Source organism: Neoarius graeffei, chromosome 9 (assembly GCF_027579695.1).
Source record: "Neoarius graeffei isolate fNeoGra1 chromosome 9, fNeoGra1.pri, whole genome shotgun sequence".
Taxonomy (NCBI): Eukaryota; Metazoa; Chordata; class Actinopteri; order Siluriformes; family Ariidae; genus Neoarius; species Neoarius graeffei.
In genome coordinates, this window is record NC_083577.1 from 53,845,312 (window position 1) to 53,982,179 (window position 136,868).

Here is a 136,868-nt window from a genome sequence, read left to right on the forward strand (position 1 = left end):
TACAAATCTTTATTATATAAATAAACAGCATAACAGAAAACTAAGGTCAAACGTAACTTTATCCAAGTATATTTTGCAGATACACCTGCATAACACTGCTGATGAACTGAGAAACTAGCAGTTTTGGTGGTTTATCTTCTTTCTGCTTCAAGCTTTTTCATGAAAGTGTCCATCAGGTCACCATGTCCTTGCAGAATGTAATATAGGCTCTATGGGTTTAGAGCTCGAGCTAGATCTCGGATCTGCCCTGCCAGGATGCCAAAACTGTTTCTCCATAGCAGTGACCATCACTGATTTAAGGGCATTTAAACATTCAACCTGGACCTCATTAGATTAAAATTCACCCAATTACATGATATACAATGTTGAGGGACAAACCAAAAATCTGACACACTCTCCTAGCTAATTTTAAAGTTCACAGTGCCACCTTCAGGCAGCAACTGCCAGCTCCAGGCTAAAAGAACAGCACAAGGCAGAGATATATAAGGAGAGTGGGAGTGGGGGCTGTACGCTCAGCACAACAGGATGTGAGCCTCCAAGCCTTCTTAGACAGGACAAAAACTGATAACAGGCAGGCCTTCCTGATTATTATTTATGAATGCCATTATTTGCCATTTCTATGCTGCTAGCTACATTATACAGTACACAACACCGTTTTTGAAAATGCATTGAACCATGCTTTGGCAACTAGATTTCCCAACTAGGGATTTATTCAAAAATCATTTGTACTTGAATAGGTACCAGGACAATACACACATAGAAAAATATATATAAAAGGTTTATTGTAAATTAGTAATATTACATTAATATCACCAATAAACACCTTGCATTCAATGTTTTTAAAACATATTTTAATTTCCAAACTTATATTAGATTACAGAAAAGTTATTTTTGTGAAGTCAATACAACAGGTTGGTTTTTTTTTTACATTTTACAAGGGAGTTTGTTTTTTTGTTTTTTTTAAATATACATCACACACGCCTCTCATACTGGGATAATAATCATGACTTACTCCGTAGTGTGACTGACCTGGAGAGGAAATGAGAAACTAATCTTTAGAGGTTCAATTTCCTATAAATTTAAGTGGATAATAAAAGTTTCTCCGATTTCCTGATGACTGTCAGTTGTAAAACACAGAGGGAACAGGACAGGGTTCACCTCTAAAGCTCAAAAAAAAAAAAAAGGCTGTTCAACAGAGCTCCCAGTAACAGCTGCCCACAAAACACGCACGCGCACACACACACACACACACACACAAGCCATCAGTTCCTCCAATCTTGCAAAAAGTGTCCATACATCCAAAGACTTGCCCCGATGGGGCAAAATGGTAAGCTGGCTGTGCCGATTCTTTGCGCCTAGAGTCTAAGAGGTGGCAGCAATCTGAATCTTCAGAATAAGCCAGCATTTAAAAGGGGAAAAAAAAAAATTGTTCAAAAGCAGATAGCCTAATTATGTTACAGAGAGAGGTCACACAACACATTCTCCAACAGCAGGTTGGTATCTGCTTGAGAAGGGGGTTCTTTTGTAAGTCATGCTAATTCCAGCAGATGCTGGATGGCATAGTGCTGCAACTTCATAAAAGTTCCACAAAAGTCCTCTTTTTTTTTTTTTGAAAACTACAGCTACAAGGATTAAATATCAGAACCTGCACTAGCACGGTGCTGTGATTTCACAGCCTAAGCCATACAGAAGAAAGGGCTGAATGAAACCAACACTCCTTTAAAGCCCATGCTTCAATACCCTTCAAGATAAACAAAACAAACAAAAAAAAAAAAGGGTGAAAATTAAAGGACTGCTAGGAGCAGACAGGGAGAGGGAGCTTGTGTGTATACAATAAACCCCGTGAATACAGCTGTTGGAGGAAGTGCGGCTTGACAGGGTTAGTCATCTTCATCATTTTCATCATAGTCATCATCATCCTCATCATCATCCATGTAAGAAACTGGGGTCTCGACCCGAGAACCACTGTAGTGTGAGTCGTTGGAGCTGGAGGCCATTGTTCCGTCTGCTCCACTTTCACTAAGCAGAGAAGAGCAGAAGCAGACCAAAACATTAACCTTCAAGTACTAACTTCATGGTTTAAAAACATACAGCCACTTAGTCTGAGCTAGAGGTCTGCGCGGGACAGAATTTTCAGTCCCGCTCCCGCAAAGAATTATGATTTTCAGTCCCGCTCCCGCCTGCCATATTTTGTCCCGCCCGCAAATCCCACATGATGCAGACATTCGCGTTATTTCTCACGAAAGTTCTTGTCATTGGCTTGGGGAATTAAACATGCTGAGCTTAGCTGAGCTCTCCACTGACCGATCCTTCATTTATTGTAAGTTTATTGTTTAGACTCTGACATTCTGCTGACACATTCCAAGTTGAGCGCTGCATGCGCTCATGATTGACAGCTCTCGCTTTGCGCACTCCAGAGTCTGTGGCGTTATGATTCCAACCGTGACTTCATTCTCCTCTCATATGAAGTGTTGCGTAACCACAACCAGCTCCTCAGATTATACACTGTCTATTTCCCTCTGCGTCGTACACGAGTGAGAACGACTTCCAAAATGTCTGATTTCAGGACTCTTGACTTAACTGTAAATGTACCTCTTTTTAAAGCAGCACTTACTTCTGAAGCACTGTGAGCTTCACTAGAGGAGCTCTGCTCTTCTGCCATGATCGGAGATCTCAAACATGGAAGAGCGGAAAGGAATCGGAAACGTACGCGAGATTAGACCACATCCGCAAATTTAGGCATCTTAAAATGTTATTAATGCCAAATAAAATATCCAGCACAAATTATATATGATAGACATAAATTAATAATTTATAAATTTTACTTTAAACACGTTTTTAGTTAGCGGGGCTGCAGCTCATCACCTCTCCCGCCCACGCCCACATTGTGCACTCCCCCTCCCGCCCGCGCCCGCAATGAGCTTTCAAAATTTGTCCCGTGCCGCACTGCTTTGCGTCGGGTCCCGCAGGAGTGCAGGGCTCTAGTCTGAGCTTTCAGAGTCTGGCAATCCATGAATAACAGCAGCACTCAGCAGGAAGTCATACAACTACTGGCTACTACAGCCACAGATTACCAATTCCATGAAGCAGAAAACTTGACTCACCTGCTGACATGATAGCGACTCCCATTGGCAGATGAAGTCCCCGTCATGTAGACGTTACTAATTGGACCCTGTGCCATTTCTGCATTGGAAAAGAAAAAACATTTGCGGTAAACACCATCCTACTGCTTTGCCTCCATCGTGACTATTCTAGTAAAATGTCAACTAAATGCTTTCTGCACTTTCTGCTTCAGTAAATATTTCTCTTCACAATTTACTGACAGCTGCAAGGTATGCAAAGTTATACATAAATGCACTAAAACAAATACTTGGAGAAATTCGCATCTGGACTCCACTGAAGCACCACAGTGAAATTTTCCCAGTTATGCAAAAGTCATATAATCACTATGAAAATTCTTTAGTTGGACTTGCCACTTTTTGAAAAATGTTGCCCAAACTGGCATACGAACACAGGATGAGTGAAATCAGTCTTGGGGAACAATTTAACTGAGAAATATTGACGCATGACAAACCTTTAATTTTGCATCCATAATGTTCATAACTGAACTAACAGATATTTAGGCACTGTCAAAAAGCAGGGATCCTGATGAGTGTATGAGCAAAATATTTGCAAGGGCACAAAATCAGCCTGAATAGAACAATATTATAGCATATGAACCATCAAATAGTGTAGTGTATTTCGTGTCAAATTGCTGCACTGTGTCTTGACAGTGATATCAATGGATACACATCACAGTTATGAATACATATTTACTCCTTTCTTTGACACGGCATGCCATGCACCAGAAACACCACCATGGCATTTATTATGGTGCGACTCTGCTGGGTGCCTGGTGGACAGCAGTGAACCAGCGCGTTCACGTTACATCTTTACTGTATAGTTACAATCGAATATCAGACTTGATGTCAAACTGTTGTCTGGTTACATCTGTCACATCCACATGCGTTGGAGCTTGGAGCGCACAGTTGCAGACTGCAAAGCGCGCACACGCCATTAGGACTAATCAGTAACCGGTGCATGCTAATGAAAGCTCAATCACAGCACATAAATATAAGGACTCTTAGGTCACACATGGACTTTGCGAAAGCCTTGTAGTTTATATCGCTTTTCTGGTTTTGACCCTGTTTTTGGACTGAGTATTGGATTACCTCTAATATTCTGTCTGTGCCTCAACCACTGCCCGTTTTTTTTTTCCTCTCAAATAAAACTATTCCTGCACTTATAGTCCATCACCCTTATATGACAGTCAATTGTCCAACAAGCTAATGGACTAGTTTTACATGAAACGGTCATGAACATTTTCCATAAAATGTGTTGGTAAATAATTCCATATTTTTTTAAAAAAAGCAAATAAAAATTAAGCGCTAGATAAAAAACCCATCTAGGTAAATAAAAGTTACAAAATTGCGTTGTCTGGTAGTCAAGTGTTTGAGATACGTTGCTTTGCACTTACAGTTCAGTTCCATTACGTCCAAAAAGTCCACAGTCCAAAAAGACATGCAGGTTAGGTTAACTGGTGACTCTAAATTGACCGTAGGTGTGAATGTGAGTGTGAATGGTTGTCTGTGTCTATGTGTCAGCCCTGTGATGACCTGGCGACTTGTCCAGGGTGTACCCCGCCTTTCGCCCGTAGTCAGCTGGGATAGGCTCCAGCTTGCCTGCAACCCTGTAGAACAGGATAAAGCTGCTAGAGATAATGAGAGATTGCATGCCATCTTCTATTCCTTCCTAACACTCAATTTCATTCTTACACATATTTTGACCTCATCAAGGTTTCAGTGAATTTGGTAATGTTATAAAGCTAGTGAGTTAGCTGCTACAGCTAATTCTTCTGTTTCATTAGCATCCAGAGCCAATTGTATTGTCTCAAGGGAACACATGGCAGTCCTCCACAGGCCTCACAAACACATCTTAGCTAGCAATTCAGAGCTAATTCTTTTCCACATGGTGACACATACCTCAGATAAAACGCGCGCGCACACACGCTCAAGTATATATCATATTTGTATATATTTCAATTGACATTCATTTTTATCTTTGTTATAATAAATTCAATTATTCTGTTAAACTGTGTCTGTGTTGCTTCCATACTCCTTGAAGTCACCCAACCTCAAAGAATTCCAAGGTGCATACAAGTTGTGTGATACGGTAAGTGATCATAATAATTTGGAACATACCATAATTTAGCTGTTTTGATAATTTATTATTAAGCATCAAAATTAATGGTATGATTCAATGAGACTGATTCAATTTAAATGACAATTATTAACCTTCAGATTTAATGAGATTGATCACTTAATCACCCATTGCACCTACACTCATCACAGCCTCCCAACTTCGCTGGGCTGGACACACCTGGCGCATGCCTGACACAAGACTACACAAAGCAGTTTTCTACGGAGAACTGAGCCGAGGAAAGTGGAGACAAGGAGGACAGAAACTGAGGTACAAAAGACGTCTTGAAGAGGAACGTGAATACCGGAATTATCAAGCAGACGTGGGAAAGGGATGCCTCGGATAGGGCAACATGGTGAAGCATAGTTGAAAGCTCAGTGTCGACAATTGAAGACAAGCGTCAAAAGGAGTAGACTAAGGCTACGTTTACATTAGACCGTATCTGTCTCGTTTTCTTCGCGGATGCACTGTCCGTTTACATTAAACCACCTGGAAACGCCGGGAAACGGGAATCCGCCAGCGTCCACGTATTCAATCTAGATCGTATCTGGTCCGGTGCTGTGTAAACATTCAGAATACGCGGATACGCTGTGCTGAGCTCTAGCTGGCGTCCTCATTGGACAACGTCACTGTGACATCCACCTTCCTGATTCGCTGGCGTTGGTCATGTGACACGACTGCTGAAAAACGGCGCGGACTTCCGCCTTGTATCACCTTTCATTAAAGAGTATAAAAGTATGAAAATACTGCAAATACTGATGCAAATACTGCCCATTGTGTAGTTATGATTGTCTTTAGGCTTGCCATCCTTCCACTTGCAAGTAGTAAGTGATATGTGCTGGGATCTCACACACAGTGGCTCAGTCCCGAATCACAGCTTGTGCACTTCACTCGCGCGCTGTGTGAGCTGCGCAGGGCCGGAGTGCGCACCCTCCAGAGGGCACTCGCTGTTCAGGGCGGAGTGATTTGGAGCGCAGGATGCCTGCGGAGCCGAGCGTATCCGTGTATTGGTGTTGCTGTGTGCACGGCTAACGGTTTTAGTGTAAACGCGAATCGTTTTAAGAACGTTAATCTGATGATCCGCTGATTTGACGCAATGTAAACGTTGTTTAAGGCTCACAAAGCCAGACATTCCATGGCAGCTCAGCCAGGCCACTCATGCCACCGCTGCAGACAACTCTGTCACGGGCCTCGTGGCCCATCTGTGTTTCTGCGCATCCTAACGAAGCAGTAATCATCACTAGCGATGGACAGCCAATGACAACAACTGCTCCAAGTCATCTCAAACTGCTTCCAGGAATATGACAATGGCCACCCTCAGAGGCCAACCCTGAAGCTCATAGCGCACATTTCACATGTCAAAATGGACATTCACAGCATGAAATGTGCAGTAAACAAATCTCCAGCAATTACGTGATGCTGTCACATCAATGTTGACCAGAATCTCAAAGGAGCCGTTCCAACACCCTGCAGAATCCCTATCGCAAAGAACTGAGGCTGTTCTGATTACAAGAGGACTCTGTATTAATATACTGTTCCTACAGCTCAGTAAGTATGTGATCAGTTACCCTGGGTGACAATGAGTGACAAGCATGCAACATTTCAAATAAAAAGGTGCCAAGCAACAAATTGCAGTACAATTGACTTTTAAACCTAAAACAAATTAACGCCAAAAACAAAGTCACATCATATCAAGCTCAGTGCAGACAAAGTTAAGGGCTACTTACCTGTGACATAAGGCTCCAGTGCTTTAGGAACGAGGCTCCTGGCGACTTTGAGGTCTTCGGCAGAGCATTTGCCAACCTCCAGGCCACATGCCATGCCCATGCGCTTCAATACCTCAATGTCATCATGGATCTCAAACATGCTGTCAAAATTGAAGAGGTACTCAAACCTGCATGGCAGTACAGGAGAGAGATATACAAGAAGGTTAGAGTAGAGGAGGAAGTGAAGCCCCCCCAAAATAAAATAAAATTTCCCCTTAAACAAATCAACATGTCTCCTGAATGGAACTACACATGGAGTAATTATTTAAAGTGAGTAAATAAATACAGCCACACAGTTTTAACTGATGTGGAAACAGAACAGCGTTTACTTGTCATTGGAGATGCTGCAGTCAATGACCGTTTTCTTGCTGGTATTAATGATGATAAAGGGCAGGTGAATGACTGAATTTTCTGGTGGTGCTCTGTTTGTTTGCTGCTCTGTTTGACGGTTACGCTGCACAAGGTTCTTAAACGCAATTTGCTAAACACACATGAGAAGGTAAAGTACATTAGTTTGAAGAATAAGATCAATTATCTAAACAAAATGCAACCAAATTCAATAGTTCACAAATTACCTGTAAAATAAGTTCTTGGAGTTGTGACTGTTTTTGTTTGATTCTCTCTAAACGTCTTTGCCTCTCCACCTGGAAGAGAAAAAGCAACACTGAGGCACTTGCCAACTGCAATGCGGCAACCATCTTTACCAGCTTGATTTTCATCTCATGCAAAGTTGACTCAAGTGAGTCTAAAAAGACATGCAGTATATCCTGTATTGGCTGGTGGACAACTTGTGACAATGCTTTGTTGCCCTTGTGAGCATACAGCCTCAAGTCCAAAATAAATAAATAAATAAAAATTGGGACAGTATGTTGAAACTGGAAGTACAACTGAAAATGACTGCAAATAATCTTTGACCTGTATTGCAAACAATACGAGACTACATTATTTGACGCTTGACCTCATAATTTCCCCCCCCAAATAAACACATTTCAATTTTGATTCTTGCGACATTTTATATAATTTTAAAAAATAAAATAAAAATAAAAATGCTGGGACAGCAAAGCATTTACCACTTTATAATATTGCCATTCCTTCTCACAGCACTTATGTTTAGGGACTTTATACACCAAGTAATGAAGCATTTCAGGTCTTATTTTGTCCCATTCTTCCTGCAAACAGCTCTTAAGGTGTGCAACAGTTGCCGTCATTTTTCGTTTCAAAATTCACCACACGTTCTCGATTGAGGACAGCGCGGATAGGCACCGCCTTCTTTTGGTCCAGAGCACACGACATCTAATGTCGCTTTTCCACTACCAACGCGGCTGAGTTGGGCTGAGCCGTGCTGAGTTGGGCTGAGTGGGGCTGTTGGGGTTGCATTTCGACTACAACCGCGCTGAACCGTGCTGGCTGGAAGTGGGTGGACACATTGGGTGGAGTTAGCGAAAGTGGGTGGACGTCACGTGATGTCGTTAGGCGGCGCAAACAGTGACATCAGTGACCTTTTAAGTGGTAGTCTCACGACCCGGATAGTAAACAATAAACATGGAGGACATGGAGTCGTTAGTGTTGCTGGTCTTGGTGCTGTGGCTTGTTGTCACCGACAACGCCAACAGATACTGGCAAGAGCGTATAGATGAGGCGAGGCGCATAAGGCTTCAGAAATTCTCGTAATTCTTCTTCTTCCGGGTTTACGGTGTTTACAGATCCCAGCGTGCTCGCGGGGCGTGTGAGGACACGCCTCCTCACCAATCAGTGCACAGGGGAGTGTCTCCTCACGCCCCGAGCCCCACTCGGCTCGGTTTGGCTCGCTTCAGCCCCACTCCAAAACCATGCAAGTTTTGCGTACTGAGTCGGGCTGAAGCGAGCTGAGTCGCGCCGCTCTGAGGTAGTTGAAACGCGAGCCGTGTCGGGCTGAAGTGAGCTGAAAAAGGGTAGTGGAAAAGGGCCATAATTATTCCAAAAAATAAAAAAAGGCCTGGAATACTGATTAAAAGATTCAAGGAACCAGACGATTATATTATGCATCATAGAGGGCGAAATACCCAAATCTCTTCTTGTCGTTCTTTGAGGAACATAGTTTTTAAACATTTCAATAACTTCCTTACACATTCGTTGACGAACTGGAGAGCCTCGGCTCCTCAAATACTAGGCCTTCCTTGGATACTGCTTTTGCACCAAATCACAGGTTTCAAATCATATTGTTGTTTAAAATTCTTCTACCTCATTACTAGCCCCAAATTGCCTCCGTCCCAACTTTGCTGGAATGTGTTGCAGGCCTAAAATGTGGTATTGGATGTAAATTAACAAATGAACTGAAGGTGACGAGACAAAACAAGAAATATCTTGGGTTCATACTGTCTTCAATGGAATACAAGTCAAAGTAAATTTAGAAAATGACTGGTCTCTGACATTCCAGGCAGCGTATTATGATTGAAAAAACCATAACCGTCGCGAGCCCATGTAGCCGCAGCCGAACAGGGCACTGCCATCTTGGAAATCCTGTTTTTATTTGCATTTTCCCCGACTGTTTCAATTTTTTCTGCTTTGGGGGTGTATTTTACTTTAGTCCTACTACGCAGCACTCTAATTGAAGGGTAGTTTTAACGTGGAACCTCTAGAAGAAAGTCAGCAGTTTGTCAGTATTCACACATTCATATTCATCTTAAAGGAACAGTCCACCGTACTTCCATAATGAAATATGTTCTTCTCTGAATTGAGATGAGCTGATCCGTACCTCTCCGAGCTTTGTGCGACCTCCCAGTCAGTCAGACGCGCTGTTACTCCTGTTAGCAATGTAGCTAGGCTCAGCATGGCCAATGGTATTTTTTGGGGCTGTAGTTAGATGCGACCAAACTCTTGACTATGTTCAAGATATTTTCACTTACTAAGATGTTAGTTTTTTTGCGGTATGTATAACCATTGTAATCTTCATGAGCTCTTCTCTTCTAACATTGTGTGCAATAAAGCTGAAAGACATGACACTATTATGTTCAATACAGTCAATACAGTGACATTTGCCAAGCTGGGTCAGAATGCTGATGATTTGATTGTGTATTTGGAGTTTAAAAAAAAAAAAAAGAATAATACTGCCTGGTGTAATGACCTGTTTTAACAATTGCTTTAAAAGGAACAGTCCACCGTACTTCCATAATGAAATATGCTCTTATCTGAATTGAGACGAGCTGATCCGTACCTCTCCGAGCTTTGTGCGACCTCCCAGTCAGTCAGACGCGCTGTCACTCCTGTTAGCAATGTAGCTAGGCTCAGTATGACCAATGGTATTTTTTGGGGCTGTAGTTAGATGCGACCAAACTCTTCCACGTTTTTCCTGTTTACATAGGTTTATATGACCAGTGACATGAAACAAAGTTCAGTTACCCAAATTGAAACGTAGCGATTTTCTATGCTATGGAAAGTCCGCACTATAATGACAGGCGTACTAACACCTTCTGCGCGCTTCGGCAGCGCATTGATACGGAGCTCAGATATCAATGCGCTGCCGAAGCGCGCAGAAGGTGTTAGTACGCCTGTCATAGTGCGGACTTTCCATAGCATAGAAAATCGCTACGTTTCAATTTGGGTAACTGAACTTTGTTTCATGTCACTGGTCATATAAACCTATGTAAACAGGAAAAACGTGGAAGAGTTTGGTCGCATCTAACTACAGCCCCAAAAAATACCATTGGCCATGCTGAGCCTAGCTACATTGCTAACAGGAGTAACAGCGCGTCTGTCTGACTGGGAGGTCGCACAAAGCTCGGAGAGGTACGGATCAGCTCGTCTCAATTCAGAGAAGAACATATTTCATTATGGAAGTACGGTGGACTGTTCCTTTGAGCCAATCAAACTTGATTATCTGCTTGGATTTCAGTGTTCAGAAGCAGTAAAATGAGAAGTCTAGTGCCTTTTTTCCTTCATTTCAGTTTGCATCTTCAGTATTTCTATTGCTCATCATTTAGGTCATTCATTACCCTGCTATATGGGCAAAAAAGTTTGTGGACACTTGACAATCACACTTGTGTGCTTTTTGAACATCCTATTCAATAGTCGGCGGCACGGTGGTGTAGTGTTAAGCACTGTCGCGTCACAGCAAGAAGGTTCTGGGTTCAAGCCCAACAGCTGGTGGGAGCCTGTCTGTGTGGAGTTTGCATGTTCTCCCCGTGTCTGCGTGGGTTTCCTCCGGGTGCTCCGGTTTCCCCCACAGTCCAAAGACATGCAGTTAGGTTAACGTGGGGCAGCCTTGGGCTGAAGTGCCCTTGAGCAAGGTACTTAACCCCTGACTGCTCCCCGGGCGCTCTAGTGTGGCTACTCACTGCTCTGGGTGTGCGTGTGTGTTCACTGCTTCAGATGGGTTAAATGCAGAGGATGAATTTCACTGTGCTTGAGACAAATATTTCTTCTTCTTAATAGCCGGTGGCACGGTGGTGTAGTGGTTAGCACGGTCGCCTCACAGCAAGAAGGGTCTGGGTTCGAGCCCAGCAACCGGCAGGGGCCTTTCTGTGTGGAGTTTACATGTTCTCCCCGTGTCTGTGTGGGTTTCCTCCGGGTGCTCCGGTTTCCCCCACAGTCCAAAGACATGCAGTTAGGTTAACGTGGGGCGGCCTTGGGCTGAAGTGCCCTTGAGCAAGGTACTTAACCCCTGACTGCTCCCCGGGCGCTCTAGTGTGGCTGCCCACTGCTCCGGGTGCGCGTGTGTGTTCACTGCTTCAGATGCTTCCCCCACAATCCAAAGACCTGCAGGTTCGGCAAACTGGAGGCTTGAAATTGTCCATAGGTGTGAATGGTTCAGAGGAGAAAACCTCTATAATAATCCAGTAGAAGGCGATGGGAAACCACTACTGTAATGTTCCCTGGACACTCTGATGGCTGAAGCAGTCAGAGCGGCCACGTGGCTGTAGTGATATGCCAAAATGGATGGATTCAATAGTCTCTTTCTATAATAACTTCCACTCTTCTGGACAGGCTTTCCATGAGGTTTAGGAGCAGCACGCTGGGATTTCTGCTCACTCTGCCACAAGAAAGTTAGTGAGGGCAGGCACTAATGTCAGGTGAGGAGGCCTGGGGCACAATAGACCCCCACAAGATGTTTAGTGGGGATGAGGTCAGCGCTCTGTGTCAGTCACTTGAGCTTTTCTACTCCAACCTTGTCTTCATGGACCTTGCTTTGTACACAAGGTGACCGTCAGCTGGAACAGGTTTAGGCCCCTTAGGTCTACTGAAGAGAAACTAATTCTACATTATACAAAGAATTATACAGTGGTGTTCTTCCAACATTGTGGGAACAATTTGGGGAAGAACGACATATGGGTGTGGCAGTCGTGCGTCCACAAACTTTTGGCCATATAGTGTATTGTAATAGCAAAGATAAAAATTTGAACAATTATTACGCTGTCCACTGGCTACACTTGTGGAAACTGAAGTAAAATTGATCGGTCCTATGAGTAAAAGCACTGCTTGGCTGCTACCTGAAGAACATGCTGGATGAGTTTTGAAACCAACTGCTTGGCTAAGACAACATCCTACAGATCAAAATCACCTACCTCCAGATTCTGGCATTCCTGGGCTGAGTTGGTGGGAAGCCCAATCCACTTGATCTCCTTCTTCTCCTTCGAGATTATGTTCATGGCCATCAGCACGTTGAGAGCGTCATATACACGCCGCCGAATATTCTTCTGATCATATACTTGCTGTACAGGAGAAGAGGAGGGAGGGAGTATAGAATTAGGGATAAACTAGAATCATTATGTTCCTACAGATGAGATGATTATTGCTCGCCAAGTGTGATTTCCTCATAAAGTGAATGTGTGCTCTGATTATGTGTGCTATAGCAAAACAGACAAACCTAATGAATTCATTGTCTAATCAAATACCAGATGAAATGGAATCTTTCCATTCTGGGGTTGAACCAGACTTTAAAATGCTAGAACTAGTGGTGGAGTCAGAGCAAATCCCAGGAATACTGGGCATGAGACAGGAATACACTCTGGATCAGATGCCAGGCTACTGTAAGGAATCACACATTCATACCTAGAGCCAACAGAGTAGCCAGTCCACCTACTGGTCTGGGGTTTTTTTTTTTGGAGGCAACAGAAAATAGCAGACTAATGATAGACCAGTCTCAATGAAGTCACATTAAAAATCTCACCGCATCATTTGGGGAGATGTGGTTATCACCAGAGCTGAATTCGGCCACCAGCTCATCTGCTACTTCATTGTACGTGGTAACACCCTTTTTCTGTACCTTCTCACACACCTTCATAGAAAAATGCCTCAGACCTTTGCCATTCTTTTCCCCCTTCTTACTTCTTTTCCTGTAGACACAGTATTATCACAGCAACTCCATTAAAGGGGAACTGAGGGCAAATTTATCAAAATTCTCACATTTTATAAAAAATATAGGAATGCATTTCTGACAGCAATTTTGTCACTGCTATAGCAAGTTACAGTATGAGTGTCTGAAATATGCTATGTAATATCTCAGTCCATATGTCAAAGCAATGGCCGCAAACGAGATTCACCGAGACCTGTGCGAGACTTCGTAGGACGGACGTAAAACGTTGTCAAAAGACGCGCGTGCCCTCCTTCGAATGCTGATGTAATCAAGCCGGAAGTTTTCCATGTCCGAAATCGCTCCCTATTGACTATATAGAGGGGACGCCATTTTGTAGTGCTGCCTGAAACCTTAGTGAGGATTATGTGGGAAATGCACCCAGTATATGTACAACTCCGATTCCAAAAAAGTTGGGACAAAGTACAAATTGTAAATAAAAATGGAATGCGATAATTTACAAATCTCAAAAACTGATATTGCATTCACAATAGAACAGACAACATATCAAATGTCAAAAGTGAGATATTTTAAAATTTCATGCCAAATATTGGCTCATTTGAAATTTCATGACAGCAACACATCTCAAAAAAAGTTGGGACAGGGGCAATAAGAGGCTGGAAAAGTTAAAGGTACAAAAAAGGAACAGCTGGAGGACCAAAGTGCAACTCATTAGGTCAATTGGCAATAGGTCATTAACATGCCTGGGTATAAAAAGAGCATCTTGGAGTGGCAGTGGCTCTCAGAAGTAAAGATGGGAAGAGGATCACCAATCCCCCCAATTCTTCGCCGACAAATAGTGGAGCAATATCAGAAAGGAGTTCGACAGTGTAAAATTGCAAAGAGTTTGAACATATCATCATCATCTACAGTGCATAATATCATCAAAAGATTCAGAGAATCTGGAAGAATCTCTGTGCGTAAGGGTCAAGGCCGGAAAACCATACTGGGTGCCCATGATCTTCGGGCAGCTAAAACTCTATAGTTCAAAGAAGAAGCCGTATCTAAACATGATCTAGAAGCGCAGACGTCTTCTCTGGCCCAAGGCTCATTTAAAATGGACTGTGGCAAAGTGGAAAACTGTTCTGTGGTCAGATGAATCAAAATTTGAAGTTCTTTATGGAAATCAGGGACGCCGTGTCATTCGGACTAAAGAGGAGAAGGACGACCCAAGTTATCATCAGCGCTCAGTTCAGAAGCCTGCATCTCTGATGGTATGGGGTTGCATTAGTGCGTGTGGCATGGGCAGCTTACACATCTGGAAAGACACCATCAATGCTGAAAGGTATATCCAGGTTCTAGAGCAACATATGCTCCCATCCAGACGACGTCTCTTTCAGGGAAGACCTTGCATTTTCCAACACGACAATGCCAAACCACATACTGCATCAATTACAGCATCATGGCTGTGGAGAAGGATCCAGGTACTGAACTGGCCAGCCTGCAGTCCAGATCTTTCACCCATAGAAAACATTTGGCGAATCATAAAAAACGGAAGATACGACAAAAAAAAAAAAAAAACAGACAGTTGAGTAACTAGAATCCTACATTAGACAAGAATGGGTTAACATTCCTATCCCTAAACTTGAGCAACTTGTCTCCTCAGTCCCCAGCCTGTTGTAAAGAGAAAAGGGGATGTCTCACAGTGGTAAATATGGCCTTGTCCCAACTTTGAGATGTGTTGTCATGAAATTAAAAAAAAATCACCTAATTTTTCTCTTTAAATGATACATTTTCTCAGTTTAAACATTTGATGTCATCCATGTTCTATTCTGAATAAAATATGGAATTTTGAATCTTCCACATCATTGCATTCCGTTTTTATTTACAATTTGTACCTTGTCCCAACTTTTTTGGAATTGGGGTTGTATTTATCACAAAAATACATGTATTTATTTTGAAAACCCACCAGCCACCTGATCTAGCACGTTTATATCGTGCAACAGTAATGACGTACATAGCGGTGCGACGGACTAGTCCTTTTCCTGTCGTCTTTCCAACTCTCCTCTACTCCACGTTGGTTCGAAGTCATATGGAATAATCTCCATCACTGATGAAGCTGGCAAATCTCGAAATTAATCTAAATTGGAACGACATGGCGATCTGGCCTCTGCGTAAACAGTTTTCAAAATGCCAGTGCTGACACTTCATGTCTGAAGTCTCGCACAGATCTCGTGAAGATCGCGCGGATAAGTGACGCTTGCCGTGGACCGTATGAACTACATTCAACATGGCTAAAAACCAAAAAGGCAGATAAGTGTAATATAATATGCCAATACGAGTCATGATACAAGGTTAATAATACCGAAAACGTAATTGAATAACATGTTAAGAAATAAAGCAAGTTTAAAAATGACTTCAGTTCCCCATTAACACATGACATTAGAACACAGTGAGAAATTACCGGTACATCAATTCTGCCACATTAATACATTAGTCTGTTTAACCTGACAACAATTAATTGCTTTTTCATGACATAACTAATTCAAGTGAGCCAATGTAACAGAAGCACATCATAGTTTAAAAATTATTTTATAAATGCAACCAAGACAATTTTGATGCCAACTCACCCTGAGGACCATGGGGAGGCATCGGGAGGTTGGCTCTGAGTGATGAACTGAGAGCTGGGTGTGTGAGGACTGTTCATTAAGAGCACGTTGGACCCACTTGGCCTCTGAGGTGTCCCAATGACCTGGACAGCATACAGAACAACTTCAAAATGGCTGTCTGACAGAAGGAAGCGGTCACAAACAGCCATGTTATTACATTATGATACAAAAGTTCCTCAGAATGCTGTCCTGGTATTGAAGAGCTTAGGCACGATGGCCAATATTGCTCTGAAACACTACGCTGGTGCTAGTTCAGATTTGACATCAGAACATGCGTGATGCTGACTGACTCCATATCTTTCAGGTGAACAATATCAAGCCTGCTGTCATTTTTCTCCCTTATACCTTACATAATGTGTCAACAAAAGCTTACAGAGTCACCTGTGTATCCAATCGCTATCAGCCAATACTCAGTACTCTCATGAGCTTCGCTTTGAAAGTGTTTGAAGTGGCATCACTTTAATAATATTGTCCCAAGGCCACCATTAAAAGCAGGAACGAAGATGTGCAATGTGGGTTTATGTATTTTTGCATTAACCATCCTGTACTTACCATCTGAGGAGCAATATTGACATTTGAAGGGCCCAGTGTTTTTGGCAAAAGTTGTTTTCCTACTGCAACGGACTGTGGATGAACAGTCACTAAAGACAAAACTCCTGAAAGAAAGAATTGAGAAATGCATTTTACTCACCACCTTTCCAAGCATGGAAAACCAGAAAACAGTGCAACCCATACGACGATAAACACCATTTTTGAAAAGCACGTCTAGCTACAGAGTCTGCGGCATTCCTTACCTTTGCCTGGACTCAGATTCTGGTCAATGAAAACCTTCAACTCCCCATTGGCCTCAATCAGACCAGCCTGGGAGGGAGGAAGGAACAGACTAATGAGAACCACTGTTGTTTCCGAGCAATGACCAAAGTCTTGCACGTTCAACCCAAGTCAGAAGTTAAACACACACTCACATCTTTGGCCATGATCCTTGGGGAAGAGGAGCAAAGGCTGGGTTTAACCAGAGAAGCAGAGCTGAATGTTCACACCAATGTACGCCTGCAAAATAAACCGTGCTTTTGGCACAAAGGTCCATGATCAGTCAAGACAAATGGGTTGAATCAACAAAGATCAGCATTTCTTATGAAAATAGCATTATATCACATGGTCTCAAAACGAAGGGGCTGCATTACAGTAGGCCGCAGTTTGCTTTCATGACTTTTGCTATCAACTTGTGCACCGACACGACTTAGCTCGAGTCACATCACAAAATGTGCAGAAATCCGACTTGCAAGACTTAGGGGCTTTCAGTAAAAGTAAATTAAATTCTCCACCGATTTAATCCAAGCTCTAGTGCAGTGGAAAACAGCACATACTCACATGGCTCTGTGCGTGTATACAGTTAGCTAAAAGTTACTCAAACCAATCGATATGACCAAGTTCTGCTTGCTCGTGAGAACTTGTTTTGCAAACAAACAAAAAGTGCTTCTCTGTAGAGGTTTTCTTGGCACTTTCCGAAGTTTTAAGCGTCTGGGAATGTATTGAGGAGTCGCAAGATGCGAGCTAATAACGATATCATGCATCTTTGTTCCAACCTGCTCTAGAGGGGAAAAACCGTCAACAACCAAGGGCCAGACAGAGGAGGTACAATGTGGAGCATGCTAGCAGAGTTAGCCGGCCAGCTAGCTGCTGTGGAAACACGTTGTTTTGCAGCGAAAGCTTCAATTAAATGCACACAAAAAGCGCTCACTGTCGGTCATCCGCTCCAAAAACCAGAACCAGAGCAAACCTCATCGGACAGCTCTGAGGTAGATCGGCCATTAGAAAGTGAACTAGGCAAACTTTCCAGTGAACTTAACGCCTGAACACTGTCTTGAGCAACCCTACCTTCTTAGGTCCTGCCTGGGGTTTTGTTGGCATAGCTCACTAGCTAGCTTAGCTTGAAGAATGGAGGAAGAGGAGGTCTGAAACCCCCTCTCAAAACAGGAAACAATAATCAAATTACCATTTATATAAAAGTTTTATACTACTATACTAATATCTTGCTCCAGTAATCGACTGGTCAAAAGTTTTCACCCCTCAACGGTGAGCACTTCAGCCCTGTCTCTGACCTCTTTATTTCTCCACCAGCTATAGCTAACTTGCATTAACAAAATGGATGCGAGCAAGACAGCAGATGCTTAACGACAACCAACACTCATTTGTACAGACTTGGGAAGAGCAGAAACGAAAGCACACACTATTCACACCTAGTAGTATTTGTAGGGAAAGTTAAAGAAACGCCTCGTACTCGCCTTAAATCTATTTCTATTAGCGAACATCAGGTGACTTACCTCAGAGCAACCAAAATACTGAAAACGGTAGAAGGTCGACGAAACTACACCTGTACGACAATATCTATGTTTATTTTAACCTAACATCAATTCATATTCGCACTGGGTGGCTGTGTGAAGAAAGCAGAGTCGCAAAAAACGTCTCAGCCCCGTGCTTTTGCTAGGTCAGCCATTTTTACATGCTAAGCCAACTCGTATTTCTCGACTGTTCATTTGTCACAGGCCTGGTGATCAACCACTCAACATCCTCCTCATTTATATACAGATTTCAGTTAGATATCGGTTAAATCACCCGGCTGCAACCGTGACACTGGAAACCTGACAGAGACCTGGCCAGGTATTATGGGGTCTATTGTTGATTAGCCAACGTGATAGAAGCTGGAAATCCTTCAGATCTGGCGAGAACATGCTCAAGAAGACAGTGAGCCTCGGTGCCGTTTTAACATCTTATACCTGCAAGAAAAACACTATACAACACACGAGTCCAAACACTTATCTAGATTTTTTTTTTTATTATTGTTCGAAAAACAGCACTAAACACGGTGTCCTGACTCGCCTGTTCACAATATCTTTATAGACATAAAGGATAGTTCACCGGCCACACAAACCACTGTTATTTCTCTCCTCTCTCTGAAGCTGAACTAGCCAGCAGTGAGCTAACTGGTCAATGCAGCTAGCTGTTTAGCTTCCCAGCTAACGCCGATGAAAGAGAACACGCTCTGCCTAAATGCGCGTTGTGCTTCAATTCCACAAGTAAACATTAAATTGTCCTCATGCTAAACCCGTTGTGAAGTAGCTTACAGTTGACTGCATGCATTCACGCTTTTGTCCTCTGTATTGAACCAATAGCGCTGAATGAACCAAAGCGTAACTGGTGTACAAACTACTCCCTCTCCGGTCCGAACGAAAACTGAGCTTGGCGGTGTCCACCACACACCACAGCTGATTGGACAACGGCGTGGATGACGCTTCGGAATCGTTTCCCCCGAGACCACGCCCTCAGCGAATATGATTGGTTAATAATATCCATTTCCGCTTGTAAGAACCTCGTATTGGACGACTGTCTCAGGCTCCACCCACGTGCTGACCACGTTTGGAATGATTGGCTGCCTGCAGTGCAAATTCAACAAACTTGCAGCAAGTCTAAAAATATTAAAATTCAGCTCGATTTAAAAGATGAAAGCTGACATTCAGTGACAAACCTGAGTTCATTAATTCATAGTTAAAATGCCATATATGTAGTTTGGGTATTAAAAGTATGCATGATATAAAAATGCGAGTTTTTTTTTATTTGACAGATAAGTTGTTATGAAATAGCAGCACAATCAACTGTATATTAAGAATAACAATAACAAAGAAGGCGGCACGGTGGTGGAGTGGTTAGCACTGTCGCTTCACAGGAAGAAGGTTCTGGGTTTGAGGCCCACAGCGGCCTTTCTGTATAGAGTTTGCATGGTTTCCTCTGGGTGCTCTGGTTTCCCCCACAGTCCAAAGACATGTGCTGCTCCCGATTAGGGGTCGCCACAGCGGATCTTTCATCTCCATTGCTCCGTCTTCTGCATCCTTCTCTACCACACCTGCCACTTTCATGTCCTCTCTCACAACATCCATGTATCTCCTCTTTGGCCTTCCTCATTTTCATGTGCCTGGCAGCTCCATCCTCAACATTCTCCTTCCAACATGCTCTGCATCTCTTCTCAGGATGTGCCGGTACCATCTCAGTCTCATCTCCCTTAGCTTAATTCTCAAGCTCTCCTCTGATGTGCTCGTTCCTTATCCTGTCCAGCCTCCCATCGCAAACCTTAACATCCTCAAGTCTGCCACCTCTAACTTTGCCTCCTGTCTCTTCGTTAAGGATACGGTCTCCAATCCATACATCACAGCTGGTCTCACTACTGTCTAGGTTAACTGGTGGCTCTAAATTGACCGTAGGTGTGAATGTGAGTGTGAATGGTTGTCTGTGTCTGTCAGCCCTGCGATGACCTGGCGACTTGTCCAGGGTGTACCCCGCCTCTTGCCCATAGTTAGCTGGGAAAGGCTCCAGCTTGCCTGCGACCCTGTAGGACAGGATGAGCGGCTACAGAAAATGGATGGATAAATTGACCATAAGTGTGAATGGTTGTTTGTCTGTATGTGTCAGCCCTCTGATGACCTGGTGACTTGTCCAGTGTATACCCTGCCTCTTGCCCATGGTCAGCTGGGATAGGCTCCAGCTTGCCTGCAACCCTGCACAGGATAAGCAGTTATAGATGGATGGCCAATAAAAAGAAAAACAATAGAAGCTCAACAAATTAAGACACCGAATACATACAATTATGTATTTTCCCACTGAAAAATACATAATTATTCCATATTGAGGTATTATTCTGAATATGGAATAGTTATATGTACAATATATACATCAAAAACAGTAACAGCAGTAAATAAGATTAGGGTAAGGAGCAATAAGAACAGGCTTTCAAAAGTGGCAGTGAATAATATGTACAGCAGCATGGCATATGTAAACAATAGTTTAAGAATAACAAAAAATAATGAAAAGCAGATCAGTAGAACATGACACTGAATATGGAATAATATATTTAAGATTAAAAAAATAGTATGTTCAGACGGTAGTGCAATAGTGTATTCACCTGTCAAACAGCGGAGAGCTGTTGTACAGTGTTAAAGCAAAAGGTAGGAATGATTTCTTAAAATGTTCTTTATGTCCGGGGAGCTGAATAAATTTCTCATCTCATCTCATTATCTCCAGCCACTTTATCCTTCTACAGGGTCGCAGGCAAGCTGGAGCCTATCCCAGCTGACTACGGGCGAAAGGCGGGGTACACCCTGGACAAGTCGCCAGGTCATCAGGGCTGACAGACACAGACAACCATTCACACTCACATTCACACCTACGGTCAATTTAGAGTCACCAGTTAACCTAACCTGCATGTCTTTGGACTGTGGGGGAAACCGGAGCACCCGGAGGAAACCCACGCGGATACGGGGAGAACATGCAAACTCCACACAGAAAGGCCCTCACCGGCCCCGGGGCTCAAACCCAGGACCTTCTTGCTGTGAGGCGACAGCGCTAACCACTACACCACCGTGCCACCCCTGAATAAATTTATTGGAGAATAATTTTTACTGTCTTTGCAGTGTATCATGGAGAGATGAGATGTTTATTGTCCTTCTAGCCATACAAGTAGACAGCAAAGTGAAATAGCCTTGTCCAAGGCCTTGATGCAATGAAAAATGGCAGCAGTGTGAAAGAAAATAATCAGCAGACATGAAGTGCAAGTTAGGAAAAGTTACAGTGCAAATGGACAAGAAGTTACCAGACAATAAATGCGCACTGTACAAGTAGACCCACTAAATACAACATGATAAGGACAACACAACAGTTGCAACAGCTACATGCATTGCAGTGTGGAAGAAACATACAGTACATACAGTAAACAGTACAGTGACTGGAATGGTGTGTGATAAGGAAAGTTGTCACTACAGCTAGCACTTTAGAAATTAAATATCCAGTTTTAACATTCCCTGACTTCCCTCATACTGTGCTCTCAAGAGATTATATTATATAATCATTTAAAATAGCTGTGACATGCAATTTTTTTTGGTTTGCTAGTTTATATAAAAAAAAGGGGTGGGGGGAGTGACAGGGCAGTCATGCTACGCACAGTGTGATACATACAGTCTGTGAAGCAAAGATAACTATTTTCAGCTAATCACCACTCAACCACATATCACACATATCTTCATATAAACATTCAGAATTTACTGTGTGTCATCATGTTGGTATTCAAAAGTGCCATGGTGCATCCTACTTTCTAATCAGGTTTTCTTGGTTATTTTTATGAACACTCAATTTATAACAAATACAGACAAATAAGTGGATTATTTCTGTTTGATTTATTTAAGAAAATAAAAATTTATATAGATATTGTGAAGCGCTGTCGCCTCACAGCAAGAAGGTCTGGGTTCGAGCCCCGTGGCCGGTGAGGGCCTTTCTGTGCAGAGTTTGCATGTTCTCCCCGTGTCCGCATGGGTTTCCTCCGGTTTCCCCCACAGTCCAAAGACATGCAGGTTAGGTTAACTGGTGACTCTAAATTGACCGTAGGTGTGAACGTGAGTGTGAATGGTTGTCTGTGTCTATGTGTCGGCTCTGTGATGACCTGGCGACTTGTCCAGGGTGTACCCCGCCTTTCGCCCGTAGTCAACTGGGATAGGCTCCAGCTTGCCTGCGACCATGTAGAACAGGATAAAGCAGCTACAGATAATGAAATGAGACATTGAACACCTGAAAAGCTACCAAAACTTCATTAGGTATTCTTCACACATATTTACAAAAGAAAAACAAACCAACAGACATTGAAAAACTGGAAAAAAAAATAGTGTATAACAATATTGGCTGGCTTTTTTTGTGGTATATCAGTTACATTCCATTCAGTTAGCATGATATTGAACTTGTCTTTGACTCATTCAATATCATGCTAGCTGAATGGAATACATCTGATAGACCACTCAAAGCCAGCCAATAGGTCACTCAGATCCATGATGCATTTCGAATGAAAAATGCAAGTTTTTCAACACGAGAAGATAAACTTCATATCTTCAAGCCAACGTGTGATGTGCTTTTTATCATATCGATACACTCACAAACAAAAAGTACCCGAATTTCTCATCTCATCTCATTATCTCTAGCCGCTTTATCCTTCTACAGGGTCGCAGGCAAGCTGGAGCCTATCCCAGCTGACTACGGGCGAAAGGCGGGGTACACCCTGGACAAGTCGCCAGGTCATCGCAGGGCTGACACAGACAACCATTCACACTCCTATTCACACCTACGGTCAATTTAGAGTCACCAGTTAACCTAATCTGCATGTCTTTGGACAGTGGGGGAAACCGGAGCACCCGGAGGAAACCCACGCGGACACGGGGAGAACATGCAAACTCCACACAGAAAGGCCCTCGTCGGCCACGGGGCTCGAACCCAGGACCTTCTTGCTGTGAGGCGACAGCGCTAACCACTACACCACCGTGCCGCCCCCAGTAAAACACTCATGTCCATATAATATAAATACTTACTTGTCTGTTTGTGTATTTGATTAAATGCAAATTTGTTCATCCATAACCAGTTCCCCTTTTCACATTGGAAATAGACTCTAAAGATACATACATTTCAGCATGAAGCAGTCTTTAATGGGCAGCATGGTGGTATAGTGGTTAGCACGGTTGCCTCACAGCAAGAAGGTTCTGGGTTCGAGCCCAGCAGCCAACAGGGGCCTTTCTGTGTGGAGTTTGCATGTTCTCCCCGTATCTGCATGGGTTTCCCCCACAGTCCAAAGACATGCGGTTAGGTTAATATGGGATGGCCTTGGGCTGAGGTGCCCTTGAGTGAGGCACCTAACTCCCAACTGCTCCCCGGGTGCTGTTAGCATGGCTGCCCACTGCTCTGGGTATGTGTGTGTGTTCACTGCTTCAGATGGGTTAAATGCAGAGAGGAATTTCACAAGCGTATGATGAATAGAGTTCTTCTTTAATAGACAAAGATAAATAATGATTAAAAGGTCTCATTGCATCGTTTTTTCATTAACTGTGCGGTGGTCTCTAGTATGCATGAATGCCCTGTGAGCCGGTTTTGGTGAAAAAAAAAAAAAATGCTGTGGTTCTCCTGTTTCAGGCTGTTCTAGCTTGGTGGAGGAGTGGGTGGGGAGAGAACGACAGGATTTCAGCTCTTACTCATTAATATTCATGACATGTAAACGTGTTACCTCTGATTGGCTAACAGCACTGTGACGCTACCTCCAGTGGGTCAGAACAAGCGGATGTGGGTGTCTTTGTAAAAACTGTTTTGATTGGCTATTATGGTCACGACGTCGATGTTTTGACCAATAACAATGTAGATAACACGAATTTTACATCACATTCAACGAGATTTAAACGAGACTAAAGATGGCGACTTACAAATAATGTGTAAACATCGTTGGAGTTAATAAAAGTTTGAACAGCATGAAGGAACATACCCCAACCCCCCGAAATTAATAAAAAAAAAAATTCTCAACGGATTTGGCATAATATAAAAAGGTCGTTTTTTACTCAGGAAAAGCGGAAAACTCTCATCCCTGCCTAGCTTGTAACCATGTCGTGCATGCTAACATGGAGAATATGAACATGCTATTTTGTAACAAAAAGTTCATGTTTTACTTACAGCTTGTGAGCTGGCGGTCGATCGCCTTGACGGTACAGATCCAGGGATTAAAAACAACCTCGAAGCAAAACCACTACTGAAGGCACCGAAGTTTGAAAAGGTCACTGTGGTTGAAATGATCAGAACACAGTACTAACGTTGCATTATACTTCGCTGGTGGTGTTCCAAAGATAAATTCCAACCATTTATTCTTCACTTCTATCTTAGGCAAGAAATGCAACGTTTATGTGTTACTGCCATAAATAACACAGGCACGAACGTCCTGTTAGCTACTGACAAGAAGAGCTCTTCTAGCTCTCCTGGCGCTTAAGTCCGAACTTTCGTCCCGTGGGCGGTCGCAAGCCAAGGTGGGCGAGGCCATGAATACTAATTTTCGAAGTGACGTAAGTTCGTAGGGCTTTTTCAGATTCGCTTGTTTTTCCGACTATTTTCTTTCCTAAGCTAATACAGGGAATGGGAGTAGAATTACATTTTCACATGCAGTATATATTTATGTAGATATTCATGAAGTGTATATATGGTATATATTTTTATAGGTGTATTAATGTAGTTTGGATTTCGGGGTAGTTAAAAAGGGGTGGGAAATTTAAAAAAGTATTGTACTTCTTCCCACTCCTTTTTCGAACAATGTGCGGTACTGTAATGTCTTAGCTCTTTATGTTATTTTATTTATTCTTTTTTTGTCACTTTCTCGTTTTCTTTCTTTTGCATGTACAAATAGTTACATACATTTTTTTTATACATGTTCGAAATAAATAAATTCATTCATTCATATGCATATGCAACTCGGAGTGAACTATGGTATTCAAAAAGAGCCAGTATTAAACGTTTTTGGTGGAAGGGCACCTTTAACGTATTAAAACCTTGTAACGGTTTGCGTTGTTTGTGTTTGTTTTTATGCCTTCGTGTACGTGTATGTTTTCCCTTTGCTGTGAAACTGTATTACTGTCCATATTATCTACTTTTGTTTGTTGTTCACAAATGTTTTCCTTTTGCTTCGGGCGACTGCACCAGATCTTGTAGTGCAACCTTCTTGGCTAAAAACTACAACTCCCAGCAAATCGGAGTTCCAGTGCGCATGCGCGGTGCTCCTCTGGCGCATTCCCCCTGATGTTCACGCGCAGCCGTATATGGGGACTAACAATTTGGTCAAACAGCGGGTGATAAAAATGGTAGGTGATTTAGAAATTGGAGGAAAACAAAAACAATACTCATATTTATCGCCGCTGTGAGCGGAAACAGAGGGTGTCCGATGTGTGTGAGCTGTGGCGCCACTCGAGAGTTTTCGTCAGCTTCCTGCAAAAATATTAGTGCAGATAGAAATGTGAGCAGGAAGGTCAGTTGTTGATATTGGAGTCGGCTGTGGCTCTGTACGTACCTTTCCCTTTTTGGCGTGTAGTGTACACTAGCTAACTACACTCGTTTTAGAGGAGACGATAGAGACTGCTCGGTTTGTTTCAGTAGACTTAAACCAGTCATACGAGCAGCCCGCACTTGCGCCTATTATTTTGAAGGGAAAAGTGAGCGTTAGTCTGTAAATGTGTAGTGCTGTTTCCGCAGTCGTCAAACAGACCAGCTGTACAGGTCACTGAATAACACTGTTATACACCGTATTACTCTCTTACACTTCATTAGTGCGTATCTACACCTAAATCACTAGGTTGGCGTTTTTATCCCGGTCTCATTTATTGTAAAAAAAGAAGAAAAAAATCTTAACTGAAAGCTTGTTCTGCAGTTAACTATATAATATCTAATATACAGCTCCAGAAGACGGTTTGTTTTTTGCTGTCAGGGTCTGTCAGCTCATATTACCACCACATGCTGCTTTAGCAAGTGGCTTGTCACACTTCAGTGTACGTCTTCTGACAGGAAACTAACAAATCTTTACACTTGCCTGTTTTAACTTGTGTGTTTTGATGATAACCCTGACGTCTTGTTAACACTAGTTCCTGTTTATGTATTTGACACGTCTCCTAACTCTGCTGCGTTTCTTGATGTGGGTATTTTTGTTTCTTGCTTGTCTCTGTTTGTACACACTGTTGACTGTTCTGCTGCGTGTGTCCATGTGTGTGACTGAGAGCTTCTCCTCTGTGCCTGTTCAGCATAAGCTGAAATCTTCGCAGAAGGACAAAGTACGACAGTTTATGTCCTTCACACAAGCAGGGGAGAAGACAGCTGTGTACTGTCTCACTCAGAATGACTGGAAACTAGAGGTGGCCACTGACAACTACTTCCAAAACCCGGATCTGTACTTCAAGGAGTCCATGAAAACCTCAGTAGACCGAAAGAAGCTGGAACAACTCTACAACAGATACAAAGGCAAGTACAGAAGTTCTTGCTGCATGTCTTGTGAGTAGGGCTCTGTATGTTTACCTCTCCGAAGTGTGACTGGTATGTGCCAATGGCTGTGCATGATGTTGCTTAACACACGTTAATGTTCTGTGTTTTTTATAGAAGCCTAAATGTAAGATATTGTTCCTCTCAGATCCTCAGGATGAGAATAAGATTGGGATTGATGGAATCCAACAGTTTTGTGATGACCTCAACCTGGATCCAGCCAGCATAAGCGTTCTGGTAGTAGCGTGGAAGTTCCGAGCAGCAACGCAATGCGAGTTCAGCAAAAAGGAGTTCCTTGACGGCATGACTGAATTAGGGTGTGTTTCAGTGTAATCAAATGGCTTTCTGGCCCCACAAACTTCCTAGCCAGCATAATTATTGTTTTATCTCTCTAAACTGATATTTCACTCAACACCATCAGATTCAGTAACTTCAGACAAAAATATAGATGGTGATCGTAGTTTGTTTTCGGTGTGTACGAGTCCAGGAGTTGTCAACACAAAAATTACAATAAAGTTGCATGGTAGTGACTTATGTTCCCTAGGGCCAAAATGTCCTATGTGTAGAGCAGTTACATTTATGGTTACTGCAGATGCTTGTAGTTGGATTTGACACAAATGTGGCTTCTTTCTACTTGCTTGTAGATGTGACAGTCCAGAGAAACTCCGCACTCTGCTTCCTCGACTGGAACAGGAACTGAAAGACAGTGGAAAGTTTAAGGACTTCTACCAGTTTACGTTTAACTTTGCAAAGAATCCTGGGCAGAAAGGTTTAGGTAATGGTAGAGATGGGAATTCGAATAAAGAATGCAGCTACTATTTATACATATGACCAAGAAAAATACATTTATTTGTTGTTTGCTTTGGATTTTAGATTTGGAGATGGCAGTTGCTTACTGGAACTTAGTTCTGACAGGCCGTTTCAAGTTTCTTGACCTCTGGAATAAATTTTTATTGGTAAGTTTTCTGAGTTTAGATATTCTTTGTGCCTAACAAAGTACATCTTTACTGACAGCATTTCAAGTAATTCAGCTTTTTTTTTTTTTTTATAAACATTTTAAGCAATGAGCAGTTTCACAGTTGACTTTTCCCCTCGAAACAGGAACACCATAAGCGATCTATTCCCAGGGATACCTGGAACTTGCTTCTGGATTTTGGCAACATGATTGCAGACGACATGTCGAACTACGATGAGGAAGGTGAGCATGGTTATTTAACCCTAGAGACTTCAGACCATCTTTAAAAGCTCCAGAATAGAATTAGCATTCATTTACCTTTTCCCTCAGTGACGTTAATTAATTTGAAAAACTTTGACTCGATGTTATGTTTCAGAAATACTCTGAAATGAATTATGTTTAGATTCTATAGTTGTTACTGTACCGTTCATACAACAACAACAACAACAACAACCATGTTATAGATATTATTTGGTGTAGTGACCTAATTGGCAAAAGGTTAACTACAGGGGATTTTATGACCGATTTTATTCATTAAATGAGGGGAAAATAGTTAATTTTTAAATACATCATTACTTTATGAACACAATATTGAGACCTTTGGGGTCCCAAACACTGAGCAAGTAAAAGCCATATCAAGACAACATGAGGGTTAATGGGCAATTCTTCAGCAGAGAGGCCAAAATTATGAAATTATTAACATTGCTTTAACTTGTCAGCTCAGTGATGTTGCTAAAGCATGGAATCCAAGGCAAAATGTACTGAAAACCATATTTAAAAATCATCACCCCAATTATAGCAGCGTCACTTCAGAGAAATCTTGGTTTGAATTTTAAGAAATGATTTCCATTTTTTCTGACGCAAGTCCGTTACTGAATTTTCTTTCCTCATAAAAGATTTTTCATTCAGTTAAACATGGCCAATTTTTCTATGCTTTTTTTAGGGTCAAAAGATACCCCCATACAGTGTGAAATTTTTATTTAATACCATTATCTCGAGTACTGCAACTAAAAAAAAAAAGTTACCACATTTTGCTGTGAATGTAATTTCTTTACCGAAGAACTACCCTATTACACTTTCCATGTTAAGATAATTCTGATAATTAGATTTAATAGTGGACGTATTAAGTCATTTTTGGTTTAGATTTTGAAAGTAATTTTAAGTAAGCTGAGAGCAATCTCTTGAACATTGTGAACTTGTCACATGGTTGACTAACTTCTTTATTTTAGGAGCATGGCCAGTCCTAATAGATGACTTTGTGGAATTTGCTCGGCCGATCGTCACTGGATCAAAGCGCAAAAGTGTATAGATCTGTTGATGGTGGCAGTTTGACACCATGGGCCTGCGTTGCCTCACTGACTTCGGGTTGTTTTTTTTTTTAAAGACTTGTATGAAACACATACAAAAAGGAAAACACGGAGAAACACTTGAAACCGGCGGGCTTGATGAAGAGAAAAGGGGATAGAAGGAACTTAAACCTTCAAGCAATACAAAGAAGAACAAAACAAGTGAAAGTGGGATACTCGAGATTTCTTTTAGAGCTGTCAAATGCACAATGTCAGCTGCTGCTGCTGCTGGCAATCTAATCGTGTCCAGAGACCCTGAGGGATTCTGGAGGATCTCTGCAATTCCAGTACCTCATCTTCATTGCAGACAATTACATACTTGCACACCTCTCCATTGACATACACAAAGCATAGAAAACTATGAGTACAAGATGAAATATGGTTCAAGAGCCCCTTTTCCAGCATGTATACCTCTTGTAGGACTCACCAAGATGAATAGATCAGATGCACTTTTAAGACCAGAGCCCCATGGACATGCAACATGCAGCTCGCACCACCAGCACACTTGTTGCCATTGTAAAATACTGTAGTGGTATGTACAGAAATAAATATTATAAATAAACAATATTTTATAAATTATAAAAGAACCATTTATTGTGTGGAGGATAGTGTAAATGAACTAATTAACTCTTCAGTGCATAAATTTCACTGTTTCATTTTAGAAAACATGACACTAACATCTGCTGTCTTGCAGAATCTGTTGTGACAAGAATGCCGTTCAGTGTTTCTCAGTTTTGTTTACCAGATGCCAGGATTATGTTAAAAAATAAATTATTGCCTCTAAGTATATCTGGATTGCTTTTCTTTTTAGTACTTCACACAGTGCTTTCTGTTTTTACAAGGGAAAGCCTGCTATGCCCTATGTGCCATTTTAAGTAGAAAAATAACAGAATTAACTGTAATAAACATTTTTTGTTTGTTGTTTAAACATCTTGTAGACAATATGCCTGTTTGCAGGTTTCTTAGTATTAAAGACCAAGGTTAGAGTGGTATTTTGAGTGACCACTGCATGTAGCGTTACCACCATATCCCCTTCAGACATAATGTGTACAATTGTACACGTGAAGTTCCATAGCATTTTTCCTTGTGTCCGAAGGGGTTATAGTTTCAGGGTCCTGAACTTGGGTGCTTCTCATGTGTGGAGTTTTTCCATGTTCTCCCCATGTCCACTGGAGCTTCCTCAGGGTTGGAAGGAAGGAATGATTTTGCATACATATACAACCCCGATTCCAAAAAAGTTGGGACAAAGTACAAATTGTAAATAAAAACGGAATGCAGTGATGTGGAAGTTTCAAAATTCCATATTTTATTCAGAATAGAACATAGATGACATATCAAATATTTAAACTGAGAAAATGTATCATTTAAAGAGAAAAATTAGGTGATTTTAAATTTCATGACAACACATCTCAAAAAAGTTGGGACAAGGCCATGTTTACCACTGTGAGACATCCCCTTTTCTCTTTACAACAGTCTGTAAACGTCTGGGGACTGAGGAGACAAGTTGCTCAAGTTTAGGGATAGGAATGTTAACCCATTCTTGTCTAATGTAGGATTCTAGTTGCTCAACTGTCTTTAGGTCTTTTTTGTCGTATTTTCCGTTTTATGATGCACCAAATGTTTTCTATGGGTGAAAGATCTGGACTGCAGGCTAGCCAGTTCGGTAGCCGGACCCTTCTTCTACGCAGCCATGATGCTGTAATTGATGCAGTATGTGGTTTGGCATTGTCATGTTGGAAAATGCAAGGTCTTCCCTGAAAGAGACGTTGTCTGGATGGGAGCATATGTCGCTCTAGAACCTGGATATACCTTTCAGCATTGATGGTGTCTTTCCAGATGTGTAAGCTGCCCATGCTACACGCACTAATGCAACCCCATACCATCAGAGATGCAGGCTTCTGAACTGAGCGCTGATAACAACTTGGGTCGTCGTCCTCCTCTTTAGTCCGAATGACACGGCGTCCCTGATTTCCATAAAGAACTTCAAATTTTGATTCGTCTGACCACAGAACAGTTTTCCACTTTGCCACAGTCCATTTTAAATGAGCCTTGGCCCAGAGAAGACGTCTGCGCTTCTGGATCATGTTTAGATACGGCTTCTTCTTTGAACTATAGAGTTTTAGCTGGCAACGGCGGATGGCACGGTGAATTGTGTTCACAGATAATGTTCTCTGGAAATATTCCTGAGCCCATTTTGTGATTTCCAATACAGAAGCATGCCTGTATGTGATGCAGTGCCGTCTAAGGGCCGGAAGATCACGGGTACCCAGTATGGTTTTCCAGCCTTGACCCTTACGCACAGAGATTCTTCCAGATTCTCTGAATCTTTTGATGATATTATGCACTGTAGATGATGATGATGATGATATGTTCAAACTCTTTGCAATTTTACACTGTCGAACTCCTTTCTGATATTGCTCCACTATTTGTCGGCGCAGAATTAGGGGGATTGGTGATCCTCTTCCCATCTTTACTTCTGAGAGCCGCTGCCACTCCAAGATGCTCTTTTTATACCCAGTCATGTTAATGACCTATTGCCAATTGACCTAATGAGTTGCAGTTTGGTCCTCCAGCTATTCCTTTTTTGTACCTTTATCTTTTCCAGCCTCTTATTGCCCCTGTCCCAACTTTTTTGAGATGTGTTGCTGTTATGAAATTTCAAATGAGCCAATATTTGGCATGAAATTTCACAATATCTCACTTTTGACATTTGGTATGTTGTCTATGTTCTATTGTGAATACAATATCAGTTTTTGAGATTTGTAAATTATTGCATTCCGTTTTTATTTACAATTTGTACTTTGTCCCAACTTTTTTGGAATCGGGGTTGTATATCTTTAATGTCCAAACATCTGACTAGACCAGTGTTCTTTGCTGAATAAAATACTCCCCATACATTCAGGTGTCTGAAATATAGAAGGAAAGGGTGTGTACTGTATGACCAAAAGTTTATGGACACCCGACTGTCACACTCCAAACTTGGCCAACCATGTCTTCATGGATCATGCTTTGTGTATAAGGATATTGTCATGCTGGAACAGGTTTGGGTCTCTTCGTTCCAGTGAAGGGAAACTCTAATGCTACAGAATACAAAGACATCTTGTACAATTATGTGCTTCAAACTTTGTAGCAACAGTTTGAGGAAGAACCACAGATGGGTGGTCAAGTCAAGTGCCCACATACATTTAGCCACAGCATGAATTTTCACCACTAGATGGAACTAGTTCAGTTGTGGCAGTAACCTAAACCCCACGTTGTGGTTCTTTTCTCCAGTTGATGGTCTCACTGAAACTGTGATGGCAAACTACACACACAACATACATGCAGGGAAATGGCATCAACATTCAAGTTGTGCGGTTTATAACTTTAATTGTTGGCTTCCCACTCAGTGTAATGACCAGCCGCTTTACTATATTTTCAGTCAATGTTTTTTTTTTTTAACATACTGAGTAAAACACTTCCAAACCCCAAAGTCTCTCTTTATCTCATCCCCGTCATCACATACTGTATTTTTCCAAAACAAGCAGAAAGGGCTAACTCGTAGCCTATTAGTCTAAAAGTGACCTTTGACGAAATATTTCTGCGTCAATGTTTGTCAGCCAAATAATGTGACATTTTTATTATGATAAATGAAATACAACAGACTGATTTACGAGCTGTTATATTTTCATTAGCCTCACTGATCGAGTGTTGATTTACGGATAGGACCTTTTCTTGACGTGCCGATGTTTCTGCGGGGACTGTTTACGGCGTTACACCAAGTTTATGCTAACCGCGGGTATTAGTCTTTATTTGAGGAGCTAAATTTAGCTAGTTGTTAAGAGTAATACATTTTCATTCTCAACAACTTAAATGACTAGAATGTCACTTTGTTGTGTTTGAGAAACTCGACAATCGCCATGAATCTAGACAGACTCCGGAAGCGTGTGCGGCACTACATCGATCAGGTAAAAGAAACTTCGATATCTTGGGCAGGATAGCTTCTGTTAACAGCTAAGCTGTTAGCTCATAACTGACCTATGTGGGTAGCGTGTTTTATAGACAGTGTCGGATATTACAAGGATGCTGCGAGCGACTGCAACGTACAAACCGATGTGTCTAAACCCGAAGTTTATCATGGGTTCTTTCTGAAACAGATAAACACCTCTTTGAAACTAGCAAGCAGATTTCTGTTGCTAGCTAGATTGCTAAAGCATTATTCAAACTTGAATTGAGTTTGTTTATTTAGAAACCCGGTAACTGTTCAGTTCATTTATGCATCAGCATGTACTTTAGTTTCTTACATTACTGAAAATACCTACACTACCGTTCAAAAGTTTGGGGTCACCCAGACAATTTTGTGTTTTCCATGAAAAGTCACACTTTTATTTACCACCATAAGTTGTAAAATGAATAGAAAATATAGTCGACATTTTTCTGGCCATTTTGAGCATTTAATCGACCCCACAAATGTGATGCTCCAGAAACTCAATCTGCTCAAAGGAAGGTCAGTTTTATAGCTTCTCTAAAGAGCTCAACTGTTTTCAGCTGTGCTAACATGATTGTACAAGGGTTTTCTAATCATCCATTAGCCTTCTGAGGCAATGAGCAAACACATTGTACCATTAGAACACTGGAGTGATAGTTGCTGGAAATGGGCCTCTATACACCTATGGAGATATTGCACCAAAAACCACACATTTGCAGCTAGAATAGTCATTTAGCACATTAGCAAGGTATAGAGTGTATTTCTGATTAGTTTAAAGTGATCTTCATTGAAAAGAACAGTGCTTTTCTTTCAAAAATAAGGAAATTTCAAAGTAACTCCAAGCTTTTGAACGGTAGTGTACATATTGCTGCTTTGGCATGTCTAAACATACTTTTAGACTTTTTTTCCCCCCCTACAACTCCACTACCTGAAAGTTGAAATGTGTTCATTATTTTTGCAGCAACAATATCAAAGTGCTCTCTTTTGGGCTGATAAAGTAGCATCTTTATCACATGGTGAGTGTCCTGCCTTTCCTAACATTGTGTCAATTACTCTGCTTCATTAATCTGTAGCCAAGAAAGACCTCCAGATTAGTTCAGCTTGTAGGATTCTAACTTCATTTTTGTGTTTATTCTTATCAGAGGATCCTCAAGATATTTACTGGCTAGCACAGTGCCTTTATCTTACATCCCAGTACCACCGAGCCTCTCATGCCCTAAGGTCTCGCAAGCTTGACAAGGTAGGAGCTGTTCTTGGTATTTGCGTGTTACCTTTAGTTAATGGCCTGAAGGTTAAAGAAGCAGCCTTGGGCCTAAAGGGTTGCTGGTTCGATTCCCAGGACCAGCAGGAAAAATGTGAATGAGCAGCACTTTCCCCTCCCTCTGTAGGTGCCTCTTGAGCAAGGCACCTAACCCCTAGAGGTGTGCTGATTAATCGATCCCTGATCTATCGATCCTTTTCAATCCGCAATTCAAAAATCAATTAAAATTTTAATGAATCACCATTCACTGACGATTCACAAACAAGATGTAATTTCATCACAATAACCCTAGATGCATCACAAATTTTGACAAACGGCGTAATTTTGATATTAAAAATTTAATTCGGTATCCGGAGCTGTATGTGGGTGCAGCCATGTTTGTGATTGCTATAGCAATCTCGCAAGATCACGCGTTGCTTTGTGAACAACATGGCGGATGACTCGGAATTCCTGAAGCCACTGGCTTGGAATTTCTTACTGTCTCGTGACAGAAAGCAAATGTTGTGTAAGCTGTGCGAGTCTAAGTTTCCTCATCATGGCAATACCACCAGCATGCAGGATCATATTCGGCAGCACTATCCAACAGTTGAGATTGATGTGAAACCCAAGTTTTGCAAAGAACCGTCAACAAGTTTAATCTGGAACTTCTTCAAATGAGAGAACTACGTCTCTACTAAACATGTTTAAGAAGCAGAAACCATTTCCGCATGGAAGTTTGAGAGTGACTGGAGTTGAATAAAGACTACAAAAGCAACACTTTTTTTTTTTTTTTTTAATTGCTCTACATTTCTAGACTGACCGTTAACAAAATATTGACACTGATTTGCATCAGTTATAAAATAGAGGACAAAAAATGTGAATTGTGATTCAAATCGAATTGGAAGGTGAAAATCGTGATTTGAATTAAATCATAAAAAAACTGAATCGTCACACCTCTAACCCCCAACTGCTCCCTGGGTGCTGTAGCATAACTGCCCACTGCTCTGGGTATGTGTATGTGCTCATTGCTTACTTGTGTGTGCATGTGTGTATTCACTGCTTCAGATGGGTTAAATGCAGAGGCGTTTCATTGCGCTTGAGTGTGCATGTGAAAAAATAAAGGTGGCTTCTTAATCAGTTTGTCAAAATGGTCATCTATGTTTGATGGAATGTTGTATGCCTGGCGTACACCTAAGAGTTATCACCAATCAGTATAACGCTGTTAAAGGCATAAGTAGACGTGTTCATCTGTATCTGAAATGTGTTTTTTCTTTCTTAGTTATATGGAGCCTGCCAGTATCTTGCTGCAAGGTGCCATGTGAGTATGACAAGACATTTAGATTGAACATACAATATATGGCCAAAAATTTGTGGACGCCTGACCACCACATCCATATGTGGGCCTTCCAACTGTTGCCGCTAAAATTTAAGCGTACAGTTATCTACAGTGTATGCTGTAGCATGACCGTTTCCCTTCACTGGAACTTACAGGCCCAAACCTGTTCCAGCATGACAGTAGCCCTGTGCACAAACCGAGGTCCATTAAGACATGATTTACCCAGGTTGATGGAGAAGAACTCGAGTGGCCTGTGCAGAGCCCTGACCTCAACCCCACTGAACACCTTTGGGATGAACTGGAATGCAGACTGTGCTCCAGGCCTCCTCACCTGGCTTCAGTGTCTGACCTCACTAATGCTCGTATGGCTGAAAGGGCAAATCCCAACATCCACACTCCAAAATCTAGTGGAAAGTCTTCCCAGAAGAGTGGAGGTGGTTATAACAGCAATGGGGGGGAATAAATCTGGAATGGTGTGTTCAACAAGCACATATGGGTGTGATGGTCAAGTGGATAAAACAGTTGGCTATATAGTGTATACACTGTACAGTTTCAGTTATTAGATATTACATACATGCTCAAGTAATTATCAGGATGAGTTAATACATTGCTCAGTATTCACTTTCTCAGGGATGAGTTTTCCGCTTTTCGGCGGATTTCCGCTTTCTCTGAGCAAAAATCGATATTATGCCAAATCCGTTGAGATGTTTTTTTTCATTGAGGGGGGTTGGGGTATGTTCCTTCGTGATACTCAAGCGTACGACAATGTTACATGTTTACATTTTCGCCATCTTTAGTCTCGCTAAGTCTCGCGGTAGAATACGTGTTATCTACAATGTAATTGGCCAAAACATCGCTGGCGAGAGCATGATAGCCAATCATAACAGTTCTTACAAGAGTGTGAGAGAGAACAAAAGCCAATCATAACAGTTCTTACAAAAGTACCCGTATCTGTTCTATTTTATCAAAACTTGCACATGTTCATCGTCGCTGCGCTTCAAAAATGCGTTTCTCTTTCGTATCAGCTTTTTAACAGAGAGAGGACTGACAAGCTTTTGTCTTTGGCCAAAAGGCTGAAGAAGTCGAAATGATTAAATGAAAATGAGAAGTGACTGTGAACTATAAATAATTGTATAAAGTGTACACAGACATTATCCCATAAACTTAGCATTCGTTTGATTTAATACATTGAACATGTATATGATGGTCAGTAAATCTGAATTAATGCTGACAGTTTTGAAAACTTAAATATTTCAAAAGACTTTGAAATCATATGCAACTAATGAGGACATAGGGTGACTGACCTTTTCTCCCTAAGAAATTTTATTTAATATATAAACATTTTGATAATTAATAAAACTTACATTTAATGTGAATTTAGTTTGTCATTTTTGTTAATCGTAAGTTATAACCATACCCTTGAATGTAGAATGTGATTTTATTTTGAATTCAAACAATACTCCTATTGATTTGAAACATATTTTCATGTAAATATATAAAAAAGACAACAGATTTTTATCTACTACAGCTCAGATTGCAGGAAAAGTGGTTTGTAAGGCCTTATTTTTCAAAATTTTCCTGGGGGGGTATCCCTCCCAGACCCCCAGCTTCGGGTGCCATCTTGTTTTCTGCTTTTTTGGTGACTACCCACTCTCATCCCTGCTTTCTCACTAACTTGTTTTTTTTTTTTTTTTTCCTCCTTATAGTATGCTGCCAAAGAATACCAGCAGGCCCTTGACATACTCGACATGGAAGAACCAGGAAGTAAAAAGTTATTGGATAAGGGTCTAAAGGAGGAGAGTGGCACCAGAGAAACTGCCAAAGAATGGGAAATGTCACCAGCTTCTGTGAGCTCCTGTCCTCTTTTTAGGAATCTGTTAAACTGCAGTGTATAATACAACCCCAAATCAGAAAAAGTTGTGATGGACTAGAAAATGCAAATAAAGAGAGCAGTGATTTCCCCCCCAAATTTACTTATATTTCATTGCAAACAGTATGAACCCAAGCTATTTCACGAAGTCTGGTCAACTTCATTTCATTATCCCCCCCGGCATATAACGCAGAGGGATATAGCTATCGTTCTGTCTGTCCGTCTGTCTGTAAACATTTTAGTTTCCGGAGCATAACAATAACTATTAGGAATTTTTTTTTTTTTTTCACAAAACCTGACAGTGATCTTAGGTGACCTAGAGGAGTTGTGCCTTTTGACATTTTAGGATTTCTGTGATATATTCCCCCCTGTGTTTCCATGGCAACCAATTCAATTTAGGAACATTTGGAGTGGGGTTTCCTGTAGGAGCCAGGGGGATATGTCATCTCCTGATGACTGTTGTTTGTTAATATGCATCCATTCCTGCATTCCGGGCCTGTAATACATTCCCAAAAAGTTGGGGCAGGTTAAAGCTAATAATGAGGCAAAACAATTAAATAATGATGAGATTTGAAACGGGTGATGTCAGGAGGTGATTGCAATCATGATTTGCTACGAAATCAACATTCAGGAAAGGCCTAGTCATTGAGGAGCACAGATGGGTCAAGGATCTCCAGTTTGTCAACAACTGTGTGGAAGAAGAGTGTGCCTGTCCCCAGTGGAGAATGTGGGGTGAATCTGGAAATGGAAAAATATGACCGCAATCCCATACTGTTGCACACCTTAAGACCTGCTTGCAAGAAGAATGGGACACAATAACACCTGAAACACTTCATCACTTGGTGTCTTCAGTCCCTAGACATCTTAAGTGTTGTGAGAAGGAATGGCAACGTTATAAAGTAGTAAATGCTTTTACTGTCCCAGCTTTTTTGAAATGTGTTGCAAGAATCAAAACTAGAATGCGTTTATTTTGAAAAAACAAAATTCATGAGGTAAATACAGCGGGGAAAATAAGTATTGAACACGTCAACATTTTTCTCAGTAAATATATTTCTGATGGGGCTATTGACATGAAATTTTCGCCAGATGTTGGTAACAACCCAAGTAATTCTCTCACACACAAATCAAAACATATGTCCGTAAATTAAGTGTAATAAAGTGGAATGACACAGGGAATAAGTATTGAACACGCTTACTGAAATTTATTTAATACTTGATAGAAAAGCCTTTGTTGGCAATGATAGCTTCATGACGTCTCCTGTTTGGAGAAACGAGTCGCATGCATTGCTCAGGTGTGATTTTTGGCCCATTCTTCCACACAAACTGTCTTCAAATCTTGAAGGGCCTCTTCTATGAACGCTGATCTTCAGTTCTTTCCGTAGATTTTCAATTGGATTCAAGTCGGGTGATCGACTGTGCCATTCTAGCAGCTTTATTTTCTTTCTCTGAAACCCATGCATGAAAATCCCTCACCTTTCGGCGAAATTCGCTGTTTTGAAACCAAAATGGGTGACCTACGTGAATCGTGTAGATCCGATGAGAAAAAAAAAATGGGGGGGGGGGTTTGATATTGACCCAAAGGGCAAGGAGGTCGCTTCGCACCCACAGACAGTTCGTGCCGGTTTGCGCCTCCTCCTCCTGCTTTGATATTGACACCATAGCAACGAGTACATCTCGCTGCGAAGGGCAAGCAGCATCATTTCGCGCCTCTTCTCCTGCTGGCCAGAGCGTGCACACCAGTGGCGGCTCCTGAATTTTTTTTCAGGGGGGCAATTTTCCCCCGTTATGTCTACACGGACCGTAAATGTCCACAGGACTGAAGTAAATTGACCTAGGTAGCAAATCAATTAGCCGAACTTGTTTTTGCCTGGTAAATTCAGATATCAATATAGGCAATATCTCTTCTCTCCACTAGGTGGCAACACTGAACAAGTTAAAGGTGGCAAACTAATGCCGCTTTTCCACTACAAACGCGGCTGAGCCGTGCCGTGCCGAGTCGAGCTGAGCGGGGCTGTTGGAGTTGCATTTCGACTACAACCGCGCTGAACCGTGCTGGCTGGAAGTGGGTGGACACATTGGGTGGAGTTGGTGAAAGTGGGTGGACGTCACGTGATGTCGTTAAGCAGCGCAAACAGTGACATCAGTGACAGTGGCGGAACAAGTCAGAGCCGGGCCGGGGGCGGGGCAAATGACCGGGCACTTTATTAAAGCTTATCATAACATCATTTTAGGCTACAAAATGTTCGCAACTGCGGTGTTTACCAATTTCAACACTACCGGGTGCAACTATGTTATTTAGTACATCAAGTCCTTCAAACGAACATGTAACTCAGAAACAAAAAACATTAGGATACTGTACATGGCTCATAATAAAACATCAATAGCCTATACTGCACACATTATTTGAAGGGCATACGAATGAGCGCTCAGAGTGGTGGCAGGAAGAGTCAGAAATAAAAGGAGGGCGGTGCAAACCTCACTGAATGCACTGTGTTTACCAATTTCAACACTCCGGGGTACAACTATGTTATTTTGTACATTAAGTCCTTCAAACGAACATGTAACTCAGAAACAAAAAAACATTAGGTGACATACTGTACATGGCTCATAATAAAACATCAATAGCCTACTGCGCGCATTATTTGAAGGGCATACGGCGAGCCTTGCGCTCCGCGAACTCGTCCACGATGCTCTGTATATGTCACTGATTCAGTGAGCTTTTAAGCGGTAGTCTCACGACCCGGATAGTAAACAATAAACATGGAGTCGTTAGTGTTGCTGGTCTTGGTGCTGTGGCTTGTTGTCACCTACAACGCGGACAGATACTGGCAAGAGCGTATAGATGAGCCGAGGCGCATAAGGCTTCAGAAATTCTCGTAATTCGTAATTATTCTTCTTCCGGGTTTGCGGTGTTTACAGATCCCAGCGCGCTCGCGGGGCGTGTGTGGGCATGTGAGGACACGCCTCCTCACCAATCAGTGCACAGGGGAGTGTCTGCTCACGCCCCCAGACTCACTCGGCACGGTTTGGCTCGCTTCAGCCCCACTCCAAAACGGTGCGAGTTTTAGGGGCTAAGCAGGGCTGAAACGAGCTGAGTCGTGCTGGTTTTTGGTAGTCGAAACGCGAGCCGTGTCGGGCTGAAGTGAGCTGAAGCGAGCTGAAGTGAGCTGAAAAAGGGTAGTGGAAAAGGGCCATAAGGTAGCCTAGTAAACTAGACCCACCCACCTAGCGGCCAAAAATATTTTTGCCTACGAGTGTCAAATATTCACATTTAGTCTGGCTTGCCAGGCTAAAACTAAGGAAGATTCATTGTGAAGCCTTCAAAGCAAAACATTTGGCAATCAATTAATATTACATTACTCATTTATTTTCTCATATTTTTCCAGTATTCTATAATAAGTAGACACACATTTTTAATTATAAACATTCTAATTTCTTCATTCTAAAGAATGCAATTAAAGTGGCAGGATATAAATCCAAAACAAGTGTTTATTTAAGTTTTGAAAAAGATGAAGAAAAGCATAACCATCAAACAAACATGTGCAGCTTAATTATGTGGGGTTTTTTTATATGGAATTGCACCATTTTAACAACAAATAATAATTCTAAATAAATTCTGCAGTTTTTTTTCCCCAAGAATTCCTCCAGAAAGCCATGCCTTAAGAGGAAATTTAAAGTATTACAAGCATGCCAATGAACACAAAAGGCTTTAGTTATTTAGCTATATACACACAAGGTTACACAAGGTTTTGTAGTCAGTGCAATTTGGCTTAACAAGTTGGAAAAAAGGTAAGGTGCTGCTGGCTCCAATGAATACATATACTGTACAATATATAAAAACTGAAAATATGCTTAATTTACACCAAGTCAGAGAGAACTTGAGGCTACTGAAATATTCCAAGCATGGCAATGTTAAACTGCCATTGGTAAAACAAAAACATGGCAATGTTAAACTGCCATTGGTAAAACAACTGCCATTGGTAACACACACACACACACAAAACTTTTGCCTAGTAAATTCAAATATCAGATATCACTGTACCGTCTGCTGTGCTACTTCCAGGGTGGAAGAGAACGCAAGGGTAGCAAAAACGAGCATTGACTACATCACAGCCAGCTAGCCAAGTTTTCCGGTGGTACCAGTTCTTGTTAAAACCTCTTGAGTAGGTCTTCTCCCCCTTCGTAGACACTTGCTTGATGTTTAAATTCGGTCTAGGAGGTCCTCGCTGTTTGATTGCCGTTTTTTCCTCATTGGTACGACGACTAAAGGGAACTTCTTTCAGAGACGCTATCGTATTGTTGCACTCAACACTCGCCATCTTCATAGAATGTTCACACATTTCCCGCGCAAGTTGCGTTTTCCAGCCCAAAATTATGTTCAAAACCCGCCAAAATGCACTTAAAAGGGCCCAATCTGGCAACACTTGCGCGGTGCAACAGGCGTATGACGTAAGCACGCTGCTTGTGCGAGCACATAAAACCTAATAGAAAATGCATTGGGAGCATGATTTTCGAAAAAAAACGTACGTACCATTACTGTCAATGGGAGATTTTGGGGCAAATCTGAACCTGACAGAAATCGCCCCAAAAGGGCGTGGCTACACCAGGCGCGACCTTAGCCTGATTGGACAATGACATTACTGTTGCCGTGGTAGTAGGAGTAGATAAAAAAAAAAAAAAACTCCCTCCCTGTTTGGGAGTGCATCGCCCAAATCGCCCCTATTAACGAGCCGCCAGTGGTGCACACATCAGCCAGAGTGCAGACCAGACCGCTGGAAGCTGGATTGAGTCATCGGACTGAATTTCCTACTTTTTTCAAACTTTCCTGATTTGCCATCAAAACAAACAAAACTTCCGGCTTGATTACGTCAGCATTCGAAAGAGGGCGCGCGCGTCTTTTGACAATCCCTGTGTCCGGAATTGCTCGCTACTCACTATATAGGGCACTGTATAGTGGAGACGCCATTTTGTAGTGCTGTCCATGCTGAAAGAAATCAAATTTGAGACTTTTAATTTGATTTAATAAGACAGCAGCAAAGAAGAAAGTATTCAGCCTTGATTTAAAAAGAGCTGAAAGCTGCAGGTACTTCCATATCTTGGCAGGCTGAGTGGTATGCTGGGGCACCTCTTGCCAGCAGACCAGGATATCCAGAGGGAACTTGTGCGGTTCAGTGTTGACCTGACCATCCCCAGCTTCAAGGAGGGAGAGAGCATCGTGGAGTGGTGGGGTCATGTCTTCAACAAACCAGACAAGTACCCCTCCCTGGGTGCACTGGTTAAGTGTTGCCTCTCCGTCTTTCATGGACCTAGAGTCGAGTCCTCATTTAGTCTGATGAATGATGTAATTGATCAAAGGAGTAGCAACATGAATGTGGAAACATTTAATGCAATACAGACGGTCAAGTAGACGCTGATGTCCAGGGGGAAGACAGCTATGCAGCTCTTTAGAAGGGAGGGCGTGAAGTTTGGGGAAGTGGACAGAACATTGTGCAAGAACATTAACTCTGCAGCAGCCACATACAAACACCAGCAGAGGGTGAACAAGGAGGAAAAGCAGCAGCCGCAGAGCAAGTATGGCTCTCAAGCAACTTGCAGTGCTCAGCAGGCCAAGAAACAGACTGCTGAAGGAGAGAAGCGGGCAAGGCTGAAACATGTGGCAACTCGGCGAAAGTGGGCCATGGAGACACTGGTGGTCCAGGCAAATAAAAGGAAAAAATGATCACTATTCCTTGTGTGTTCTCCACTTTCTTCGTTCTATTATTCGCATTTTTTTCCAGGGCATAATTTCACTATAACTACATGTATTTGTACTGTATGTCCTTGTGCAAATGTCAATACAGTATACTTAGTAAGGAGGCTATTCTGGGGGAGGACCCCCCAAACAAAATAAAACAACACCAGAGGCCACGTCACCACTCGCGCACCCTTCTCGCCTTTTTCACCCCTGACCCGTTTTCATGCCTGGAAACCAATTGAGTTTCCTTGGCTGTGTGTTTGGGATCACGGTCTTGCTGAAATGTCCACCCTCGTTTCATCTTCAGCATCCTGGTAGATGGCAGCAGATTCTTATCAAGAATGTCTCTGTACATTTCTCCATTCATCCGTCCTTCAATTATATGAAGTCTGCCAGTACCATATGCTGAAAAACAGCCCCAACACCATGATGTTCCCACCTCCAAACTTCTCTGTTGGTATGGTGTTTTTGGGGTGATGTGCAGTGCCATTTCTCCTCCAAACATGGAGGACATCTAACAAGTTCAATTTTGGTCTCATCTGACCAGACTACAGTATATTCTCCCAGTATTTCACAGGCTTGTTCAAATGTTGTGCAGCAAACTTTAAATGAGATTCAGCATGCTTTTTCTTCAGCAATGGAGTCTTGCATGGTGAGCGTGCGTAGAGGCCATGGCGGTTGAGTGCATTACTCATTGTGTTCTTTGAAACAACTGTGCCTGCTAATTCCAGGTCTTTCTGAAGCTCTCCGTGAGTGGTCCTTGGCTCTTGGACAACTCTTCTGATTATTTTCTTGACGACTCTGTCAAAAAAAATTTGCGAGGAGCCACCTGGTCATGGTTGGTTCATGGTGAAATTGTTCTTTTCACTTCCGGATAATGGCCCCAGTGGTGTTCACTGGAACATTCAGAAGTTTAGAAGTGCGTCTGTAAACCAACGCCATCGCTATGTTGTGTAACAATAAGGTTGCAAAGGTCTTAAGAGAGCTCTTTGCTTTTACCCATCATGAGATGCTTCTTGTGTGACCAGCTGATATTAATTTGCACTGATCGGGGGCAGGAATGCTTTCTAAATACTGACAGATTTCAGCTGGTTTCTTGGCTTTCTCTGCCTTTTTGCACCTCCTTTTCATGTGTTCAATACTTATTCCCTGTGTCATTCCACTTTTATTACACTTAATTTATGGACATGCATGTTTTTGATTTCTTTGTATGTGTGAATTACTTGGGTTGTTACCAACATCTCATCTCATTATCTCTAGCCGCTTTATCCTTCTACAGGGTCGCAGGCAAGCTGGAGCCTATCCCAGCTGACTACGGGCGAAAGGCGGGGTACGCCCTGGACAAGTCGCCAGGTCATCACAGGGCTGACACATATACCCTGTCCACACTAGGGATTTTGTACCGATACGAAACTACTTTCATACCGCAACACCTGTCCACACTAGCAACTATACCGGTACTGTAGCGGTATAACTGTATCGGTACGAAACCCACAAATGTATGGGTTTCGTATCGGTACTGTAGCGCTTCGCGTCGTGTGGACAGATGAAGCGGCTCTGTATCGATACAAATATAATGCACATGCGCAAAGTCACACACCTTAATCGATGTCTTCGCTGAATAAAATAGTGACGAACAGAGATTCGTTTGTTTCTTTCTCAACTGCCTCGCGCGTTTTATACGATTCGACTGAATAAATGACCACCAGAAATACAGACTGTACACTGACAACAAAAAGCACACACGCGTTGTTTCATCCGTACGGAAGCCGAGAGAGGCCCTTCATATAATCCTTTTTTTTATTCACCTTGTTATCCCGAGATAACGACATAATTAATTCAGGATCTCGAGAAAACAACACGACTAATTCGAGATCTCGAGAAAACAAAACCGTTATTTCGAGATCTCGAGAAAACAAAACAATTATTTCATGATCTCGAGTAAACAGATGAGAAATGGTTCATTCAGGTGCACCAAGAGACTTGTTGACTTGCTGACTTTGGGGCTGTTTCTCATTCTGTATCGACGCAACTTTGGTCATTAGAATGTCTGGAATAATCGATCACCCTAATAAGGCAATATTTTGATCAGCGGTTGACACAGGAAGAGATTGCATCAAGTCTTTTAATAAGGGATAATTTCAAAATTAGTCTGCGGCACCTCCCCAGAAGACTGGCCCGGCTTCATCTCTACCAATGGAGATACAGTGATCCAGCTGAGATCATGAAATAATTGTTTTGTTTTCTCGAGATCTCGAAATAACTGATGCCATATATTCTCGGAAGGAAGTTACTCGGTAATCACGGAAACATTTCGCGCACGCGCATTTCAACTACCGTGAAAGAAAACCGCAAACATTTCTCGCTAGTGTGGACAGATGTACTAAACTGTACCGGTATACTTTGTATCGATACAGTTATACCACTATCGTACCGGTATAAGTGTGAACACAGCAATAGACACAGACAACCATTCACACTCACATTCACACCTACGGTCAATTTAGAGCCATCAATTAGCCTAACCTGCATGTCTTTGGACTGTGGGGGAAACCGGAGCACCCGGAGGAAACCCACGCAGACACGGGGAGAACATGCAAACTCCGCACAGAAAGGCCCTCGCTGGCCACGGGGCTCGAACCCGGACCTTCTTGCTGTGAGGCGACAGTGCTAACCACTACACCACCGTGCCACCCTGTTACCAACATCTGGTGAAATTTTCATGTCCGTAGCCCCATCAGAAATGTATTTACTGAGAAAAATGTTGACACGTTCAATACTTATTTTCCTCGCTGTATGTAATTAATAATGTACTGCTGTATTGTTTTGAGTGCAGTGCAGGTCAAAAGGTTATTTACAACTCATTGTTTTCAGTTTTAATTTCAACATACCATGCCAACTATTTCTGATTTGGGGTTGTCTGTAAAGAATAAACCACAATGGTGCTGCTGCTGTTGGTAAATGGTCAGTGTTGGGGTTTATTCTTTTAGAACATCAAGTGGCAAAGAACTCCAAGTTGTGTTTATTAAAGAAAGTTAGTTAGTTTTTACCTATTTATGGTTATATTTAATGTTTTGCTACATCAACAAAAAGTCAGTTCTTGTTACAGTCTACGGAATAAATCTACAGGCATTCCCTATCTTTTCTTTCTTTTGACATTAATGGCAAAAAAGCAACATGTTACCAAGAAACCTCTATCCTGAATACTTTCCATTTGCAGAAAAACCTGCTGACTGTTACAAAGCACTGACGCCTGTAAATTTTGCTGTAAATGCTAAATGCCTCCTTACAGAAAGCTTTACAATTAAATTTTTTTTTATTCTGTTTTGATTTGGGAATTAATGCTTTTACTGCTCGCGGGACCCTCTCTCTATGGCATTGGAGCCAGTGACGCCAGAGCTAAAATGGTTCCTATTTGAAGGCCTTAGGAGCTTCAGTAGTTCTGACTCCCTGTGGTATTCTCTCTCAGATCAGCAGTTCTATCTGCCTCCTGCGGGGAAAGATCTATGATGCTATGGACAACAGACCTCTAGCCACATCCAGCTACAAAGAGGCCTTGAAACTGGACGTCTACTGCTTTGAAGCCTTTGACCTTTTAACATCCCATCACATGCTCACTGCTCAAGAGGGTGAGACATTACTCTCGCTAATCACATTAACTCACTCAGTCATAGAAATGTTTCACTGGTGTGAAATCCTGTTTCGTTCTGTCCCGTCACTGCAGAAAGGGATTTCTTGGATTCCCTTCCTTTTAGCCAACAATGTACTGAGGAGGAAAAGGAGCTGCTACGCTTTCTTTATGAAAATAAGTTAAAGAAGGTGCAAAGGTTTTTCATTTTCTTATGGATGTTATTTTCGTGTAATTTCCTCAATTTGAACAAAACCATTCTAGGTACTAAATACTGATCCACATATCTCTCGATCACTCTGACAGTATAACAAGCCGAGTGAAATAGTGGTACCCGACATAGTGAATGGTCTTCAGGACAACTTGGATGTAGTCGTCTCTCTTGCAGAGCGACATTATTACAACTGTGACTTTAAGATGTGCTACACCCTCACATCAATGTAAGTAAGCTTCATCCATGAGCCATTTATTCTTCCTGTAAGGGTTGTTTTTACGTCATATCTCCTGTCAAAATAAGATGTGTTTAATCATTCAAAGTGATGAAGTACAACCCCAAGTCCAAAATAGTTGGGACAAAGTACAAATTGTAAATAAAAACGGAATGCAATGATGTGGAAGTTTCAAAATTCCATATTTTATTTAGAATAGAACATGGATGACATATCAAATGTTTAAACTGAGAAAATGTATCATTTAAAGAGAAAAATTAGGTGATTTTAAATTTCATGACAACACATCTCAAAAAAGTTGGGACAAGGCCATGTTTACCACTGTGAGACATCCCCTTTTCTCTTTACAACAGTCTGTAAACGTCTGGGGACTGAGGAGACAAGTTGCTCAAGTTTAGGGATAGGAATGTTAACCCATTCTTGTCTATTGCCGCTTTTCCACTACAAACGCAGCTGAGCCGTGCCGTGCTGAGTCGAGCTGAGCGGGGCTGTTGGAGTTGCATTTCAACTACAACCGTGCTGAACCGTGCTGGCTGGAAGTGGGTGGACACATTGGGTGGAGTTAGCGAAAGTGGGTGGACGTCACGTGATGTCGTTAAGCAGCGCAAACAGTGACATCAGTGGTCTTTTAAGCGGTAGTCTCACGACCCGAATAGTAAACAATAAACATGGAGGACATGGAGTCGTTAGTGTTGCTGGTCTTGGTGCTGTGGCTTGTCGTCACCGACAACGCCAACAGTTACTGGCAAGAGCGTATAGATGAGGCGAGGCGCATAAGGCTTCAGAAATTCTCGTAATTCGTAATTCTTCTTCTTCCGGGTTTACGGTGTTTACAGATCCCAGCGTGCTCGCGGGGCGTGTGGGGGCATGTGAGGACACTCCTCCTCACCAATCAGTGCACAGGGGAGTGTCTGCTCACGCCCCCAGCCTCACTCAGCTCGGTTTGGCTCGCTTCAGCCCCACTCCAAAACCGTGCGAGTTTTAGGGGCTAAGCAGGGCTGAAGCGAGCTGAGTCGTGTTGTTCTTTGGTAGTCGAAACGCGAGCCGTGTCGGGCTGAAGCGAGCTGAAGTGAGCTGAAAAAGGGTAGTGGAAAAGGGCCATAATGTAGGATTCTAGTTGCTCAACTGTCTTAGGTCTTTTTTGTCGTATCTTCCGTTTTATGATGTGCCAAATGTTTTCTATGGGTGAAAGATCTGGGGCCTCATGTACAAAGCTTGCGTACGCACAAAAAAGCTACGTACGTCACTTTCTGCGCAAACATTCGTATGTACAAAGATTGACTTGGCGTGGAAAAGTGCGGTACTCTACGCAAACCTCATGGCTGGCGTACGCACATTTCTGGTGCATCTTGGTACTTGGCGACACTTAGAGACAGAGCAACGCAACTACATTTAGGCCTACTCGGTCAAGAGTCATGACATGGCGATAAGAGGCATTCAAAAATGCATCGGAACATCAGCATGCGTGAATTGAAATGTATGTCAGTCATACGACATTGTCGAGACACACAATGCGAGACTGTTGGGTAAATGCCAACAGATCCATCAACCATCCCTTCCATATTGTAATTACGGGAAATGAGAAACCCCAGCAATATCATTTCGATATTATTCCCATAGACTATTGGTTAATTAATTAAATTAAAGAATGCACATGCAGGACCATGCATTGCAGCTAGCTTAATAGATCTTCCTCGCGCATTTGCCGCGAGGTGTCAGACTGAAATATTATTAGTTGGTGTTGCGTGGGGTAGCCTTATCACATAATTACCAAGATCAATATATGAAACGATTTCCAAGTGCGTACAAATCAGACACAACCGCGGTGTGTGGCGTGTTACACAAGGTGGCGCAGCGGCACGGCGTGCCAATAATGGAGCGAGACCTGCCGGAGGACCCAGACCCTGGGCCTCACAACGAGGTGCCACAGCGACATGGCATACAAACCCGGCAGCGCTTAATAGCCACAATGTGAAAAGGTAAGGACAGACGGGACACCATTCATTTTTTAAGATATTCTTTTAATGTGTTATTCAGTTCCTTCAATTCCTCGTGGATTCCCTTGAGGTTGTCGTTAATTGCCTCTATCCCCTTTAAAATTTCCCCCTGCGACTCAAGGACCGCGCGCATCAGCACCCGGCCTGTGGACCCGGCGACAGGGGCAGACGGTGGAGAAGGGGGGCAGGTGACAGTGACGCTGGATCCGCTCGGCTGGGGGTCCTCTTTCTGCTCGGGTGGGATGGACTGGGGGCCTCCTGTTGTTCCCTAGCACCCTGCTAGAATACATTTGTCATTAAAATCCTATTGTGGAAAATATGTGCACATGTTTTATTTCTGGTTACATGTGGCTAGGAATATTGGGCCTACAAATGGCCCTTTTCCACTACCCTTTTTCAGCTCACTTCAGCTTGCTTGAGCTCACTTCAGCCCGACACGGCTCGCGTTTCGACTATCTAAGAACAGCACGACTCGGCTCGCTTCAGCCCTGCTCAGCCCCCAAAACTCGCACGGTTTTGGAGTGGGGCTGAAGCGAGCCAAACCGAGCCGAGTGGGGCTAGGGGCGTGAGCAGACACTCCCCTGTGCACTGATTGGTGAGGAGGAGTGTCCTCACGCCCCGCGAGCACGCTGGGATCTGTAAACACCGTAAACCCGGAAGAAGGAGAATTACGAGAATTTCTGAAGCCTTATGCGCCTCGCCTCATCTATACGCTCTTGCCAGTATCTGTTGGCATTGTCGGTGACAACAAGCCACAGCACCAAGACCAGCAACACTAACGACTCCATGTCCTCCATGTTTATTGTTTACTATCCGGGTCGTGAGACTACCGCTTAAAAGGTCACTGATGTCACTGTTTGCGCCACCTAATGACATCACCTGACGTCCACCCACTTTCGCTAACTCCACCCAATGTGTCCACCCACTTCCAGCCAGCACGGTTCAGCGCAGTTGTAGTCGAAATGCAACTCCAACAGCCCCGCTCAGCTCGACTCAGCCGCGTTGGTAGTGGAAAAGCGGCATAAGAGAGGAAGACATTTCCTCAAATACAGGGTGTCCCCGAAAAAATGTACACATTAGAGCACTAAAGGTGTTTTTTTGTTTTCAAAACCCATGTAACTCAAATAGACACTCGTGGCGCAGGCACTGTGGACGATGCAAATCATACCGTTATCTTGGTATAGGCTACATTCACATTCAGTGGCATACAATCAGTGACCGTTGCATGTCTCATAGCATACACTTTGAACATCACTTTAATTGGAGGTGACAGAACAATTAAGTGATGTGAATTCTATTACACTGTGCTAAAGGCAGGGATTAACGCGAATAAATGTTAATGTTAAATGTTAATAATAAATGTTAAATGTTAATTTGATTAACGCGAGATTTCTAACATTTAATTAACATTAACGCGTTAGTAAAAGTTGCCATGTCTTTTACCTAACGCGGGCCTTACTGCAGGTCTATTTATACTAATTAACATATTCAGTGTGGAATAATTGAGGGAGGAGACGGGGCGGGGAATGGGGCTCGTGCATGTGCGCCGAATTCCACGTTGATTAAGATGTACAACAGGAGAGTGCGTGGAAACCTTCATTGATTGATACATCCGGATTTTTTTGGTCGTACGCAAATTTCCCAATTTTGACGTGCGCACATATTTAGTGGGAAATCCACGCAGGTCTTTGTACATGAGGCCCCTGGACTGCACGCTGGCCAGTTCAGTACCCAGACCCTTCTTCTACGCAGCCATGATGCTGTAATTGATGCAGTATGTGGTTTGGCATTGTCACGTTGGAAAATGCAAGGTCTTCCCTGAAAGAGACGTCGTCTGGATGGGAGCATATGTTGCTCTAGAACCTGGATATACCTTTCAACATTGATGGTGTCTTTCCAGATGTGTAAGCTGCCCATGCCACACGCACTAATGCAACCCCATACCATCAGAGATGCAGGCTCCTGAACTGAGCGCTGATAACAACTTGGGTCGTCCTTCTTCTCTTTAGTCCGAATGACACGGCGTCCCTGATTTCCATAAAGAACTTCAAATTTTGATTCGTCTGACCACAGAACAGTTTTCCACTTTGCCACAGTCCATTTTAAATGAGCCTTGGGCCAGAGAAAACGTCTGCACTTCTGGATCATGTTTAGATACGGCTTCTTCTTTGAACTATAGAGTTTTAGCTGGCAACGGCGGATGGCACGGTGAATTTTGTTCACAGATGGTGTTCTCTGGAAATATTCCTGAGCCCATTTTGTGATTTTTCCAATACAGAAGCATGCCTGTATTTGATGCAGTGCCGTCTAAGGGCCCGAAGATCACGGGCACCCAGTGTGGTTTTCCGGCCTTGACCCTTACGCACAGAGATTCTTCCAGATTCTCTGAGGCCAAGTTTACATTAGACCGTATCTGTCTCGTTTTCTTCGCGGATGCACTGTCCGTTTACATTAAACCGCCTGGAAACGCCGGGAAACGGGAATCCGCCAGGGTCCACGTATTCAATCCAGATCATGTCAGCTCCGGTGCTGTGTAAACATTGAGAATACGCGGATACGCTGTGCTGAGCTCTAGCTGGCGTCGTCATTGGACAACGTCACTGTGACATCCACCTTCCTGATTCGCTGGCGTTGGTCATGTGACGCGACTGCTGAAAAACGGCGCGGACTTCCGCCTTGTATCACCTTTCATTAAAGAGTATAAAAGTATGAAAATACTGATGCAAATACTGCCCATTGTGTAGTTATGATTGTCTTTAGGCTTGCCATCCTTCCACTTGCAAGTGGTAAGTGATATGCGCTGGGATCACACACACAGCGGCTCAGTCCCGAATCACAGCTTGTGCACTTCACTCGCACGCTCTGTGAGCTGTGCAAGGCCGGAGTGCGCACCCTCCAGAGGGCACTCGCTGTTCAGGGCGGAGTGATTTGGAGCGCAGGATGCCTGCGGAGCCGAGTGTATCCGTGTATTGGTGTTGCTGTGTGCACGCAAATCGTGTATTGGTGTTGCTGTGTGCACACTAATCGTTTTAAAAACGTTAATCTGATGATCCGCTGATATGGTCTAATGTAAACATGGGCTGAATCTTTTGATATTATGCACTGTAGATGATGATATGTTCAAACTCTTTGCAATTTTACACTGTCGAACTCCTTTCTGATATTGCTCCACTATTTGTCGGCGCAGAATTAGGGGGATTGGTGATCCTCTTCCCATCTTTACTTCTGAGAGCCGCTGCCACTCCAAGATGCTCTTTTTATACCCAGTCATGTTAATGACCTATTGCCAATTGACCTAATGAGTTGCAATTTGGTCCTCCAGCTGTTCCTTTTTTGTACCTTTAACTTTTCCAGCCTCTTATTGTCCCTGTCCCAACTTTTTTGAGATGTGTTGCTGTCATGAAATTTTAAATGAGCCAATATTTGGCATGAAATTTCAAAATGTCTCACTTTCGACATTTGATATGTTGTCTATGTTCTATTGTGAATACAAATATCAGTTTTTGAGATCTGTAAATTATTGCATTCCGTTTTTATTTACAATTTGTACTTTGTCCCAACTTTTTTGGAATCGGGTTGTATATTTTATGTTAGAGTTTCTTTAACTCCAGTTTTTTAAAGGAATACTCCTTCCATTTGAATAATTGATGTTGGGCAACAAATCTCTTCATCTAAAAACGTCACGTCCTCAAGCTATTTAGAAATGAGTGGTTAGCTTCTGGAGATGTCCAGTACAATACGAGTATCAAGTGAACAGCAAGTCTTTTCCCCTTTGCACCCAATAAATATTATGCCTCATAAAATCCGGCAGTATTCTGGACACTTGCGTTACATAATGACATCACCTAAATGCTTTAAAATTATTGTTGAAATCGGTGTTGCCCTGATGCAATACAGGTTTGAAGCGGTGGCTTGGTATCAGACTGGATCAGATATCATCTCATCTCATTACCTCTAGCCGCTTTATCCTGTTCTACAGGGTCGCAGGCAAGCTGGAGCCTATCCCAGCTGACTACGGGCGAAAGGCGGGGTACACCCTGGACAAGTCGCCAGGTCATCACAGGGCTGACACATAGACACAGACAACCATTCACACTCACATTCACACCTACGGTCAATTTAGAGTCACCAGTTAACCTAACCTGCATGTCTTTGGACTGTGGGGGAAACCGGAGCACCCGGAGGAAACCCACGCGGACACGGGGAGAACATGCAAACTCCGCACAGAAAGGCCCTTGCCGGCCACGGGGCTCGAACCCGGACCTTCTTGCTGTGAGGCGACAGCGCTAGCCACTACACCACCGTGCCGCCCTGGATCAGATATTCTCTAAATTTACTGACCGTTTGTGCACTGAACATGTTAATTTGACTGGTACAATATTAGGGATGGACACTTGAGTACCTGCAAAGGACAGCAATGATTGATCATGACAAAGGCAATAAAAATATAATTGAAGATTTTATTTGCTTGGTTTCAGTGTGCGAAATTACCGCGTGCCCGGTAGCCCGACGCTATCAACTTTTTCGTCGGGCCATAAACTATTAAAAAAAAAAAAAAAGTAGCGAGTCCGTCATGCCACAAACATTGGCCCACCCGTGAACGTACATTTTGACGGTTTCATGCTTATATTACTATGTCCCTAACATGGCACGTCCACCTTTTGCAAGGATTGTTTTCATTGGTTATTTTGTCAGATGCATCACAAATCTGTAAAACGAAAGCGAATCAGCTGCCTTCTCTTAAATGAGCAGTTTATCACATTACATTTTGCCGACATTGTGGCGCAAGATTCTACAGGAGTGCGCTTTTTCGCCTTTTCGTGACAATCATGTGGAAGTTTCTGGGTTTGCCTGAGAAAAAAGTGAAGAAGAAATCAAAGCTACTAAGAAGTGATATGAGGAAGAAAAGCAGGAGGACATTTAAACCAGGTTGGCTGCAGACATACAATTGGTTGTTGTACTCAAATACACAAAAACGGATGGTTTGCCGACCTTGCCGTTCAATTTATGGTCTGTACGCTGTTAGAAAACCCAGACTGAAAACTGACAAATCACAAGTATGCGAATGCTCCTCTTGTGTTGGGCTCACAGAACTTCAAAAAACACACACTAGATGTGCATCAGGCATCCGGGGGTCATACATTCACACTGGCCATCAACTTTTAATGCTGGCCATGAACATTGAAAAGTTAAGAGCCCTGTTGGCCATTTCTGATTTTTCAAGATATTTCGCACACTGTTTTGGTTTATTTATTTGTTTACCCATTTCATCAGGTAAATTTTAGACTGATTCGAAGCCTGATATCAGTCAACAAAACACAGAAGCTCTGTGAGAAAAGGGACCCTTTTTTGCAGCCAAGGGCTTACCCACCCCACACAAAAACCACATGTGATCTGATAGTGTGAGATTAGACAAAAGTTGCATGCAATCTGATGGTGTGAAATGCAGCATGGAGGTTGATTTCTGTGTTCTGGATTGAGTTTTTTTCCTTCCTTTTTTGTTTTGCTGCACTGAGTGGTTGTCTGTTTTTATCCAGGGTAATGGTCAAAGACCCATTTCATGCAAATTGTTTACCGGTGCACATCGGAACCCTAGTGGAGCTGAGCAAAGCAAATGGTAGGGTAGGCCAGTGATTTAATCTCACTTTACACTTCTGAATGAATGAATAAATCTTGTATATCCTAAATTCAGTTTATTTTTATCTCTGCAGAATTGTTTTACCTCTCTCATAAGCTGGTGGATTTATACCCCAATAACCCAGTGAGTACAGTCTTTGATGTCACTCCTGCACAGAGTACACTTGTGGTGGTTGTGTTTTTTTTCTCTCTCTCTCTCTCTCTCTCTCTCTCTCCCCCCCCCCCTAATTTTCTGCATTCTAATTGTCTAGGTTTCATGGTTTGCTGTTGGATGTTACTATCTGATGGTTGGCCATAAAAATGAACATGCACGACGGTACCTTAGGTAAGACCAAGGGTATCAAATTCAGCCTGGGCCACTTCAACATGTTTATGAGCCCTTGATTTGCTATAAACTACAGTCATTCATTAACAAAAGCATGTCTTATTGATTTTAACACCAGAAATTCTACATCTAAAAGTAGAATATTGCATTTCTATTAAAAAAAGAATGGCTTAAAAAAACCTTTTTAAATTCTGTGCTCCAAGTATTATTATACATGCAGGACACTTTTTCGATGGAATAAAAACATGTATTCTATTCCCTTCTAGCAGGTTTCATTCATTTGGTTTGATAGCATGCAATATTGTTAGCATATCGCTTATCCTACATGTATTAGGTCACTCTACCCAGTGGAAAATGAGCGTTGAATATGGTTTACGACATTGCATGGTTGTCAAGACATGACGTCACATGTCGGAGCTGATGCAAATATTCAATACTGCGCATGCACAGAAGCATTTGTGTTCATTGGGAAAGAGAAAGACGCATAGATTAAAGTTTTCCGTCACTACGACGGATTTCCGTCAACTGGGAGCGCTAAAGGTCAGTAATGAGAGTGATGCAGATCCGAGGGAAAAAAGGGGGGGGTAGGCCCATAGGTCTGACACCGATGTGATTTAGAACTTCACCAAGCTGCTGTGATTGCCTGTTGTTGAACCCTTTCTTGTGCTATGTTTGAGTATATGTAAAGGAATAAGTTGTTGCGCTAGATAGGCCTAAATAAATAAATACAGCCTCCGCTACTGTCTAGTCCCGGGGAGGCTCGGCGTAGGCCACTGATGAAACTATTTGGCTGTCCGACTACTAGGCAACTAGGTTACTTGTCTACTACTAATACTAGGCCTTTTGTAGTAGTAGTAATAATGATATTTGCCTACTGAAAGGTGATCAGGTGAAAAAGTTGAAGCCGCAGCAAGATCTATGCTATTAAGCGTTTTAGGTTAAACAGGCTTCGGCAGACAACGTTCTGGAAAGGCTGTGTTTTTCTTTGGTTTGATTAGCCTACGATTTAATCTTTAAACATTATGGTTTTAGCAGTTCGCTTAAACATTGGAGGCTGCAGAGTTGGGCTGCAAGATTTCCCGACACTTGTTTAAGATGCCAAACTTCATAGTAAGGAGAAAATAATTCCACAGTATTTAGTGCCTCGTCAGTCTCAAAAATTAATAGTGAAGGACCAACGCAAATTAAGTCCCAAAAAAACATCTCGTAGGCCTATATTTTACATTTTCAAAAAAGTCCGGAATTGGAAGTCGGTCAGTGGAGTGTAATGAAGTGTCTCATTCACTAAGCACAAAAGGTCGGAAAACAGTGGAGAAAACAGCTATTGCTTAAATAGGCTACTAATGGTTTACATTAGTAATTTAATGTATGTGACAAATAAATTAATTGATTAAATAGATAAAGAAGCGAATACTCCGAAGCTCAAAATTCAGGAAAGTGGCTCCGGTGTCAAGTGCACAAGAACAGTTATTTGAAAGTTAACCTAATGAATTTGTGCGTGCGATTTCGTGAGGAACCGGGACAATTGGTATTCGGTGAAAGATTCACACCTATGACTCATTATATTCGCGCTCGCCCTCTCGCCCACTGCTGCTTCGGTTTCCCGATTTACACGAGTGTCTGAAGATGGAGTTTTCAGAAATCTTCACTCTGCTACGCATCTTTTTTATCCGGCTACATGTAGGCGATCACTGCGCAAAGCCTCTAATGTTGAAATGGTAGTAATATTTGTTAAAATAATAGTAGGCTAATTTCCACATTAATCGGTAAAATGGCACAAGGGATGTGATGGGGGGGTGGCCGTTTTATAAGGGGGATGATTTGAGATTTTTATTTCAGAAGGGGGATGCCATCCCCCCACATCCCCCCCCAACTTGAGTACTGCGTATAAGGCCATATTTCACCTGACATAGGCCCTTCGATTTCCATCACTAGAGTGCGTCAAATTACTTTCAGTTTTGCCAGCATGGACGCGCTTCTTTTAAATGAAGGCACAGATGTGTCAGACATCGACAAAACGGTAAAGAATAAGTGGAGATGGGCTTGGAGAAATGAAATGGGTGATAATGGCAAGCCATTTAGTTCATGGTGCAAAAAGATGAAAATGGCAGGTGTGTGCTTTTGTGTAGTTTGCCAAGTCTATTGAAGCAATGGCAAAAAACTAGATGCCTTTGGCTTCACTGCGAAGAAGCAGAAAAAGTGAACTTTCACTTTTCTTGCAAGTTCTTTCTGTTCCACTCTTTTGAAAGCATGGTTCAAGTTCAACTGCACTTGCACTTTTTGAAATTGTTGAAATAAATTTGCACTTTGTGCTGAGAACTTGATGTTTCATCATTTATAGCCAGTAATGACAATGGTCAAGTCTTGCTTTAGTCATTGTTAAAATTATGTAAATGTACTATAAGTAGGGGCCTAGGGGATAATGGACAACACGGCGTTTAAAATTTGACGCATCGCTGATGTGGTAGGGGCCAACGACATGGAGCTTTTTTTTTCAGTCAGATGATTTTTTTTTTTTTTTGCTTTAATCCATGAAGACGTGTTGAACACCCAAAAGGTTACCAAAACTTCATTAGATATTCTTCACACGTATTTACAGAGAAAAACATACCAACGGACATCGAAAAACTGGAAAAGTGTGTATAAATAATAATAATATTGACTGGCTTTTTTCGTGGCATATCAGATGTATTCCATTCATGATATTGAACTTGTCTTCGACTCGTTCAGTATCATGCTAGCTGAATGGAATATATCTGTTGGACCACTCAAAGCAAGCCAATATTATTTACTTATACATACGGGCCACTTTTTCCATGGAATAAAAACATGTATTCTATATGTATTCAGCCTTTTAATTGAAATAAATTTATTCAGAGAAAAATAAATCTCTCAAGAAGTAATAATTTTGGAGGGCACTTTATACCCAGTGTATTTCTGAAGTCTTTTTAGGTACAGATCTGAATTGCATTAAATGTAGCAGAGAGGCACTGATTTAACTCGAGGTTCAGCACTGTGAGACACGAGTGCAAGCGCACTGTACAGTGGCTCATATGCTACAGCTCTGCTGTGAATGCTAGCTAGTGTGAAAGTGCTGATACCGTAACTGAAAGTCTTGCGGAGCTGTTAGTCAGTGTGGTGTTTTTGTTTGGGTTGTAGTAAGGCCACCACACTGGAGCGCACATATGGGCCAGCATGGATAGCATACGGTCATTCATTTGCAGTGGAAAGTGAGCATGACCAGGCCATGGCAGCCTACTTCACAGCTGCCCAGCTAATGAAAGGGTAAGTACACATGCAGTTATCGAGTCATGTTTCAGGATCTTGAAATGTACAGTACAATTTCTATCCTGTACTCGTTTTCAAAACTAGCATGTATATATTGGTTGTTTCCTTACAAGATGTCACTTACCCATGCTGTATATCGGTCTGGAGTACGGCCTCACCAACAACCCAAAGCTAGCAGAGCGCTTCTTTAGCCAGGCTCTGAGCATCGCTCCAGAGGATCCATTTGTCATCCATGAGGTTGCCGTGGTGGCTTTCCAGAATGGAGAGTAAGTGGGCTTTGTTACAAACACATTAAGTTTAAGTTGTTCATTTATTTTGTTTGGTTGTCATTGCTGATTTACCAGTTGTACTGTTTCAGCTGGAAGACAGCAGAAAAGTTGTTTCTGGATGCATTGGAGAAGATCAAGGCTATTGGCAATGAGGTATTTGCTTGGTCATTTTGTGAGAGATTTTGTCTAGATTCATGAAAGACTCAATGATTTAGACTGCTGGTGAGAAGGTTGCAAGTTCAAATCCCAACAAGCTGCCACTGTTGGGTCCTTTTGACCAAGACAGTTAAACCTCAACTACTCAGTTTAAGTATGTAAAAGTGTCAGCCCTATTAATAAATGCAAGTGTTGATGGTGATTTTTCTTATTACTTTGTTGGATTCTGTCATTAAGTAAATATATTTCCCCTCTCTTCCAGGTCACAGTGGACAAGTGGGAGCCATTGTTAAACAATCTAGGCCATGTGTGTCGAAAGCTAAAGTAAGTTAATTGCCAAAACTGTGATGTCACAGTATTTAGGGTTCAAGCACTCTATAGGTGCAAGGGCCTTACTGGATCCTTAAGGATTTTTTTTTTTCTTCAAGACTTGACCATTTTTGAGGTGGTTCCCATGGGCGAAAACTCATGAAATTTGGCACACACATCGGTGCTTTCAACAGTTACTCATAGACTGAGGCTTGTTTCAGTGACTGTTACTGAGTCTTGTGCCGGGCATATAATTTAATGTACATGCACCATATTTGGTACACGTGGGGGTCTCCAAGACTAACGCATTTGTTTGTTTATACTGTATTTTATTTATATCTACTCATTTGCCATGTCCAACAGGAAGTGGGGTATTTCGGAATTTGTCTTGCCATACAAACAGGAAGTGCCTCATAACTTCTCCAAGCATTGCTTGATATGGCTCAAACTTTACAGGTTATTGTTTATGATGACTGATGAGAGCCACATGCCCAGAGTGATTTCTCTGGTATAGCGCCACCATCTGGCAACAAACAGTGGCTTTTTTGGCTATCTCGGCTATGTTGCTCCTAGGCAGTTCATTGGATTCATGTCAGATTTGCTTTTTATTGGTTATATCATCTACATGCCCCAGAATGACTTGGTGGTATAGCGCCACCATCTGGCAACAGGAAGTCTCTTTCACAAATCTCAGTATTTAAAAAAAACCAACTTGTATTGTGTTAATCTGGTGATGTTGCCAGAGGTGTGACTGCACCACAGGTGTGAGGGTCGGTCATCGCAGCATGACTATATTAGGCAGCTGGGCCATAGAAGGTTCACGCTGCACGCTGCATGCTGCACGCTACACGCGTGTAAAGAAAAGTGGACAAACGTAGCATGACTTGCTCTGGGCCATAGAACGGCGTTCACGTTGCACGCTGCACACTTCACGCGTGAAGCGAGAAATGAACATGCACACTTTTTTCTAGGCGTGAAGATGGAAATTCCAGTCAATGCATGCACGACCGCCGCGCCAGCCAATCAGAACGGGTCTAGGGAGATAAAATGGACGACTACCGAGAAAAGTTGAAGTTTAATGGCCCAGGGTCCGGTTCTTCACGTGAACGTGTAGCGTGCAGCATGCAGCGTGAACCTTCTATGGCCCAGCTGCCTTAGATAGGTAGACAGAGTTCCTTCCATGTTATATATGAGCAGTTAAAATATCTGGAACAAATTCAGTATCTGCTTTTCTACTAGAAATTTTTTTCTCTGTATTGCCTCAGTAATGCATAATTACTTCATTACTGTTAATTCAGTTGTGTTTACAAACCCTTAGTGATGCTGCCCTTATTTTGCAAAATATCTCATCAATAGGCCACATTATCTCCAAGTACCGCACACAGAGACACTCTAACTAGGAAATTACCTGAAAAGGACAAGCTTCTAAAAATGATCCAGAGTGCTAGTGTTTAATGAAGAGCTTTCAGAAGCATTGGGCACACACACTGATCCCTCTTCTGTATTCTCTGCTCCTCTGGTCCTCCTCCTGCATAAATGGAGTAATTGTACTGCATAAATAGTCTATATTGTCATTACAGTATGCAATGAATTATTCATTTCCACTTGCAATTCATACTTGGAGACCATGCGCTTCACATTGTCTTCAAGTGTTTTTATTTTGGAATGAGGTGTTCCGAGGCTTGCTGCAGAAAGATTGACAGTAGTGATGGTAAGATTAACCAGTTCACGATGCGATTGCCCTAATTAAAACAAAACAATGCACACTGGATACAATTTGGTATGAACTCAGAATGCATCATTTCTAACATTTGTATCAGTAAAATCTTTTTTTTTAAGTTAATGATTTACTGTCTGCTTAAGAAGAACCAATAAAATAAAATCAGTTACTGTACCATATTGAATTTGCATAGCATCATATTGTTTTGCATTTAATCGGATTGTCTTATTGCACTGCATCGCAATAATAATGATAATAATAATATCAGATTGGGGCGGCACGGTGGTGTAGTGGTTAGCACTGTCGCCTCACAGCAAGAAGGTCCTGGGTTCGAGCCCCGGGGCCGGCGAGGGCCTTTCTGTGTGGAGTTTGCATGTTCTCCCCGTGTCCGCGTGGGTTTCCTCCGGGTACTCCGGTTTCCCCCACAGTCCAAAGACATGCAGGTTAGGTTAACTGGTGACTCTAAATTGACCGTAGGTGTGAATGTGAGTGTGAATGGTTGTCTGTGTCTATGTGTCAGCCCTGTGATGACCTGGCGACTTGTCCAGGGTGTACCCCGCCTTTCGCCCGTAGTCAGCTGGGATAGGCTCCAGCTTGCCTGCGACCCTGTAGAAGGATAAAGCAGCTAGAGATAATGAGATGAGATGAGAATATCAGATTGATTGATCATGTAGTAGTTGTTTCATATCTATCTTTTTAATGCATCAGATCGTTGGCAATGCAGTGATTGTGTTGCATCGGCTTCTGTGATAGAGATGCGCATCCTTAGTAGACCTTGTTCAGGACACAGTAAAAGAAGAACTGAAGTCCTGTTTAAAATAAGTACTTTTGCCTCATTTTCTTAAAGGATGAAGGAGAAGTTGCCATGATGAGTGAACACGTTCTTGACGTTCTGTCCAGTGTATAAATTATGTAGCTGCTAATTCATAAACATTTTGTAGTAGTAATATTTTGTATTTATTTTCCCAGGAAGTATGACCAGGCTCTGGAATACCATCGGCAGGCTCTAGTCCTTGTCCCTCAGCATGCATCCACCTACTCAGCTATTGGCTATGTGCACAGCCTTATGGGGGACTTTGAAAGTGCCATTGATTATTTTCACACTGTAGGTGATCCAGCTTCCGTCTTGGTTGCACATGTTCTTGTCAGTACACGGCAAGAAGTTTGTTTTCATAGAGAATGTTATTATTATTTGCAGGCACTTGGTCTGAAAAGGGATGACACATTTTCTGTTACGATGCTTGGCCATTGCATTGAGATGTATATTGGTGACTCTGATGCATATATAGGTAAGTTAATGCCTCTCGTTATATGAAAGAACCTGTTGCTTCTGTTGTGTACAATGTGCTCAGAGCATTTATTTATTTATTTTCTGGCACAGGAACAGATATTAAGGACAAAGTAAAAATGATCCCCAACACAACGGCCTTAAAGAAGATACTTAGCACTTCAGCCGAAGAGAGTGAGAATCAGGCGCAACCTCTAGAGGAGAGCAGTGTCATGTCCCTGGAGACACCGCCTGCCGAAGCCTTCCAACGATTCCTCTTAGAATGTGACTTGCGCGAGAGCGACATGATGCTAGAGACCTCCATGTCGGACACCAGCACATGATGAAACTGCTGAACCTCAGTACTGATGAGTTCTGGAGAAAATAACAAGAAACAAGTATTTGCAAATGACCAGGCTGCTCTGAGGAAGACCTCACGTGAACCATCAAAATCTATGGTCACTTTGTATTTTGCACCCAGGTGGATTTTTACTACAAATAAATATGCTGAGCTGAATGCAAAAGGGTTTCAAATGGGGGGGGGAAACGCTTCCTACAATAAACCCTGTCAATATTTTTATACATTGTCATTCGTGTTTTTTGTTTGCTTTATTAAAAATCATCTCGTAAAGCATATTAACAGACATGGGATTGTTACAGACAAAAGAACTGTCTGCTGGTAATTTGTGACACCTGCTACACCTTTGGGTCCTGGGTTTGATCCTGAGCTCAGATTGCTGTCTGGGTGCAGTTTTTGTGCATGATCTCCTTGTGTTCATGTAGGTTTCCCTTAGGTTCTCTGGTTTCCGCACCATGTGTAAATATGCAGGTAGTTGAGTTGAGGATAATAAATTGTCTCTGTGTTGTCTGGTGGCCTGCGATGGACTGGTGTCCTATCCAGGGTGAATTCTGTAGTTGTTGGATAAGTTAAAGATCCAAAGTGGCCCAGGTTCAAGTAATTTCTGAAGATTTTAGTTGTTCAAAACGTTGCTCCTGGGGTATATTTCTGCACTTATAGAATGGATCTTTTAGACTTAAAATATTTATAAACGGGCGGCACGGTGGTGTAGTGGTTAGCGCTGTCGCCTCACAGCAAGAAGGTCCGGGTTCGAGCCCCGTGGCCGGCGAGGGCCTTTCTGTGCGGAGTTTGCATGTTCTCCCCGTGTCCGCGTGGGTTTCCTCCGGGTGCTCCGGTTTCCCCCACAGTCCAAAGACATGCAGGTTAGGTTAACTGGTGACTCTAAATTGACCGTAGGTGTGAATGAGAGTGTGAATGGTTGTCTGTGTGTCAGCCCTGTGATGACCTGGCGACTTGTCCAGGGTGTACCCCGCCTTTCGCCCGTAGTCAGCTGGGATAGGCTCCAGCTTGCCTGCGACTCTGTAGAACAGGATAAAGCGGCTAGAGATGATGAGATATTTATAAAGTAATAAAAGGCATTCAATAAAATGTAAGTCAAAGGACTCATTTTACCATTGGCACTCTGCGATCTCTGAAATCGGTCGTAAGCATTAGTGAGGGGTGGGTTTTGATCCCCCCCCCCGTCTGCCACGACCCATGGACTCCTTCAGTAAAGACGCTGCCTCTCTACTGAAGTCTAACATCATGACTCTTCAGCTCAGCTGCTGTTCACCCGTGGTGTCTGATTCAGAGCAGAGTTAGACCCTACCTTGATGTCTGGAAGATGAGTGGTGTTTAGGAGTAACGGAGATGGGCTGCACGCCTTCTAAAGCCAACATCACATACACTCATGAGCGTGTGTGTGGGGATCTGGATACCTGCTCCACTTTCTTACCGAGTGTCAAAAGCTCCGTGTCCACGCCTGAGAGACCCTCCACCAGACCGCACGGGCACACCGGCGCAAACTGCAGAGAAACTTTCCTCACTGGTAAGATCGGAGAAACATAGTCCACTAGGACGTGATTGTGTCGGATTGTCTACAATATCGTACCTACGATGTTACTCGTTTATTACTATCTATCTGCTTTCTTTACGAGTTACAATGAACAGCACTTAGTTTACGCCAGAAGTTTTTGGACAAGACCTGGTATTATTTTAACTGTATTTCATATTAATGCTCCAGCATAACGTTAAATGCAAAACTTTGCATCTCACATCCTTTCTGGGTGGAAATAAAAATAAATGCACATCTAGTTTACAATTTATCTGAAGAAGAAAAAAATCCAGAGAACTGGAAATGAAATACGGCTTATCTTGCAACAATCCAACAGATTAGGAAAGTCACCAGTTCGGGAAGAACCTAAAGAAAGTTGTCAAAATGGCTTCGAATGCAGTATTGGACATCTGAAAGAGTTCTAACACAAATGGCAATGTCAGTTGAAGCATATCTATTTTACATAGCCTATAAATGTAAAGAATAAGTGTATAGAGTCTGTATCCTGGAAATGCAACGCATTAGGTCGCTTTTTGAGCTTATAGTCGCCCCGCCGCCCGCTATTAATAAGCATACACTAGGCTATTTGAGCAATTTTATTACTTGCAATAATAAAGGATCTGAACGCTACCTAACACACGTCTTGTTAAAAAATTCTGTCCTATGCAATGTTTACACTTAATTGTACTGCTATAGCACACAGTATACTAGTACTGTAGGTTACTATTTAGTGCAGTTTGTATGTAGCCTGCATTTCCCCGTGGTGTTTATTACAGTGCCGAGTCGGGACTGTTATGGCCGCTTGGCGAGTCAGCAGCCTGAGAGCCCGGACGCGTGGAGCACGATGAGTCCGACCAGTCCCTTCGCACCGAGGCCCAGTGACTCCAGCGACTCCGAGGGAAACGAGACACCTGCCGGAAAGCGGTAACAACTGTCGCGCTTCAGTGAACCAAATTAACGACACTTTCATAGTGTCTGGGAGACGCTTTCAGCCACAGCACCTAGTTATCACATGAGTTTTCCACTTGGATTGAACTTTAACCTGTATTTGGACATTATGCCGTATGCATTATGAGGAGGAAGTCGAATTTAGGAGTCGAAAACAAAAACGAGCCCAGAAACATGATAGCGCTACAATTTGTCTCTTCAATTCTCGCGGTGTTTAGACACTGAGTTCTCGCGAGTGGCTGCGGATTCCGAAAAAAAGCGAAGAGGAGAAAATGGAGAGATGAGGGCTGAAAAGGAGCCGACAACGGGAAGCAGAGAGAGAGGCGTCGTCGAGATACAGCTGAGGGACACTCCGAGAGAGCAGGACAGCGCCACGGCCAATTCGAAGCACAAAGAGGAGAAAAAGGAAATCTTCACCAAGGTAGGTCAGCACACGACTGCTCGAGTTAGCCTCAGTGTGTTCGTGTGTTAACTCTACGCCGTCCGGTTCGTGATGAAGGAAGGATTCAGCACCACAGACAGCGCACCGGGAGCGCGCGCAGGACCCGTGTTCCTCACCACACCACACGAGCCATCCGAAGTGAAGATCATTACCACGGTGCATTTAATAAAGTGTGCAGAAATAAATAACTTATATGCTATGCGTTTTCTAAATTGGCACCAAAAAAGATAATATTTAAGCTATGCGATTGATTGCGTTATAAAGATGCATAGACTTATTGAAATTTCTGTTCATAAGGCTGCCTTGCTTTTCTGTTCTAGGCAACTGAGCTATACTACTCTCTCTCTCTCTGTCTCTCTGTCTCTCACACACACATGCTCTCACACACTTATCAGCAGGAGAGTTAGGCTATGTTGGATAGGAATCGTGGTGCAATCAAATCAACACGTGACCCAATGCTGTTAGACAAAAACAACACCAGGCCCTAGTGCGTATTAACCCCTTAAAGTCTCAATTACCCTCCTTGTCCACTTTAATAAGAATACCTGGACACCTGTTCATTTATGCCAGCAACCAATCAGCCTATCATGTGGCAGCAACAGAATGCATAAAATCATGCAGATACAGGTCGAGCACTTCGGTTAATGCTCACATCAAACATTAGAATGAAGAAAAAGTGTGAGCGCTGTGACTAACCATGACATGGATGTTGGTATTAAAAGGGCTGGGTTGAGTGTTTCAGAAACTGCTGATTTCCTGAGAATTTCCGATACAACTTCTCTAGTGTTTACACAGAATTATGCAAAAAAAAAAAAACATTTCAAGAAACAAAACATCCTGTGGGGTGGGGCGGCGCGGTGGTGTAGTGGTTAGGGCTGTCGCCTCACAGCAAGAAGGTCCGGGTTCGAGCTCCGTGGCCGGCGAGGGCCTTTCTGTGCGGAGTTTGCATGTTCTCCTCGTGTCCACGTGGGTTTCCTCCGGGTGCTCCGGTTTCCCCCACAGTCCAAAGACATGCAGGTTAGGTTAACTGGTGACTCTAAATTGACCATAGGTGTGAATGTGAATGGTTGTCTATGTGTCAGCCCTGTGATGACCTGGCGACTTGTCCAGGGTGTACCCCACCTTTCGCCCGTAGTCAGCTGGGATAGGCTCCAGCTTGTCTGCGACCCTGTAGAACAGGATAAAGTGGCTAGAGATAATGAGATGAGAAAACATCCTGTGAGCGGAGGGTCTATAGGCTGAAACATCATGTTGATGATGAGAGAGCTCAGAGGATAGTGACCAGACTTGTCTGGGCTGATAAGAAGTCTATATTAACTCAAATAATTACTCTTTACAACCATGGTTAGTAGACATGCTTCTCAGAATGCACAACACACCAAACCTTGAGTTGGATGGGCTACAACAGCAGAAGACCACGTCAGGTTCCACTCCTGTCAGCCGAGAACAAGAATCTGAGGCTATCATGGGCACAGGCTGACCTAAACTGGACACTTGAAGACTGGAAAAAGACCAGGTGATTTTATTTCTAATCTTCAACTGTACAGTTTGGCTGAGACTGTGTTCCATTTGGAATCCGAATGGCTATCATAGCCTTCTACCTCAAGGTTCAATGTTTTGTGAGATGCTTTTCTGCTCAGCATGGTTGTCTCATCTCATCTCATTATCTCAAGCCGCTTTATCCTTCTACAGGGTTGCAGGCAAGCTGGAGCCTATCCCAGCTGACTACGGGCGAAAGGCGGGGTACACCCTGGACAAGTCGCCAGGTCATCACAGGGCTGACACATAGACACAGACAACCATTCACACTCACATTCACACCTACGGTCAATTTAGAGTCACCAGTTAACCTAACCTGCATGTCTTTGGACTGTGGGGGAAACCGGAGCACCCGGAGGAAACCCACGCGGACACGGGGAGAACATGCAAACTCCGCACAGAAAGGCCCTCGCTGGCCACGGGGCTCGAACCCGGACCTTCTTGCTGTGAGGCGACAGCGCTAACCACTACACCACCGTGCCGCCATGGGACACTGTGTAAAATGTAAATAAAAAGAGAATGTGATGATTTGCAAATCATGGAAAACATATATTTCCTTGAAAATAGTACAAAGACAACATATCAAATTTTGAAACTGAGAAATCATTTATTTATGTATTTAAAATTTATACTCATTTTGAATCTACTGCCAGCAACATTTTTCAAAAAAGTTGGGACAGTGGCAACAAAAGACTGGAAAAGTTGTCTAATCTTAAAAAGAAAAAAACCTAATTTGGTTAATTGGCAACAGGTCAGAAACATGATTAGATATAAAAAGAGCATCCAAGAGAGGCTGAGTCTCTCAGAAGTAAAGACTGAGAGGGAAAATAATACAACAATTTAAGAATAACATTCTTCAGATGTTCCTAAAATTGCAAAGAATTTGGGGATCACATCATCTATGGTACATAATATTTTTAAAAGATTCAGAGACTCCAAAGAAATCTCTCTATGCAAGGGACAAGGCTGAAAACCAATAATGGATGCCTGTGATCTCCAGGCCCTCAGGCGACACTGCATTAAAAGCAGATACGTGTCTGTAGTATAAATGACTGTATGAGCTCAGGAACACTTCAGAAAACCATCATCTGTGAAAACAGTTCCTTACTGCATCCACAAATGCAAGTTGAAACCATAAACAATATCCAGAAACACCACCACCTTTCCTAGGCTTAAGCTCATTTACGATGGACTGAGGCAAAGTGGAAAACTGTCCTGTGGTCTGATGAATTGAAATTTGAAATTATTTTTGGAAATCATGGACACCATGTCTTTTGGGCCAAAGAGGAGAGAGACACGGTTCAAAAGCCAGCATCTGTGATGGTATGAGGGTACATTAGTGCACATGACATGGGTAGCTTGTACATCTGGGAAGGCATCATTAATGCTGAACAATACAGTGCCTTGCAAAAGTATTCATCCTCCTTGGTGTTTGTCCTGTTTTGTTGCATTACAAGCTGGAATTAAAATGGATTTTTGGGGGGTTAGCACCATTTCATTTACACAACATGCCTACCACTTTAAAGGTGAAAATTGTTGTTTTATTGTGATACAAACAATAATTAAGATGGAAAAACAGAAATCTGGAGTGTGCATAAGTATTCACATGCTGCTGGGCAAACTCCAAACATGATTTTTTTAAGCAATGACATTTTTCTGGCCACTCTTCCATAAAGCCCCGCTCTGTTGAGTGCCCAGCTTAAAGTGGTCCTGTGGTCAGATGCTCCCATCTCCGCTGTGGATCTTTGCAGCTCCCTCAGTGTTATCGTTGGTGTTTTTGTTGCATCTCTGATTAATGCTCTCCTTGCCCGGTCTGTGAGTTTTGGTGGGCAGCCTTCTCTTCTCAGGTTTGTAGTGGTGCCATATTCTTTCCATTTTGCTATAATGGATTTAATGGTGCTCCCTGGGATATTCAAAGTTTGGGATATTTTTTATGACCTACAGTAACCCTGATCTATACTTCTCCACAACTTTGTCTCTGACCTGTTTGGAGGCTCCTTGGTTTTCATGTTGCTTGCTTAGTAGTGTTGCAGAATCAGGGTCCTTCCAGAACAGGTTGATTTATACAGACATCATGTGACAGACCATGTGACACTTTGATTGCACACAGGTGGATCTCTCTCTCTCTCATTATCTCTAGCCGCTTTATCCTGTTCTACAGGGTCGCAGGCAAGCTGGAGCCTATCCCAGCTGACTATGGGCGAAAGGCGGGGTACACCCTGGACAAGTCGCCAGGTCATCACAGGGCTGACACATAGACACAGACAACCATTCACACTCACATTCACACTCACGGTCAATTTAGAGTCACTAGTTAACCTAACCTGCATGTCTTTGGACTGTGGGGGAAACCGGAGCACCCGGAGGAAACCCACGTGGACACGGGGAGAACATGAAAACTCCGCACAGAAAGGCCCTCGCCAGCCACTGGGCTCGAACCCGGACCTTCTTGCTGTGAGGCGACAGCGTTAACCACTACACCACCATGCCGCCACAGGTGGATCTTAATCAACTAATTATGTGACTTATGAAGTGAATTGGTTGGAACAGCTCTTATTTAGGGGTTTCATACGAAAGGGGGTGAATACTTATGCACACGCCAGATTTCTGTTTTTTTTCATCTTAATTATTGTCTGTGTCACAATAAAAAAACAAAACAATGTGCACCTTTAAAGTGGTAGGCATGTTGTGTAAATGAAATGGTGCTAACCCCCCCAAAATCCATTTTAATTCCAGCTTGTAATGCAGGGGTCACCAAACTTTTTTCTCTGGGGGCCACATTGTCGTTCCTGACTGTGATGGGGGGCCAGGGTCGGGTCAGCTATATAACATAGAATTGTATGACCCAGACAAATATGACCACCAGCAGGCCTCATTGTGTAGTAGAGTTTACTAGCCTGGCACAGCCATCCCCACTACTATATCCACACTACTATATCAACACTTGATTCCTGGCACATATTTGTTTATCTTTACTAGTGGTTTGCAAAAGTAGTAATCGAGTCTTCACACTTTGTTTTAATTTGAAATACCACAGATATTCCATTTATTTATTTTCTAATAAAAATAACATCAAAGCTGTCAAGGTAAGAAACATCTGCCTATTTGAGGTGATTGACACTGGCAAAGGTGAGTGAAAAATTATAAATTGTAGGTAGGCCTGTTGATATTATTAATAATATTAATAATTGTGTGCAGCACTTAATAAAGGTCAAATAAATAGGCCTAGAAAATAAATACATTTAAAAAAACAGTGAAATTTTAATAATATGAGCAATAGATCAACTAGCCAGCTCTTATGCCTATCCATTTGAGCATGTTCAGTAAACATTTTTTAGGTCAAGGTGAAAATGAAATGAGCAGTAGGCCATTTACAGGTCAAAACTAAAGCATAATACAGAATAATGGGAATCAAAATCAGTAGTATATGTAGGTGAGCTGGATTTGTACTTGTTGATTTGTACTTCTTGTCGGGACACACCTCCTCGGCCACAGCAAGCATGCATACTTTAAAGGAACAGTCCACCGTACTTCCATAATGAAATATGCTCTTATCTGAATTGAGACGAGCTGCTCCGTACCTCTCCGAGCTTTGCGCGACCTCCCAGTCAGTCAGACGCAGTCAGACTCGCTGTCACTCCTGTTAGCAATGTAGCTAGGCTCAGTATGGCCAATGGTATTTTTTGGGGCTGTAGTTAGATGCAACCAAACTCTTCCGCGTTTTTCCTGTTTACATAGGTTTATATGACCAGTGATATGAAACAAGTTCAGTTACACAAATTGAAACGTGGCGATTTTCTATGCTATGGAAAGTCCGCACTATAATGACAGGCGTACTAACACCTTCTGCGCGCTTCGGCAGCGCATTGATATCTGAGCTCCGTATCAATGCGCTGCCGAAGCGCGCAGAAGGTGTTAGTACGCCTGTCATTATAGTGCGGACTTTCCATAGCATAGAAAATCGCCACGTTTCAATTTGTGTAACTGAACTTGTTTCATATCACTGGTCATATAAACCTATGTAAACAGGAAAAACGTGGAAGAGTTTGGTCGCATCTAACTACAGCCCCAAAAAATACCATTGGCCATACTGAGCCTAGCTACATTGCTAACAGGAGTGACAGCGCGTCTGACTGCGTCTGACTGACTGGGAGGTCGCGCAAAGCTCGGAGAGGTACGGAGCAGCTCGTCTCAATTCAGATAAGAGCATATTTCATTATGGAAGTACGGTGGACTGTTCCTTTAACAAAGTCCCCATCAGTAAACGGCTTTCCATGGGTAGCTAGTAGGTGAGCTACCTTATAGCTAGCTCGGACAGCAGCCTGGTTGATCTGGGTTTGGCGAAGGAATGCATTCTGTTGTGTAGCCAGTCCGCATTTCATCCTCCGAATCCTGTCTTCTCTTGTTTGCCCTCGCAAACTAGCATTCTCTTTGTGGCGGGTTTCGTAGTGATGACGCAGATTATATTCTTTGAAAACCGACACAATTTCTTTACATACAAGACAAACTGCACAGTCTTTACACTGAACGAAAAAATAATCGGTGGTCCACTGTTTTTTAAAAACTCTGCACTCTCTGTCAGCTTTTCGCTTACCGCTAGCCATTTGGCTGTCCTGAACACTGACAGTTCTCTGCGCATGCGCTGCCTGTCACTGCTTGATCGCGAGCATATGACGAAAATTCGGAAAATATGAATAGTTCATTTTATAACTAAATATCAATTTTAATTGATAAAATCAACAAAATACAAGATGCAGACATGTTATTATTTGCCAAAAAGCAATTTTAAAAAAATAGGCCATAACCACTTTTGGGGATTGCCTCATAGGGCCGGTTCAAGTGGTGGGGGGCAGAGGGGCTGGGGGGCCGGTCAAAGGGGGGTGGCGGGCCGGAGTCGGCCCGCGGGCCATAGTTTGATGACCCCTGTTGTAATGCGACAAAACAGGACAAACACCAGGGGGGATGAATACTTTTGCAAGGCACTGTATATACAGGTTTTGGAGCAACATGCTGCCATCCAGATTACAACATTTTCAGGGAAGGCCTTCCTTCTTTCAGCAAGACAATGGCCCCCAAGCTCTGGAATTCCCTTCCTCAACCCCTGCATGACTGCTCTTCTCTTCCTTTCTTCAAATCTCATCTCAAAACCTTTCTGTTTCATGAACATTTCTCCCCCAGTGCATAAACTCACCACTCTTTAGCAACTCCTTCTTCTTCTTCTTCTTCCCCTCCGTGTTGTTTTCTCTGACCTATGTAACGCAACCTTGAGTTTGAGAAAGGTGCTATATAAATGTAACTTTTTATTATTATTATTGTTAAGACAATGCCAAACCACTTTCTGCACATATTAAAACTGCATGGCTTTGTAGTAAAAGAGTCCGGGTGCTAAACTGGCCTGCCTGCAGTCCAGACCTGTCTCCCATTTAAAGCATTTGATGCGTTATGAAGTGCAAAATATGACAAAGGAGACCACGAACTGTTGAGCAACTGAAATTGTATCTCAGGCAAGAATGGGGCAACATTTCTCTTTCAAAACTACAGCAATTGGTCTCCATAGTTACCAAACATTTTAGAGTGTTGTTAAAAGTAGAGGTGTTAAAAGTAGAGGTGATGCCCCTGTCCCAACTTTTTTTGAAACATGTTGCTGACATCAAATTCAAAATGAGCATATTTTCAGAAAACAGTAAAATTTCTCAGTTTCAACCTTTGATATGTTATCTTTGTACTATTTTCAATGAAATATAGGGTTTCCATGATTTGTAAATCATCACATTCTGTGTTTTTTTACATTTTACAGTGTCCCAACTTTTTTGGAATTGGGGTTGTACTTCAGTGGACCACATTTAGCTTTAATTATAGCATGCATTTGCTGTGGCATTGTTCAACAACCTTATGCAACGTCACAACATTTATTTCCATCCAAAGTTTCATTAATTTTTCACCAAGAGCTTGTATTGATGACAAGAGAGATGAACCACTCAGCAATCTCCTTGTTTCCTTTGCTTGATACAGGCCAATAATTTGACTCTTCTGAAACACAATAACTTCTTTTCCACGACCATGGGATACGTCTTCTGACATGGTTGTTTAAGAAATGAGAAGCTACTCACTGCATCAGTTCGGGTTAAAGGAATTGTTGCCAGGTTAAACACTGTAGTAATTATCTAATCAAAGGCTCTTAAGCATTTGCTTATTTAAATCCAAATGGTGACTTTTTTTTTGCCAGGCAGCATATGAGTTACTATATCCTTCCTGGCAGCTCACAACAATCTGGCATTTTCCTCTGAGCTCTCTTATCAACAAGGCGTTTCCACCAGTGATCTGTTGCTCACTCAATATTTGTTTGTTTGTTTATCACAATTCTCCGTAAATTCTCAAGACTGTTTTATGTGAAAATTCCATGAGATCAGGAGTTTCTGAAATACTCAGACCGGGAGTAAGTCACAAAGATCACACTTTTTCTTCATTTTGATGTTCGATTAACTCAAGCTCTTGACCTGTACCTGCATGATTTTTGCATCATGCTGCTGCCACATGATTGGCTGATTAACTAACTGCATGAGTGTACAGGTGTTCTTATTAAAGTGGATGGTGAGAGTATATTCAGTTATTCATCTTAAAATCTAGCATCATTCAGTAACTAATAGAAAAGGTATATGTAGTTATGAGAATTGCAGCATGGTGGTGTAGTGGTTAGTGCTGTCGCCTCACAGCAAGAAGGTTCTGGGTTTGAGCCCAGTGGCCGACGAGGGCCTTTCTGTGTGGATTTTGCATGTTCTACCCGTGTCTGTGTGGGTTTCCTCTGGGTGCTCCGGTTTCCCCCACAGTCCAAAGACATGCAGGTTAGGCTAATTGGTCCATAGGTCCATAGGTGTGAATGTCAAGTCAAGTTTATTTGTATAGCGCTTTTAACAATAAACATTGTCGCAAAGCAGCTTTTCAGAATTTGAATGACTTAAAACATGAGCTAATGTTATCCCTAATCTATCCCCAATGAGCAAGCCTGTGGTGACGGTGGCAAGGAAAAACTCCCTCAGACGACATGAGGAAGAAACCTCAAGAGGAACCAGACTCAAAAGGGAACCCATCCTCATTTGGCCAACAACAGACAGCATGACTATAATATTAACAGTTTTAACATGAAGTCAGTTTCGTTGATGTTATAACTCTTCATTAATGGAAACTTGAGTGCAAAACTGTTCATGACAACTGCAGTCCTAAGGGTAGCAAGTCAGCTGTCGTCCTCAGCCATAAAAGCATTACTGTAAGTGTCCAGACCATCTTCCAAGTGTGACTTTCAACTGTCCACATGGGGCCATCCTCCACAGGAGCAATGTGATGAGACTCCAACCGGACATAGGGCACCAGGATGGATCAGGCAGGTCCGAGGAGCAGAAGAGGTCAGCATCTCGATCCCAAGGTTGATATGTAACTCAGGGGGACAAATGGGGGAGGGAGGAAGAGAGAGAAAACACAGGTTGTTAGGTATGCCCAGTGTCACCTGAATAAGTTGGAACAGTATACATATTGCACTGAGTACAAGCAGGGACTCCGGCAAAACTAACTATGACAGCATAACTAAAAGGGAAGAGCCAGAAGGTAACACAAGCATGAGGGAGCCCCGGGACATACCGTAAAGCAGCAGCCACTACACCGTCAACAAACTCGAGTAAGCAAGCGAGTGGGGACTGACAGCATCCATACATCCCAGTTTACCAAAACACTCTATGTCTGAGGACCCTCCAGATCTACTCCTTTCCCTCATAAACACCATTAACAAAAGGCTTGACTAAACAGATATGTTTTCAGCCCAGACTTAAACACTGAGACTGTGTCTGATTCCCGAACACTACTTGGAAGGCTGTTCCATAACTGTGGGGCTTTGTAAGAAAAGGCTCTGCCCCCTGACGTAGCCTTCACTATACGAGGTACCAGCAGATAGCCTGCACCTTTTGATCTAAGTAGGCGTGGCGGGTCATAGAGGAGCAGAAGTTTGCTCAGGTACTGTGGTGCGAGACCATTCAGTGCTTTAAAGGTCAATAGTATTATTTTATAAGCAATATGAAATTTGATTGGGAGCCAATGCAGTGTGGATAAGACAGGGGTGATGTGGTCATATTTTCTAGTTCTAGTAAGGACTCTTGCTGCTGCATTTTGAACTAACTGGAGCTTGTTTATGCACTTATTGGAACATCCAGACAGTAAGGCATTACAGTAATCCAACCTGGAGGTGACAAAAGCATGAACTAGTTTTTCTGCATCGTGTAGTGACATTAAATGAATGTGTGTGTGTGTGTGTGTGTGTGTGTGTGTGTGTGTGTGTGTGTGTGTGAATGGTTGAGAGAAGGAAACCTCTACAATAATCCAGTAGAAGGCAACGAGAAACCACTACTGTAATGTTCCCTAGAGACTCTGATGGCTGAAGCGGTCAGAGCAGCCACATCACTGTAGTGATATGCCAAAATGGATGTAGTTATGAGAATGAAGAAGGTAAAGTTGTGATAATTTAAGGAGTTTATCAAGTACAGTGTTAATTTAAGTCTGGCTGACATAAATTCATTCCATAGAGCAAGTTCAGCACTGTAGGTGTTAGTGCAATACTCGGAACTTTGCTGTAAAAATGATACACAACTCCCTTTTCCAGGTTGTGATTCGACGTCTTCCACCCAGCCTGTCCAAAGACCAGCTTGAGGAGCATCTCAGTCCACTGCCTTCTTATGACTATTTTGAGTTCTTTCCTGCTGATCAAAGGTATTTAGATTCTGGTAAATTTATGCTGGAGAAGATTTTAGTAAATGTATTCTTGATAGAGTGTCTCTTTAACAAAGCTGTTTGGGTTTTTTTCTGCAGCCTGTATCCACATCTTTTCTCCAGAGCATACATCAATTTTAAAAACCCAGAAGACATCATTCTCTTCAGAGATCGTTTTGATGGTTATGTTTTTATTGATAATAAAGGTAAGGCTTTGCTTTTATACAAACTATGTATGTAGACACTTATACAAAGTAACTGGCAGTCAAGGATGTTGAGTGTTCCAGGCCTTGCTCAAATGTGCGGCAGTGACAGCTTATTGATACTGGGTTTTTAACTCTCAACCTACACATCAGGAACTGAAACGATAATCTGAATAATGTCTTTCATTTAGGTCAAGAATATCCAGCTATTGTAGAATTTGCACCGTTTCAAAAGGTTTCTAAGAAGAAGCTGAAGAAGAAAGATGCCAAAGCGGGAAGCATTGAAGAAGGTATTTTTGATTATTGAAAAATACCTTCATTGATTATTTATAGTTTATTTAATAAGCAGAGGTTTGTTTTTCCTGTTAGATCCAGAATACAAACGATTTCTGGAGAACTACTCTTGTGATGAGGAGAAGTCAATAGCCAATCCAGAAACACTGTTGGGAGAAATTGAAGCTAAAACAAGAGAGCTCATAGGTAAATATGCACGTTTGTTTTGTCACCATACGTAGCGAAACTGATGGTTGCTTCCCTTGTACGTTTTATATGTACTACAGTGCAAGTTGAAATTCATCTTCTGTTGAAACTGTTCAATGGTAGGTAACTCTTATTCCTCCAAAATGCTTAATTGCAAATTGATTTATGAATAATTTTTGCATTTCACTTGATTTCAGCTAAAAGGACAACACCACTTCTGGAATACATTAAAAACAAGAAGTTGGAGAAGCAGGTTGGGAAATAGTTGGGAAACTCTTCTGAGTTTGCCTTCAACAAATGTAGGAGTACTGTAATGACACTTTTATGTTTTGTTTTTTAAATGTATTTAATTTTTTAAATACAGAGAATTCGGGAGGAAAAAAGGGAGGAGAGGCGACGTCGAGAACTAGAGAAGAAACGGCAAAGGGAGGAGGAGAAAAGGAAACGGCGAGAAGAGGAGAGGCGAAAACGCAAAGAGGCAGAGAAGCAGAAGAAACTCACGGAAAAGGATATCAAAATCAAGGTCTAACCACTTCCTCTTTCGGATTCTTCATTTAGATGTTTTTTTCCCAGCAAAGCTGTTTTGTCAGCAAGGCTCACTGAAGATGTTTCTTTAGCTTTTAAAGAAATGTGACAGGGATGATGAAATGGAATCAGACAGACTGAAAGACAAAGGAGACAGTGGAGAGACAGAGAGGAACAAGTGGGAGAAATCCGCAGGCCTCACCAAGGCAAAGGAACCTAAAGACAAGTATGAAAGATGTATATGTCTAAGTAAAAAGATGTAGATGTATAGATGTGATTTCTTATTGAGCTTTCTGTTACACCATCTTAAGAACTGGAGTGAGAATGTTTGTGCTTTTGTGGGTTTCAACTCCTACAGTAGAGCTCAGCCGGAGAGTGATAAGGAGCAGCGGGATGGCCACAGCCGCCGGCAAAGAGATAAAGACCAGAGGGGCCGAGAAGAAGAGCGCAAACGGCAGCGGCATCACTATGAGTTTGACAAGTTCATGCGCCGCAAGGAGGAGACCAAATGGGGCAAAGGCTATTGTCACGATCGGGCAAAGAAAGATGGCCACCACCATGGCTACTCCTACTGCCTTGAGATGGGGGACAAATCAAGCAAGGAGGACCGGGATGACATGGGGAACAGGAAGGAACGTATTCGTAATAAGGTGAGCAAGAGCTGATAGAACATTAGTACCTCAACTACAGTCTATGTACTGCAAACAACAGGCTATCAAAGTATGACTAATCTACTCAGCATTTAGCATAAAATGTAAGAAAGTTAATTAGGTTCATCATTAAGGACATCACTTTACATTACTTAAGGACAACACAAGCACATGGCATGGCATTGTGAGCACATACCAAGAAAATTCATCAGTCTGTTTGCCCAACACTCAGCTATGTAATACAGACAGCCACTAGCACAGGTTTCCTGTAGACCTTTCATCACAGTCATTGTCTTGAAGTTTTTTTATGTCAGTGGATTTGCAATACAAATCCTCCTCCCTCCTGGGGTTTGTATTGCAGCCCAGGCTTGTGTTGTGAATGCAGATGTGCTGTCGAGGCAGTTAGCTGTGAATTTAGTTGTTGGCAATTTTGGGCTGATGATTGATGGAAGGCAACATGTCTCTCAGTCTGTATTAGTGCATCAGGAGAAAAGGACCTCCCAGTCTGAGGGGCCAGACCAGATAGGAGGGGCTCTGCCAGCCAAGGTACAGCTAGCCTTTGAGCCTTTCTACCCAAGGGGAGGGGATACTACACTGATGTACACTGGGAGGCCCCACACCTTACCATGCTAGGCCTTGTTATTGACAGCAAATGCCACAACATGTTAGTGATAAAGTTTTAGACAATGGACAATAGTCATTCCAATTTGGAACCAAGCACAAGAGTCAAACGGTCCGTTTTTAATTTCCATACATCCAACATATAATTATATACCTCAGAATATTGTAGAGCTTTTGCTGTCAAAAAACGTCAAAATATCGTGTGCTATTCTAAAGTTTAAATACATTGGTAGGACACTGATCAGAGCCAGAGAGTATTTCTATTCTGCTAAAATAGGGCTTTGTGAAGGGCTTACTATAGTCACTGAGAAATAAAATGTGAGTCCCTTGCTCTTGTCTTCTGTGTCTCAATATTGTCTCGGGAACAGGACCGACCCGCCATGCAGCTGTACCAGCCAGGAGCCCGTAACCGTAAGCGCATGGGCTCTGGGAACAAAGTCTTTGATTTCAGCCGACTCTCTCCAGAGCCAAGCACCGAACCCTGCTATGAGCTGACCATAGGAACAGGCTCTGAGAAAAGTGGAGATGAGTGACAGAAAAAGCATGCTTCAGTTCAAGCCAGAAAATAAACCTCTCTGATCATGTTCTCGATGTGCTCCATCCCTATTTCCATGCACTGTGTCAGCAGTATGTGTATTCAACACTCATAGATTATGTTAATATTAATAGAGTCTACTGTATGTTTGAGTTTCATGTCAAGAACACTGCCTCATTGGATTCACATTTTTCTACATTTTCACTACATAGGCACTTATCACATGTTGTTTGTTGACCTCCACTCTACAATCAAATGCCTCATCATTTACAGAGGACAGATTTATATGCCTTTTGTAGTGAATCATATAGATTGCATTCCATGAAAGAGTTTATGGATAGTGTAGTACATATATTGTACAGATTTTACTGTAAAAATCATAAGCAAATGTTGTGAAATGCATATTTTTAATATACAAAATGAATGTTTCTGTTGTGCAACTGCAGAATGAGAAAAACTAATAAAATTTATGTGTGCATAGGCACATCACTTCCTTTATCCTGGATGTAAAAAGCACTTAGGGGAGAGTGGGGTAAGATGAGCCACTTTTTACATTTTTCATCATAACTACATGTTAAAGCCATTTTTGCTTCCAGTCTACACACCATACCAAATTTCAAAGTGTACTGTTACTATCTGAGCAAAACATAATTGATAAGCTCTTATGGTTAGAGTGATATTACCTCTTGAAAAAAAAATGTCAAGTGGCTCAACTTACCCCATGCACGGGGTAAGATGAGCCACTGTGTGGGGTAAATTGAGCCAACACAAAACATGTTAGGTTAACAAAGTAAACAACTTTTATTATTAGAAATGCAATCAATGAATCAAGTCAAGTCAATCAAGTGGGGGATAGGGCCGTTGCATAGAGAAGGGGAGATGAAGAGAGAGGTGATAGAACGAGATGGGATAGGGAGGGATAGATAGATGGATAGAGAGAGAGATATGCGTAGATAGATAGAAAGAGGGATGGTTAGAGAGGGAATGAGAGATATACTATATTATAGAAATTACTAAAACAGTAGAACAGTGCCAAAAGAATCTTATTTCTTTCAGTAGGTTAAAACATTGCTAAAACATGCAGCAATCATTCCATCAATCATTCAATCATTTCATCATTATTCAATGTTCCAAGCGTTCAAATGGCAAGGGAACACCATTTGCCTCTCCCTCCGTGCTGTCCCCCCAACAGTAAAGGGGCGGGGCAATTTTTTCACAATATCCTGTCTTGACAGGACAGCCTCATCTTTCTCTTTGAAGACAAAGGTTGGCTTTCTTGCAGAGCCATGGCATGACCGGCTTCTTTTGAGAAATCTTGCCTCTATTTCGAAGACATCCAATTTGATTATCTGGCCAATGAAGAAATGCACTTTCTTCTTCCCCGTGTATTTTGCCACAACATAATCCCCCACATCTAACAACTGGTCTTCCTCATCTGATGTCATATATATATATATATATATATATATATATATATATATATATATATATATATATATATATATATGTTGTTGTCATATATGACCAGTAAATGTGAAAACTTAAGTGTCATCCATATTGGGTAAGCTCAGCCACCAATGGGGTAAGTTGAGCCAGTGGCTCAACTTGCCCCACATCTAATGGCTCATCTTACCCCATGGCCACCATTTTGTAGAAAAATGCTAATAAAGGGGATTAGGCTAATCAAAATTATTTTTATTAGCATTCATATCATAGCTTAGAAAGCCACTAACTTAACCCTAATGTGTCTAAATATTATTCTACTTTTGTCTTCTCTAAATCATCTTCACTGTGGACAAACATGGAATTGACTTAGAAAGCACAAAAACACATTTTTATAAATATGTCCCTCACCTAGTTTGACATGTGGTGCTCCTCTCCACAAGTGTAAGTAAATGGTCCCGGCCCCCTTTGAATGTGGTCACATGGTCACATTTGTTTACTGTTTCTTAGAAACAGGGGGTGGCTCATCTTACCCCCTGGCTCATCTTACCCCGCTCTCCCCTACTCAGTTTAATAATTCGGAATCTCTCTCTGAATTTTAGATAAAAATCTGAGCATTTGGGCTTCATGTACTATTGTAGTACTCCTAAATTATGCATAGCTCATAAATATTTATTATAACGAATAAGCAACATTTCACCTATAAGCCAAAAAGTAGACATTTTTGCTTTCATTAAAAGCTGTTGAGAACGACTAACTTCACTTTGACTTAAATCTATGTAAAATGTCATCAGAACATCAATCATGCTTTTTATATGGTTGTATAATTGATGGCAATTGTGTTTTACATGCCTAGGTGACACACCATTTCTTTGATAAGGATTGCAAGGATTATTCATGTAAAAAAAATTACAATGCATTTTGATGGATTTATTAATGTTTGTCTACAATAAAAATTCACATTGTAGAGAGAATAGTGCATTGATTTGTCTAATAAATATTTTAATGACATGAGCACTGATTTCAGATTAAGTATCAGGGCTGGCACACAGAGACAAACAACTATTCACACCTACAGTCAGTTTAGAGCCACCAATTAGCCTAACCTGCATGTCTTTGGACTGTGGGGGAAACCGGAGCACCCGTTGGAAACCCACGCAGACACGGGGAGAACATGCAAACTCCACACAGAAAGGCCTCCGTCGGTTGCTCGGCTCAAACCCAGGACCTTCTTGCTATGAGGTGACAGTGCTAACCACAACACCACTGTGCTGCTCCCTCCAGATTCCTTAAATCATTTAATGATGATATGCACCATAGAGGTTGAAATATCCAAAGCTCTTCCCGTCTTTCTTTGAGGAACATTGTTTTTAAATGTTTCAGTAATTTTCTCACACATTTGTTGACAAACTGGACATCCTCAACCTATTTTTGCTCCCCAAAGATTAGGCCTTTCCTGGATACTGATTTTCTACCAAATCATGATTACAGTCACCCATTGGCATCACCTGTGTCAAATCACATCATTATTTAATTGTTTTACCTCATTACTAGCCATAAATTGGAGGGGACAGACTAAGAGCAATTCAAGACTCCGATGAAATGGCAAAAAAGGAGCTGCAGCACCTTGCCAGGGAGCAGGAAACTGGGGCCTCCTCCTGGAGCCAGACCTGGGAGGGGAGCTCACCGGCGAGCGTCTGGTGGCTAGGCCTTGGCCCATGGGGCCTGGCTGGGTATAGCTCGAAGAAATTACATGGAGCTGCCGTCATGTGACAGGCATGACGCAAGGACAGGCACCGGGGTCGGGTACATTGTGAGCTGGGTGGCAGGCAAAGGCAGGAGCTGGGGTGTGCTGATCCTTGGCAGTGCAGACTAGTGATTGGGACCTTTCCCAACTTTTTTCCCAAAAGGCCTGAAATGCAGGAATAGATGTATATTAACAAACTAAATAAAGTTGACCCCACAAAACATGGAATATCTTGGGTTCACAAGTCAAAGTAAATTTAGAAATCACTGTTTTCTTTTTTTTAATTTGCTTTTTCTATATTGTCCCAAATTTTTGATCTGGGGTTGTAGAAATAAATGACTAAAATTAGCAAAATTATCTGCCAATAGAACAAGACTATTTGAAGCTTGAAATTAGTTTAAAAATGTCTAGTTTAATAATCTTGTATTTGGTCTATTGCAATACTGTAATAGAAACTACAAGATAAAATTAACTATGTTCAAGATATTTTCACTTACTAAGATGTTAGTTTTTTTGCGGTATGTATAACCATTGTAATCTTCGTGAGCTCTTCTCTTCTAACATTGTGTGCAATAAAGCTGAAAGACATGACACTATTATGTTCAATACAGTCAATACAGTGACATTTGCCAAGCTGGGTCAGAATGCTGATAATTTGATTGTGTATTTGGAGTTAAAAAAAAAAAAGAATAATACTGCCTGGTGTAATGACCTGTTTTAACAATTGCTTTAAAGGAACAGTCCACCGTACTTCCATAATGAAATATGCTCTTATCTGAATTGAGACGAGCTGCTCCGTACCTCTCCGAGCTTTGCGCGACCTCCCAGTCAGTCAGACGCAGTCAGACGCGCTGTCACTCCTGTTAGCAATGTAGCTAGGCTCAGCATGGCAAATGGTATTTTTTGGGGCTGTAGTTAGATGCGACCAAACTCTTCCACGTTTTTCCTATTTACATAGGTTTATATGACCAGTGACATGAAACAAAGTTCAGTTACACAAATTGAAACGTAGCGATTTTCTATAGCATAGAAAATCGCTACGTTTCAATTTGTGTAACTGAACTTTGTTTCATGTCACTGGTCATATAAACCTATGTAAACAGGAAAAACGTAGAAGAGTTTGGTCGCATCTAACTACAGCCCCAAAAAATACCATTGGCCATGCTGAGCCTAGCTACATTGCTAACAGGAGTGACAGCGCGTCTGACTGCGTCTGACTGACTGGGAGGTCGCGCAAAGCTCGGAGAGGTACGGAGCAGCTCGTCTCAATTCAGATAAGAGCATATTTCATTATGGAAGTACGGTGGACTGTTCCTTTAAATTTGCCAATGCCTTTGGTGAGAAAAATATCTCTGTCGAGTGCATGAAGCAACCTAGCAGGTTGGAGTCAAAGTTATGGAAGTAAAAACAACCTTTACCTTGTCACAAGCTTTACTCTAAATCATGAATGGATTAATTTGAGAATTAAAGACCAATTTGTTATTAATTGACAGTATTGGTCACTGACATCAAAGAACTGATTGTCATAACCACCCTTGAGCTTACTTTGCTGTTATCTGCATCTCACCAAACGGTTCTCTATTGTGGTGCATAATATGTGAAGCTGTAATAATGTACCGGTAAAAGTACATCCTGTCTAAAACTACGCCTAGTCATGTACTTCTACCAGGTCTGAGTCAACTCTTAACCAACTGCACATAGTGAAACACAGTTGTAGCAGGACATGAATAAAAACGTTAACTGATTTACCAAACCCACACAAAACAGTAAGAATGAAAAATGAGTCTTCAAAAGTCAAAGAGTCCCATATACATTTTTCACACATACGTTGGGGAGTGCCTGTTAGAGAGCACACTCTGTCTAGGCCGTTGGCATGGTGAGGTAGGGTAGCCAGTTCCTTTCCTCACCGCTTTTAACTTCCCCAATGTTCCCACCAGGTCCCCATTCACTGCTGGGTGGACAGGAGGCAAGTCCCAGATCACCGTCCGAGGCGAGGCTCAAACCGGGGACCGTTCGCTTAGTTGTCTAGCGCTCTAACCACTTGGCCACTCCGCCTCAAAATGAGTCTTAGTTCAAGCCTTTTCACTCATCATCATACATTAAAGCCAAACAAATATACCAATACACAGGATTAAGTCATGTTACTTAGTGGTACTTAGTGTGTATATAGTGACAACAAACCACAATCTAATTAATATTCAATCAAATCTTTTATCTATCATATGTATTGAATCTGAGCATTGCTAGTAGTTTAGTACCACTATCCTGCTCATATTTATGTTAGTATAGATAACCTGGGAATAACAGGTGGTTGAATTTTCATAACAGGAAATAAATTCTGATGCTGATAAAATGATACCTTGGCTTTGCTTTCTAAAGTGGTGCTTTATTCTAACACTAGTGTAAAATCATGCAGCAATTTATAAATGGCAAAATAGTTGAATACTATACAGGGATACATTTTAGAACAACCAAGCCTGACCTTGTGTCTCCATTTACAATGAAGCTTGAAAAAGATATTCTACTTTCTTCATAGCTTGTGTTCACCTATTACACACTGCTTTACCCACAAGAATTCAACAACAAGAATATCGTGTGAGTTGATACTTTCAGGACTGTGTATGTCACATTTTACCTTGTATCGATTTGACTGTTGTGTCATTGCCTGTCCAACAAACATATGTGCTCATCTAACCTTTTTTTTTTTTTTACAAATATATTTTACAGATATGAACAACTCTCTCAACATTGTGGATGTGGTATCACGTTGAGTAGATATGAGGACGTGACACATTTTCAGCAAACATTGTGGAAAAAAGCTCTGAATGCACACTAAATATAGAGTTTATGTTTATTGTACATAATGTTACTAATGTGTCTAAAATGGCAGTCACCTGCCTAATTAATCATTGTAGGGAAATCAATGTAACAACTACAATATTAACTAAGAATAATTAAGAATCTAACTCGAGTCAGACCTTAGCTATATTGACGCAGCAATATAGTCAAAACCTGCTGTGTTGGACTAACAAACATATTTTATAGATAAATAGTTATGACAGTGGTGTGAAACACTGCTGACACGACACACTGGATAGGCTTCAAGGTTTTCTACGAAATTCCCCTGCTGAAAACCAACAGCCAATCATTTGATAACTTTCTGATACATAGTTGAGAGTGCACAGGTTGGTGCACCTCACCAACCACAGAACTTGTCAGCAAGGCTCTATAAAAAATACAAAAGTATACACACACACGCACGCACATATATATATATATACATATATATATATATATATATATATATATATATATATATATACATATATATATATATATATATATATATATATATATATATATATATACTACCGTTCAAAAGTTTGGGGGTCACTTTGAAATTTCCTTATTTTTGAAAGAAAAGCACTGTTCTTTTCAATGAAGATCACTTTAAACTAATCAGAAATCCACTCTATACATTGCTAATGTGGTAAATGACTATTCTAGCTGCAAATGTCTGGTTTTTGGTGCAATATCTCCATAGGTGTATAGAGGCCCATTTCCAGCAACTCTCACTCCAGTGTTCTAATGGTACAGTGTGTTTGCTCATTGCCTCAGAAGGCTAATGGATGATTAGAAAACCCTTGTACAATCATGTTAGCACAGCTGAAAACAGTTGAGCTCTTTAGAGAAGCTATAAAACTGACCTTCCTTTGAGCAGATTGAGTTTCTGGAGCATCACATTTGTGGGGTCGATTAAATGCTCAAAATGGCCAGAAAAATGTGTTGACTATATTTTCTATTCATTTTACAACTTATGGTGGTAAATAAAAGTGTGACTTTTCATGGAAAACACAAAATTGTCTGGGTGACCCCAAACTTTTGAACGGTAGTATATATATATATATATATATATATATATATATATATATATATATATATACACACACACGTGTATATATACACGTGTGTGGGGTCAGAAGTTTACATACAGTTACATGAATGTCAGCTTGGATATGAATGTCATGACAATATTTGGCCTTTCAGTAATTTCTTTGAACTGTTCTTTTTCTGTGGCAGAATGATTGTACGTCATACATCCTTAATTTAAAAAAAACCCACTAGTATTTGGTGCACAAGTTTTAATTTTCTTTGGGTTTTCTGAAATCAACACAGGGTCAAAATTATACATACAGGGACAAAAATTTACATACGCTCACTGAGATTATTAATTCAGAGGTGCTGAAACTTCTTAAATGTCTCTTATCTTGCCAAGGCCTCTTAACTTCCTGTTAGTGATCATGATTGACTACAGCTGGTAGCTTCTCTGTGCCTTCATAAAAAGGGTTTGTTTACAGCACTCATTGGATTGACCAACGCACAGCTGACCACACGGACAAAGAAAAAGCCTTCTGGAGGATAGTTGTATGGTCAGATGAGACAAAGATTGAGTTGATTGGCCACAATGGCTATCATGTACAGAGGGACACTGTACCAGCTGCTGGTGGTGGTAGGATCATCATGCTCAGGGGCTGTTTTGCTGCCAGTGGAACTGATTCATTGCACAAAGTGGATGGAATAATGAAGAAGGAGGACTACCTCAGAATTTTTCGGCATAAACCATCAGAAACTTAAACACAACTTGGGACTTACAACAGGACAGTGAACCCAAACATGCATCAGAACTGGTTGTGGAGGATAAAGCAGGCTAGAATTAAGCTTAAAACAAGTCCTGACTCTTCAACCCTATTGAAAATACAGTGGCATGCAAAAGTTTGGGCACCCTTACTGAAAATGTCTCATCTCATCATCTCTAGCCGCTTTATCCTTCTACAGGGTCGCAGGCAAGCTGGAGCCTATCCCAGCTGACTACGGGCGAAAGGCGGGGTACACCCTGGACAAGTCGCCAGGTCATCACAGGGCTGACACATAGACACAGACAACCATTCACACTCACATTCACACCTACGGTCAATTTAGAGTCACCAGTTAACCTAACCTGCATGTCTTTGGACTGTGGGGGAAACCGGAGCACCCGGAGGAAACCCACGCGGACACGGGGAGAACATGCAAACTCCACACAGAAAGGCCCTCGCCGGCCCCGGGGCTCGAACCCAGGACCTTCTTGCTGTGAGGCGACAGCGCTAACCACTACACCACCGTGCCACCCCTACTGAAAATGTCTGTTACTGTGAATAGTTAAGTGAGCAGAAGATGAACTGATCACCAAAAGGCATAAAGGTAAAGACAACACATTTCTTTTCAGCGTTTTCTGCAAGATTTGTGTATTATTTTTGTTTTGTACAATTGGAGAGTGAAAAAAGTAAAGGAACACCATGCGAAAGTTTGGGCACCCCAATACATTTGAGTTCTCAGGTAACTTTTACCAAGGTTCCAGACCTTAATTAGCTTATTGAGCTGTGGCTTGTTCAAATTCTTCGTTAGGAAAGGTCAGATGATGCAGATTTCAAAGCTGTATAAATCCTCTGACTCAAACTTGTCCCTAAAATCAACAGCCATGGGCTCCTCTAAGCAAATCCCTTGCATTCTGAATAATAAAATAATTGATGCTCACAAAGCAGGAGAAGGCTACAAGAACGTAGCAAAGTGTTTTCAGGCAGCTGTTTCCTCAGATTGTAATGTTATTAAGAAATGGCAGTTAACAGAAACTGTGGAGATCAAGGTGAGGTCTAGAAGATGAAGAAAACTTTCTGAAAGAACTGCTCGTTGGATTGCTAAAAAGGCAAATAAAAACCCCTGTTTGACTGCAAAAGACCTTCAGAAAGATTTAGTAGACCCTGGAGTGGTGGTGCACTGTTCTACTATGCAGCGACACCTGAACAAATATGACCTTCATGGAAGAGTCATCAGAAGAAAACCGTTCCTGGATCCTAGCCACAAAATTCAGTGTCTGAAGTTTGCAAATGAACATCTAAATAAGTCTGATGCATTTTGGAAACAAGTCCTGCGGACTGATGAAATCAAAATAGAACGTTTTGGCCACAATGTGCAAAGGTATGTTTGGAGAAAAAAGGGTGCCAAATTCCAGGAAAAGAACACCTCTCCAACTCTGAAGCATGGGTGTGGATCGATCATGCTTTGGGGTTGTGTTGCAGCCAGTGGCACAGGGCACATTTCATTAGTCGAAGAGAAGCATGGATTCGAATAAATACCAGCAAACTCTGGAAGCAAACATCACACCATCTGTAAAAAAGTTGAAGTTAAAAAGAGGATGGGTCCTACAATAAGACGATGATCCAAAACACACCTCAAAATCTACAATGGAATACCTCAAGAGGCATAAGCCATGGCTCTCACAGTCCCCTGACCTACAGTAAACATCAATGAAAATCTGTGGATAGATCTCAAAAGAGCAGTGCATGCAAGACAGCCCAAGAAACTTGTAGAACTGGAAGCCTTTTGCAAGGACGAATGTGTGAAAATCCCCCAGGTAAGAACTGAAAGATTATTAGCTGGCTACAAAAATTGTTTACAAGCTGTGATACTTGCCAAAGGGGGTGTTACTGGGTACTAACCATGCAGGGTGCCCAAACTTTTGCTTCAGGCCCTTTTCCTTTTTTGTCATTTTGAAAATGTATAAGATGAAAATAAAAAATTGTTTTTGCTTAAAATATAAAGGGAATGAGTCATCTTTAACTTTATGCCTTTTGGAGATCTTTTCATCTTCAACTTGCTTTAACTGTTCACAGTAACAGCAATTTTGACCAGGGGTGCCCAAACTTTTGCATACCACTGTATATGGACCATGCTTATAAGTTGAGTCCATGCCAAGAAAAAAAAATTAATTGAACTCTACCAATTCTACCATGAAGAGTCATGAAATATCCAACCAGGATTCTGCCAGAAACTTGTTCATGGTGTTTGATCAAGGTGAAGCTTGCGAACAGACATTTTACCCAAATATTAGGTGTATTGTATGTATAATTTTGACCCTGTGTTGAGTTCAGAAAACACAAAGAAAATTAAAACTTGTACACCAAATTCTAGTGTTTTTTTTTTTTATTAAAGATGTATGCTGTACATTCTCCCACAGAAAAAGAACAGTTCAAAGACATTACTGAAAGCCCAAATATTGCCATGAAATTCATATCCAAGATCTCTCTCTCTCTCCTCACAGCAAGAAGGTCCGGGTTCGAGCCCCGTGGCCGGCGAGGGCCTTTCTGTGCAGAGTTTGCATGTTCTCCCCGTGTCCGCGTGGATTTCCTCCGGGTGCTCCGGTTTCCCCCACAGTCCAAAGACATGCAGGTTAGGTTAACTGGTGACTCTAAATTGACCGTAGGTGTGAATGTGAGTGTGAATGGTTGTCTGTGTCTATGTGTCAGCCCTGTGATGACCTGTGTCCAGGGTGTACCCCGCCTTTTGCCCGTAGTCAGCTGGGATAGGCTCCAGCTTGCCTGTGACCCTGTAGAACAGGATAAAGCGGCTAGAGATAATGAGATTATATATATATATATATATATATATATATATATATATATATATATATATATATATATATATATACGTCAAGGTAGAGATTAAAATCTGGTGGAATCAGAGATTCTAAAGAAACTCTGATTGCAATCTCTACTGGTAGAATCTCCGATCTTACTAGTAGAGATTGTGATTGGAGTTTCTACTGGAAGAATCTCAAATTCTACGACAACCAATGAAAACAAAATTGCTGAAGGTAATTTCAGATTTGGAATGTTTTCAGAAGTATCAAGTATACAGTGATATTTTTCTTGTAACAAGTATCATTTGCATATATTTCTTTATCTTTATTTTATGGTAACATAATTTGCATATGATGGGTTTCACACCTCTTTAATTACATATATTTTTAATCTTTATTTTATGGCAAAATAATTTGCATATGATGGGTTTCACACCTGGGCAGCATGGTGGTGTCATGGTTAGCACTGTCACCTCACCTCAAGAAAGTTTTAGGTTTAAGCCCAGCAACCAACAGGGGCCTTTCTGTGCAGAGTTTGCTTGTTCTCCCCATATCTGTGTGGGTTTTCTCTGGGTGCTCCAGTTTCTCCCACAGTCCAAAGACATGCAGGTTAGGTTAATTGGTGGCTCGAAATTAACTGTAGGTGTGAATGTGAGCGTGAATGGTTGTTTGTCTCTATGTGTCAGCCCTGCGATGACCTGGCGACTTGTCCAGGGTGTACCCCGCCTTTCGCCCATCGTCAGCTGGGATAGGCTCCAGCTTGCCTGCGACCCTGCACAGGATAAGCGGCTACAGATAATGGATGGATGGGTTTCACACTTTTTGAATTACATTTACACCTCTTTGATCTCAATAGCTGGCATACTGTCAATATTACACCCTTAAGAGAAATGTTCAATTGAAATATTAATGTCAAGTAACAGATGTATTTTCATACCTCTTTGATCTCAATAGTTGACAGCTGGTCAGTATCACCCTTGAAGTGTTCAGTTGAACTGTGTAGTAAGCCCTGATGTGGGTGGAGTACTGAAGCACGGCAGGTGGGAGATGATGTTCACACACTTTATTTTTCCACGCAATGCTTTTTAATGATTAAATGACAACAGGTGCATTGACTTTGCTATAGGGAGGTATATAAGGGATGCAGCTAGCAACAGGGGCCAGTATTCACTGGAGGCTGTAGAGGTACATGTATATTACACAGTGTTGAACATTCCATCAACTTTATTCATCACTAGCAGTCAGTAAATAATGGAGTACCAGAAGGCTGAGCTTTACAAGCTTCTGGACAGCCATATTGCCCAGCTTGACACGAAGAAGCATGGCAGGGAGTACCAACTTCTGGATGGCAGTAAGACAGTAGCATCAGGGACACAGGTGTTTGGAAGAACCACAGTACATGGACAAGAAGTGGACCCACATCAACAGAGTGTATTCTAGATATCAACTGTGGAGGACCCAGACTTTACCCCATCTTTAGCCAATCCATTTCAGGAACCACCTTCTATTGGCCAATTTGTTGTCTGGGATATTACTCAAGCTATTCAACTAGAACCTGACCAGTGGTGGCTGCTGGTTTTTAAAACAGGGGAAGCCCATTTTACGCATTCATCGTAAAACCTGTAGGCCGGATATCAAAGCATAGAAAGGTGTGCCCCATTAGCATAGTGAACTAGACAACCCTACCTAGTGGCAGAAAGTATTTTTGCTTGTACATTTCATGTTATAGTCTGGCTTGCCAGGCTAGTGCCTCATATCCTTAATCAAAAATATCAAACATCCAAAAATCACTGGCTATTCAACGAAGAGCCTTGAACATCATACCCTGATATGCAACACAGAGTCTTTAACACAACACCCAGCTGTGCAACACATCCTTGAACATCTTCTGCAACACAGTCTGGAAATTCATAACCAGGTAGGCTATGCAACACACAGAACCTTGAATATTATACCCAGGTATAACCTATAACACAGAGCCCACCATTCTCTTAACATTACTGAACAATATACACACTTCAGATTCATGAACATGAACACTATTTATACACAAATTCTGCCCTCCGCTCCTTTTCCAGAAAATGGTCTGTGACCCTGTCATACCAGCTGGTTGTGCTTTCCAGAGACTTCACCAATTTCTGTTAGCAGCTAGCACTGCAGATCCCAATAAGGCTCAAGCTAGCCTACAACCAGATTGAACTACAAATGAAATAAACGAGTGATTTCACGAATGATCAAACTGATAGAATGGATGAAAGTTAACGGAGCACAACGAGTAATATTTACATTTATTTACAGAGTAATGTACAGAGACATCAATGAGAAGAAACATTTATATGAAAAGAAATTCGGACAGCACTTTGGCACACGACTACACTTTCTCGACATCCGCTAAGGACTGATCATGCTTCCGTGTTCCTCGCCGAAGTACGGCCCTCCTCATGTCTTTCAAACACTACCTCCAATAATCCTTTATCAGCCCGACTTCTTGTCCCTCCCACTGTCTCGTTTAGTCCCAGAGAAGCCCGGCTTCCCTGGAAGTGACGATTTTGTTGATTTTAACCAATAACAACTAGCCGAAATTGGCTGTTCAGAGCCGTCTCGTAGACTGCAACGGATACCCGGCTGCCAGTCAGTGTTGCCAGATACTGCTGACGTTTTCCATCCCAAAATATGTTCAAAACCCGCCAAAATGCACTTAAAACCACTCAATCTGGCAACACTGCTGCCAGTCCATAGAGCCCATTGAAATAAGAAAGGTTACAGCCTGGCAGCAAAGGTAGATTCTTGTAGCGAACTGCAAGTTCGTCAGACATCACTCAAATAAGTTACAGGATAGTTATGAACATAAATACAATCTTGGGCATATACTATGTTATGCAAGTTATTGTTTTAATGAGAATTCAACGTCGTAGACGCCGCAGTTTGGGGAGAGAATTTTAGGGGAAGCTTGGCTTCCCTTGTTGTCTCTGAGAAATCGCCCCTGAACCTGACACACCCCATAGCAAGATCAGGAAGACTGCAACAAAAAAACTACTTGAAAGCAGTAAATAAACAACAGGTTAATTATGATGCAAAGATACAAAGCACTTATTTTGCTGAAGGAGACATAGTTGGAATCCGCATACACAAAGTGGATTGCACAAACACTGGCCCAAGACTTTTGCCATGCAAGGTCCTCACAGTTTCTGGCACAGAAAAGGATGCAACTTACAAGCTGTGTACATCACATGGTCGACTGAGGAACACTTTTAGATCAGAGCAGCTGGTTAATATGCAAAATGTCTGCTTACCTTCACTAAGATGTCGAATGCTTGGATGAGATCTCCCTAATTCAGGCTTCTTGGATAAACACTGGTTGGAAAGCAAGTGGAGCAAGTGTGTGTTCTTGTAAAGGCAGTTGTATAACTAACAGATGTACTTGTAAAAAGCAGGGACTTACATGCTCTACAAATTCATGGGCGGATCTACCGGGGTGGCATAGGGTGGCAAATGCCACCCTAAAAGAAAGCCTTGCCACCCCTGCTGCCACCCCAGTTGGCTGCGACGAATTCAAAGAAAAATTACGGCCAATTTGACATTTACGTGCGCGAATTTCCAATGTCCGAATGCAGCACGAGATAACGCCAGAGATTGGTTGTTTTGGAAAATTGAGAGGCGCGAAGTGAGGGAGCCAGGAGTCGCGAGGAAAGGAGACACGGGAGGAAAGAGGTAAAACCTGATTAACTATCTATCAAGAAATGAAATTATAATGAATGAACAGTGCTAGCATAGTTGCGAGGCTGATTTTGAGAGGATAAAAATCAGGTTGGAGAACGTTATTTAGCTAACTATACATGTAATGTGAGCTAGGTCTGACATTAGTTTTGTGTAAAGTCGGCCACAAAAGTTAATATTGATTCAACGTCTGTCAAGGAATTTGTGAAGCGTTTTGCTGAGCAACATGGAAATCACCGCATTCAGCTGTTGTAGGCATGACAAGTTCATGTTATGCTCACTGGTGAGCCTTTACAAAGCGTGAGAAAAAAAACTATAAAATGTGACACTGGTGTAAATCGTTTAAATCATGCTGAACTTGAAGCAGTGTTGTTATTGTTGTTGTTTTTTAGTGTCTGTTCTTTTGCATATACAGTATAAAACTGTCCAGAAACGGTATAGACCTCATCTGAGAATGTATGTTCTTCGTGAACAATAAAAGCATGAGATTAAGTTTGTCTGTATGAGTTTGTAAATGGCAGCCCGTGCCCTTTTGTAGTGTGTACATACTATTTGTCATCAAACTGTGATAACTGTGATTAAATTCAGCATACAGTTAGGTCCATAAATATTTGGACAGAGGCAACATTTTTCTAATTTTGGTTCTGTACATTACCACAATGAATTTTGAACAAAACAATTCAGATGCAGTTGAAGTTCAGACTTTCAGCTTTAATTCAGTGGGTTGAACAAAATGATTGCATAAAAATGTGAGGAACTGAAGCATTTTTTAAACACAATCCCTTCATTTCAGGGGCTCAAAAGTAATTGGACAAATTAAATAATTGTAAATAAAATGTTCATTTCTAATACTTGGTTGAAAACCCTTGGTTGGCAATGACTGCCTGAAGTCTTGAACTCATGGACATCACCAGACGCTGTGTTTCCTCCTTTTTAATACTCTGCCAGGCCTTTACTGCAGCGGTTTTCAGTTGCTGTCTGTTTGTGGGCCTTTCTGTCTGAAGTTTAGTCTTTAACAAGTGAAATGCATGCTCAATTGGGTTGAGATCAGGTGACTGACTTGGCCATTCAAGAATATTCCACTTCTTTGCTTTAATAAACTCCTGGGTTGCTTTGGCTTTATGTTTTGGGTCATTGTCCATCTATATTATGAAACACCGACCAATCAGTTTGGCTGCATTTGGCTGGATTTGAGCACACAGTACGTCTCTGAATACCTCAGAATTCATCCGGCTGCTTCTGTCCTGTGTCACATCATTAATAAACACTAGTGACCCAGTGCCACTGGCAGCCATGCATGCCCAAGCCATCACACTGCCTCCGCCATGTTTTACAGATGATGTGGTATGCTTTGGATCATGAGCTGTACCACGCCTTCACCGTACTTTTTTCTTTTCATCATTCTGGTAGAGGTTGATCTTGGTTTCATCTGTCCAAAGAATGTTCTTCCAGAACTGTGCTGGCTTTTTTAGATGTTTTTTAGCAAAGTCCAATCTAGCCTTTTTATTCTTGAGGCTTATGAGTGGCTTGCACTGTGCAGTGAACCCTCTGTATTTACTTTCATGCAGTCTTCTCTTTATGGTAGATTTGGATATTGATAGGCCTACTTCCTGGAGAGTGTTGTTCACTTGGTTGGCTGTTGTGAAGGGGTTTCTCTTCACCATGGACATTATTCTGCGATCATCCACTACTGTTGTCTTCTGTGAGTGTCCAGGTCTTTTTGCATTGATGAGTTCACCAGTGCTTTCTTTCTTTCTCAGGATGTACCAAACTGTAGAGTTTGCCACTCCTAATATTGTAGCAATTTCTCAGATGGGTTTTTTCTGTTTTCGCAGCTTAAGGATGGCTTGTTTCACCTGCATGGAGAGCTCCTTTGACCGCATGTTTTCTTCACAGCAAAATCTTCCAAATGCAAGCACCACACCTCAAATCAACTCCAGGCCTTTTATCTGCTTAATTGAGAATGACATAATGAAGGAATTGCCCACACCTGCCCATGAAATAGCCTTTGAGTCAATTGTCCAATTACTTTTGGTCCCTTTAAAAACAGGGTGGCACATGTTAAGGAGCTGAAACTCCTAAACCCTTCATCCAATTTTAATGTGGATATCCTCAAATGAAAGCTGAAAGTCTGGACTTTATGTCCATGTCCATTATATAACTATAATTTGAATATGTTTCAGTAAACAGGTAAAAAAACAAAATTTGTGTCAGTGTCCAAATATATATGGACCTAACTGTATATACGTCTGTAATACGTTGCCACCCCTCAAAAATTCCTGCCCCCCTCTTGCCACCCCATAAATATTTTTCTAGATCCGCCCCGTCTACAAAGTGTCACCCTTCAACAATTGGTGTGTGTCAAAACAAAAATTAGGTCATTAATATGGATATGTTTATGTTGATCTTACAATAATTACAAGAACTATTGTTACAAGAACTTACAATAGTAAGATCAACATAGTGTAATAATTTTTCATGAATAAAATGGATATCCCATTGACGTTTCATGTATAAATTACATGAATAAAATGGCTGTTATGGTAAAACTAGCAAGAGTTATTGTTCTTTGTTTTCACCAGGATAGAACATCTTACTATTAGGATCCCAAATTGCAATCTCTACTAATCTTTTGGATTAGAGTCTCTACCAGAATTTCCAATCTTCCCAGTAGAGATTGCAATCAGAGTTTCTACTGATAGAATCTCCAATCAGAGTCTCTCCTGGTAGAATCTCCATTTCTTGATGGATTTTCACCAAATTTGGCAAGTAGGTCTGGGGATGACCCGGAATTTTGCAGATAGAAGCAAAATTCATGTACAGGCCCCAGGGAAGTCCCTGGGGGGCACAACATCCATCCACCCTAGGGCTGCATACCGTGTACCGGTACTGTACCGTGAAAATCGATTCGGTACAGGTCCAAAATACCGGATCATGAAGTACCGGTACTGTACCGATATAAATTTACATCAAGTATATGCTTATTTTGTGACTGAAGATGCGTAAATCCTACCACAAAGACAAAAATTTAGCACTGGAAAAGACGTAAAATGCCGTGCTGAAACTTGAAATCGGAGCCATCTTTGATTTGCGATCCTCTCGCCACAGTCTCACGAGACATTGCGAGAGCTTGGCTGATCCAGCGTTCTGATTGGTCAAAAAGACTCAAAAGCAGATCAGCCATTTTTCCTTTGCTGGCATTGGCAGCCTTTGTTGCTTTGTGTAATTTTGCCGCATAAGTTAAAGGCCGTGGACTGCGCGTAGTCTGTAGTACTCTAGTGTAGTCACTTCTCGCTGTGAGACAACTTATGACTTTTTGTCCCAAGTTAACTATAAGGTGACTGAGAAGTGAGGTAGGAAACCTAGTTATGTTTGGTTTTCTTTGAATAAAGATACTGACAAGTTGTCAACAGTTTATTAATGTTTCTGTCATTATTGAAGAAGTTCAGAAGAATTTGTCAAATTGTTCAGGTACAGGTACAAGTCCGGACCTGTACCTAAACCTCTGTACCGGTACCTGTACCTGATGTTACGTTTAGGTACGCGACCCTAATCCACCCCCTCCCTCAATGACTTTCACATAACATTTATCAACACAAAATCTCGACAGATCTTCACTAAACTTGGCACGTAGGCACAGGAGATAGCTACAATTTAGCAGAACTCAAAAATTCCATATTTGGGCCCCAGGGGGTCCCCGGTGGGCCCCTGGTTGGTGGATGTTTGAATTTTTGTTTGTCTTGGGTTAACATCATTTCTCGACAGATCCTCAACAGATTTGACATGGAAGCCTGGGGGCAACCCAGAATTTGGCAAAACCCAGGCAACGCCAGGTAACCTGCTAGTGTGTGTGTGTGTGTGTGTGTGTGTAATATATACACACACAGCTTTTTTACTTCAAGGGCCTCAAGTCCCATACCATCTAGCAGGATTAAAATTCAAAATCTTTAAAACACACACTAAAAACAAGCTACAAATTAATATGAATTAGATTTTATTCCATTTTACAATAAAATGAAATGAGATCAGATAAAACCCTCGACAACTGAAGTAGTTATATGTACTTCTGTTTTAGTGCAGATGATGTCTCAATGCCATCTGTTGATGGTATAACGTGTAATTTGTGCATGTTATGGTTAGTGTGGCACGTCTTCCTTTCCCACATCCTTACTCACCTTTGTACATTTTAAAAGAACATTTCCTTTAACTTCATAACCGATAATCAGGTGCTACAGTAAAAATGATGGTGGGTTCAATTTTCATTGTGAATTTTTTTTTTCACATTAAAAGACAGCGTGGTTCCACAAAAATGAAATAAAATAAAAATAAAAGATTCTTCTTTGCACGTTCTATCCATGCTGCACCATACACTGCACAGTTTATAAAGTTTCAACATCAAACAAAATGAACTGCTTGAGCTGTGCTGTATTGCTGATTTGAACAGTGTTCATCTCTTTATTTGCCTTACTAAATGCATAAATCTTGCCTGAACTATGAATTAAAGCTTGAGCTGACGCACTTCCTGTCTCTGTTAAGAGGCACAGATCGAGAAGAAGCTGTTTCCTGAATGTAACAGTCATAAAGCACAATAACGGCCTGTGATACACGTGGGAGTCTACATGTGCTCAGTTGGGTAAGTGAAGTGGAAGTAACTTCCACAAACATGAAGACACTTTGAAAAATCAGTCTGTTTATTTGCTAAGGATTAATGAATTTAAAAAACTGTAATCAAGTTGATGTCATGTTGATTTAATTAATGGGGTTTTTTTTGGCTTATACATTATACTGAGGAATAGAGTATGTGAAAGGTGATGCGATTTTCTGTGACTGTGAAGTGAATTGTGCTAGAGAATGAGTAGCACAATGTGTAAATCATAAAAATCATGTGGAAATAAGTGGCACGCTTCTTTTTGTTTTGTGCTTCCCCTTTCATACTTGAAAGAAATTAAATCTAGGACATACCGAGGCTATCAGCTTTTTCAGCAAAAAAGCAAGTTATTGAAGTCTTCCCTTGTAACCACTGTGGAACACAAACAAAGTAAAGCTAAATACAATTATGGTAAAACTACAGTGCAAAAAAGAGAAATGGGTTTCTTTTAAACAAGGGAAGTGTTATCTACTATGTAGTAAGAATATCTAGAAATCTACTGAGTGAACTTATATTTGTTTTAACACATCAATCCATCCACCCATTATCTATGCTGCTTGTCTGTCAGGGTCGTGGGGGAAGTTGGAGCCAATCCCACCTGACTTCAGGCGAGAGACAGGGTGAAATCAGGGAAGGTCTAAAACAATCTAATAGAGAGAGATTTTATTGGAAGTTGTCTATATACACACAATATATAATATTTTTAATTGCAAAGATATCATTTTTTGCAATGTACTGAGACTTTAATGTAATAAAATATATACAACGGGATCCAAATGTCTAAGAGCACTAGTGAAAATGCCTCTGTTTGGCATTATTTTTCAATTTAACACAAAGGTTTTCATTACAAATGATATTATCAAGCATAACTTGAAAGAAAATAAGTTTTTTGAAACATTTACATAAATTTCAGAATTTGTTAGTATTAGGTATGTCCCCTTTTTGCTTTAATGACAGTGTGCACTCGAGCTGGCATGGACTCCACAAATTTGTGCAAAACCTTATGATCCCTTTAAGATCAAATCCATCAGTGTCGTCTCAACATGTGATTCAATGTAAGGGATAAGACTCATGGATAATTTGGCCTTTTGGAAAAAGGAGTTCACATGATCCTCTCATCTCATTATCTCTAGCCGCTTTATCCTGTTCTACAGGGTCGCAGGCAAGCTGGAGCCTATCCCAGCTGACTATGGGTGAAAGGCAGGGTACACCCTGGACAAGGTCATCACAGGGCTGATACATAGACAACCATTCACACTCACACCTACGGTCAATTTAGAGTCGCCAGTTAACCTAACCTGCATGTCTTTGGACTGTGGGGGAAACCGGAGCACCCGGAGGAAACCCATGTGGACACGGGGAGAACATGCAAACTCCTCACAGAAAGGCCCTTGCTGGCCACGGGGCTTGAACCCGGACCTTCTTGTTGTGAGGCGACAGCGCTAACCACTACACCACCGTGCCGCCTTCACATGATCAATATCGCAAAATTGCTTATATTTATATAGCAACCTAGAAATTGTGCAACATTTTTAATACTGAATGGTCGAGATGGGGAACATGTCCTTTTGTTGTTTTAGAATATTCAAAATTCTAAAACTTTCTGTTTATTTCCAGTTTTGATTTTAATAAAATCCCAGATTTTCAATGTGGTCTCAGACTTTTGGACCCCACTGTATGTTGTCTCAGTGTATGCCCTGTATGTAACCTTGTATCTCCATAGACACTTACCCGTGTTTGCAAATAAATATCACAAAAACCATCTCGTGTAGTTGATTCATGCATCAAAAGAAAGTGACTTACACTAGGACATTATTGTTTAATTTGAAAACTTATCTTTATACTGATAGACTTCAGTCTAAAGACAATCAGCAAGCCAAAACCCTGCCAGACACAAGGGTTTGTGCTGATAAATAAATGCATGAGTAATGTAGTTTATTTATATATGGTAATGTCCTGCTAAATGACAACATAAATGGCTGTCATATTAAGTAAAGAAGTAGTAATAACAAATTAAATCATCAAATCAAATTAATATTTTCATAATATAATAACACATATATAATACAATCATAAATGAATACAAAACCATATAGACTAGCCATACAGTTTGTGTAACTGGTATGACAACTGCCACGTATGAAACCACGGTCCTTCCCGTAGAAAAAAAAAATCAGTGCAAAAAAAAAAAAATCAGTGCAGATGCAAGAATATTTATGCATGCTGCAAAAATATATGAGTAATATTAAAATCAGATATTGGTGCATGGAATGGCAGTTTATTAAGCTTTTAGATAAGGTGAGGCTTCCTTAATGCATAAGCAAGATGCATTGGAAGATTAAGAACCTCATATCGTGAGAATTCAACCAGCACTTCTGCACATCCTGTATTTCATACCTCTCTGCACTATAACATCAAGCTGCATCTGCTGGATGTGTGAAATCAACATGTGAAAGAAACTGTGAAAAAAAACAGATTTTTCTTTTGAGTGATAAAAGCTTACACATGATTAGGCTTAATACAATAAAACAAATGCAGAAGTTAGAAATTATTTGTGTCTAATTTAGCTGTTGAACTACATTAATAAAAATATTGCCATTGCTTGACATGCACAAACATCTTGTATATATTTTCAGAGACAATGTGGGTTGCTCACAAATAGGGTATAATAACGTGGAATGTTACATCACTTTTTCTGTCTTTCTGTACAGGGGAGAAATATAACCTCAAACATGAGTGCCAACGCCAGTAGTATAGACAATGTGACTCTGTCTATACTTCAGACCAAATGGTCTGTTAACCTTATGTCATTCATCTATTTCATTGTGACCCTGGTGAACCTTAGTGGGAATGGCCTTTCAATGTGGCTGCTGTTGTTCCGCACATACCCAAAGACCCCTTCCATCATCTTTATGATCAACCTCACCATCACTGACCTGGCACTGGGCTTAGCACTCCCTTTCCAGATCATGTACCAACTGCAAGGCAACAACTGGACCCTGGGCTCAAGCATGTGCAACGTACTTACAGTCACCTTCTTTGTTAACATGTATTGTTCCATTTTGACGATGACGGCTATCAGCACTGAGCGCTACATAGGTATTGTGAAACCTATGCGCTACAGACAGACAAATGTGAAGATCAGGAATGCAATTTTTGTATGCATAGTTATGTGGGGCATTGTTCTAGCAGTTCTCAGCCCTCTGGAGAAGACGGATCTAACATTTTACGTGCAAGAGCTCAATATCACCACCTGCTTTGACATTCTAAAGAAGGACATGCTCCCATCAGTCACACACTGGGCAGCCTTCCTGTTTGCGATGTTTGGCTTACTATTCCTTTGTCCCTTCATCATAACTGTGTACTGCTACATCAGGATCATCCGTGCTCTCATCAAAAATTCCAAAAGCAACCAGAAAGGTCGTGCTGTGCGCTTGGCTTTTATTGTCTTATTTGTGTTTACTGTCTGTTTTGCACCCAACAACATATTACTCCTGGCCCACACAGTAGCAAAGCTTTACTATGAAAAATCTCTGTACATGTACTATAAGCTGTCCCTCTCACTTAGCTGCATCAACAGCTGCTTGGATCCATTTATCTACTATTTAGCCTCAAAGGATTTCCGTCGAAAGATGAGACAGATGTTCAAGCTGCAAAACCACAGCATGGTGGATACAGAAATGAGTGATGTCCGCAGAGAGAGTTTCCATTCAGCTCGTACTGGTTCTATTGGGAAAGCAGATGCTAAACACACAGAAAGATCCATTAGTCGGGCCAATTCAAACTTATAGCTTTCAAAATGAAATTGCACCCATTTTTACTTCTCATGTTTTTGTTCATATTTCACTTTCTTTCAGGGTGAAGAGGAAGCCAGCCTGTTTCTTCCTTCCTCATTGTAGATAGTTTTTTTTTTATAAACCATGTTTTTTTTTACCTAATATTTAAACAGTGTGTTTGAAGTTTTTTTGTAGCATTTGCATATTTTTTCACTCATTCCCTAGGGATACTCTTTCTATAAAAGGTGACTGCCACTGAACTAACTAACTAACTAACTAACTATTTTGCATTTATTTGTCATTTATTTGTTTTGTTCCTACATTTTAAAGTATTATATATAGTTCTGCACAATTCCATAAATATTATTTGGTTGATATGCACTTTTAGGGTGTGTGTCCATATAGCAGGGGTTTTTTTTGGGGGGAGAGAGGTGCTTCACCCCAACATGTCATCAAAAAATCACTCCCATACTGTGTCGATTTTGTTGTCTGACAACAATATTTTGAGAACATATCACCATTAACCAATGGGCGGCACGGTGGTGTAGTGGTTAGCGCTGTCGCCTCACAGCAAGAAAAAGGTCCAGGTTTGAGCCCCGTGGCTGGCGAGGGCCTTTCTGTGCGGAGTTTGCATGTTCTCCCCGTGTCCGCGTGGGTTTCCTCCGGGTGCTCCGGTTTTCCCCACGGTCCAAAGACATGCAGGTTAGGTTAACTGGTGACTCTAAATTGACCGTAGGTGTGAATGTGAATGGTTGTCTATGTGTCAGCCCTGTGATGACCTGGCGACTTGTCCAGGGTGTACCCCGCCTTTCGCCCGTAGTCAGCTGGGATAGGCTCCAGCTTGCCTGCGACCCTGTAGAACAGGAAAAAGCAGCTAGAGATAATGAGATGAGATGAGATCACCATTAACCACTATATGATTGGTTGCCTGAAATGGAGCCACCGCAGGATTGGTTGCCTGAAAAGAGTGACAATGACAACACCAGTGCCTTCCTGAAAAGTTCAGAGATTTTCAACTCAAAGCATTTGGAACAGTCACACAAAAACAGCCCAGCACTCTCTAAAAAACACTGGGTGCAGTGCTTTTTCTCTGTAGGTGGTGGCATGCAAGTACCTCTTGCTGCAAGTCTGCAGGGTGGGGCTATTTGTGGAGCAAGATGTCACACACTTACCGTACATGGAGGCGATGACATACATTGGTTATGGTTAGGATTTGGGTTAGGATGCTGTAATTTTCCTTATATGGTAAGTGTGTGACATTTTGACCTGCCCCATCCAACAGGCTGCAGAGGGGACACTCTTGCCACATAATGCTCTTTCCTCATTGGGAACAAATGGGAAAAAAAAGAAAAAAAAAGATGCTTGTGCTCAGAAAAAATGCTATGTGGACACACCCTTAAGGATCTCTGGGAATTATATTGTAGCTCTTACTAAAGCGTTGTCGCTAAATTTGTTTACTTGCTTTAGTTACTTTTCCTTAAAAGCTCTTTATTTTATGTCAACAAATGTGTTTTAGATAACATTATATATTAATTACTTTTTACGCCATAGGATGCAATATCATGGAAAACTGTGTCTTTTGCAATAAATGATGCTGGTTTAAAAAAGCATTTTCTTTCCTAAAATATTTCATACTAGCCTCAATATTTAACAAAGTTATCCACCAACTATCATTATGCAAACAAGGGAAACCTATTATCTTGGTTTGTTTCAGGGTACTGCACTTTGTTTTTAATTCTCCATCAGTTGATAAATGTTGTAAGGTGTGTGTGTGTGTGTGTGTGGGGGGGGGGGGGGGGTGTGAATCAAAAAGCTCTAAGACAGATGTTATAATTTCAAAAGGAATTCAAAAGAATTCAAAAAAGGAATACAAAGAAGGAATTCTCCAATGGAAACATCGCTTGCAGAAGTGTTTAGATTTAAATGGAGAGAAATACAGTTAGGTCCATATATATTTGGACACTGACACAAATTTTGTTTTTTTACCTGTTTACTGAAACATATTCAGGTTATATTTATATAATGGACATGGACATAAAGTCCAGACTTTCAGCTTTCATTTGAGGGTATCCACATTAAAATTGGATGAAGGGTTTAGGAGTTTCAGCTCCTTAACATGTGCCACCCTGTTTTTAAAGGGACCAAAAGTAATTGGACAATTGACTCAAAGGCTATTTCATGGGTAGGTGTGGGCAATTCCTTCGTTATGTCATTCTCAATTAAGCAGATAAAAGGCCTGGAGTTGATTTGAGGTGTGGTGCTTGCATTTGGAAGATTTTGCTGTGAAGAAAACATGCGGTCAAAGGAGCTCTCCATGCAGGTGAAACAAGCCATCCTTAAGCTGCGAAAACAGAAAAAACCCATCCAAGAAATTGCTACAATATTAGGAGTGGCAAAATCTACAGTTTGGTACATCCTGAGAAAGAAAGAAAGCACTGGTGAACTCATCAATGCAAAAAGACCTGGATGCCCACAGAAGACAACAGTAGTGGATGATCGCAGAATAAGTTCCATGGTGAAGAGGAACCCCTTCACAACAGCCAACCAAGTGAACAACACTCTCCAGGAAGTAGGCCTATCAATATCCAAATCTACCATAAAGAGAAGATTGCATGAACGTAAATACAGAGGGTTCACTGCACGGTGCAAGCCACTCATAAGCCTCAAGAATAAAAAGGCTAGATTGGACTTTGCTAAAAAACATCTAAAAAAGCCAGCACAGTTCTGGAAGAACATTCTTTGGACAGATGAAACCAAGATCAACCTCTACCAGAATGATGGAAAGAAAAAAGTATGGTGAAGGCGTGGTACAACTCATGATCCAAAGCATACCACATCATCTGTAAAACATGGCGGAGGCAGTGTGATGGCTTGGGCATGCATGGCTGCCAGTGGCACTGGGTCACTAGTGTTTATTGATGATGTGACACAGGACAGAAGCAGCTGGATGAATTCTGAGGTATTCAGAGACATACTGTGTGCTCAAATCCAGGCAAATGCAGCCAAACTGATTGGTCGGCATTTCATAATACAGATTGACAATGACCCAAAACATAAAGCCAAAGCAACCCAGGAGTTTATTAAAGCAAAGAAGTGGAATATTCTTGAATGGCCAAGTCAGTCACCTGATCTCAACCCAATTGAGCATGCATTTCACTTGTTAAAGACTAAACTTCAGACAGAAAGGCCCACAAACAGACAGCAACTGAAAACCGCTGCAGTAAAGGCCTGGCAGAGCATTAAAAAGGAGGAAACACAGCGTCTGGTGATGTCCATGAGTTCAAGACTTCAGGCAGTCATTGCCAACCAAGGGTTTTCAACCAAGTATTAGAAATGAACATTTTATTTACAATTATTTAATTTGTCAATAATTGCATTTTTATGCAATCATTTTGTTCAACCCACTGAATTAAAGCTGAAAGTCTGAACTTCAACTGCATCTGAATTGTTTTGTTCAAAATTCATTGTGGTAATGTACAGAACCAAAATTAGAAAAATGTTATCTCTGTCCAAATATTTATGGACCTAACTGTACCTTAGTTATTTGTTATTTTCATAAATAAAGATTTTTTTTTTTCATTTGGCTTAGAACTTTTTGACTTACTAGTCATGTTCTTGCACAGTGTTTGCTCAAGCAGTAGAAATTGTATCTATTATGCATTGCTTCCTGTGCAAGCCACAGGGTGGAGTCACACCCATGAGCACCAGCACTTTTTCAAAGAGGTGTGAAAAACAGAATTGTAGTTTGAACACATAAAAATAGGATTGTTTCAAGTAATTAATACAAATTAGTAGAAATGTGTAATTAGAACAAATACATGTTAAACATAAACCCATAAACAATCTCATAAGCAGTGATGTTTCTAGACTTAATACTGAAACATGGCATCTGACATATGCTTGTGGTGCAAAAAATAGATCATCTGAATTTGATTTGAATGATTTTTTACAAGTTGGTGCATTTAGGCTGATACATTTGGTTCAGCAGGTTTTTTTTCTTTTGACATTTAACCACTTTGACTTCTGGTATATTTTAGAATAGTATACAGAGGATATTACACGGTTGTGCGAAGATATGAAGGTTATCTTTGAGTAGTGAACATTTTCACGAGTGAGTGAACAAAATGTGTTGAAAATACACGAGAAGATATACTTCATATCTTCACACCACTGGGTAATGTTCTTTATATTATATGGACATATCCACAAAAAATACACAAGTTAATCAAAATAATTTTAATTTTGGACTGGTTCGCCATTTTGACAATGCAAGTAAAGACAGTGGGAAAACACTGGGAGTGACATCATCAAAGTGAAATATCGGAAAATGTCACTCAGATCCGTAATGTACAGTATTTCATATGAAAAATGTGAGTTCTTCAACACGAGAAGATAAACTTCATATCTTCAAGCCAATGTGTGATTTTCTTTTTATTATACAGACACATTCACAAACATTTAACACACAAATTTATCAAAACAATTCATCAATTTCCTCGCAAGTGACATATAGAGATTTACAGTATGTCACAGTTTTGGTTCTCCATGCCCCAGATGTAGTTCGTATGAAAAATATGAGTGGGGTATTTCCCAGGAAAACACTTGTGTATATATATATATATATATATATATATATATATATATATATATATATATATATATATATACACATACATACACACACATAGAGAGAGAGAGAGAGAGAGAGAGAGAGAGAGAGAGAGAGAGTGTATAATTTTAGTATACACCAATCAACCATAACATTCAAATCACCTGCCTAATTTTGTGTAGGTCCCCTTTATGCGGTTAAAATAACTCTGGGGTAGGTTTCCTGACAACGTTGCACTTTAGGGCTAATGAGTGAGTTTAAAGACGCTCTTAAGTAACGAACGTTGTGTCTGTACGTGATTTTCCTGAACTCACTCATAAGAAGGAGTCTTAAGAGCAACTTTGCTAAGAGCTTCTTTGCAATGTGCATCCTCGCAAAAAGCATTAGTAGTTGCTCAAAGCATTTGTGCTGTAGTTGCTAAAGACATTAGTAGTTGCAAAATGCAGTCAAATGAGGTCACATGGCATTTGTTTTTAACGAAAACCCAATGAAATATAAAGTGCTTAAAATATTTTAATGTATTGTATCGTTGTTAAGCATTACGTATATAATGTGGTAATTAATAATTGAAACTATTTTGCATTTTTGGACAATAACATTTTTTATTCCAACTTACTTTACTTAGGCTGCCTACAGGTGAGCCTGCTGTCTCACAAGCCAGTCATCCCGATAGTCCATACATGCTGTGAGTTCCCTTTTCATGTTGTCACCAATATCATCTTTCAGTAAGTCAGTATATGTCTTCATTGGTCTACCACGATGCCTTTGACCATGCACAGATTCCCACAGTAAGATTTTGTTGGCTGCAGTCTCAGAATGATGACAGTGACCAGCATCACCCATTCTCCTGACAGCTATTTTGCTGCAAATAGATGGTAGTTCTCTGTACAGAACTGTACTTGGAATGTGATCTTGCCATCTGACATTGAGTACTGTTCTTAGCATTCTTGTATAAATACCATTTAGTGACTGTTCAATTTGTTTTGTTAGTTAAAGTCCCACTTTCTGATCCATACAATAGCACTGTTCCGACTGTAGCAATGAAAAATGACAGCTTTACACTACGCTAAATTAGATTTCCAAGCAGTTTTCATTTTATTCAGAGCTTTCCACACTAAAGCTTTTCTAATTTTTATGTCTTGCTCAGAAGATTGTACCCAAGCACCAAGATATTTTAAGTCATTTACTTCTTTGATGTTTAGCCCTTCAGCAGTTTTAAGGTGGACGTGTGGAGATGGCACACTGAGAGTCATGAATTCTGTTTTCTAAGCACTCAAGTGAAGTCCTAAATTCTCACATTCATTTTCTACACTTGTCAGAAGTTGCTGTGCTCATTTCATTGTCCATCCATCCGTTATCCATAACCGCTTATCTTGTGCAGGGTCGCGGGCAAGATGGAGCCTATCCCAGCTGACTATGAGCAAGAGGCGGAGTACACCCTGGAAAAGTCGTCAAATCATCACAGGGCTGTCACATAGAGACAAACAACCATTCACATTCACATTCACACCTACGGTCAATCTAGAGCCACCAATTAGCTTAACCTGCATGTCTTCTGACTGCGGGGGAAACCAGAGCACCCAGAGGGAACCCATGCAGACACAAGAAGAACACGCGTACTCCACACAGAAAGGCCCCAGTCAGCCAGTGGGCTCATAACCCAGAACCTTCTTGCTGTGAAGCGATAGTGCTAACCACTACACCACCATGCTACCCTTGTTTCATTGTGTTAGACAAACTAATATCTTCTGCATAGTCAAGATCTGTCATTGCCACTGCTGGATATCTAGAGGAACATCTAGGTGTGATGGTAAACCCTAGATCGACTTCTTGATTACTGATAGCATTATGTAGAGCATAATCAAGAACAATAATGAAGAGGTACGGTACAAAGGTATTGCCTTGCAACACACCAGCTTTGATCTCAAATTCATCTGTGAGTCCATCTGGAGAGAGGACTCTTGCATGAGTGTCTGTGTACATCATTTCGATTGTACTGAGGAGACGTGGTGGAATGTCATAGGCTTTGAGGATCCGACACCTCTGCGGATACTATCAAACACTTTCTTGAAATCAATGAAACAGAGGACAGCAGACTTGTTCTTTTTTGTTTCCTCAATAATTCTACGGAGTGCTATAATTTGAGAGAGCGTTGAATGGCTTTTCCGAAAACCATTTTGATTAAATCTTAAGTGAGAGTCAAGCGTTTCTCTGATGCAGTTTAGGACCATGCAATTCATTAGCTTGGAGATAATACAAGTTAGACTTATTCCTCTATATTTGTCTGTTAAAGAGAAATCACCTAATTTTGAGACAGGTTGTATGTTTAATAATGATCATTGTTTAGGTTTTAGTCCAGCCACTGGGGGTGCATAAGCGTACTCTTGGTGCCAGTCTGAAGCCCGGATAAATTGGAGAGGGTTGTGTCAGGAAGGGCATCTGGCGTAAAACTGTGCCAAATCTAACATGCAGATTGAAAAGAGAAATACCATACAGGATTGGTTGGGGCCCGGGTTAACAACGACCGCCTCCGGTACTGTTGGTCAACAGGGTGCCGGTGGAAAGTATGCTACTGTTGTGTCAAAACGGAGAAGGAGATAGAGAGGGGGGAGGCGTGTTAGGAGAGAGCATGAAAGATGGAAGGGAAGGAGCTTAGAATTGAGGGTAGGAACACTGAATGTGGGAACATTGACTGGCAGAGTGAGAGAGTTAGCAGGTATGATGGAAAGAAGGAAGTTGGACATTTTGTGTGTGCAGGAAACGAGGTGGAAAGGAAGCAAGGCCAAGAACATTGGAGGTGGATGCAAGTTGTTTTATTATGGAGTCAATGGAAAGAGAAATGGTGTTAGTTTTGAGGGGAGAGTTGGTCAGCAGTGTGATTGATGTGAAGAGGGTGTCAGATAGAGTGATAGGCGTGAAGTTGGAGATTCAAGGAGTGGTAATCAATGTTGTGGGTGCGTACGCCCCACAGGTTGGATGTGAAAATGAAGAGAAAGAGTCTTTCTGGGAAAAGATGGATGAAGTGGTAGAAAGTATACCGAGGGAGGAGCAGATTTCAATGGACATGTTGGTGAGGGAAACAGAGGAAATGAGGATGTGATGGGCAGATATGGTGTAAGAGAGAGAAATGTGGAAGGGCAAATGGTGGTTGATTTTTCAAAGAGGATGAATTTGGCAATTGTCAATACATACTTTAAGAAGAAAGAGCAGCACAGGGTGACATTTAAGAGTGGAGGAAGATCTACACAGATGGACTACATACTCTGCAGAAGGGGTAACCTGAAGGAGATTGGAGACTGTAAAGTGATGGCAGGGGAGAGTGTAGCTAGACAACATCGAGTGGTCGTGTGCAGGATGAGCTTGAAAATGAAAAAGAGGAAGTGTGAAATAGTGGGGCTGAAGATTAAGTGATGGAAACTAAGAGGTCGAACATCAGAAGGAGTTTAGGGAAGAAATGAGACGAGCATTGAGTGGTAATGGAAGTCTGCCAGAAGATTGGGATACTGCTGCTATACAAATAAGAGAGGCAGCAAGGAAGGTGCTAGGATGGTCACTGGGAAGGAGAAAGGAAGACAAGGAGACATGGTGGTGGAACAAAGAAGTGCAGGAAATTATAAAAGAGAAGAGGCTAGCAAAGAAGAATCGGGACGATCAGAGAGACGAGGAAAGCAGGCGGTTATACAGAGAGACAAGACAGAAGGCAAAACGAGCGGTAGTGAAGGTGAAAGCAGATGCATACCAGGAGTTGTACGAAAGACTGGAGACCAAAGAAGGAGAGAAAGACCTGTACAGACTAGCTAGGCAGAGAAACAGGGAAGTGAGGGATGTACAGCAGGTAAGAGTGATGAAAGATGTAAATGGATATGTACTGACAAACAAAGCGAGTGTATTAAGAAGGTGGAAAGAGTACTTTGAGGATTTATTAAATGAGGAGAATCCAAGAGAGAAAAGGCCAGATTCGTTGGAGACAGCAAATCAGGAAGCAGAGTTGGTTAGTAAGGATGAGGTGAGGGCAGCCATGAAAAGAATGAAGACTGGGAAAGCAGTCGGACCAGATGGTATCCCGATTGAGGCTTGGAGATGTTTGGGTGAGATGGCTGTGGAGTTCCTAACGAGATTGTTTAATAAGAATGAGAAAATGCCAAATGAATGGAGAGCATACTAGTCCCAATATACAAGAATAAGGGAGATGTACAGAGCTGCAGTAATTACAGAGGGATAAAATTGATGAGACACACCATGAAGCTATGGGAAAGGGTATTGGAGGCGAGATCGAGAAGAGAGGTAGCAATCTGTGAACAGCAGTATGGGTTTATGCCAAGGAAAAGCACGTCGGATACAATTTTTGCTTTAAGAATGTTAATAGAGAAGTACAGGGAAGGCCAGAGAAAGCTACATTGTGTGTTTGTAGACCTGAAGAAGGCATGCGATAGAGTGCCGAGAGATGAGTTATGGTATTGTATGAGAAAGTGTGGAGTGAATGAGAAGTATATTAGAGTGGTGCAAGACATGTATGAGAACAGTGAAACAGCAGTGAGGTGTGCAGTTGGAATGACTGAATGGCTCAAGGTGAAGGTGGGACTTCATCAAGGATCTGCTTTGAGTCCTTTCTTGTTTGCCACAGTGATGGATAGCTTGATGGACGAAGTGAGGCAAGAGTCATTATGGAACATGATGTTTGCAGATGATATATGTGGTGAAAGTAGAAAGGAGGTTGAGTTGGGTTTGGAGAGATGGAGGTATGCATTTGAATGAAGAGGAATGAAGGTGAGCAGTAGCAAAACAGAATACATGTGCATCAATGAGAATGGGGATGAGAGTGTAGTGAAGATGCAAGGAGTAGATGTAAACAAAGTTGGTGAATACAAGTACCTGGGGTCAACTGTGCAGGAAAATGGAGGCTGTAATAGTGAGGTGAGAAAGAGAGTGCAGGCAGGGTGGAGCAGTTGGAGAAGGATTTCGGGAGTCATTTGTGATAGGAAAGTCCTAGCAAAAGTGAAAGATAAGATGTATAAGACAGTAGTGAGACCAGCTATGATGTATGGATTGGAGACCGTACCCTTAACGAAGGGACAGGAGGCAAAGTTGGAGGTGGCGGAGTTGAGGATGTTAAGGTTTGCGATGGGGGTGACAAGGTTGGACAGGATAAGGAACGAGCACATCAGAGGGACAGCACATGTGGAGAGTTTGGGAATTAAGCTAAGAGAGATGAGACTGAGATGGTATGGGCACATCCCGAGAAGAGATGCAGAGCATGTGGGAAGGAGAATGTTGAGGATGGAGCTGCCAGGCAAACGAAAACGAGGAAGGCCAAAGAGGAGATACATGGATGTGGTGAAAGAGGAAATAAAAGTGGCAGGTGTGGTAGAGAAGGATGGGGAAGACAGGGAGCAATGGAGGTGAAAGATCCGCTGTGGCGACCCCTAATTGGGAGCAGCCAAAAGAAGAAGCTTAGGTTTTAGTCCATTCATTAAAGCGTTGTTGCAAAACTCCAAAATAATGTTATCAAAATCAAAGTTGTTCATTACTTCTGGTAGTATACCATCAGGTCCTGTACTCTTTCTGTTCTTTAATTTTCTTTTTACTTTTTGAAGCTCATCGTTTGTAAATGGACCATCTTCGATATTTAGATCATTAATTACTGTTGAAATGCTTTCATTTTCATTGTCCACTGTTGGTGCTTTCCTGAGCTAAATGGTTAAACCAAGATTTTACCCTTTCTTGTGCACTGGCTTCACAGATTTGTCCTTTCTTAGTTTTCTTATGCCTTGTCATTTCATAGCTCATGCGGCAAGTTTCTCCATATTTATTTATTTAAACTGATTTTATTTTATTTTTATTCTTTTTTAAGACGATTTCATCTCCTATTTTCAGACATGTTTGCTTCTTCTCTGATTCAGGAGATTTGTAGCAAATTTGAATTTCCCTCTGGGGATTAATAAAGTAATTCTGATTCTGATTTTGCTTCATTATGGCAATGTTCTACTCACCTAGTCACTTATTTTAGTTCTTGTTCTTTTAATTTATTGTATGTATCAAAGAGTATCCTTTTTGCAGAGTTTAATTCTTCAACCTTGTGTGAATTCCATTCTTGGCTCAGATTCTGGTTTGCCTCAGCTACATGTTGTCTTGCTCTTACAATATCTGGATATAAAGATCTTGATGAATGCTTTGCCTTTATTTTCACTGGCAAAAATTCTTTCATTGCCTTATAATTCGCTTGAAAAAATGTTCATAGTGGTCAATAATATTTTCAATTGTATTTAACTCTTGAAATTTATTCCGAACTTCCATTGCATAATTTGTTTAGAGATCAGAATTTAACGAAAATGCATTACAATCATATTTCACTTGCCAGTGGGATTTCTATTCTTCCGATGACAACTCTGTAATCTGATCCTACTGTTCTGAAGGCGCTGTATGCTTGGGAGTTTTGAATAGAATTCCTCCATTTCCAATGTACTAATATGTAATCAAGCTGTCAGCATTCACCAGACCCTTGATCTTGTAAAGTCCAAAGTCTCCTCTTTTTCTTGCAAAATTGAGTGTGGGATCCAATTAAATAGTGCTCCGTCATAAATTCTGCAAGCAATTCTCTGTTTCTGTTAGAGATGGGATGAAACGAAAAGGGTACATCTTCTGGTCCAAGTCGAGCATTAAAATCAGTGAGAATTACAAAGAAATTATGTGCTGGAACACTTTGTAGGACTGAGCTTAAGACATCATAATACTGTTCAACCTCTTTTTGCAGTAATGGTGTTGTGAGTCAAAACTTCAACCGAACTACAAACATGGCTTCCCATACAATAGGTATGGTGGCTAATGGCTCTTCTTGCATTTGTAATATTATCTCTTACTTGCTTTATTTTACAACATTTCCAGTATGGCTTCAAATAAAGTCATAAAGTATAACGTACAGTAAACAAACTAAAAATGTGCCTTAATAAACATGTGCTAAGGAGGTGCTCTCCCGTGCTGCTTGTTGGGGAAGATAGAGGCTGTGGCATGGCAGTAGGCCTATAATGATTTAGCATGCCTAGTACACAGCTCTCAATATGGTATTAAATATTCTCAACACTTATAGGCTAAAACGATTAAGAAACTTTATATAAATTCATAATTACGCCAGTAACACCACACATTGGCATGCATATGTACAAACCTGTCTGAGACACCCGTCTTCAACTGGGATACCTTCTCTCTCCTCTTCCTCTAAATTGATGGTAGGCAATTATCCAACTTCCGGCGAGTGCAGCATCATTAGATGCGCCACCTACCATAGGGGAGTGTGTACAGAAGGGAACACCTCTCTGCCTGTTTAGCCGTGCGTAAGGCATAATTGATCAATCGCAAGTGGTTGGCGCGACGCAATGGATAGCCTAGATTAGATAGATAAACTAGGTTTTTTTCTAGCGTGAGACATTGGAGGTATGGCGTGTGAGTGTGTGAAGACAATCAAATGTGTCTCACGCTCATTGCGTGAGAGTTGGCAGCCCAGCTTTCTCTCTCACCTTTAGTGCAAAGTATCGTTCTGTGTTTAGCCAGTCATACTGAACCTTTCCTGCCCGCCCTCTAGTTTCTTGGACCTTTACGACATTTACCTGTTTCACACTCTAGTCTACTCTCTACTATTCTGTTTACCAATCAACTGACCCCTGCCTGCTTTCTGACTTCAAGTTTGCTTTCTGATTTGGGTGTGCTTCCTGTTTGCATCCCCACTCTTCCCTGCACATACATCTGAGAGTGCCTGCAGTCTGACAGCTCAACTGTTGCTGAGTTATCAGTGTTGTCCGCAGTGAAAATGATATTGGAATTTACTGTTGTGTAATTCATTTAGGCTCGACAAAGCTATTAATAATTGCGGTTGCTACTTCAGTCGATAATCTAGTTTTGACATCTTTGGTGATGAAACAGATTCACCAGGGATGCTTAGCTGTAGGACACTACTCAAATGAACTTAAACCAGGGTCCACCAGTTATTTCTCTTCACCTGTTGGTCCACTGAAAAAAAATCTAGGTCCACTTCCACACTTTCAGCCATTGGAGTGAGTTGGTTATATCCCCAGAGACTCAGTCCCATGTGTAAACTTAGCCTGCAGTTAACAAAACTTGCTGCAGTTACCACCCTTTGGGTGGGTCTCCCATGAGGAGAACCCCGGACCCATTACACATGGAGTTGCCTTCATAGTCCTCTGCAAACTGTGATGGACTAAAGGGGTTTGAGGGGCAAGCTTTTATTCCATGCTTGCCTTTTTTTTTTATAAATTAAATGAACAAATGTTCACACACACAAGAATGAGCAAATAAACTAAATAATTAAGTAAATGTTTTCCTTGTGCCTGCTCATTTCATTGTTACCAATCAAAAGCTTAATTTCCCTTATAAATTGGCATGCAGCTGTATGGCATTTGGCATATGAAGGAGATGCAGTATCTATCCCATCACCACCCCAGACCACAATGCTCCCCCCATGGTCCTGCTGCCTCATCTCCTGAACCATCTTAGCTGACCACTTCCCAGGCTGCAGGCAGCCAGAGTACAGCTGGCTGAGTGTGTCAGTGCAGCCGGGAGCTGCTCAACATTGAGGAGGAGTGGCTCCAGTTGCACCAAGACCCGCATAAGCAAAGGAAGCGGCACCATCAGGAGTGGATGCACCTTAAACGGACAAAACTAGACCTGCTGGCCAGGCAAGTGGCGCTTTGGTTGGCAATGTTTTCCATATTAGCGAGAGATGATTGCTCCATCTTCACAGATGATAGCTGGCTCGTTGAGCTCCATCCTGGGCTGTTTCAGCATCCGTCCTCCGTGCATGGTGTCTCAGATGATTTTGCTGTTCTGCTGCCGACCTGCATACTTTGTAGCACAGGTGACAGATACGTGTTGTAATTTTCACAGGATTGATTTGAGTTATCTTAGGAATGTGATCTTTGCACACTGTTATATGCCTTTTAAGACCAGATGTTGACTTGCAAGTTTTTCTGCACACCACACGGGTAGCTTCACCAGGCCTTGGGGGGCAGGATGTTAATTGAACTCACTCTATCATGAGACTTCAAATACACCTAGCTTTGAGAAGTAGTATGCGACCACAACTTTCACACCTCAAGCTCTTTTTATATTTTCAGCAAGGTGCAGATGATCACCTTTCCTGAGTTGACACTTCAATCATTTGTGTACAGCGTCTCTCTTCAAACATGTTGCAGCCTTCTTGTACTCTTAATTCTATTTATATTATATACTATTCTATTTAAAGCTAATGCCTCCCACTTAGAAATGTCATTGTCAAGTTCCTTAAGCTTGATTTCAACGCAGTCCTGGAACCATTTCCTGGGTTTGTGCCTAGGACGCTTACCAATCTGCATCTCACCCTAGAAAAGTTGCTTCAGGAGTCTATCATCCTCCGTTCGTACCACATGGCCTGCCCAACACAATTGAAGTTATAATGAAAGACTCAATACTCCCACAATTAGCTCTGACGAGAACATCTATGTCTGGGGTCTTACTTTGCCATTTGATATCAAGTATACACCTCAGACAGTTCTGGTGAAGGTGCTCAAGCCATTTTGGGATGTCTGCGGTACACTGACCATGTCTCAGAAAAGTACAGAAGAGCAGTAAGAACACAGGTCTTATAGACACGCACCTTGGTCTTATGTCTCTTGGTTGTCACTAGGGTGCCGAGGAAGACTTCTGTTGTGCAACTAGTGTCTCAGGGGTGGTGGATACGCATGTGGCTTCTGAGGCCAAAGTCTGATGCACATACAGTGGGGCAAAAAAGTATTTAGTCAGTCACCAATTGTGCAAGTTCTCCCACTTAAAAAAATGAGAGGCCTGTAATTTTCATCATAGGTATACCTCAACTATGAGAGACAAAATGAGAAAAATCCAGAATATCACGGTCTGATTTTTAAAGAATTTATTTGCAAATTATGGTGGAAAATAAGTATTTGGTCAATAACGAAAGTTCATCTCAATACTTTGTTATATACCCTTTGTTGGCAATGACAGAGGTCAAATGTTTTCTGTAAGTCTTCACAAGGTTTTCACACAGTTGCTGGTATTTTGGCCCATTCCTCCATGCAGATCTCCTCTAGAGCAGTGATGTTTTGGGGCTGTCGCTGGGCAACACGGACTTTCAACTCCCTCCAAAGATTTTCTATGGGGTTGAGATCTGGAGACTGGCTAGGCCACTCCAGGACCTTGAAATGCTTCTTACGAAGCCACTCCTTCGTTGCCTGGGCAGTGTATTTGGGATCATTGTCATGCTGAAAGACCCAGCCATGTTTCATCTTCAATGCCCTTGCTGATGGAAGGAGGTTTTCACTCAAAATCTCACGATACATGGCCCCATTCATTCTTTCCTTTACACGGATCAGTCGTCCTGGTCCCTTTGCAGAAAAACAGCCCCAAAGCATGATGTTTCCACCCCCATGCTTCACAGTAGGTATGGTGTTCTTTGGATGCAACTCAGCATTCTTTCTCCTCCAAACACAAGTTGAGTTTTTACCAAAAAGTTCTATTTTGGTTTCATCTGACCATATGACATTTCTCCCAATCCTCTTCTGGATCATCCAAATGCTCTCTAGCAAACTTCAGAAGGGCCTGGACATGTACTGGCTTAAGCAGGGGGACACGTCTGGCACTGCAGGATTTGAGTCCCTGGCGGTGTAGTGTGTTACTGATGGTAGCCTTTGTTACTTTGGTCCCAGCTCTCTGCAGGTCATTCACTAGGTCCCCCCGTGTGGTTCTGGGATTTTTGCTCACCGTTCTTGTGATCATTTTGACCCCACGGGGTGAGATCTTGCGTGGAGCCCCAGATCGAGGGAGATTATCAGTGGTCTTGTATGTCTTCCATTTTCTAATAATTGCTCCCACAGTTGATTTCTTCACACCAAGCTGCTTACCTATTGCAGATTCAGTCTTCCCAGCCTGGTGCAGGTCTACAATTTTGTTTCTGGTGTCCTTTGACAGCTCTTTGGTCTTGGCCATAGTGGAGTTTGGAATGTGACTGAGGTTGTGGACAGGTGTCTTTTATACTGATAAGTTCAAACAGGTGCCATTAATCCAGGTAACGAGTGGAGGACAGAGGAGCCTCTTAAAGAAGTTACAGGTCTGTGAGAGCCAGAAATCTTGCTTGCTTGTAGGTGACCAAATACTTATTTTACTGAGGAATTTACTAATTCATTCATTAAAAATCCTACAATGTAATTTCCTGGATTCTTTCCCCCCATTCTGCCTCTCATAGTTGAAGTGTACCTATGATGAAAATTACAGGCCTCTCTCATCTTTTTAAGTGGGAGAACTTGCACAATTGGTGGCTGACTAAATACTTTTTTGCCCCACTGTATCTGGCTGCATACGGAGCAAGGGGGTCCATTCAGGTAGTTCAGGGCAGCTGCTACAGTATGTCATATCTCTCTTGCCGCATTGCCTCTTTGGCATCGACCTTCTTCAAATCTCTTGACAGCTGCTTTGCTGATGATGCACCACCCACTGCGGTCAGCTGTTGCCGCCTCCAGCTGAGTAGGTTCAAGGTTTGTCCAGTCCAGATAAGCTTTCAGGTTGTCATTGTATCTTTTCCTTGGTCACTCTCTCTTCCATTTTCCTTGAGCCAATTCACCATAGCTGTCTGGGGATTCTGGTTTTTTTTTCATGTGGATGATGTGGCTGGACCAACACAGTTGAGTCTTCAGGATTTTTGATTCTATACTAGTTGTATTGGCTCTTTTCAGGACTTAGAGGTTTGTGATACAATCTTGCCAGTGAATGCACATGACTGATCTAAGAGATTGAATGTGGAACTGTTCCAGGTGCTTGAGGTGTCATCGGTAGAGGGTCCATGTCTTGCATCCATACAGTAATGAGGAAAGGACAACTGCATTGTATACCTTCAGCTTGGTGGCAAGGCGGATTTCTCTTATGCTGCATGACTTTTATCCAAAGTCTATCAACTGCTTGGCTGGCTTTCTGAATTCTTGCAGTGATTTCTTTGTCGAGTGATCCATCATTGGATATGATGCTGCCTAGGTATTTGAAGCTTTCAACATTATTGAGCTGTGTGCCATCAATTGCTGGGTTTCACGTGACATCACATCCGCTTCATTGGTTATTCAAAACTTTAGCTGGTGGTCTACCAAAGCTCAGTTGACAAAGCATTTGTACTGAGAAGGTGCATTGCTCGCATGAAAAATGCCTTACACTTGCGTTGTTTTAGGTTGTTCGAATCGATCAAACCGTGAAACTGAAAAGTTTCTTCAGGGTTCCCTGTGAACTAATAAAAATAGGTGAACAAACACAGGATTTCACAAAGATGTTGAGAAAGGTGGCTTTTGAACCTCTCACTGAAATCGAAGGGAGTCAAGTCAAAGCATGCTCGAGTTTGCAGAGATCACTTCATGAAAGGTTTGTATATCCTTCTCAGCTATGTCATTAGTGTTTTCCAAGTACTTTTCTTGCTATGTGTCATTATTTTATGGTACTTTTTTTAGTCATGAAGCGCTAAAGTCCCCAGCTGTTTCTTTGTTTACTCCTCACTCAGTCCATATGCATGAAGGTCACGACAAAATTCTTACCCAGCCATACAGTTGCAATGCGCCATGATCACTTCTCCATCTTGTTTAACTAAGGCCAAGTTTACATTAGACCATATCTGTCTCGTTTTCTTCACGGATGCACTGTCCGTTTACATTAAAACGCCGGGAAACGGGAATCCGCCAGGGTCCACGTATTCAATCCAGATCTTGTCTGGTCCGGTGCTGTGTAAACATTGAGAATACGCGGATACGCTGTGCTGAGCTCTAGCTGGCGTCGTCATTGGACAACGTCACTGTGACATCCACCTTCCTGATTCGCTGGCGTTGGTCATGTGACGCGACTGCTGAAAAACGGCGCGGACTTCCGCCTTGTATCACTTTTCATTAAAGAGTATAAAAGTATGAAAATACTGCAAATACTGATGCAAATACTGCCCATTGTGTAGTTATGATTGTCTTTAGGCTTGCCATCCTTCCACTTGCAAGTGGTAAGTGACGCGCATGCCCGATATGCACTGAGATCACACACACAGCAGCTCAGTCCCGAATCACTGCTCGTGCACTTCACTCGCGCACTCTGTGAGCTGCGCAGGGCCGGAGTGCACACCCTCCAGAGGGCACTCGCTGTTCAGGGCGGAGTGATTTGGAGCGCAGGATGCCTGCGGAGCCGAGCGTATCCGTGCATTGACGTTGCTGTGTGCACGCTAATCGTTTTAAAAACGTTAATCTGATGATCCGCTGATACGGTCTAATGTAAACACCACCTAAGATCCAGGTCTTTAAAGGGGTTTCTTTTTTTTTTGTCACTTTTAAATTTTTATTGAATTTTTCAGACACAGAAATAAGTACAGGTTCAAGATACACGTTTTTTCTTTTGGTGTTTTGGTGTTGACATCCTCTCATACACAAAGGAGGGATTGTGAAATCCAAACAAACATGACACATAAGGAATCCATAGGAAAAGAAACAAGTCCACCAAATGAATGATGCAGGGTGCTGCATTTAGGCTCTGGTCTGCTTTGTGTAGCTCCAAAAAAGTTCCCAAGAGCTCCTCCCTTCTTCTTTGCCTTTCAGCCTGCAGAGCATAGTTTCATAGGACGCTGTCTCCACCATTGCAGCCAACCACTCCCTCAGATTAGGAGACATAGCTGTCTTCCAATGTCTTAGTCACTCTGGAAGCTGTAGTCAGGCCCACCATGATAACAGAAAATGTTCCTTTAGATACATTTGGTAACTGAGACCTGTCCCCTATAAGACACATCACAGGAGTCAAGGGGATTGCTAAGCCACTCCATTCACTCAGGAAGTTCACAACTTCTGCCCAAAATGGAGCCACTAATGTACACTCCCATATACAGTGCAAGAAGGTTCCCAATCCTGTTTTACATTTCCAACACTTATTGTCAGTCAACAGTTTCATTCTATGTAATCTCACAGGAGTGTGATAGTATCTGTGTATAATCTTGTACTGTGTGAACTTCCCTCGTGCCTCTTTTACATACTTCCCACAGCCTGCCAGCATATCCAGCCATTTCTCCTGAGCAATATTTATTCTCAGATCCCTCTGCCACAACAGCTTCACATTAGTGGACTCCTCACTTACAGAAAAATTTATTTTGTAAAATTGTGAAGCTGTGCAGCGATCCAGTGGCATTTTCATATATTCCATAATAAAATTCTCTGAAGAGTTACTAATTCGGGAATTTACACAATCCCTGATTTGTAAATATTTCCAGAAATGTTGTTTCCCTTCTAGTTTAAAATGACTGATTAATTCCTCATAAGACATAAATTGTTCATTTTTGTATAGATCTCCTATTATACATATACCTCTTGAGTGCCACTGCTTCCAGTACACTGACACTTTACCAATATGGATGGCAGGATTAAGCCATAATGAAGCGTAAGGCTGTACATGGTGTGAAACCTTATACATTTGATGTACTTTGGCCCATACTTCCCTAGAGTGGACTAATACTGGACTTTTTATGTCACTGCGCTGAGAGAGTATCTCCTTTACACTAAATGGTGAACACAACTCATTCTCAATGTCCATCCAGTCAAACCTGTTATCTGTCAGTTTCCAATATTTGGCCAACTTAGCCATTTCAAAAGATATGGCATATAACCTTGGGTCTGGTAACCCTAAACCCCCTTTTTCCTTAGAAGAACAAAGTTTACTTAGTTTGATCCGAGGTTTTTTGCCTTCCCATAGAAACTGTTTGACCACATCATATTTCTTAAAAATAGTGGGTGGTATCGTGATTGGCAACATCATTAATAGGTAATTAAATTGAGGAGCGATTATCATTTTGATAATATTAATTTTCCCCCACAACGCAAGTTTAATCCTCACCCACTTCTCCAGATTTGTTTTGATTTTTTGTAATAGAGGATTAAAATTTAGCCAAGGCAGCTCTCCCAGATCTTGACTGAGTTTAACACTGAGATACTTGATGCCTTTGGATACCGACTTAAATTTAAATTTTTCCACCATGTGAGGGAGGCATAATGAAGTTAATGGCATTGCCTCGGATTTATTCCAATTAACTGTGTAACCTGACAGTTTAGAGTAGGACTGAATAGTTTCCATCAAGTATGGCAGGGATGTCCCAGGGTCCATCACCACAGCTAGAATATCATCCGCAAATAACAATAGTTTGTGTTCTTGGCCACCACACTCAACTCCCTTAACACCTGTATTTTTTCTAATACTGACAGCCAGAGTTTCTAAAAAAATTATAAACAGTAGGGGGCTCAAGGAACACCCTTGACGGGTCCCTCTAGAGATGCAAAAGAAGGGTGATATTAGTCCATTGGTTATTACTGCTGCCTTTGGTTCTTTATATAATATCTTTACCCACTGAGAAAAACAGGGACCAAACCCAAAATGTGACAAAGCAGAAAAGAGAGAGCCCCATTCTACCTTATCAAAAGCCTTCTCGGCATCTAAAGAGATGGCAGCTATGGGAACATCCTTAGAATGGGCAATCCACATTAAATGTATTAACTTCCTCATGTTATCTGTGGAGGATCTATTCTTCATGAAGCCTGCTTGATTTTCATGTATAATATTGGGTAAGACTTGTTGAAGACGCAGAGCCAATACTTTGGTCAATATTTTACAATCCACGTTAAGCGAGCTGATTGGTCTAAAATTTGCTGGGTCTGTTGCGTCTCTATCTTTTTTTGGAATCAAAGAAATTAAAGCTTCATTAAATGTTGGTGGTACATGACCTTTCTCAAAAGCCTCCTGATACACCTTAACCAACACTGGGGCCAAAATGTCTATGTATTCTTTATAATACTCTGCAGGAAATCCATCATTACCTGGAGATTTCCCAGTATTCATCAATGATACAGCCTTCCTTATTTCTCCTTCTGTTATAGGTGACTCTAACTTCCTCGCTTGATCTATGTCAAGTTTGGGCATGTCAATATTAGAGAAAAACAATTCCTGCTCCCTTTGGTTATCATCGCAAGATACTGTTGATGTATATAGTTTCTCATAATACTGTTGGAATGTTTTGTTTGTCTGTTGAGGTTACCAGTTTATCCCCTTGTTTAATTGCTGAAATTAGACTTGAGGAGTCTTTACCTTTCACTTGTCTGGCTAATATCTTACCCGTCTTTTCCCCACCCTCATAGAAATTAGTTTTTAATCTATATAAGGAGTATTCTACTTTTTTATTGTAGATTTCCTGCAGCTGAAACTTAAGTTTACATAGTTCCTGATATTTAGATTCTGAAAATTTCAGTGCCAAATCATTTTCCCTTAATTTAATTTCATCTTCCAATTTTCTAATCTTATTTAGGTTTTCCTTTTTCTTCAAAGCTAAGTGCGCTATCAATTTCCCCCTTATGTAGGCTTTTGAGGCTTCCCAAACTGTTGAAACATTCTCTATACTACCTATGTTTAGCTCAAAGATTTCAAATCTTCATCTAACAATGTCCTAAAGCCTTGATCTTGTAATAAGGAGATATTCATTCTCCATCTGGTGCTCTTAACCATATCCGATCCAGCCATCATACACATTTCCACCGCTGCATGGTCTGTAATGGCAATAGATCGTATATTACAACTACTTACACTGTTAATTAAGGGGCTTGCAATTAGAAACACATCAATTCTGGAATGTGATTTATGGCAATGGGGGAAAAAAAAGGATGTTCCCTCTCCTGAGGATTGGTAAGTCTCCAGATATCTACAAGCGCCATGTCTTCTTTTAACATGTGTATTGCTTCCCTATCTTTAGTCATCAGTGGACCTTTAAACTGACTTTTATCTAATATAGGATCCATGACTTGATTAAAGTCTCCTGCCAGTATTATTTGCCCATCCATTTCTCCTAGAACCTTATTCACCTCATGAAAAAAGTGTGGGTCCCCTTTATTTGGCGCATAAATGTTGCACAATATCACCTGTAAACCCTCTATCGCCTGCACACATATTATTCGTCCCTCTGTGTCTTTAACCTCTTTAAGCAACACAGTGTATGTTTTTACTGACCAAAATCATTACTCCATTGCGTGAACTTGAAAGTCAACTATAAAAATATGCCTGACCCAGCCTGTTTTAAATTTTTCTGATTCCCCTTCATTTAGGTGGGTTTCCTGTATGAAAACTATGTCTGCCTTATTAGTCTTCAAATATGACAGCACTTTACGCCTTTTGACTGGATTCCCGCTCCCATTAATATTCCAAGACATGTACTTAATACATCTCCTTGTCATAATTGTTCAAATGTCCCTCCATAACCATGTCTACAACACTGTGTATGATCGAGATGCCCACACCTACTGGTAGCTTTCTTAGAGGACCTGTACTTTGCAAAACATGTACACACAAACTGGAAAAAGAACATTTTCAAAACGAAACGGGTAAAAAGAAAAAAAAGAACTAAGAAAAAACAAAATTCAAGCCAGACAACGTCTGACAGTCCTGAAGCTGTCATCTGCAGCCTTGAATGTTCAACGAAAAACCTTATCTGGTCCATGGGTTACCGCTCCTCCTGCCTGTGTCCCCTCGGTGGCAGCTTTGTCTCGTGAAACTCCCCCGACGTGATCTTTACAACACATATGGGCTCTTGAATACAAACATGCGTCAGCTCTCCTCCCTCGTTAGATGCTCAATCTCCATCCTGGTGGTTGTTGTTGATGAACTTGTCCGCTGCCGTCGCTGTAGTGAAGCTCACGTTTTTCCCCTGCCACTTAAAGCGCAGTGTGGCCAGATAGGCCAGTGTGTACTTCACTTCCATCTCCTGAAGTTTGCGCTTCACCGGTGTGAAGGATTTTCTCTTCTCCGCCAATTCTTTCGTCATGTCGGGGAATACTGACAGCCGACATCCTTCCCACATGAAGCCCCGTTTTTCTTTTACCACATTTATCATTTTATCTCTCGCTGACTGTCTCAGGAACCTAATGAGCACCGTTCTCGGTGGTCGTTCTGGGTCCGGCACGGGTGTGAGCGTGCGATGTGCTCGCTCCATTTCAAACTCAGCAGCATCAGCCCGAATCCCCAGTCCCTCTTCTAAGATTTTCTGAACACAGCTCAACAATGTCCCATTGGTCCCAAATGTCTCCTTCAAACCCACCAGCCTCACGTTATTCCTTTTGCTATTATTTTCCATTGCTTGAACGCGCTCCCACATTGCCTCCATTAGCTTACTTTTCTTGTCCTTGTCAGCGAGGGTCTGCTCCGTAGTTTCCTCCAGGCGCGTGATGCGCGTTTCGGCCTCTGACAGTCTCTCTTGCATGGCCTGCACTGTTGTTTTCAGCTCAGTTGTCGTCTCCTTAATAGCCGAGACGTCCGTTGCGACACTTGAGTGTTGTGCTCATTTTAGCAATTTCTGTGAACAAACTGTCTAAGGAGGCAGGTGGCTCACCTGCTGAGCTTTCCTCATGTTGGGGGCTTTTCCGGGTCGCCATGCGGTCTGCGCTTTTAAAATACTTCGACATTTCGCCTATTTTCTGTTGTTTCAAGCAACACCAACCATCTGTTCTAGAAGGCGGAGGTAGATCTTTCTCAAATGCGAGCCTCTTTTTTGAAATAATTTACAATTTTACACGTCAGGGAGAGGAGAGTCCCTAGACTGCCGCCATCTTGTTCGCCGTACCCACGTGACTCTCCTTTAAAGGGGTTTCTGATGATCTTTGTAAATGATTTACTTGAGACCCCCTACTCAACCTTACATCACAATTGCTGGGTTTCAGTCACATGACTTTTCTTAGCGGTTTTACCGGAAGTGAAATAGCTGGTGGTCTAAAGGCTGCCTTAGTGTAAACTAGTGATAACTTATTAGAGTATGCTCATCGTCTAGAAGCCATTGCTCGCTTTAGATATATTCAGAAGATTGCTATGTGCAATGGAATAGACCCCTACAGTCTGGGAAAGAAGGATTTGTCATACGATCTCAAACTACCCTTCAGTTGAGTTCCCCAACATCTCAAACTATCTGGTGTTGCAGACATCCTTCTACACCGCGAAACAGATGAAAGCATGGAAGAGTATGGAGGCTTACAACTTTTTTTTTTTTTTGTATGTGGCTGGGTAAAGGACCTCAGTATCAAGTCACTGCCAAATGAATCCTGTATTGTTTTTGCCTGTGTATGTTTGGTTTTTTTAAGCTTTTTATTTGCACCTTTACAACAAAGTGCTGCAAGTTGAAGTGTAAACAAACACTTCGCTTGATTCTCACTCGTTTGCTCTTATCTCTCAGGTAAATCATTCACAAAGGTCATCAGAAACCCCTTGACCTGGATCTTAGTTAAACAAGATGGAGAAGTGATCACGGCACATTGTAACTGTATGGCTGGGTAAGAATTTTGTCACGACCTTCATGCATATGGACTTTGAGGAGTAAACAAAGAAACAGCTGGGGACTTTAGCACTTCGTGACTAAAAAAGTACTGTAAAATAAAAACGCATAAGAAAAGTACTTGGAAAACACTAATGACAGCTGAGAGGGATATACAAACCTTTCACAAAGTGATCACTGCAAACTCGAGCATGCTTCAACTCCCTTCGATTTCAGTGAGAGGTTCAAAAGCCACCTTTCTCAATGTCTTTTTGTGAAATCCTGTGTTCGTTCACCTTTTTTTATTAGTTCATGGGGAACCCTGAAGAAACTTTTCAGTTTCATGGTTTGATCGATTCAAACAACCTAAAACAACGCAAGCATATGCAATGCACCTTCTCCATACAAACGCTTTGTCAACTGAGCTTTGGTAGACCACCAGCTAAAGTTTTGAATAACCAATGAAGCGGATGTGATGTCACGTGAAACCCAGCAATTGTGTCCTTCACTGGCCAGTAACGAGAGAGATCTATCACCCCGTGTGTGTGTGTATGAATGCGTTAAAAGTACTGAAAAGCGCAAGCTTTAAAAATAAACCGCACCTACATTGTAAGCCTGTCTTCCGTTCCTCATTGCCCGAATGTAGAAAGTTGTCACAGTATTGTATTATATTGGATTTATTATTGGATTGATTTATTTAAATTTTGCTACTATTATTACTTTAATTGGAATATTCTCTGTTTCGATTTTACTTTGTTGTTTTTTGTCGAAATACCAATTTAAAAATGATTTAAAAGAAAATTTAAACCCAAAGCATTCTCTGCTTGTCCCGCTGGAGTTCTATATAGAACCCGACAAAAGATTGTTTCCACTTAACACGTTTTGGGAAGCTAAATAGCCTTTAATTATCCAATGTAACCTTAAAGAGCTCTTTATTGTAAGAGTTGACCTGGAAGATAAGGATGAAGCTAAAACTTGTCAGTAGGAAAAAACTGATTGAGCTAGTGAAAAAGTAGTTAAACTTTTGAACCAAATTTGAGTCTAGATTCAATCAATACTTTAAGTATTTTAAATCGTGATTTGAATAAATATGTATCCTTCTGATTCATTGTTATTGATGATCCAGAATAACATGTCCTTATAATTATTTAGCTTGAGCTTATATTTCTTCTTTGTGATGTGAACCCATGAATGTGTGCAACAATTAGATTTGTTCCTTTGGATTTTCACTAAATATTAGAGTATTTTCTCAGTAATGTTTGGTTGCATTCTTCTATTAAAATGTGGTCTTTTATGCTTACAAGCTTTTCTTCCCATAGTCCTGTTTCATGTAATAAATTATGACGGAGGTTTGTTATGTTCTAATGGAATTGAATGTACAAAGAAGCAGAATTTTTACTGTGACTCTTATACATTTAGAGATATTCCTTAGATACTTAACTTTAGGGCTCTCTCTATCCACCCAGTCACACAGTGCGTTTACATGCACATAGAGAAAATCGAATTTCTGCCGTTGCTCGACTGAAATCGAAGTCCTAAATGCCATGGAAACACCTTAGCTAGGCTGAAATTGAACCGAACTTGATTTCTCGTAAGCGAGCTACACGACCTAGAGTATGCGATTTTTGCCGAGCTACTTAGTGCATGTATACCCTATCGAGCTATGTAGTCGAGCTACTTACTTCAGCACTGCCCCGTCCGGGAGTGACGAGACCACAAGCAGGAAACACGACAGCCTCAGTCGGCATGACAACAGTAGTAGCGAGCAGCAGAAGAGGTCAGGAGGAACAAACGAAGAAGAGAAAATGGCGAGCAGAAACATGCACTTCTGGAGCAATGAGGAGACAGAGTTCATGCTCATTCAGCTTAAGGAGTTGAATATATTAAAATTCATGGATGGGAGAAAAACGCGCAATGGAGAACACGGAACTGATAACTTTGTTTACACTCTTGAATAGCTCTTCATGACGACAACTGGAAGTGTACCAACACGATGGGGCGTGTAGCGCCACCTGTGGCTCGGGTGCACAATGTACCTCACACAATAGCTCAATTTCTTTGTGTGCATGTAGGATTGGATTTCTCTGGCACCCCTGCTGGGACCCTTTGCTCGATTACCGACAGCAGCTCGATTTGGATGTGTATATAAACGCACCGACAGATTACTTTGCATATCTTTAATTGAACATGTAGTTCTAGATGTCCATCTACCACACCCCAGACTCAGATGATGGGGTGGTAATACTGTAGTTGGTTTTTGTCTCCCCTGGTGGTGGACGACTGGTTTAGTGCCACATTGCTAATGCGCATGTGTAGACACACCCCACTGCATTATCAGAAGAATGGGAGGGGGGTTAAGAGGAATTACAAGCTGCCAGTGCCAAACAGGGGTAAAATGGCTGTTGTTAATCTAGAAAAAGCTGAATTACTTATACAGACCTTTAGGAAAGTCCACAGCTTGGATAATTTAAAAAAGGAAGCCAGGCAGTGCAGAGGCAGCACGTTAATAATGTACTACAAAATGTTAAAGGAAACAGAGATATTAGAGGAATCACTAGGCTTGCCTTTCAATAAATTTGAGCTGAGCAGTTGCCAACACTCACCACACCACTCCTGAGAGAGATAGAATACGTTACAAAATGCTAGCAAATATGACTGATATGCTGGACATAGTACTTAAACTGTTTAATAGGACCTAGGATACTGGTCAGCTCCTTTCAGAGTGAAAACAGGCAACAATAGTGCCCATGCTAAAACCTGGCAAAGACACATCAGACCCCTCTAGTGGCAATTGCTTTAACTTCTTACCTATGCAAAACCATGGAACGAATGGTCACAGAGATTAACATGGTTAATAGAAAGTGTCTGTGCATGTGTGTGTTTACTGCTTCAGATCAGTTAAATGCAGAGAGGAATTTTCACTGTATTTAAGTGTACATGTGATATAGTTCTTCTAAAGCCTTCTTGTTCTTCTAAAGCCCTCTTATCTCCGTGCCAAAGTGCATTCCATAGAGGCCAGAATACAATGGATTCGGCACTGTGTTTGGAATCAGACATCAGAAAGTTTCAGGTCAATAAAGAAGTAGTGATAGACGTCTTCTTTGATGTGGAGAAAGTGTATGACATGCTCTGGAAAGAAGGACTACTTATTAAACTAAAGTTACTGGCCACCGGTGGTAGAGCATATAATTGGGTCATAAACTATATATCTGACAGGAAAATCCAATTAAGAGTAGGCGGTAAACATTCTAGGATGTACACTGTGGAGAATGGAACCCTGCGAGGCAGTGTATGTAGCCCATTATTATTCAATATAATGACATTTTCTCCCAAGTTGAACCAAAAATAGAGAAATCTTTATACAGTGGGGCAAAAAAGTATTTTAGTCACCAGTTGTGCAAGTTCTCCCACTTAAAGATGAGAGAGGCCTGTAATTTTCATCATAGGTATACCTCAACTATGAGGGACAAAATGAGGGAAAAAAAATCCAGAAAATCACTGTCTGATTTTTAAAGAATTTATTTGCAAATTATGGTGGAAAATAAGTATTTGGTCAATAACAAAAGTTCATCTCAATACTTTGTTATATACCCTTTGTTGGCAATGACAGAGATCAAATGTTTTCTTTGTCTTCACAAGGTTTTCACACACTGTTGCTGGTATTTTGGCCCATTCCTCCATGCAGATCTCCTCTAGAGCAGTGATGTTTTGGGGCTGTCGCTGGGCAACACGGACTTTCAACTCCCTCCAAAGATTTTCTATGGGGTTGAGATCTGGAGACTGGCTAGGTCACTCCAGGACCTTGAAATGCTTCTTACGAAGCCACTCCTTTGTTGCCCAGGCGGTGTGTTTGGGATCATTGTCATGCTGAAAGACCCAGCCATGTTTCATCTTCAATGCCCTTGCTGATGGAAGGAGGTTTTCACTCAAAATCTCACGATACATGGCCCCATTCATTCTTTCCTTTACACGGATCAGTCGTCCTGGTCCCTTTGCAGAAAAACAGCCCCAAAGCATGATGTTTCCACCCCCATGCTTCACAGTAGGTATGGTGTTCTTTGGATGCAACTCAGCATTCTTTCTCCTCCAAACACAAGTTGAGTTTTTACCAAAAAGTTCTATTTTGGTTTCATCTGACCATATGACATTCTCCCAATCCTCTTCTGGATCATCCAAATGCTCTCTAGCAAACTTCAGAAGGGCCTGGACATGTACTGGCTTAAGCAGGGGGACACGTCTGGCACTGCAGGATTTGAGTCCCTGGCGGCGTAGTCTGTTACTGATGGTAGCCTTTGTTACTTTGGTCCCAGCTCTCTGCAGGTCATTCACTAGGTCCCCCCGTGTGGTTCTGGGATTTTTGCTCACCGTTCTTGTGATCATTTTGACCCCACGGGGTGAGATCTTGCGTGGAGCCCCAGATCGAGGGAGATTATCAGTGGTCTTGTATGTCTTCCATTTTCTAATAATTGCTCCCACAGTTGATTTCTTCACACCAAGCTGCTTACCTATTGCAGATTCAGTCTTCCCAGCCTGGTGCAGGTCTACAATTTTGTTTCTGGTGTCCTTTGACAGCTCTTTGGTCTTGGCCATAGTGGAGTTTGGAGTGTGACTGTTTGAGGTTGTGGACAGGTGTCTTTTATACTGATAATGAGTTCAAACAGGTGCCATTAATCCAGGTAACGAGTGGAGGACAGAGGAGCCTCTTGAAGTTGTTACAGGTCTGTGAGAGCCAGAAATCTTGCTTGTTTGTAGGTGACCAAATACTTATTTTACCGAGGAATTTACCAATTAATTCATTAAAAATCCTACAATGTGATTTCCTGGATTCTTTACCCCCATTCTGTCTCTCATAGTTGAAGTGTACCTATGATCAAAATTACAGGCCTCATCTTTTTAAGTGGGAGAACTTGCACAATTGGTGGCTGACTAAATACTTTTTTGCCCCACTGTATGCGGACGACTGGGCTCAGTGGATAAGAGGCCATAATGTGCAATATATCAACAATAAAATGTAAGCTGCGGTCAACAAAGTGGAAATATGGGCAAATAAATGGGGATTCAAATAATCAATAGCCAAAACACTAGTCTGTTTCTCAAGGAGGCATCACACCCATGTGTCTTACATTGTACGGACAACCATTTGAACAAGTGAAATCTGTGAGATTTCTCAGGGTCTGATTTAATGAAAGCCTCACATGGAGTACTCGCCTAAATAAAAGTTAAAAGGTTATCAATGTTCTCTGCTGCCTATCAGGCCAGGAATGTGGGTCAAGCAGAGCTTCATTACAAAGATCAGAGCTTCGTGCTCATGAGATCAGTATTTGATTATGGATGCACAGCTTATATGCCAGCAGCAGAGTCCAATCTTAAGAAATTAGATGTACTATAAGCTCAAGCCCTGGGAATCTGCAGTGGAGCATTTAAGATGTCTCTAGTGCCAGTGATGCAAGTGGAATTAGGAGAAATGCTGCTGAGAATCAGAAGAGTGAAGTTAATGCTGGCATACTGGGTTAACCTCCAAGGGACAGTGTGTTAACATACTGCTGGGAACGTAATGAGTCAAGTCTCATAAGCTTTCGCTGGATAGGAAATGTTAAGGTGGAAAGTATTGGACTGCACCTTCTACAGTACAATCCTGCAGTCCCAATCCCTTCCATTCCTCCCTGGTTATTCCCCTTGCTAAACGTAAACTTGAACATACAGCAAGAATTGAAGGACAAGGCAGAAATATTTCCAACATGGTATATAGTCCAGAAATATTTTGATAATCATTTTCCAAAACCAGTGTTCATATTCACAGATGGCTCCAAAGATCCTGACACAGGGCATACAGGTGCAGCAGTATACAGGCATTAAAAAAGGGTCACAGACCACCTGTCAGTATATGCTGTAGAGCTATTGGCAATACTGTTCGCCCTATAGTGGAAAGAGGAGAGAGGAATAAATAATTCTGGAGGTTAAGGGAATGTTAGTCGGCTTCCTTTAGGTCCCTGCCCACGTCAGCGTGAAAGAAAATCTGGTCAAACAGACACTTAGAACCATGCAAGTAGGCCTAAAAATTCCATTAAGGAAAGCTGAAGCCAATACATATTTCAGAAACTACACACAATCAGTATGGCAGGTATACTGGGATGATAAGGAAACTGGAAGACATCTGTATAAAATACAAACACATGTTGGTGCTGGGAGGTCAAAGTTCAGGAATAGGTGGGATGACAGTATCATCACTCATCTGAGAATAGGACATGCATATACGACTATACATTATACAAAATAGGCAAGCACCCAACTGGGAAGTGCTTACATTGTGACCAACAAGAAACGATTGAGCATGTATTACTTCAATGTGAGAAATACAATGCCAACAGGAATCATCAACTTCAATCATTAAGGGAGATAAAGCACTATGATATCTCATTATCTAGCCTCTGGGGGAATACAGTGCCCTCCACAATTATTGGCACCCATTGTAAAGATGAGTAAAAAGGGTTAGAAAAAAATTCACCTTTTGGTGAAGTAGCTTCATCTCACAGTGGAAAAAAAAGAGAAAAATCCAGCCTTTAATTGAAAAACAAATCCCTCGTTAAGAAATAGCCTAATTATTTTCAACAAGAACACATGCCACTATTATTGACACGCCTGTATTTACTACTTTGTACAACCTCCCTTTGCACGGAGTCTTTTCCTATAAAATTTTATAAGGTTGGAGATACAGAGCAGGGCATCTGAGACCATTCCTCTTTACACAATCTCTCCAGATCATCCAGGGTCCAAGGCCCTCTCTTGCGCACTCTCCTCTTCAGCTCACTCCACAGGTGTTCAATGGGGTTTAGGACAAATGCTTCGGATTATTGTCCTGCTGGATGATCCATTGACAACCCAGTTTTAGTTTCCTAAAACAGTCAGATTTTGATTTAAAATGTCCTGGTATTTCATGGAGTCCATGATGCCATGAACCCAAACAAGGTTTCCAAGATCTCTGGAGGGAAAACAGCCCAAAACATCACATAACTTCCACCATATTTTATAGTTGGGATTGGGTTCTTCTCATTATAGCCATCCTTCTTTTTACACCAAACCCACATTGAGTGTTTATTGCCAAAAAGCTCCATTTTTTTTTTTATTACATCAGACCATAGAACGTGGTTCCAGGCAAAGTTGTATTAGCGTTTCGCAAACTTCAGGTGCTTACATTTGTGGTTAACTGACAGAATAGGGTTTTTTCTGGCATACCTTACGAATACACTTCTCCCTTTTTGTTGAAAATAATTATTTCTTGATGAAGGATTTGTTTTTCTCTGACTAAATATATTTCAATTAAACTAGATGGCCTTTCAATTTCATAAAATTGGTGAAATTTAGTTCCCTCTGAAATTTGGTCATTGTGATATATATGCTTACTTCTGCAATATCGCAAATCCCCCCTCCCCCACACACAAACAAACAAAAAAACATAAAAACCCACAGGCCATTCTGTGGCTGGGAAGTTATTTAAATTGAAGGGATTCCCAAGCAAATAATGTGCATGAAATCGCTTGCTTCAAGCAGACAGAGGAAGTCTGTGTGCACATGTGCAGGTTTACCTGCTTCTTTTCCTTCTTTTGGGTTTAACACACTGAGTGCTCTCTCTAAAATTTATTTTTTTTTTTTACACATATATAAGGTCCGGGTTTGAGCCCCGTGGCCGGCGAGGGCCTTTCTGTGCGGAATTTGCATGTTCTCCCCGTGTCTGCGTGGGTTTCCTCCGGGTGCTCCAGTTTCCCCCACAGTCCAAAGACATGCAGGTTAGGTTAACTGGTGACTCTAAATTGACCGTAGGTGTGAGTGTGAATGGTTGTCTGTGTCAGCCCTGTGATGACCTGGCGACTTGTCCAGGGTGTACCCTGCCTTTTGCCCGTAGTCAGCTGGGATAGGCTCCAGCTTGCCTGCGACCCTGTAGAAGGATAAAGCGGCTAGAGATAATGAGATGTATATTTTCCAGTTTTTATGGAGGAATAAAACTCAGTATATTAGAAGGTCCCAACTCGTTAAGGAGTATGACAAGGGTGGTATTAAAGCTCCAGAATTTGAATCGATCGGCACCTTTAGAATAAACTGGATAAAACCTTGTCTGTCACAGCCAAATTCAATGTGGTTTCACATCCCAAGGTCTTTGTTTAAGAAAATGGGAAGTTTAGATTTTATTTTGAAATGTGATTTTGATGTGAACAGGATCCCTATAAAGTTGTCTAATTTTCATAAACAGATTCTTCATTTTTGGAAAATGATATTCACCCACAATTTTTCTCCTCATAGTTCAACTTTATGGAACAACAGAGTAATCACAATAAACAGGAAATTAGTCTTCAAAAGTAATTGGTTTGAAAGAAGCATTATATTTGTAACTGATTTAATGGATCGTAATGGTATCATTTTAAGTTACACAGACTTTATAGAAAAATATAACTTAAATTGTACTCAAAGAGAATATAACAATGTATAATGTGATTCCTTTACCTTTGATCCAGTTGATTCACAATTTAGTATACAATAATCCTTTAACAGTACTACCAAATCTATTGACTGGAGAATATAATCTGACTGATAAAAAATGTAATAAGTTCATTAGTAATGTTTTGAAATCCAAAATGTTTCATGATTATTGCAGAGGGATAACTTGGCAGGGTTCTAATTTGGTAACTCCGGGCACTTTAAAAACAAAACATATTCAAAATTTATTAAATGGCCTATTTTGCCTAAAGTTAAAGAAACACATTTCAAAATCATCAATAAGATTTATCCTGTGGCAGAGTTTCAAAAAAAAAAAAAAGATTTAATTTTGAGGTGGATCAGTGTTCCTTCTGCAATAATGATGAAACACTGGAGCATTTGTTTTATGTCCTGTATCTCATTGTTTTTGGTCAGATATACATAACTGGGTATCACTTAAAATTAATGATGTTCCATCCTTTGAATTATATCATATTTTCTACATGGATAATTTGCCCTCTTCTGTTTCGGACATTATTAACATAATTTTATTAAGGGGTAAATATCATATTCACTGTGCAAAATGGAGAAACTGTAAGCCCTCCTTCCCTGGATTTATTAATGACTTTAAAATGTTTTTCTTGTCTCTCAAAAAAATAGACTGTAAAATTGCAAGAAAAACAAGTATAGACATTGCTCGTTATGTTATTGTAATTTATGAATCCTTTTCCTTTTGTGTCTCTGCTCCGTTATATGTTCATTTAATTGCCTAATTTAAAATGTAATTTATATGCACCTTGTTTTTTTTTGTTTGATTTGTTTGTTTGTTTGTTTGTTTTTCTCTTGCATGTATCCCCTAATCTTTAATTTTAATCCATATCCTCCCTGAGAGTTTGTACATTTTCCTTTGTTTAATAAAAAAAAAGTGGGAAAAAAAAAACGAGATATATGCATGCCGGTGATTTTATGGCAGCTGGCATCCAGTGTTGCATTACTGCCATCTACAGGTTTACCTTTGACCGTGCACTCACACTTCCATCATTCTGTCGCTAAACGAACAGCTGATCACGCCGAGGTGCTTTGGTCCAGCGTTTCCTTCCCTTCACAACATAACATCTTTCTTCTCGCTTTCTGTTACTGTAGTCGGTCTTTCACGTTTCATTTGTGTCCTCCATTTTCCTCTCCTGTTTCAAATTTGTATCCCACAACACCTTGCGCGAACGGGAAATCCCACCACGTGATGCATGACGTAGTATCTTGAATTGGGTCATGGTGAAGCAAGAAAAAGTAGCGGAGAATTTCGGGCCACGTGGCTATTAAAAAAAAGGAACAATTAATGAATTGAGGGCCACGTGGCCCTAAATTCATTAATTGTTCTATTTAAAAAAAACAAACAAAAAACTTTGGAAGTCTCATCTCATTATCTGTAGCCGCTTTATCCTGTTCTACAGGGTCGCAGGCAAGCTGGAGCCTATCCCAGCTGACTACGGGCGAAAGGCGGGGTACACCCAGGGGCGCAGATACGTTTTTTGAACTGGGGGGGACAAAGCTGCCAGCAAACCAACCCCACCCCCAACATGTGTTGTCAACATGTGTTGACTTTCTAACTATGCCTGTGTGTTGCGTGAGCGGCAGTCAGTCAACAACTCTTCGCAAAGTTTCCTTATGAAACAATATGCTCGCTGAAATTATGGCAGGGAACGCCAGATTAAACATTAAAACTGCCTTCTGAGCACTGTATCTACAGGCTACCAAAAAGGCATCTCTACTCCGTACGATTTTACTTTCACTACGACATTACTTTGAACAGACTATCAAAAAATTGCAAGGTGATATGATAAAGTAAGGCACAGTTTACTTAGTCGTTGTTTTTTGAAAAAACGATGCAATCGTTTTCTGCCTTTTCGGTTTGGCACCCTTCATCATGCCGTGTTGGGGTCCTGAACTAGGAGCTGTCCCCGATATGCCTGTCAAACTTGTTGTGGGTAACCATAGCAACCAAGCTCGAGCTCGCAACCTGTCCAGTCTGCGCAGCTCAATCAACCGAATATCAGTCTTTGTTTTGATTTACCGTAAAATACCAAATAATAGCCCGGGCGATTATTTGTCTCAATCACGTAAGAGACCCGGCGCGTATTAGAGACTAGGCGGCTATTTGGAACAGGCGATTAATTCCTTCTTCACAAACACCTTCCCCAAAATCTACCTCAAAACGGGGAAAAATCATTCTCAGATAGGCCTACTTTTAACCAGTATAACTTACAGTTTGTTTAGAGTTAGATTACAGATAGCACGGTGCCGACTTCGGGGAATTTTGAAGACGCAGAATGCATCTTCGCATGGCACAGTCAGGGTGGATAAAGGATAAATCACACACCTTTTCCTGTTAATGACTAGTTAAGCGCATGCTTTACAAAATAATCAAGAAACCACACCATTGTCTGTGCGCAGCACTGTGATTTAATTACTCTGCAAAGTTATGGTCACTTGCTATCACCCTCACCCATGCAGCCTCCACCCTTTGCGCTTCGCAATGTCTGTCAATCTGAAATTGCATGGAGGGCGCGACGTTGAAGCAACATAATTAGGGTGCGAAGTGTCAAACCAAAGGGTTTTTTCTTATGCTGAAAAATAAGTGACCTGCAGTGGCTACATACTGTCATCTTGCATCACGTTTCTCTCCAAGACGTCTCCCTATTTGGCCGATATGAGCCTATTCCCCGAGTGAGTTGGTACGGTGGCTCGACCCCGTAGAAAACTTAAAGTTCGGATGAAAGTTAGTTGAATAGGTTACTG

At 41.5% G+C, this 136,868-nt stretch overlaps 5 protein-coding genes across 18 annotated transcripts; 4 read left to right on the top strand and 1 right to left on the bottom strand.

Annotated features, from left to right (window-relative positions):
- Nucleotides 1–761: 761 nt before the first annotated feature.
- On the bottom strand, nucleotides 762–19,193 carry tfdp1a (transcription factor Dp-1, a). 7 transcript variants are annotated; one of them, XM_060929780.1, is made up of 12 exons: nucleotides 19,067–19,193; nucleotides 16,907–16,991; nucleotides 16,736–16,802; nucleotides 16,494–16,597; nucleotides 15,903–16,024; nucleotides 13,150–13,315; nucleotides 12,545–12,691; nucleotides 7,580–7,648; nucleotides 7,334–7,485; nucleotides 6,966–7,132; nucleotides 3,105–3,183; nucleotides 762–2,019 (listed from the first exon to the last, which is right to left on the bottom strand). In XM_060929780.1, the coding sequence occupies exons 2-12, from the start codon at nucleotides 16,916–16,918 to the stop codon at nucleotides 1,881–1,883; spliced, it is 1,224 nt and encodes a 407-aa protein (XP_060785763.1). In that variant the 5' UTR covers nucleotides 16,919–16,991; nucleotides 19,067–19,193; the 3' UTR covers nucleotides 762–1,880. The 7 variants fall into 7 exon arrangements, with proteins under 7 accessions (XP_060785763.1, XP_060785760.1, XP_060785762.1 ...); XM_060929777.1 differs by having other exon boundaries at nucleotides 16,907–17,008; XM_060929779.1 differs by lacking the exon at nucleotides 19,067–19,193 and adding an exon at nucleotides 18,266–19,040 and having other exon boundaries at nucleotides 16,907–17,008.
- A 6,362-nt stretch (nucleotides 19,194–25,555) lies between these two features.
- dcun1d2a (DCN1, defective in cullin neddylation 1, domain containing 2a) lies at nucleotides 25,556–29,888 on the top strand. 5 transcript variants are annotated; one of them, XM_060928756.1, is made up of 7 exons: nucleotides 25,556–25,633; nucleotides 26,564–26,780; nucleotides 26,947–27,115; nucleotides 27,443–27,573; nucleotides 27,672–27,754; nucleotides 27,900–27,996; nucleotides 28,983–29,888. In XM_060928756.1, the coding sequence occupies exons 1-7, from the start codon at nucleotides 25,592–25,594 to the stop codon at nucleotides 29,060–29,062; spliced, it is 819 nt and encodes a 272-aa protein (XP_060784739.1). In that variant the 5' UTR covers nucleotides 25,556–25,591; the 3' UTR covers nucleotides 29,063–29,888. The 5 variants fall into 5 exon arrangements, with proteins under 5 accessions (XP_060784739.1, XP_060784736.1, XP_060784737.1 ...); XM_060928753.1 differs by lacking the exon at nucleotides 25,556–25,633 and adding an exon at nucleotides 25,648–25,797; XM_060928754.1 differs by lacking the exon at nucleotides 25,556–25,633 and adding an exon at nucleotides 25,648–25,797 and having other exon boundaries at nucleotides 29,138–29,888.
- Nucleotides 29,889–32,853: 2,965 nt separating this feature from the next.
- cdc16 (cell division cycle 16 homolog (S. cerevisiae)) lies at nucleotides 32,854–62,871 on the top strand. The gene is made up of 18 exons (XM_060929785.1): nucleotides 32,854–33,046; nucleotides 34,028–34,082; nucleotides 34,209–34,306; nucleotides 35,586–35,624; nucleotides 37,349–37,489; nucleotides 46,716–46,875; nucleotides 46,971–47,065; nucleotides 47,181–47,314; nucleotides 54,858–54,937; nucleotides 55,032–55,081; nucleotides 55,209–55,282; nucleotides 58,442–58,567; nucleotides 58,684–58,836; nucleotides 58,929–58,992; nucleotides 59,258–59,319; nucleotides 61,994–62,129; nucleotides 62,223–62,313; nucleotides 62,406–62,871. Exons 1-18 carry the CDS (start codon nucleotides 32,999–33,001, stop codon nucleotides 62,633–62,635), a joined length of 1,836 nt encoding a protein of 611 aa, XP_060785768.1. The 5' UTR covers nucleotides 32,854–32,998; the 3' UTR covers nucleotides 62,636–62,871.
- Nucleotides 62,872–63,905: 1,034 nt separating this feature from the next.
- Nucleotides 63,906–79,779, top strand: upf3a (UPF3A regulator of nonsense mediated mRNA decay). 3 transcript variants are annotated; one of them, XM_060929786.1, is made up of 12 exons: nucleotides 63,906–64,177; nucleotides 64,960–65,552; nucleotides 75,757–75,863; nucleotides 75,963–76,069; nucleotides 76,258–76,356; nucleotides 76,436–76,546; nucleotides 76,744–76,799; nucleotides 76,911–77,069; nucleotides 77,164–77,297; nucleotides 77,430–77,721; nucleotides 78,190–78,267; nucleotides 78,711–79,778. In XM_060929786.1, the coding sequence occupies exons 2-12, from the start codon at nucleotides 65,412–65,414 to the stop codon at nucleotides 78,873–78,875; spliced, it is 1,449 nt and encodes a 482-aa protein (XP_060785769.1). In that variant the 5' UTR covers nucleotides 63,906–64,177; nucleotides 64,960–65,411; the 3' UTR covers nucleotides 78,876–79,778. The 3 variants fall into 3 exon arrangements, with proteins under 3 accessions (XP_060785769.1, XP_060785770.1, XP_060785772.1); XM_060929789.1 differs by lacking the exon at nucleotides 63,906–64,177 and adding an exon at nucleotides 75,460–75,602 and having other exon boundaries at nucleotides 65,477–65,552; nucleotides 78,711–79,779; XM_060929787.1 differs by lacking the exon at nucleotides 78,190–78,267 and having other exon boundaries at nucleotides 78,711–79,777.
- Nucleotides 79,780–97,794: 18,015 nt separating this feature from the next.
- p2ry8 (P2Y receptor family member 8) lies at nucleotides 97,795–112,068 on the top strand. 2 transcript variants are annotated; one of them, XR_009655369.1, is made up of 3 exons: nucleotides 97,822–97,873; nucleotides 106,899–106,958; nucleotides 107,655–112,068. XR_009655369.1 is itself a non-coding variant. In XM_060929790.1 (2 exons), the coding sequence occupies exon 2, from the start codon at nucleotides 100,621–100,623 to the stop codon at nucleotides 101,677–101,679; it is 1,059 nt and encodes a 352-aa protein (XP_060785773.1). In that variant the 5' UTR covers nucleotides 97,795–97,873; nucleotides 100,600–100,620; the 3' UTR covers nucleotides 101,680–103,252. The 2 variants fall into 2 exon arrangements, 1 of the variants encoding a protein (XP_060785773.1); XM_060929790.1 differs by lacking the exons at nucleotides 106,899–106,958; nucleotides 107,655–112,068 and adding an exon at nucleotides 100,600–103,252 and having other exon boundaries at nucleotides 97,795–97,873.
- Nucleotides 112,069–136,868: the final 24,800 nt, after the last annotated feature.

Bases quoted from the DNA above. Each gene is read 5' to 3' on its own strand.
- p2ry8 (XM_060929790.1), top strand. From the start codon at position 100,621: ATGAGTGCCAACGCCAGTAGTATAGACAATGTGACTCTGTCTATACTT.
- cdc16 (XM_060929785.1), top strand. From the start codon at position 32,999: ATGAATCTAGACAGACTCCGGAAGCGTGTGCGGCACTACATCGATCAG. The intron at 33,047-34,027 runs GTAAAAGAAACT...TTATTTTTGCAG, and splicing joins TGCGGCACTACATCGATCAG to CAACAATATCAAAGTGCTCT. The intron at 62,314-62,405 runs GTAAGTTAATGC...TTTCTGGCACAG, and splicing joins TGACTCTGATGCATATATAG to GAACAGATATTAAGGACAAA.
- upf3a (XM_060929786.1), top strand. From the start codon at position 65,412: ATGAGGGCTGAAAAGGAGCCGACAACGGGAAGCAGAGAGAGAGGCGTC. The intron at 77,298-77,429 runs GTATGAAAGATG...CAACTCCTACAG, and splicing joins GCAAAGGAACCTAAAGACAA to TAGAGCTCAGCCGGAGAGTG. The intron at 78,268-78,710 runs GTACAGCTAGCC...TCTCGGGAACAG, and splicing joins GAGGGGCTCTGCCAGCCAAG to GACCGACCCGCCATGCAGCT.
- tfdp1a (XM_060929780.1), bottom strand. The intron at 16,598-16,735 runs GTAAGGAATGCC...TCTTTCTTTCAG, and splicing joins GAATCTGAGTCCAGGCAAAG to GAGTTTTGTCTTTAGTGACT. The intron at 7,486-7,579 runs GTAATTTGTGAA...ATGTGTGTTTAG, and splicing joins TCCAAGAACTTATTTTACAG to CAAATTGCGTTTAAGAACCT.
- dcun1d2a (XM_060928753.1), top strand. From the start codon at position 25,714: ATGTGTGTGAGCTGTGGCGCCACTCGAGAGTTTTCGTCAGCTTCCTGC. The intron at 27,116-27,442 runs GTGTGTTTCAGT...ACTTGCTTGTAG, and splicing joins GACGGCATGACTGAATTAGG to ATGTGACAGTCCAGAGAAAC. The intron at 27,997-28,982 runs GTGAGCATGGTT...TCTTTATTTTAG, and splicing joins GTCGAACTACGATGAGGAAG to GAGCATGGCCAGTCCTAATA.